General features: G+C 43.9%; 2 protein-coding genes across 3 annotated transcripts in view; both read left to right on the forward strand.

Annotated features, from left to right (window-relative positions):
- The first annotated feature begins 200 nt into the window (after positions 1-200).
- Positions 201-75,483, forward strand: MTMR12 (myotubularin related protein 12). 2 transcript variants are annotated; one of them, XM_047767540.1, is made up of 16 exons: positions 201-385; positions 28,968-29,028; positions 31,568-31,710; positions 33,438-33,510; positions 34,911-35,041; positions 36,634-36,727; positions 44,725-44,854; positions 52,260-52,335; positions 58,545-58,651; positions 59,607-59,731; positions 62,224-62,302; positions 63,701-63,771; positions 66,616-66,788; positions 68,184-68,351; positions 69,482-69,643; positions 72,587-75,483. In XM_047767540.1, the coding sequence occupies exons 1-16, from the start codon at positions 218-220 to the stop codon at positions 73,154-73,156; spliced, it is 2,331 nt and encodes a 776-aa protein (XP_047623496.1). In that variant the 5' UTR covers positions 201-217; the 3' UTR covers positions 73,157-75,483. The 2 variants fall into 2 exon arrangements, with proteins under 2 accessions (XP_047623496.1, XP_047623505.1); XM_047767549.1 differs by lacking the exons at positions 34,911-35,041; positions 36,634-36,727 and having other exon boundaries at positions 205-385.
- A 46,085-nt stretch (positions 75,484-121,568) lies between these two features.
- Positions 121,569-144,179, forward strand: part of GOLPH3 (golgi phosphoprotein 3) — a 48,217-nt gene continuing 25,606 nt past the window's right edge. Inside the window, exon 1 of the mRNA XM_047767557.1 lies at positions 121,569-122,114. Within this exon, the coding sequence (XP_047623513.1) occupies positions 121,890-122,114 (225 nt within the window). The 5' untranslated portion in view covers positions 121,569-121,889. The remainder of the gene's footprint in view (positions 122,115-144,179) is intronic.

Raw genomic sequence — 144,179 nt, forward strand, 5'->3', positions numbered from 1 at the left:
GGGCTTTGCCGAACATAAGGAAAGGAACCTATCTCGGAAGGCGAGTATCCGCCAGTCAGCCCCGCAGGTCGCGAGCGGAGGGGCGTGGCCTCCGGCAGCGAGTCCCAGACACCCTCGGCCCCCGTGGAGTGGGCGGGGCCCGCGGGCGTGGGCGGGGCGAACGGTGTCAGCGGCTGAGCCGGATGCGGGCGGTGCCGCGGCCGCCGCGGCCCTGGGGATGGGCGGAGCCCCCGCCGCCAGTGCTGGTGGCCGCTGCGAGCGGCCGCCTTTGCTCCCGCGCGTCGCTGCTTCTCAGGGCGGCGGTATGCTGGGTAAAGGGGTAGTCGGCGGTGGCGGCGGCACCAAGGCGCCGAAGCCCTCCTTCGTGTCATACGTGCGCCCAGAGGTGAGGAGGCGCCGCGCGGGCGGGGCGTCGGGCAGGAGCGGCCGGGGCGAGGGGCGCCGGGAGCCCCTTCCCTGCCGCTGGAAGGGCCGCGAGCGCTTCCTGCCGGTGTCCGGGAGGGAAGCCGGGCAGGGTGAGATCCCCAGGGGCGCGCTGGGCCTCCCCGCCGACCCGGGTGGGGATCTCCCGGCGCAGGCAGGCAGGTGCCCGAGTGAGGGCCCGGCTCTCTGGCGACCAGGTGAAGGGGCCCGAGACGGGGAGGTACTGTGGCCCTCAAGCTCCTGGCTACAGTGGAGGGGAGCTGGGGTTTGGGGCACCGCGGGAGGGGAAGGGTTGGAAGGGTCTGGACCCCCGTGGGGACCTGCCCAGAGCCTGCAGTCCGGGTGGGTCTGCCCTGCCCTTGGAATTTCTCAGCGAGCGTGTAGAGCTTGCTTATCTTAGCAGCTTGCTTCTGAGTGCTATTTGATGCCGCTGGTGGGATACCGTGCACTGCCTCCCGCCTCCCATCAGCACTGCAGGGAGAAAATGTGTGTCGGTCCCAGCCTCAGTCAGTCTCTGCCTCTCCTTGTGAATTCTCCGTCGCTTCTTCCCGCTTTCGTTTCACCCCTCACCATCACCCTTTCGACGTCCTCCAGGAGTTTACTGTCAGGTTCATTCATTCATTCAGAAAATATTTTTTCAACTCCTATTCAGTGCCAGGCACTGTTCTAAACTGGGGTATACATCAGTGAACAAAACAAAGATCCCTGTTGTTCTGGATCTTATCTGAGGGAGAGAGGAGTAAACGACAGATAAAATACATAAAAGTAAATGATATGGCGTATTAGAAGTTGAAAAGTATCACGGGAAAAGAAAAGACCCCTCTTTCCTCCTTGTACAGTGGCATTTGAGCAAAGACTTGGAGGATGCTTGGGATCTGAGGTACAGGGGGAGCGAAGAGTCTGGAGTGTTGGAGGGGCATCAAGGAAGCCGGACCTGCAGAATCCGGTGGGGGAAGGGGAGAGTTAAAGAACAGGAGGTTAGAGAGGTTACAACTTGTAGGTCATGCTGAGGGCTTCTTGAGCAATAGCTCCCAATCCGAATACCTAATTAGATGTGTTTTCATTTTGGATTTCTCCAGGTTTTTTCCTGCTCCTCTCTCAGCCCTTTAATTAGCCCTGTGCAGGCACACTAGCAGACTCTTGTGCTGTCTTTCCACTTGGGTAAAGCAAAGGCAGGTGGGCTATGGATGGGCGGTCTTGATCTGGGACTGCTTCTCTAAGACCACCTGTGGCCCAAAGCCTTTGCATATCTATCTTTAAATTCAAATGCGTCTTTCTTTCAGTGGAGTGGACTTATTTTTAGCCCTAATTTTAAAATAAAAACCACTTCCTTTGTAAATGCTTGATAAGGAGTCAGGGTCATCTTGAGTTTTCAACAGGCTCCCCTTATGTGTGGAGGGCAAGTCATGTGGTCATTTTCTCTTTGTGTCTTTTTTTTTTTTGTCTTTTGTCTTTGTTGTTGTTGTTGTTGCTATTTCTTGGGCCGCTCCCGCGGCATATGGAGGTTCCCAGGCTAGGGGTTGAATCGGAGCTGTAGCCACCGGCCTACGCCAGAGCCACAGCAACGCGGGATCCGAGCCGCCTCTGCAACCTACACCACAGCTCACGGCAACGCCGGATCGTTAACCCACTGAGCAAGGGCAGGGACCGAACCCGCAACCTCATGGTTCCTAGTCGGATTCGTCAACCACTGCGCCACGACGGGAACTCCTATGTCTTTTTTTTTTTGATTGAGCCCTGGTTGAAGTACAACTGATCTTTTAACCTTTCCTCTTCAGTGAGATTAAGCTATAAGTGGAAAGTCTTCTGAAATGTGGCCAGAGTTCAAGAATGTTCAAATTTTTTATCCACCAAGGGCACATGTTGTAATTAGACATGTTTTCCCTCTTTGCCCACAGCACCTGATATATTTCCTTTGAGGAATAATTAGGGAAGGGGAAGGGTTCAGCCCCAGCATAAGCCCAAAGTGGTCACATCTTTCAGATCCTTAAAGTTGGCAGTTTTGTTATCGTGCAATAAAACACTACTGTGTAGACACTATCATTCTTTGTTGAAATCTGTCTCTCAGAATAGTTACTAACAGAGGGTAAGGCTCTGACCTAAATTGTAGATGATTTTTAGAAGATAAGGGAATGAGGGAGTGAAAAGGCAGTTTGTTTTTAAGTACAGCACAGCTTTCGCTAGGTATTACATTATTAGAAATGCGTGTGTGTGGCTTCATCGTGTAGCCTATGTGCCTCTGAGAGCCTTGGGTGGAGTAAACTTCTCTTGGCTCAGTTAATAGGAGTCCTACGGACACTTTTCTGAAGCCTGTCATTCTGCTGTTTTCTATTCCTTTGCCTCAGAGTGCCTTCACCTTTACTGCCTCTTGTGTGTTTTCCTTTCATTTACTTCTTCATATGCCCTTTGCTTTTGTTAGCTGGGAAGTCACAATTTCTCAGACACCTTTTTCATGGTAGATCACTGAGCTACCAGAACAAGCTTCACACCTTCATGGTGTAAAGTGCCTTGTGCCTGGTGGTGAACTTGTTCTTGGCTGATCAGATCTTGGAAGGTTCAGCAGCAGCTGCATTCTGTATGCCGAAGAGGCTATCAAGGGTCAGCACTTAACTGTTAAAAACAGAAGGCTTAACTGGGTCAAGTATTTGAACGTGACGCTTTTAAACGTGATGGCTTTTTTCCCCCCCTGTAATCAGAAAGGATTGGCATTGGACAGCCTAAAATGAGGGTAGGAGTTACCTTCACCTGTTAAAATTGGATCTCTGCCACAGTAACTTGGCTCTTGTGTCATTGATTCTCCTAAATCAGTGAACGTGAAAGTTAAAAAAAATCCCCAGCTGTATTTTAGGATTTTTGGTCATGTTTTATAAACTCTGCCTGGAGGGCTGTGGCAGTAAATTCTGTAGATGGGAAGCCCATGGTTCTGGAAGCTGAGGTGAACAGGAGGGAAAGAACTGGGTGTATCTTGGTGGTACCTGATGCTAGTACCTAAAAACATCTCAGCATCTCCACCCTGGCTCAGCCCCAGGCACAAGGTGCAAAGGATGTCTGTGCAGGGAACCCAGGGTGCTGGTCCGTGTTTCAAGGAGGTTATAGTTTGAGTACCAGATCCACTTTTCTTGTTAAATAAAACACCTGTGTGAATTATTATTTCAGCGGTCATAAGGGTTCATTGTAGAAAAACCAGACAACAGAGATAAGCAATTTTTTTACAAAAAAGTTATAAGCTTGTCAATAACAGGCGTTTCAAGTTAGACCCCTTTTCTAATTAATAGAAACACAGTGTAATGGGGAAATGTTTAGTAACACGAAGAGCCCAAGAAAGTAGTGTGGCTTTTAAAAGGTTTTCTAGTTAGTCACTTTCTCTGGTGCCGAATGACAATTCTGATTCTTTAAGACTAGCAGTTCTCTGCTCGGTTACCTTTAAATCGCAAGCACTGGTTTGGTAATTCATAGCGGTTAGAAATGCTTCGTGTTTGTACCTGGTGGCTTAAAAATAAAGGGCCCTTAGGTGATCCTAAGAGAAAGTTCTGATTTTGTTTTGTTTTACCTCCCCCCCCCCTTTTAGGGCCACACCCACAGCATATGGACGTTTTCAGGCTAGGAATTGAATCAGAGCTGCAGCTGCCAGCCTGTGCCACAGCCACAGCAATGTAGGATTTGAGCTGTGTCTGCCACCTACGTCACAGCTCACGGCAATGCCAGATCCTTAACCCACTGAGCAATGCCAGGGATCGAACCTGCGTCCTCATGGATACTAGTTGGATTCATTACTACTGAACTATGACGGGAACTCTGAGAAAGTTCTGATTTAATAAGAACTGGTTCCATTGTGATAAGGGAGCTGAATAAAAGCTTCAGGCTACTCTTGTGTTTTTCTCTGAAACTAAGACCAGGGAAAATTTGGCTTTTAGAGTCTGCTGTAACTAAATACATTCTAGAGTACCTGATATCACTTATTTCTCAGTGAACATATGTCCTATATAATATAATTTGCTGGCTGTGAGAGGTCTTGGTCTCAGTTTTAAGTCTAAAAATTATTATACTGTATGACACTGTATAAACTATTTAATGCCTTTATGCATGAGCATCTTATACATAAAATTGAATTATGTGCCCATATTTGTGTGATAGTCCAACTATGGTTAAAGTGTACTTTCTAGTAGAGTCTAGGTCAGTGTTTGCCTTGAATGTGCTAGTAATAGTTACTAATTACTTAATTGTGGATTTTTAGATTTGGAAGAGAATTGAAAGATGATCCACTGCACCACTGTGTTCTTCCTCTGTTCTGCGGATGTGGAAGTGAGGCCCTGGGGGGTTTATTGTCCTGCCCAGGGGTACAGTATTATTGCAGAACAGAGTTAAGAACTGTCTTCTGAGGCCAGCAGTGCCGGTGGTGAAGCCAGACCCAAAGGAGCTCAGGAAGGTTTGTTGTTTTTTTTTTGCCTTTTTTTAGGGCCGAACCCACAGCATATGGAGGTTCCCAGGCTAGGGGTCCAGTCGGAGCTGTAGCCTCTGGCCTACACCACAGCCACAGCAACACTGGATCCCAGCTGCGTCTTCGACTTACACCACAGCTCATAGCAACGCTGGATCCTTAACCCACTGAGCAAGGCCAGGGATCGAACCCGCATCCTCATGGATGCTAGTTGGGTTGGTTAACCGCTGAGCCACGATGGAAGCTCCAGGGAAGCTTTTGTGTAGATGTGGGGAGAAAAGGCAAGGAGAAATGTGAAGATTGAGAAGTGTCCAAAAGAAAAATCCAGATTTGAGAGCTGACTTTTTTTTCCTTGATCCTTATTTACAGCCATTTCTTTTGGTGAGGAGAAGTGAACCTCTGCTCTTGTATTCTTCCCAGAGCTATGATGGAGGATATATATCAGAATGAAAAGAAAAAAAAGAAGAGAATTGACTGATATTCATTAGGCATTTCTGCCTAGGAGATGCTCACCTCATTTCTTCCTCAATGATCTGATGTGACTTGGTGGATACTACTGTTATCTCTCTTTTTTTCGTTTCTTGCTTGGAAAGTGAGACCCGGAGAGGTTAAGTACCTTGCTCAGGGTCACAGCTGGCCCGGGTTGGTCTGACTCCTGATCCATTCTCATCCCTGTCTTTGTGAGCGCAGGGAATCTTCTTAGTGAGACAGGCGTATAGGTCTGCCTGGGGTTTGTGCCTAGAGTGCTTTAACATTCCTGCTCTCCAGCAGCGGCTGCTTTCTTGGCTTTTGTTAGGTTATCCACCAGGGTACCGTGAGCAGATAGGGGGCTTGTTAGAGATAAAGCCAATTTGTTCAACAGATTCAGCACCTGCTAGAACCAGGCACTATTCTGGATGTTGGGGGATCCAAAGGTGAAATGATTGAGATTACTTTTTGGTGGAACACAATGGTATTGGGGTCCTACCTTTGGTGACTTTGTTGGATCAAGGACAAGAGGAGATTGGTTTATCCTAAAACAGACCTCCTTCCTCAGTCTTAGCAATACAAAATACCTTTTAAAGCAAAAACCTAGATCTGTTACTTTAAGACTGTAACTTTTTCTCCATCGCAAACTAATTTTTCAATGGCAGAATTTTCTCCTTAGCTTAGATGTCATTGAGAGTGATTTAACAGGCCATTAAAGGACATTAAAAGTTCTTCCAAAAGTGACCGCTTTCTTAGCTGTGGCTTTAGCCTGATCCTCCCAGAGCTTCCGCTTTTTCTCTCCTGCCTGTACTTCCTGCGGCATCTCCCTGGGTCCTGTCCAGCAGCACACAGCTTCTGCAGATGGAGCATCAGATGTCCTGAGGCTGTTGTCAGGCAGCACTTCCTGCGGCCCATCAAACAGTTGCCACATGGACAACCCCCGTCTTAGCTAGCCGCTCTTCTGCACCCTTCTTCCATCTCTGAGGTTAAAACCAGGGCTTGTTATCAAAGTCTTAGCTGTGGGGAGCCCATGGTTAGAAATGTTAAGTTCTAGATCCTTCTCTGAACATCCTCAACAGAATGTTTGATGTTCTTTGACTACTTCCACATGAATCCATCCTGTGTCACAGAGTGTTGTAGAGAGAACTTGATTTTTAGGGGTCAGAATTTTTTTATCACCATAAAAGATTTGTACCTTGTGTTTATGATAAAGACAGTATAATAAAGTTGCGGACTTTGGAAGTTAGAAAAATTTAAATTAGCCTTAATTATGCTAACATAACCAAAGCAATTATTTCCATTTTTTAGTATGTCCAGACTTTGTCCGTTTATGTCATAGGGTTGTGCTCATAATATGTGCAGAAGTTTATAGCCCGCCCAGTGCTTGTTAGGTACGAGGGTGGCACCGCTGATTCATTGTCGTAGAGGAGAAACTTTGTTTCTCCAGCAGTGAGCCTCCCTCAGTTTCTTAGCAAGTTAAGCTTGTGACTTCTGCTGTGCTTTTTTTTGAGACAAAGAACAACAGTGGGTTTGCAGTTTAATGAATCCTTCAAAATAAACCTCTTGAGGGATTTCTCTTGTGGTGTAGCAGGTTAAGGATGCGGCATTGTCACTGCAGTGGGCTCAGGTTGCTGCTGTGGTGAGAGTTTGATTCCTGGCCTGGGAACTTCTGTATGCTGCAGGTGTGGCCAAAAACAAATAAATCAATAAAATAAGCCTCTTGAAGTAGATTAGGAGGTAGGAGTGAACTGGAATAATTCTTATAACCTCTGAAGATTTTTTTGCTGCTTTGGAAGGAAGAAGAGAGTAGGTAGAAATGGAGGCCTCTAGGAGGGAGCAAAGCTGTCCAAGAGCTGGGAGGGCCTCAGGGCCTCCCCCTTCCCCTAGTGCCCTCTGTGTACCTGGAGTGTCACACCCCAAGGAAAGCCAGCACTTGTCATCTCTGTCGCTTGCTAGCTGTGCATGAGGCCAGTCTTTGAAGCCTCGGTCAAGCCTCAGATTTCTATTTGAAAAGTGGGAATAATAATTCCCATCTTACCTTGTAGGTGTATGTGGACATTTATGAATCTGAAATGTGATTATTCAGGCAAAGGGTAGCCTTCAGTAGATGTGGGCTAGTGTGGTTACTATTAATCAGAAGCACCTGGAGGGTTTCAGAAAGTACTTAATCATCAATCTTAGAACACAGAAATCTTTCCCAGCTAAGGTATTAATGAAAGTGGAATATTTAGTTGTTATGGTTGTTGCCATGGTATCATGCTAGAAAAGTGCACTGTGAGCTAAGTCTTTCTTAGAGTATTTTTTACTATCTCTGAAAGTTTCTTTTCCTCTTTTCTTTGTTCCTTTATATATTTGAGAATGACTTGATTATATTTACAATTGCAACCTAATGAGAACATTTAGTAGTAGACTTCTTTCACTGTTAACATTTGGCCTTTGACATTGTGCTAGATTCATTCTGTGGACTTACTATTTTACCTTTTCCTCCATTTCTGAGTCTCTCCATCCTAGGTCATATTTTATCACATCTGGTCAGTGATGTACTTAAGATATTAGTAAGTAAAAGAAAATTACCTCTTGGAGTAATTTTTCTCTTTACCTACTTTAAAGGCAGTTGCCTGACCGTGCTGTTTTGATGTTATATATAAATGCTTTTCCCTCCTGTGCCCCTTGGTCATTCTTTGTAGACCTGGCTGGTGGACATCCTTTCAGAGGTGGCATTTAAGCCCTCACTTGTTTGCTTTGAGAGAATAGTGGGGCTTCAGCCAGGAGAAGAGCAGGGCTTGTGTATGGAAGCCATGGCCCCAGCGGTGAAATATTTTGAAGTCTACCTTTCCTTTGCGACAGATCACCAACCCTTGATTCAGGTAGTGGTCCTGGGCTTCTGCTGCTGGATTTTTGCTTTTGTGTTTCCTGAGAGGGTTTTTTGAGATTCCTGTGAATACTTTTGAAGGAAATAATACCAGTGTTTTGGATGAAAAAAATTTCACTTTTCCTACCCTTTCTCTATACATAAAATTGAATTCTGGTTTTGCTTTAATCCCTTGAGAGCCACTTCCCAGTGTGACTTTACCTCTCTGAGCCTCCCTTTCCTGGCCTATCATGTTGGATGCCCATCTTCCTAGCAGGCTTTTTTTTTTTGGCCATACCTGCTGCATGTGGAAGTTCCCAGAGCAGGGATCGAGCCCAGGTGGCAGTTGCTCCCTGCACCATAGCTGCAGCAAGGCTAGATCCTTAACCCACTGTGCCACAAGGGGACTTCCCCTAGAGGCTTATTTATTTTGAGCATGAGAAGAAATACCACGGATAGCCAGTTCAGGACCTGACACATGGCAGATACTCAATAGCTGCCAGATACTGTTATTATAATAATAACTTGAATGGGAAGAATTACAGAGTGCATAGCTACCATTTGCTAAGCACCGTTAGAATTAGGAGTGAAAGACAGGCAGTCTGCACTCAGGAGGTGCACATTCTGCTGGAGAGATGGTGAGTCGACAGATGGCCGTGATGCGCGGAGGTAGGTGCTGCCTGTGGCTGAGGGAGGCGTGCACGGATGCTTTGAGAGTGGCGCAGAGGAGGGCCACTGCGGCAGCATCTGGCTTCCTGGGAAGGCTGCGTGGGACTTGGAAAGGGCGGCTCTGCAGTGGGCTGGTGTGCAGAGGAGGAGGGTGATGCCATGGGCAGGCAGGAGGGACAGCTAGGTTGTAGGCGTGTGGAGACCAGGTGGTTGGAGCATCTGTCCTCATCCCTTATGTAAGGTGTGTGCTGGGGTGCAAGTGAGGCAAGTCTTGCAGAGTTGAATCCAGGGCCCTGCGGGGACATGCAGGTCCTTTCTTCCTTTCTGTGGGTGCTACTTTCCAGGTCAGCCTGGCTCTTGGTGAGCCTGCAGGCAGCCCCTTGTGCTCAAATACCATGGGAAAGCTACTGCCCAAGGCTTTGAGCTTCTTGCCAGCTACTTGGCTGACCTAGTATTTACACAGCAGTTCTGGAGGGGGACCAGGAGGGGAGACACAGAAGGCAGCACCACGTGTTTCTGCAGCTGCTATTGGCCCATCAGTGAGCTTCCATGGCAAGACTGGCCACCCCGCAAAGTTCTCCTCTGGTGCAGTGGGCTAAGGATCTGGTGTTGTCAGTGCAGCGGCTCAGGTCGCTGCTGTGGTGCAGGTTTCATCCCTGGCCCGGGAACTTCCGAAAGCCATGGGTGTGGCCAAAATAAAAATAAAAAAGACTTGACCGCCCCATGACTGCCTGCGACGTCTTTCTTCCAGTGCTTGTACACTTTCTAGCACTGCCCTCTTCACGTTGCATGTAGCATGGAGGTTAGGAGTGTGCCTTTGGATTAGAGCTTTGCCACTTGCTATAGAGATTTAGGCTGCATGTGTAACTTCTCTGAGCCTCAGTTTCCCAGTCTGTGAAATGGGAATGAAAGTAATACTATCTAGCCCATAAGACTGTTGTTTGTCTTAAGTGAGGCCATCCATGGAAAGCTGCCAACACACTACAACTTGGTGTGTAGTAAACACTCGTGAAATGTTAACTGCCGTGGTTGCGGTTACTCTTCACTCCAGAAGCTACAGTGTGTGTGTGTTCATTGCTTGGGCCACCAGAGCAGGTTCCGGTCATGGCCAAGATGACCTGTATTCCCTTCCAGCATTGTTCTTCCCTTGCACTCTTAGAGGCTTGTGTCTGGAGCCAGGTGTACCAGCCCTCTTGTCAGACCTGCTGCACCCACAGTGTGTGAGTTTCCAGCTTGTGCAGTTCTCTTTTCCACTGAGTTATTTCATGGATTCCCTCTCCGTCCTCCTAGAGCAGTATCTTCCCTTGTCTCAAGGCTTCCAGAAGGACCTGGAGTTTGGGTAGCATGTTAGCTCCTGTGCCTTACCTCCCATTCAGCTCCACTTCTCTCCTTCTAGCTGCTGCCAGTGACCACCTCTCTCCCCAGTCACGTGGGGTACAAGCCAGTCACAGTCCCCAGAGTGCCCTTTGAGGGAAGCCTTTGTGGTGGTCTGTCTGTATTTGCATTGCCACTCTTCCAGCATCTCCTCTAGTGCCTGGTACCACTGACCACAACTGCTTATCTGGTCTCTCCACCTGCCACTGCTACCTTCTGCACCCCCGCTTCCCCACACACCCTCACATCATGGCTGGGCCCCTTTTGTCTTTTTGTTTTTTTGGTAGGGCCACACCCGAAGTGTATGGAAGTTCCCAGGCTAGGGGTTGAATTGGACCTGTAGCTGCCAGCCTATGCCACAGCAACGCTGGATCCCAGCTGCGTCTACAACCTACACCATAGCTCACAGCAACACTGGATCCTTAACCCACTGAGTGAGGCCAGGGATTGAACCTGAGTCCTCATGGATACTAGTTGGGTTCTTTAATCACTGAGCCACAACAGGAACTCCATGGCTGGGCCCCTTTTGGATGTAGCCTTCATGTGTCAGTTTCTTATTTGCATTCTTGATGCCCCCTGCCTCTTCCACTGGTCCAATTCTTAACACACTTCCCAGGCTCACTCCAGGTTTCGCCTGCTTCTGGTTTGTTGAAAGAGCAGCAGCTTGGATTTGGGAACCAAGGCTCTGGCCGTTTCTTTTCTGCGTGTCCTTGAGGGAGCCCCTTTACCTTTTTGGGTCTCATTTCCTGATTTATAGAGTTGGATTAGGCAAGTATTTTGGTTTTTATTTTTATTTTTTATTGTTGACATACAATATTAGTTCAAGTGTACAGCAAAGGGAATATTTTAGATATATATATGTGTGTGTGTGTGTGTGTGTGTGTATACACATATCCATTCTTTTTCCCACATAGGTAGGTGTTTTTAAACATATTTTGTGCAAGGACACACCATCCCAAGTCCTGCTTTAGAGATTCAGATATGACCCAGGGGTGGGGAAGGGTGTGTGTGTGTGTGTAGGAACCTGCATTTTTTCCCATTAACTGTGATCTCTTTTTTCAGCCTCTTTTGGGAACTGCTATTTCAAATGAAATCTTAGGGGAAATCCCCAAATAGAGAACAGAAGAGAGAGAGTGAGAGGTACAGTGTGGAAAGCACCAGACCAGGCAGTACGGAAGGCTTTTTACTGTAGGCTCTTTTTGTTCTCAAGGCTTTCCTGCTAACTGTCATCCTCCTTTCTTTTTTGTCTGTGATACAGGCTGCCTATAGCTGTAGATTCTTGGTGATGCCATGAGTGTTTATTCTCTACTTTGTGTATAATTGCGCTATGTCTGTGGCTTTTATTTCCCCAGCAGAACTGTATGCTCCTTGAGTGCAGGGCTGTAGTGCTGGCTACTCACTGTGGCCTTGGTGGGTCTCCAGGTAGCTTCAGAGAGGGCTGAATAACTGTGGCCCAGGACCATCCTGGTGAGGGCTTCAATAGGTAGCTAGTGGGAGCCTTCCTCAGAGGTTTTTATTTCTCCTGCAGAGTCATTTGGGGTGTTGATGTTGAGAACCACGTGAGGCGCTTCAATATGATCACTGACGGTACTATTGGTCCTTGTGCCCTAGGAGTCAGTTTGGCATGAGGTGCTTTGCCTAAAAAATATTCTCTTTTGTTGTCATCCTGGCACCTAGTTTGGTAAATTGGTGACTTGCATGGATGCCTGAAGCCCAGCTCTTTCCCATGATGTGTCTCCAGAGGCCCTTTGCTTCAAGCAAGCAGACCTTCTTTGCTGGAATTGAGCCAGCTCTTCAGTGAGTTCAGATCTGTGGGTTCTGAGGCTTACACTGCTACATGGGTCTTACCATTTCCTTTCTAGCTTGAGTTTCCTACTAGAGAGAATGCGATAGTGTTTGGATTATTTAGAAGCCTGGAGAATGCCTGGTAAGAGTGATCCTTGCTCAGAAGCATGAGTAATCTTTCCACTTCTGTTCAATAAGTGATGATCATTCAGAACAGGTGAGGGCTTTGCTTTGGGTCTTCGTGAGCAGTTACTTTTTTCCTCCTCACTCCCACCCGCCCCAAACTGAGGTTAGGGAAAAAAGCAGTAGATCTAAACATGAGAGAAAGGATTTGAATGGACACATGAGTGAGTACTGCTTAACTGTTGGGGTAAGAGCACTGTGGAAGGTTGTTGCCTATTTTCCCTGTCCTGGAGACTCATTACAGTTGAAGGGACACTCGATGGCATTACTTTGTAATAGGAAAAATGTTTAAGATTGTCTGCCTAGGGCTAGGGGTTGAGTTATAGGGAGAATGGGGAGTGACTGTTAATGGGTACAGGGTGCCTTTTGGGGATCATGAAAATGGTCCGAAATTGACTGTGGTAAATGGTTGTACAATTTTGCAAGTATACTAATAAACACCATTCCTTTGTGTGTGTGTGTGTGTGTGTGTGTATATATATATATATATTTTTTTTTTTTTTTCTTTTTCTAGGGCCACAGCCGTGGCATATGGAGGTTCCCAGGCCAGGAGTCTAATTGGAGCTGTAGCCTCCGACCTACCACCACAGTTCATGGCAACACCAGATCCTTAACCCATTGAGCAAGGCCAGGAATCAAACCCGCAACCTCATGGTTCCTAGTCGGATTCATTAACCACTGAGCCATGATGGGAACTCCTTTTTTTTTTTTTTCCGTCTTTTTGCCTTTTCTAGGACTGCTTCCTCAGCAAATGGAGAGTCCCAGGCTAGAGGTCTAATTGGAGCTGTAGCCACCGGGCTATGCCAGAGCCAAAGCAACGATCCGAGTCGTGTCTGTGACCTACACCACAGTTCACGGCGACACCGGATCCTTAACCTGCTGAGCGAGGCCAGGGATCGAACCCTCAACCTCATGGTTCCTAGTCAGATTCGTTAACCACTAAGCCATGACGGGAACACCTTCCTTTGAATAATTTAAATGGTTGAATTGGGAGTTCCCTAGTGGCCTGGTGGTTAAGGATTTGGCATTGTCACTGTTGTGGTTTGGGTTTGATCCCTGGCCCAGGAATTTCCACATGCCATGGGTGCAGTCAAAATAAATAAATAAATGAATGAATTGTACAGTATGTGAGTTGGGTCTTAAAGCTTTTACAGAAACACAGTTTGCGAATCAGAAGGACTAAACTTGGTGTCAGAAGTCCTGAGAATGAGTTATGGCTTTACCACCTATTTAGCCTTGTGAGCCTAGGTATGTTATTTAACCTCTTGGAGCTTTATTGGCCTACCTGTAAAGTGGGGATGAAAATTCCTTATAGGATTGTTGTCAAGACAAATGACCTAGAACATGTGAAATTGGACATAGTAAAACCTCCAGCAAATTATATATTTATGTGTTTAAGTTAGGCATATATTTTTGTGGATAATAGATGCTTAGTCTGAAAGGCTCTTAAGAGTTCCCAACTCACCCTGTGAAATGAACACTTATTGTGGCTGAGAACTGATTTGCATGATGAGTTAATAGCAGAGTCCTTAAAGACCAGGTCCCGAACCGCCCCATGTCTGTGGTCTGTTACGTGGAGTCCAGACAGTTTGCCTCTTACTGCATGTCTGCTCCCCCAGCTTCAGATGCTGCTGTCTTGCTTTATTGTCAGAGTAATTGTTGCTTGGATGGACTGCCAAGGCAGTGTATGGTTAGTAGAGTTGAGCTGTGGTCAGACTCTCAGAGGAATATGAGCCTGCTGATCAGGCTGGCTCAGAAGGGAGCGAAAGCTCTCTCTGGTCAGGAGCAGGGAACCAGGAGCTCCCCTTGTGGCTCAGCAGTAATGAACCCGACTAGTATCCACGAGGGATGTGGGTTTGATCCCTGGCCTCGCTCAGTGGGTTAGGGATCCAGTGTTGCCGTGAGTTGTGGTGGTGTTCAAAGATGTGGCTGGAATCTGATGTTGCTGTGGCTGTGGTGTAGGCCAGCAGCTGCCACTCTGATTCAACCCCTAGCCTGGGAGTTTCCATATGCTGCAGGTGTGGCCCTAAAAAGCTAAAAAAAAAAAAAGGGCAGGGAACCAGCAGCCCTGGGACCAGCTCCAGGAAACAAATTCTATTTTGATTTCTCTAGCTTCCTACCTAGACCTGGACAGGGAATGGATTCATTTCGTCTCTATCCTCAGTGAAAAGGCAATTGTTTTCTTTTGAAGTATAGTTGATGTACAATATTATGTAAGTTACAGGTATACAGTATAATGATTCACAGTATTAGGTAGTAATTTTTAAAAGTGCTGTTTCTTTTCTTTTTTTTTTTTTTTTTACTCTTTAGAGCCACACTTGCGGCATGTGGAGGTTCCTAGGCTAGGGGTCTAATCGGAGCTCCAGCTGTCAGCCTACACCAGAGCCACAGCAACGCAGGATCCGAGCCGCGGCTGGGACCTACACCACAGCTCACAGCAACACCGGATCCTTGACCCAGGGATCAAACTGGCAACCTCACGCTTCCTAGTTGGATTCATTTCCGCTGCGCCACAACGGGAACTCCAAAGCACTGTTTCTTTAATCTCTCAAGAACTATGTTTAGGATTAAAAAATACAAGAATTATTTGTCTCTTGGTATATTTTCATTTATGCGTGCTTTCAGGAGACTATTATTGACAGTTCACTATTTTTCAGGAAGTGTATGCTGGGCGTTGACACTAAAAATGTATAAAGGTACAGCCTCAGCCCTGAATTCATGTCATTGGTTTGGGATACAGACAAGATAAGAGACTATTCCATACAAGAAAGCTTTGCAGGAGTTCCCATCGTGGCTCAGTGGTTAACGAATCCCACTAGGAACCATGAGGACGCCAGTTTGATCCCTGGCCTTGCTCAGTGGGTTAAGGATCTGGCATTGCCATGAGCTGTGGTGTAGGTCACAGATTAGGCTCGGATCTGGCATTGCTGTGGCGTAGGCCGGGCAGCTACAGCTCTGATTCGACCCCTAGCTTGGGAACCTCCATATGCTGTGGGAGCAGCCCCAGAAATGGCAAAGAAGACCAAAAAAAAAAAAAAAAGCATTGCAGAGGACTTGAACTCTGTGGACAGTGGGTTAGACAGTGAGTTGGATGGGCAGAGCTGGGGGATAGTGGCTTGGGTGCGCCCTGTGGGTGCACTGGGGGCTAGATGGAGGCAGCACGATCATAACACAGGAGTGTGCGAGATGAGGGTGGCCTGAAGAAAGGGCAGCAGCAGAGATGGAGCGGCGTGGACAGAATCTGCAGCTGTTAAGAAAGCAGAGCGGACAGGATTATGAGAGGCAGGGGATAGTGGAGAATGACAGCTGGGTGGATGGCGGGGCCAGAGTCCCGAGGAGGACAGCAGGTTTGGAGAGGGTCAGTGGGGAAGTGATGGGCTGACTTAGAGGTATGAATTTGGAGGATCTGGGGACATTCCAATGCCGGAGGCCTGGAGGCCCTGTGGGTGTCCACATCTGGAGCTCTGAAGAGACAGCTGGAGCAGAGAGCCATTTGAGGGGTGGGTGGTCATCAGCATATGTTGTTGGAGAGCTCCTCCAAGGAATGGAGGTCCCATGAGGAAAAGAGAGGACCCTGCCCAGAGGGGAGATGAGGAAGGGCAGCTGGACAGGGTGTTGGTCATTTTCCCCGGAATGCGTTTCTGCTGATTTTCACGTTTCCATCTGAGTGACACTTCCTGGGGGGAGCAGTCTTTTTTTTGACCCTCTCTGAATGTGGTTGGGTGTTTCTGCTGTGTTTCCATCGAGGCCTGCTCTCCTCAGAGTAGCACTGCACACACGGCTTTATGCTGTGGTCAGAACCCCATGTGCTCTGGGGCGTTAGGGGCTGTGTGTATTCATGCCTGCATTTGCTGTGCTGGTGCAGCAGGTGCATAAGAAATGACAGTTCAGTCAATGATCGAGTGTGTGAAAGGCGTGGGGGAGGAGACAGTGTCCCCGGGGAGGATGTGGTCAGCGGGCAGAGGCAGGTTTATTGTAGTAAAGAGCACGGCTCTAGGCCGGCAAACCCAGGTTCAGGTCTCACTTCACTTAGCCTTGGTCAGCTTCATTTTCCTCCTCTATAAAATGGGAACAGTAGTGGACTTAGGAGTTGTGAGGATTAAATGAGATGATGCGTAGGGAGAGAACCTTCTGCAGGTGTCTCATATTGTGCTGATTATCCAGTATTCCAGTTATTATTTTTTATTTGTCTAACTGTTGTGAGGGCAGAAGTCTTTTTTTTGTTGTTGCTGTTTTGCCTTTTCTTGAGCCGCTCCCGTGGCATGTGGAGGTTCCCAGGCTAGGGGTCGAATCGGAGCTGTACCCACTGGCCTATGCCAGAGCCACAGCAACGCCGGATCCGAGCTGCATCTGCAACCCACACCACAGCTCACAGCAATGCCGGATCCTTAACCCACTGAGCAAGGGCAGGGATCGAACCCGCAACCTCATGGTTCCTAGTTGGATTCGTTAACCACTGCGCCACAACGGGAACTCCTTTTTTTTTTTTTTTTTTTAAGTGGAAGTGAGTTTTATTTTTAATTTTTTGGCTCTGCCAGCAGCATGTGGAAATTCCCAGGCCAGGGATTGAACCTGTGCCCCAATAGCAACCCAATCCGATACAGTGACACTGTCAGATCCTTAACCCGCCGAGCTACAAAAAACTCTGAGTTTTGATTTGTTTTGTTTTGTTTTTTTAATGGCAATAGCTGACCTTTATTTTATTTTTATTTTTTTAATTTTTTTGGCCTAGGCATGATGTGGGATCTTAGTTCCCAGATCAGGAATTGAATCCATGCCACCCAAATGTTGAAAGCACTGAGCCCTAGCCACTAGACTACCAGGAAACTTTGTTTTTGTTTTTGTTTGTTTGTTTTAGGGCTGCACTTGTGGCGTATGGAAGTTCCCAGGCTAGGTGTTGAATCAGAGCTGTAGCTACCAGCCTATGTCACAGCCACAACAAATCAGGATCTAAGCTGCGTCTGCCACCTACACCAAAGCTTATGGCAACACTGGATCCTTAACCCACTGATTGGGGCCAGGGATTGAACCCGAATCCTCATGGATACCTGTTGGGCTCATTACCACTGAGCCACAGTGGAACCTGCCTGATAAATCAATTCTTATTCATCTTTTTATCCTGGGCATTTGGTATTTAGGGTACTAGGGAGCTGTTTGTTGAAATGAATTGGTATCTGTTGGAGATGAATCATCTTGCAACTCTGAGTAACCAGACATATAACTTGAGTGTTGACCTACTGGTTTCACTGCATGGGCTCTTTGGAACCCTGAGCTTTGGGCCACTCCTTCTCAGAAACAGTTCGGAGGCATCAGATTGACCCCTTTTAATTGCTGGGCCAGCTGTTTGGTGTAGGTTCCAGTGCGTGTGTCTCCCTTGGGCCACAAGCTTGCTGGAGAATTGATGGCAGTTCCAATCTTGTCTGGCACAGACGTGGCCAGAACAGGAGTGCTTCTGGCTCCTCACTGGACAAGTTTCTTGGATGAGGTGGGGGTAGCAGCAGCTGCGTGTCCTGGGAATTGTTGATACTTGCCATGGGAGCAGGAACAGATGTAGCTTCTTTTGATCTGTGGGGGTAAAATGTACAGAGTCTGGAAGACTTGCTATTTGTGCCCTTATCCTCTTTTTAAATTAAAAAGTAGCCATACCATTGGAGTAAATGTTGAAATAAGGAATTAACCAAAAAACCCTAACCGTGATCTTGCCACTCTGGCAGAACCACACTCCATCTGTGTTCACACCACTGTTCTAACTGAATTCAGCCCCCTCGTATACCCTAGTTTTGAAAACTTGGACATTGAAAACTTGTGGCCAGTGCCAGTAGCCTTTGCTGTGCTTTTGTTGAAAATTTACATCATTTTCAAATGAGTTTCTTTTTAGGCCTCTTGCAAAGAAAAGTCTGTCGTCATAACTAGCAGAACCAGTTTTGCTTGACTGTTAAAGAACTGTACTTTTTCTACCTTCTCTTCTTACACATTGAACTTGATACTTAATTGGGGTCAGTAAGGAATTTTATCCCACGTGTCATAGCTCTGGAAGTAAGATTGTGACCCTTTGCTGATGGGGCAGCTGGGCAGGGAGTGTCAGCATTGCAGGATAGTGGGATAGAAGGAACAGAGGGTTAAGGGAGACTCTGGGACTTTCACTGAGGCCATAGTGACCCAGGTGACAGTTAAGAAGCTCCCACCGCTCTGGAGAACAAGGGATCGTGCAGGTAGCTGTCCCTGGGCTGATGCAGGCCCATCTATGGCTCTTGCTCTCCTGCAGTTCTTACAGGACAGGCTTTACAACTTCCAGTCTTTCCAGATTAATACCACATACATGACAGTCTCGAATGGAATGTCCTTTACAGTATGATGAGAGCATTTGGTGATGCTGCCATATTAATGCCTAAGCCTAGATAATGTCTCTTAATCTCCCATATGTTCTTTGGTCCCTGCTGGGTGCAGTGTTTTTAAAACCTCTCATTACTTAAAGCCGTTCTTAATTAAATTACTCAGTGAAATCTTTTGAGCACTTATTGTTTGCAAGGTCTGTACTGGATTCTGGGGCAACATGGCGAGCAAAAAACCAGAGAGAGGACCCGCCCTCAAAGGGTGTATAGATTGCTGGGGAGCTAGACTTAAATAATTACATAAATAGACATGAAATTGCACTTGTGCCAAGTGCTAGGTGGGAGAGCTACATGGGGCTGTGAGAACCTGGTAACAGAGAAGGCCTCCCCGAGGAAATGATCCTTGTCGTGAGATCTGATGGATACACAAAGTTCACAAGGCAAAGAGGGAAAGGAGAAGCATTCTAAGCAGAAGGAACGTGCACCCAGGATGGGAAGGAGCTCGGCAGTGTGGCTGGCATTCAGACTGAGAGGAGGATGGTTAGACAAGTGGGTGGGGGCCAGACTGTGCAGGGCATCATAGGCTTTATTAAGTCGTCGCCCTCATCTCACCAGTGATCCAAAGCAGACAGTGTTCTGAGAGGATCACTGCTGCTTTTGGGCGGAGTATGGGTTCAAAAGAGGCAGATGTGGGTAGAGCAGTTGGGAAGCTGTTGCAGTGGTCCAGGTGGGACATGATAGCTTGGACTAGGATGGTGCTGGTGGAGATGAGGGAGGAGCATGGGTTCTAGGTCTGTAACAGGCAGTGTTGACAGAATTTGGTGATAGATTGGGTATAAGCGTGAAGGAGAAAGAGGTGTAAGGGCGGAGACTCTTAGGATGACCTCTAGGCTGTGTGCACATGAAGGGAAGCTCCGGGCAGCCCAGAATGTGCATAGCAGTGTTATTTGTGGTTGGAGCCTTTCCCAGAGTGTGGTACATCAGTAGGTTCCCACTGAACTCTCGAGTCTTAGGCCTTGGAGGACCCAGTGGAGTAAGTCGTTAAGAGGTGATTTCTTAGCTGGTGTTGACGAAGCCTGCAGATTCTTCCCCACAGAGGCAGCCGCTGCTCCAGGGAGTAGATACGTTTTGTTTTTTTTCTTTTTTTCTTTCAGCCTCTGCCTCTCCATAGCACCTTTAGGCTTTTTTGCTGGGCTTTTTCAGTGATCCATGCGTCCCCTACCTCCTTGCTGTGAGGATTCAATGAGTTGATAAGTATAAAGCCCTTTAACAATGGCTGGCACCTAAGGCTCAGGAAATGTTGTCGTTCCCCTCTTGCCTCAGTAATGGCTGGCCCTTGAGAGTAGCCACCTTGGCACTCACAGAGTGGACACTTGTGATTTCTGCAGTCCACAGGCAACCCCTGAGTCACGATGCAGTTATTTGTGATGTCAGAAAGGAAAAGATTGTATTTATTCATCCAATTGTAAAGGTCAAGTTGGACAGCCTTTAATCACTCATCCAATAAATTTGCCCAGGAAGACAATAGCTTATACGCTTTGAGAACTCAGCGTGATCAAGAGTAGGATGTCCTCATGGGAATTTCATCATGTCCCCTAACCCATTGTAAGTCCTCTGTCCAGCCTCAGCGCATCCAGACCTGGGCTGTATCCTTATTGTTAACCTCTTCCCCTCTCCTCCATTCGGCTGTGTCCATTCTCCCCAGAGCAACCCAAATGATGGGTGTTACAACGCTTTTTCTCGAGAACTTTGTAATATTCTCTCCCTATTTGTTAGTTATTTCTGTGTTTTTCTTGTGGATGTCAAAAAGCTATTATAAAAATACAGCGGTGGAGGGACACAGCTGGTGAGTGCCCTCCGTGCTGACCTCCCTCTCCCCTCCTCCCAAGCAGAGAGCCTCCCCAATTAAAAGGCGAAATTCCCCCCCCCCCTTTTTTGGTCTTTTTAGGGCCCCACCAGCAGCATGTGGAGGTTCCCAGGCTAGGGGTCAATTCAGAGCTGCAGCTGCCGGCCTACATTACAGCCATAGCAACTCGGGATCTGAGCCAAGTCTGTGACCTACACTGCAGCTCATGGCAACTCCAGATCCTTAACCCGCTGAGCGAGGCCAAGGATTGAACCCGCAACCTCATGGTTCCTAGTTGGATTGTTTCCACTGCTCCATTACGGGAACTTCCTAAATGCACTTTTTTTGAGGAGAACTTTTCTTTATGATTCCTCTTTGAACACCCTGATGTATTGGAGCCCTTTAGGTTATTTTCTTCCTAGGACTGGTGTATAGTTTGATTTGGGAGCAGGGGCAAAGGGGAGGGTTGGTGGTAGGGGTGATGGTACTTATTTTTTCCTTGAGTTGATTATCTGTAAGAATTGATAGTGAATGTTTATAATTTTTTTGAAATGTTGCCAGAGGCAGGTTAGATACTAGTGATGAGTGCCTGCAGTGTGGCTCCTTACAGTTCAGTGATCAAGTGCTTGCTTAAACAGGTTTTTAATCTCAATTTGTCACTAACTTTCACAACTTAATCTACTTTGAATAAATCCAGTAGCCGAGGAAGCTTTCCTTTTGTATGGCTTGGCCTGAGCAGTCCCTCCTTTGAATGTTGTGTTCTCATAAGAAAGCCATTAGTTTACCCTTTGGGTCTTTCTTGTAGTAGGTTCAGAGTACTTTCTATTGGAGAAGAAAAAGACACCATATGACCAGACCTAAGTCATCGTGGGCTTGTAGAAGACAAATCCTATTAATAGAGAAATGCCATTTCTTTTTCCATGACTTCAGATATTCCTGTGTAGTCACAGTCTTATGGAATTAGGGCCAACCTGGCTATTGCTAACTGCCAGAGCTTCTGATCCACAGAAAAAAGAATTGGGAAGCCTCCCGAGTGGCATTTTATTTAGTTTATTGAGGGAAACAGGATTAAGAGAAAAGTAGAAATTACTCTACTTGTGACAAAATCTTGAATAATTGCAACCCTCAAGTAGTATATTTGAATTCTTTGTTTAGTCATCAAAGGAAAAGAAGAAAGAAAGGAGTCAAGAGGCAATATGGGGAGTTCCCGTCGTGGCACAGCAGAAACGAGTCTGACTAGGAACTATGAGGTTGCGGGTTTGATCCTTGGCCTTGCTCAGTGGGTTGAGGATCTGGCATTGCCGCAAGCTGTGGTGTAAGTCAAAGACACGGCTCGGATCTGCTGTGGCTGTGATGAAGGCTGGCAACTGTAGCCCCAATTAGACCTCTAGCCTAGAACCTCCATATGCCAAGGGTTCAGCCCTAAAGAGACAGAAAGACAAAAATAAATAAATAAATAAAGAGGCAGCACAGAAGCAGCAGCACAGTTAATGCTCTCAGACAGTTGTAACAACTCCCATCTACTGAATATGTCTGCCAGACGTTTACACCCATTTCTCTTTAGATCCTCATGTTAGGCAGTATTGTTTGCATTTACATTGGAGGAAACTGAAGCTCCATCAGGTTAAGTGACAGGTCCAAAGGCATATCTGTAGGTACCAGGGCTGACTTTGGACTATGTGTTATTTCCGTTTTTAGTACAGGCACAGAGAGATGTTTGGAGAAACAAAGGGAAAGACTAGTAGTACTATGGTAGAGACACAGCTCTCTGCTTTAAAAGAAGGTAAATTTTGTTCTAAGATACACTTGGATTTCCTCCCAGTGTGTAGATGAGAATGCATTTCCCCCTTGGATTTTCTATTTTAGCGGAGAAAACAGAGTATTAAGTGTCTGCTTTAGAGCAATAGAGTGACTTGGAGGAAATAAAATGTTTGTGTATGTCTCTTTAGCACTTGGTGCCAGATGTGATTGAAAGAAACTGTTTTGGAACCTTTAGGGATGTTATGTTGCCATTTGGAATTTGCCCTTCTGGCTGGATGAAATTAGACTGAGAATAACAACTTGGGTTTTGACTCAAAGCCCTTGTAAGCAATGAGGTTGATGTGAACATTTACAAGCATTTTGGCCTATGAGAGATTCATTGCAGGGACCCCCACGCCATTCTTTTCAAGGTTAGTGATCCTTTGGCAGGCCCTTCCCTTTCGCTGCCTTTGCCGAGATGCCCTAAATCTATCACACTTTTAAGATGTGCATCCTGAGTGTGAACTTGGTCAAAAACTAGAGAAAATACTTTTTGAGGACCAGTGGAATGAAAACAACCAGGCTGCTTTGCAGCCTCTCAGCAGATTCTCAGGAGTGTAGCTGACGTTAGCTTTCACGTGCTTTTGTCCTGTCCATGGCAAATCCTTGTACAGTGCAGTACGGTTCTCTTAAGGGAATTTTTCTAAATTTGTTCTAATCAGTTTTGTAACAGGAGACTGATTTTCTGCTCTACGAAATGGATGTGATGACTCTTTTTTCTTTTGTGGTAGGAAACTGGGGACTGTGTCTGTTGGAACGAGTACACAGCTGCAAGGAATGTGGGCTGTGGAGTTAGTCAGGGCTTGGGCTTGGTCAGTAACTTATTTTCTCCTATAAAAGGGAAGTTCCTGAGCCTCTTTAAGCCTCAGTTTCTTCATCTGTAAAATGGAGCTAATACCAGTCCTAGACCGGTCATGAGGATTAATGAGATGCTAATGAAGAGTACTTAGCTGGCACCTCATAGAGCTTAATAAATGCGGGCTGTTATCATGACAGTTAAAAGCATGCAGTTGAGATGGAAGCTGGGACTGATGGCCAGCTTGCGGAGGGCTTTGATCCCTGTGTGCAAAGTTGGCCACATCTGGTTTGACTGCTCAGAAGTCTTTCACTTTGTGATTTTCGACAGTGTCCTGAATAGCCGAGCTTGCTGCCTGGTCTGTGTTTTGGCAAAGTAAAGTCTTGTTAGAATTCCTTAAGTGGCATTGAGAGCAGAGGCTCCCATGCACTGGATGATTAGAGTCCCTTTTCCTGGCCACAGCGGCTGTATCTCACTGTGCTGTTCTGGCCTCTCCTTTCCCGTCCACAGTGCTGAAGGAAGTCTGATGAATAGCAGCAGCTATAGTAGGAAGTCAAGCACTGTTAAGAATCGTGGTGGTTTTTCTGTCACCCCCTCCAGTGATGAAATTCCCACACTCTTTGTGAGATGTGTGGCTCCTCCATGCCTTAGCTGCTTAGTGGGTTTTCCCTTTTCTTAGATCAGTTTCTGGTCAGTAACTTGTTGCCAGTATCAGACTGTATTTAATATTATTTTAGGGAAGACGAGTCCCTACTTTTAAAAGGAAAAATGTGGAGTTCCCGTTGTGGTGCAGAGGAAACGAATATGACTAGGAACCATGAGGTTGTGGGTTCGATCCCTGGCCTCGTGCAGTGGATTAAGGGTCTGGCATCGCTGTGAGCTGTGGTGTAGGCCAGTGGCAACAGCTCCGATTAGCCTGGGACTCTCCACTTGCCGTGGGTGCAGCCCTAAAAAGACAAAAGACAAAAAAAAAGAAAAAAAAAAAAAAAAGAAAAATGTGTACTAAGCTTGTGGGGCATTTGACAAGGATGAAGGTGAGTGGGGAAAGATCTCCATTCCTTCCCTTTTTTCCCCTTAGGAAATGCTTCTAACAGATTTCATTTTCATCCCTTTGAGAACATGGTGCCATGTTGTGACAGAGTGCTTGAGACAGGAGGGGGCAGGAGTCCTCCTTTGTCCATTTCTTGTGAGGGAATGCCCCCAAAGTCCCAGCCTCCTTTGCGGGCACCAATACTCAGGCTCACTGCACTATCATGATTTTGATCTCGGGCAGGCAATGCAACTCTTGATTCCATTCTTTTGCATGGGGCACTAAGTCCTGGACACTTGTCTGAGATCCTCCTGGTATGGTAGCCCTGTAGGCTAGGGCCCACCCAGGTTCCTGAATGAGTCCTGTGCTTTTACCTGAAAGACATTGGAGATAGGAAGTAACCACGTGCTTAGTTCACTCCTCTGCTTAAAATCCTTCATTTGCTCCCCATTGCTCACAGGATAAAGCCCAGTCTCCTCAAAATGGTCTACAAGCACACTACCCGCCAGCCCTGTTTCTTGCCTCTCTTGTGCAATTACTTGCATCTGTGTTTTTGCACCTTCTCTTCCTTTCCTCCTCTCTCTGCTGGACCCTCTTTTGAACTCCTGCACGTTCCTTATGAGCCACTTCTCTGGAAGCACTTGCTGGAACAGTCTCCCCACTCCCCTCCTCCCTCTGTTGGCCCCCTACAGAGTTAGGTCCCTCCTTTTGTGCTCCCATAGCCCCACATCAAAGCCTTTGTCATAGCATCCATCTTTTTGCATATGGTCGTGCAAGCGTGTTAGTATTGTCTGTCCTCCCCCCTGCACTCTGCGCACCTCTTGACCTAGCACTTGTGGGGATTCATTTAAATTATCTTCGTTTCTTTTTCTTTTTTCCCTTTTGGCTTATAAATAAAAATTCAAAGTTATTTACTCTTCTATCCATCCCATGAGCATCCATCCAGTTGCCTGTCAACTAGTAAGGTGCATGACTGCTGTTCATAAATGCTCTTGAAATGTTCGGGATAATAGAACATCTGCCTTTGCTTAAAACTTGTTCCATGCCTTCTAGCCAACTCCTCTCTTCACACCTTTATACAAAATGTCCCCCAAATCTGCACCCAAGCAAGCCATCCATGGATAAAAACAGAAGTATAGCAGGTTCCAGACATGTCAGAGACCCAAGTCCACCTCCTCAAGTTTCAGCTAGTTCTGCCTAGCACCTTTCTGCCCATAGATACAGCACTGAGCTTGTGCTTTTGGATCTGGGAAGTAACAGTTTCATGTAAACTTAGGTGCAACTCTATGTTCTCTAAACCACCACTTTGTGCGTCTTGGTTAGAATAATGGTAGTAGCAATTCTTGTCATCCTCACAGTCAAGAGTAGCAAATAAAATGTCATCATTGTGCTATCTTTGTTTCTTGTAAACCTCCTGCTCCTTTTCCGTGTACGAACCTTAATTATCTTTAGAAGCCTAGTGTCCTCTGCTTTTTTGTATATATGTATATGTGTGTATACATATGTGTGTGTACACAAATGACAGAACTAAGATGATGTGGGGGCGTTTTGTTTTTTAAGTCAGTTTTTGCTTTTTTTTTTTTTTTTTTTTAACCTGGTGTGTGGGAACTGGTAGGGCAGGGCGTAGTATGCACCTCTGTACCCAGAGAGGTTGTGTAGGGTGGTGGGGGTAGCAGCCAAGGAAAGCCTTCAGGGAGGTTTTAGCAGTTGAATAACGGTGAAATCCTATGAGACTTTACAGCTCGGAGGCCTCATCTGTCCTCACCCCATCTAAAACCCACACACTTGAGGGGCGGATGCTAGATTGTCTAGCACTTGACTCTTCCCTGCCAGTCTTACTTTTGTGAGATGGTGACTGTGATGTTGGTCCCTCATCCTATGGCCCTGGATAATTGTACGGTGATGTGTTGCATGATACCTGTCATTTGTGGTTTCTCTGTTGTTAGTGTAGTTGACCTAAGTCAGTATCCTTCGTGATAATCAGCAGAACCACGGTAGCTAATTTTTGCTAACCAGGGGATCCATTATGAAGATACAGGTGTGATTCATTGAACTGTGGGCCAGAGGCCTGTCGGGGCCTGGCCAGAGCCCAGAAAGCCATGGAGTCCAGGCCATGGTTGTCTGTGTGTCTGGGGGTGGAGGTTTTATCTCCCATATCTTCTTTATGTGTCTCATTCTCTGTAGAACAGCTTTATCTGCTGCACTGTATTTATGACTAGCTCTGCGAGTCTGTAGTTGAAGCAGATTAGATTCTCTTAGCCCTTCAGCCAAATAAATGGTGGAGATAAAGTAATTAGCCACTTGCCAGTACTGTCTGCTAATCCATGCAGTTGATGAGAAGGGGGTGGCTTACTCCGGGAGGTTGTGGGATCGGGGAACAGTCTGGGGGAAGGCAGTTTGAGGTAGGACAGATTCCTAAAAGGTGTCTCCTGATTGTCTTATTTATACGATGTAAACAAAGAATTTCACTGACCGTTTCAAGAAATGTGTGTGGGTAGTTTTGGATAGTACAACATGCTTATCATCAGAAGATGATACTTCTGCGGGCGGACATAGCAGTAGGGTGGTCTTCTCCATGCCAGCTTCAGGTTTTGAACTGGAGTTCCAAGCACTGAAGATGATTGCTGGAGTTCTAACAGCCAATTGAATTTAATGAATTCGCTTCGCTTTCCTCAGAGAAAGATGATAGGCCTGTCAAAAATAATTATGCTTTAATTTAGTTCTTTGTCAATGACAGATGATGAAAACTCTCAACAAGAATTTCTAAATTATCAAAACACTCAGAGCATTTACATTTGCAACAATAGTTCCTCTTGTGTAACCTAGAGCAGTGCATCAAGAGTCATCTGGGGAGCTTTTTCAAAACTTGAGGCCCAGCTGCAGCCCCCACACTCTGCTTCCTCAGGTGTGTGGTGGGGCCAAGTGTCTGCAGAGCTAACAAGCTCCCCAGAGGATCTGACTCTCTGCAGGTTTGAGAAGCACTGCCTCAGAGAGGCTTGATTTATGGGCATCTCCTGGGATGGAAATCGTAGTTCTCTCCAAAACTGAGTCATCTCCACACTCAAAAACAGGTTCTCCCAGGAAGCCGTGACGTTGTTCTTATCCTTCAGTCTCAAGGTGGGCTCTCTGGTCTCTCCCTACCTTGTCTGTACCCAAGTTTCTTCTGATACTGTGCTTCAGTCTGAATCAACAAATTCAGAAAACTCATACCACCCAGAGACTTCTACCCAAAATGAAATAAAAATATTCCATTTTTATTTGTTGAGAGAACTTGTTTTGTAGAATTTCTCGCAGTTGGGATTTGACTGGTTGCATCCCTGTGGTGTCATTTAATGTGTCTGTCCCAGGGTTCTTATAAATCAGTGGGTTGACATAGAATCTAACGCAACTTGAGGTTAGATCATTAGGCAAGAATTCTTCATAGGTGGTGGGGTAGGTTGATGAGGAGGCCCAACTTGCCTCTCTATTTGTTATAGTAACAGCCTTTTAGATGATTGTTTTGGTCCATTAATTCATTAAGGATTGCTCATTATCTTTTTTTTTTTCATTTTTTTTATTACTCAAATGAATTTATCACATCTGTAGTTGTATAATGATCATAACAATCTGATTTCATAGGATTTCCATCCCACAGCCCAAGCACATCCCCCCACCCCCCAAACTGTCTCCTCCAGAGACCATAAGTTTTTCAATGTCTGTGAGTCAGCATCTGTTCTGCAAAGAAGTTCCATCTGTCCTTTTTTCAGATCCCACATGTCAGTGAAAGCATTTGATGTTGGTGTCTCATTGTATGGCTGACTTCACTTAGCATGATAATTTCTAGATCCATCCATGTTGCTAAAAATGCTGGTATTTCATTCTTTTTGATGGCTGAGTAATATTCCATTGTGTATATGTACCACGTCTTCTTGATCCACTCCTCTGTCAATGGACATTTAGGTTGTTTCCATGTCTTGGCTATTGACAAGAGTGCTGCAATGAACATTGGAGTACATGTGTCTTTGCGAGTCGTGGTTGTCTCTGGATAGATGCCCAGGAGTGGGACTGCTGGATCAAATGGTAGTTCTATGTTTAGTTTTCTGAGGAATCTCCATACTGCTTTCCACAGTGGTTGCACCAATTTACAATCCCACCCACAGTGTCATAGGGTTTCTTTTTCTCCACACCCTCTCCAGCACTTCTTGTTTGTAGACTTTTGGATGATGGCCATTCTGACTGGTGTAAGGTGGTACCTCATCGTGGTTTTGATTTGCATTTCTCTAATAATGAGTGATGCTCATTATCTTTGAATGTCTGATAAACACAACCCAACATAGAAGCATTTGAAGATATTTTTATTGAGAAACAGTGGCGCAGAGCCTGGCCTCGATTCCTTGACTGGCAGCAATGGCATCCTGTGGCACTGTCCTGTGGTTTTAGGTAACTTAGAATGGCCACAGCGTGCCCAGCTGCCTTTGCCTGAGCTCTGGCCTGCTACAGAGTAGAGGGATCAGGACTGACCAAGTACATTCATTTTTTTCCTATTTTTACCTTCAAGCCCTTGACACTGGTCCATTTTCTCTCAAAAACACACAGTAGTCTTGTTTTGTTCCCTTGATCCTCGCTGGGGAAGAGGGGGGTTTTTCTGTGGACTGGCTTCCATTCTCTTCCTGATTCTGCCTGAGCTGCCTTACTTTGCTGTGTGTCATTTGTCCCTTTACTTGCAGAGTGCCCACCCCTGTCCCTCTGCTTGAGACAACTAATAGATGTTGACCCTAAATAAATAATGTAATACATGGAACTAACTTGTTGGAATTTTCTGAGTTCCTTTAGTTAAAATACTTAAGAAACCCAAACAACTAGCTTGTCAAATAAACAAAAAGCTCCTCTGTGCATATGGTGTTTTAGTGTGTATTCTGAAAGCATAGCTTTCTGTTACTCATTTTGAGCCCTTAAACAAAGAAAAATATCACCCTTTGCTCTTCTCTTTTAGGAAATTCACACAAACGAAAAGGAAGTAACAGAGAAGGAAGTAACTCTTCACTTGTTGCCAGGTAACAGTCATGTTAGCATCCTACCTTGTGTGCAATTCAAAGCCAGCGATAAATTATGTCATCCCTAGTAGCTCTATATATAAACTCCTTTGTTTTCATCCAGACAGTGTGTGACAGTAATGAGTTGGGCAAAAATATCAAGGTCTTTAGTTCAATAACTGCACACCTGGGACTGAGTATTACAACATCAAGAAAGAATTTGTTTCCCCTTCCCCATAGCTGATAAAAATAATCCTAGGACATTCTCACCTCTTTTCTAAGCAAATGAGGCCTTTTTTCAGGTTGCCTTACTTGGCTTCATCAAGTTTTCTGGTCCCCTAGTCAGGGAAATTCTGGTCCCCCACAGAGCGCTGCACTCACATGCGCTGGGCTTTAAGCAACAGTGGGGCTGCCAGGGCTTTGCTCTTAGGTCATCACCGAGGAGCCTGGCTTGGTGGGAATTTTTATTTATTTATTTATTTTGAGATGCAGGAGAGACTTTCCGTAGCTTAAGTTTTAATCATTTCTGAATTCACAAACAGAAACTACTTGGTGTAGCCCTCCTGTATGTAGCTCTCCTGTGAATTGTGCATTCAGTCCTTCCACTTACTTTTTTCTGATCTCAAATGGCTTTTTTCCATAAGTATTTTTAAGAACATCTTCCCAAAACAATAGAGGCCTTGTTCTGGTACTTGTAATATTATTCCATTTTATAGGGAGGATGAGAATGAATAAGCACACGTTTCTGATTGATCCACCTTACTTGGTAAATATATCAGCATCTATAACTTTTTAAAAAATGTTTATGTGTTAAAGGCTTTTCCCCATGATAATGGCATAGTCCTCAATCCATATATCCTATTGTCTTTGCTTGGGTTATAGATTCTGAAATTTACTTTTGTTTTTAGCTTAGTGCTCTCCTATCCCCTGGACCCCTGGATTTCCTGACCCCTGCACACCTAGTCTCTTCTAGGTGTGCAGCCTCAGTTTTTGAGACTAGATTAAGATTTCTTCCAGCTCCTGCAGCCCATGACTCGAGACTCTGTCCGCTCCCAGCGGATAAGAGTGGCGCAGCGGGCTGTGCTTGCGGAGCCCCAGCCCCACCCTGGCATGTCCTGTTCCACCCTGTGTGCTGGTGTCTGGTCTGCAGGGCATGACCACAGACCCATATGGCTTGCCTGGTCTTGGGAGAAGCTCGCTGTTAAAAGCTGTTTCACACCAGGAGCTGAAAGCACAGGAAGCCATGCTCACAGGTCTTCCACCCCGGATTCAGCTGAAGCACTTTTTCTGGAACTATTTGAAACCCTAAGGAGGCCCTGACTTGATTGTTTTCTTCAGGCTCTGTGGTGTCTGTAGAGGCTGACCTGGTGGCTGAGGATTTCCGCAGTAATTAACTCCTTAGAAGTCTTAGTGTCTGAAATTCTTCTTGATAGTCTTAGTGTCTGAAATTCTTCTTTGTTTTCATTTTGAAGGTTAGACCAAATGAATTCTGAACCAAACAGTATATTTAGGGACATTAAAGGAAATAACCAGAGGGAGATTCTGAGGAGAAGATGTTTGTCTGTTGGATGAGAAGAAAATCCCCCCCCACCCCCTTTTTGGCTGGCCTGTGGCATATGGACATTCCCAGGATAGGGATCAGACCCTTGCCACAGCAGAGATCCAAGCCGCTGCAATGACAACGGTGGATTTTTAACTCTCTGTGCTACAAGAGAACTTGGAAAATTCCTTTATTTTCCTTTCTTGTTGCAAAGTATTTTCACCTTTTTTTCATGTCCCCTGTATCCTTCTCTTTGTTCCTGCCCTCACTCAGACATCCAAGTCCTCATGAGCTTCTCCACTTCCTGCCTCTCCCTAAATCCTCATCTTTTTGACTGTAGAGAAGTATTCTCTGTCACCAGGAAATAGAGCTTCTCATGCTGCTGGGCGTCTGCAGATAGAGCAGGAAAGGTGACACACTGAGAGGAAATAACCCTCAACTAAGAAAGAGAGGAAACACTGTTTTTTCCCACAAACCCCTGACCTCCCTTTTCCTCCCATCCCTGTCCGTGAAGCCAGAATGAATGTGATTGTGCTGCGCCCTCTGTGCCTGAGGAAGCTGCCTGAGGGCCCTGGCCAGGGAGACACCCGCCCTCTTTCAGCAGTTCTGGGGGGGAGGAAGGGCCCACTTGCCCTGGAAAGGGGGCCAAGCGCTCCATTCAGAGGACGCTGGCCAGCCTTTCTGGCTTTGCTCACCTAGGGTACCGCTTGGGTCCAAGTGATAAAAACATGAACACCTGTGCTTGCACGTGTAGCGAGGCCATTTCCAGCCATTTGGATAGGTCTGCTCTTCACCGTGAGGAGACAGAGAAATGTTCCGTGTGCAAGTGTGTCTGAACCATTGTGATTTCACTTCTCTGTGGTCTCCACTCCGCTTCATCTTCTCCCCTTGGTTTAGCAGCTCCTGCGCTGCATCGTAGCATGTGTTTGTCTTTGCGGGCATACAGCTGGGGAAGCTTGTACTGTTCGCATTCTGTGTGTTCCCTGAGGACTAAAGGGGCCTTGTTTTGGTTTCGAGCAGGTGAACAGCTGCTCTGTGAAGCCAGCACAGTACTCAAGTGTGTCCAGGAAGATTCCTGTCAGCGTGGGATCTATGGAAGGCTGGTCTGCACAGACTTCAAGATCTCTTTCTTGGGCGACGATGAATCCGCATTGGACAATGATGTATGTATGAGCTGCGTTTGGCTGAGTTCAGGGGAGCAGTGCCCTTGCAGCCCCACTCTCTCTTTTCCCAGCTTCTCAGTTGCTCGCCCCCCAACACACACACATACACACAGCGGCCAAAGTCGTCCTCACCACTGGTCTGCTCTCTGTCCTTCAGATATCCTTTCAGTGGGAGGACCCTCTGCAGTTTCCCACCAGTGCCTCACGTCACACTGGCTAGCGTTTGACTTCCTAGGTTGACATGGGAAGCTTTTTGTTTTCTTCTGTGTTTTGGTGCAGTACATAGCACTTATGGGAGTCACATCTCCCCAAACAGGCTAGTTCCTCATGTTTCCTCTGTACTTAACTCTTCTTCAAATTCAGGAACTGAGTTATGAAACTGGGGCTGAGGGGAGCACTTGCGTTTGAGTTTACTCTGCACCAAGAAGTAGTGTCCTTGTCCCACTTATGAAGAACGAGCAGTGGAGGGAGGTGAACGCCCACACCCCTCAGAGTGCGCTCTGCGGCAGCAGGAACCAGCCACTTCAAAGCATGGGCTTCTGTGCTCCTGTTGCTCTAGCAGCTTGGTTCCTAGTCCTGTAGAAAGACAGCATTTACAGAAACTTGGGGTTTTCTTCCTGAAGCTCTGTCACTCACCTGTGTGCGTCTGCGTGAACAGGTCTGAACCTGCATGTGCCACTTCCCAGAACCTCTAAAGGGCTCTTATGTGGCCTGGGAACAGCCAGGAAACAGCAAGTCCTGCCTGGGTTTGAAAATGAGCGCTTTCCGTGTTTCTCATACACTTCACTCCTTCAGTGTCCCTTTCTTGGGGATGGACTACATTTCCCTCTTTGTTCAGTTTTTTAAAGAATGTATACCTTTTCAAAATGACAACAACAAAAAATGAAACAAAGGAAAAAAAGTATACCTTTTCATTTTTTCCTGGTTTATTGAGATATAATTGACGTAACATTGTATTAGTTTTTTTTTCTTTTCTTTTTTTTGCCTTTTCTAGGGCCACTCCCACGGCACATGGGGGTTCCCAGGATAGGGGTCGAAGCGGAGCTGCAGCCGCCGGCCTACATCAGAGCCACAGCAATGCGGGATCCAAGCTGTGTCTGCAACCTACACCACAGCTCACGGCAACGCCGGATCCTTAACCCACTGAGCAAGGCCAGGGATCGAACCTGCAGCCTCATGGTTCCTAGTCAGATTCGTTAACCACTGCGCCACGACAGGAACTCCAACATTGTATTAGTTTAAGGGTACATACAGTATAATGATTTTGATATATTTTGTATTGTGGTAATTTCTGCTGTACAACAAAGTGATTAAATTATATATGTACACAAAAGTTTTTCCTTGTGATGGGAACTTTTAAAATCTACCATCTTAGCAATTTTCAAATGCACAATGCAGTGTTAATTATAGTCTCCGTGCTGTACGTTATATCCCGAGGACTTATCTATTTACTTATGATCAAAGTTTGCACCTTTTGACCACCTTCACCCATTTCTCCTATCCCTCCCCATTTTTCCTTCTTTTTTTAAATTACTCAATTTATTACATTTAGAGTTGTACAATGATCATTACAGTCCAGTTTTATAGGATTTCCATCCCACACCCCAGCACATCCCCCCACCCCATTTTTCTTAATATGCAAGTGGAGAATGGTGATTTGCTCTGCCTATAAATGTCTAACAGTACACGGAAAGGAGTCAACAGTTGTTTCTTTTTGAATTTTGTAGGAAACCCAATTTAAGAATAAGGTCGTAGGAGAAAATGACATTACACTCCACTGTGTTGACCAGATTTATGGAGGTAAGTTTCTGTTTTCCCCTGGGGTGTTGTCAGCCTTCGAAAGTGTAACTGATAATGATTATTTTTTTGGTCCCTTTATAGTTGACTAAAATTTCTTCACATATTTACCTTGTTAAAATCAGTTTTGTGAATGATAAAATTGAGGTGTAAATTGGCTTATTTGGAGTCACTTAACTGGAGGAGTGGGCTTGAACTTGGAACCTGTTCTTTCATGATGCCATTACATATTAGATGTTGATCATATGTCAGTGTTAGCTGTGCAGGTCTTACTCTTTTATTTTTCTTTTTTTGTCTTTTAGGGCCACACCCACAGCATTTGGAAGTTCCCAGGCTAGGGGTCTAATCAGAACTGCAGCTGCTGGCCTACACCACAGCCATAGCCACAGCAATCCCAGATCTAAACCGTGTCTGCAACCACAGCTCACAGCAATGCAGGCGAGGCCAGGGATCAAACCTGAGTCCTCATGGATACTAGTCAGGTTCATTAGCACTGCACCACAATAGAACTTCTATGTAGGTCTTACTTTAAAGGCTAACCTTTTTTTTTTTTTTTTGTCTTTTTAGGGCTGTACCTACAGCATATGGAGGTTCCCAGGCTAGGGGTCTAATTGGAGCTATAGCCGCTGGCCTACACCACAGCCACAGCAACACCAAATCTGAGCTGAGTCTGCGTCCTGCACCACAGCTCACGACAATGCTTGATCCTTAACCCACTGAGCAAGGCCAGGGATCGAACCCGCAACCTCATGGTTCCTAGTTGGATTTGTTTCCGCTGCGCCATGACAGGAACTCCCAAAGATTTCCTTTTTTTTTTTTTTTTTTTGTCTTAAAGGCTAACCTGATAAAGGTCTGTTGTGGTGCTCTTGAGTGTCTTTGCTACTGACTAAACAAGCCTCTCTCTGCTCCACTTCTCTATTTTTGTAGTCAGGGCTTTGTCAGAAATCTTCCAATAGCGTTTATGGTGTTCCCAGCACCAACAGACCCTGCGGGTTCCAAACTCTGGGGTGGAGGTGGGGGTGTGTCAGGAGGGCCTTAACCATGAGTCCAGGATTTGACTGTCCCCAAAGCACATCCTGAGGGAGCTCCCTTCCATCTTTTATAATTTCAGTTTTCAGAGTTGGGTTTTCTGCACAAGTCAGTTCTGCTGACAGTGGCCAGTCTTTTTTTTTGGTTTTGTGCTTCCTCGGGAGGAATGAGGAACCTTGGCTGTTCTTGGAGAACCAGGGCCCCTGCTGGGTGGGACTGGGCTCTTACCGACAGTTACTTAGAAGGTAGAGCTTTTCTCTCACTTTTGAGAGGTGTCCTTAGAAGTAGATCGTCTACCTTGTTACTTTAGCGTTAACTTGAAACTTGATTTTCCTTATAACATGATTTTCCTTAATTTCATTGTTGATGTGTAGTGTTTGATGAGAAAAAAAAGACTCTCTTTGGACAGCTGAAGAAATACCCTGAGACACTCATCATCCACTGCAAAGACCTCCGGGTATTCCACTTTTGTCTGAGGTACACAAAAGAAGAGGAAGTCAAAAGGGTAACTAGTTGCATGTGTTTTTAGGTTTTATTTCCCATCAGGTTTTCCCCACTAACTGTAGTTCTTACTTCCAATTCCCGAAGGTCGTGGGGAGCCTATCACTCTGTAAAGTTGAAATCAGTTACAATCGGTGTGCTTAGATTTGAATTGAGAGCTGATTTGGTAGCGCATGACTGTATTATCTTGGCACATGCTACCTTCAATCCTTCTGTTTATAGTGTTTTTGTTCCTGGAGCCTCCAGAGGATGGGAGGTGGTAAAGCAGGGTCAGAAGGCAGTGGGGGAAAGGGGAAGAAGCTGGAACTGCTAGAAGCAGCCCTCTCCGCTCACCTCTGACAGCCTTCCCAGAAGGCAGCAGCAGTGACCCCCAGCTCCTGGAATGAATGAGTTGACATCTGGGAGGCTGTGGTTACCCATGGAAGGAGGAGGAGGTACATGGGTCAGATGAGCAAAAAGCAAGTCACCAAATAAGCCTGCTCATTTGGTCGCTTACTTAATCTGGTTGCTGCAGCACATTGAGATAATGTAACTGGTTTCCATGGTTATCATAACTTCCAGGATTTCTCTTAAGATACTGAAGATTTCAGGCTGACCACAGTCATAGTAGATATATCAGGGGAAACTTATATGCGTTGTTTTTGGCTACAGTGAGTTATGCATTCTTTTTAGGAAGCCTTTTAATTTTCTTCCAGGTAGTGTGGTGGTTCAGTTAGAATAATAAACATGATTTTAGTGTCTGTTGTGAGCAGGAAAAAGAGTGGTATAGATAAGGAAAATTGCCAGGGGAGCCAGAAACTTCATTTTGAATGATGATTTTAGTCATCTCTCTAAACACACTTTTGTTGAGAACTTCAGACAAAAGGCACAATGGATTGATTTCCTTATCTTTTTTTTTTTTTTTGGGTCCTTTTGCCATTTCTTGGGCTGCTCCCACGGCATATGGAGGTTCCCAGGCTAGGGGTCGAATTGGAGCTGTAGCTGCCAGCCTACACCACAGCCACAGCAACATGAGATCTGAGCCGCGTCTGCAACCTACACCACAGCTCTCGGCAATACCGGATCCTTAACCCACTGAGCACGGCCAGGGATCGAACCCGCCACCTCATCATTCCTAGTTGGATTCGCTAACCACTGAGCCATGATGGGAACTCCTGATTTCCTTATCTTCCAGAATATTCTCAAGGCCACAGAAAGTAGATCAGGATAGCTAGGCATCTTCGTTTTTATCTGATGTCACCTGTGTGTCTTTGACAAGTCACATTTTTGAAGTATCTGAATATAGCACTTAATTTTTTTAGCGCTTTGTTTTTGAGAAATTAGACTAAGTTTAAAAAATTGCTTTGGAAATTTAAAGCTCTTAAAAAATCTGACAAAATGGTTAGCATTCTGTTTATTTGGCATTATTCCCAGAGATAACATTACAGATACAGACCTCAACAAGAGTTGGCATGCTGCCCATCAGAACCCATTAGCGTTACTGAAAACCTAGACAACTTGGTTCTTGTCTCTCTGAAGTTTATCTGCCAAAAGCATGACTCTCTCAGGTTTATCTGCCAAAAGCATGACTCTTTCCATTGCTTGGTTCTCTTCTAGATTGTCAGTGGCATAATTCATCATACCCAGGCTCCAAAACTACTTAAACGATTGTTCCTGTTTTCCTATGCAACTGCAGCACAGAACAATACAGGTGAGGTTTCATCTGCAGGTAGCCAAGACCCTTCCGGTTCCTACCTGTGACTTATGGGAGAAAACCCATCTGTGGTTCCCCTCCTGCTTCTCTGCAATTGGTCATTTCTTGCTTGAGTGATTCATTCAGATGTCTTAAAAATTTTTTTTTCCTGTCATCTTTGTTGCTTTCTTTCTTTCTTTTATTTATTTTCACAACCACACCCATAGCATATGGAGATTCCCAGGCTAGGGGTCAAATCGGAGCTACAGCTGCCGGGCCTACACCACAGCCACAGCAAAGTGGGATCCAAGCCAAGTGCGTGACCTACACCACAGCTCAAGGCAACACTGGAACCCTGACCCACTGAGCGAGGCCAGGGATAGAACCTACATCCTCATGGATACTAGTTGGATTTGTTTCTGCTGTGCCACAATGGGAACTCCTTGTCCATGGGTTCTTTTTTCTACTTTAGTATATTTGATTTCATTTCATAAGACTCTACAAAATGTCTTGCATTCTAGTAAGTTTTTCAACAATGAAAACATGCTGTATAGCAAATATTTTAGGGAGAAATAGAATAGTTGGGTATAAGACAACACATCAGAAAACTAGTTTGATTAGAAAACTTAAAATTCCAAATGTTTTCCATTCTGTTCACTGTAAAAGAGCAATCTTTTAAGTAAGAAACTTTGGTCATCTGCATTAGCTATTAACAATGCCTAGCATTGAATTAGTGTTTCCACAGATGTCTGTCTTCTTCCTTCTCTGGATCTCACCTCTCCCTCTGTTCACTTGTTCTACCCACTCTTCTTTTTCTTAAAATTCCAAGCTAGCATTTTTATTTTTTTCTTCCAGTTGTATTGAGATATCATTGGCACACAGTACCATTTAAGATTAAGGTATGAAGTTTCCTTAATACTTAAGGTATGAAGTTCTTAAGTACTTCACAAATACTTCATACTTAAGTATGAAGTTCCCTTCATACTTAAGGTATAAAGTTGGTGGCTCGGCAGATTAAGGATCTGGTGATGTCCCTGCTCTGGCTCAGGTTGCAGCTGTGGCTCGGTTTCCATCCCTGACCCGGGAACTTCTGCACGCTGTGGGTGCAGCCAAAAAAAAAAAAGTTTTAAGGAGTACAGCATAGTGATTTAACCTACATACATCATGGAATGATTACTGCAAAAAGTTTAATGAATATCCTTCATCTCGTATACAAGATTAAAGACATAGAAAAACATTTTTTTTCCTTGTGATGAGAACTCTTAGGATTTACCCTCTTTAACAATTTTCATACGTAAATGCACAGCAGCGTGGTTTGTTTTGTTTTGTTTGTCTTTTTGTCTTTTCAGGGCCACACGCACGGCATATGGAGGTTCCCAGGCAAGGGGTCGAATCGGAGCTGTAGCCTCAGCCTGTACCACAGCCACAGCAACACGGGATCCGAACCGCGTCTGCGACCCACACCACAGCTCACGACAATGCCGGATTTGTAATCCACTGAGCAAGGCCAGGGATCAGACTGGCAACCTCATGGTTCGTAGTCGGGTTCGTTTCCATTGCGCCACAACGGGAACACCCAGCAGTGTCAATCATGTACATCGAACCCCTCTGCCCATCATCCTTAACGTGAAATTGATGTTTAGTGCTCCTATGTGCCTTGTGCTTTTCACCAGGGAACTGGCATGCTAGTTTAACCTCATTTATCATGCATACTTTCTGACATGCTGAGTTGCATTGTCATTAACTGCTCACTTGGTAAATGGTTATCAAACGCTTGCTGTGGGTTGGGCCCTTGGGGAGATGAACAAGTCTAAATCCTTGCCCTCTAAGAGCCTCAAGTCAGACAGAGGGATGTGTGCCCTGGTGGGAGGGCTATCCAAGGCGAAGGCTGTGACTGAGCTACAGGTGGAGATGGGGGAGTGTCTGGCACACACACAGGAGTCTTTGGCCTGTGCAGAGATGTGCAGAGGGCTAAAGAGAGCGGGTTGCATTTTGGGAACTATGGTGATTTAGTAGAAAGGGTATGAATTTGGAGAACTGTCCCACCTGAGTTCAAATCCTTGCCCAGCTGCCCAGTAGCTGTGTGATCCTGGGGATGACATTTAACTCTTGGAGTCTGTTTTCTCACTTAAAAATTGCAGTATTAATACTTCCCTTGAAGTGCTGCGAAGATTGTAAATTGTTTGCATGGTGCGTGGGGTGCAGTCGTTGAATGAGGGTTAATTGAGAGTGGAACTGCTTATTCAGGACAGACAACGTCCAGAGGATCTCGTGTCATTATGAGATACATTTAGCACTACTGTCAGGCTAAACATAAAACCTGTTCCTTAATTCAGTAAGTTCATCTTTGAAATGACCTTTTCACTGTAGCAGTATGTGTATGTGCTGATTAACTGGGTACTGGCTGACAACAGCTTGTTGCAATATGACATATAAAATAGGACGTCTTTGTTGATTCCTCTAACTTATATAAACATTTATTGTGTCTATGTTTGAAAATCTTACTCTTGTTTTTGGGAACTCTGCCTCTTCCTTATATCCTGGCTCTTGGTCTGGACCCAGCACAGGACTGTTTGACAGCTTCCTGGCACATGTCAAGCTGGGTGCCAAAACCTTTACTTTGACTGACCCTGGCAGTTTCATTACCTTGCGGTGGCTTTTTGTGCCAGGAAGCTCAGGATATGTAACATCTTCTCTTCTATCTGAATTTTAGCCCCTTTATCGTCTCCTTTCAACCTCCATTTTTTTTGGAAGTGAAGTCTCTAATGATGATGCAAATTGACTGATTAGCTTTTTCACTAAGTAGGGATTTGTAGGGGGGTGCTTTGCAATCTGAAATCTTTCATTATTCTCAGGCTTAGTAATTTACAGATGTGGAGTCCCCGTTGTGGTGCAGAGGAAATGAATCTGACTAAGAACCATGCGGGTTCGATCCCTGGCCTCAGTGGGTTAAGGATCTGACATTGCAGTGAGCTGTGGTGTAGACCACAGACATGGCTTGGATCCCACGTGGTTGTGGCTGTGGTGTAGGCCAGCAGCTGTAGCTCCAATTCGACCCCTAGCCTGGGAACCTCTATATGCTGCAGATGCAGCCCTAAAAAGCAAATAAATAAATAAATAAATAAATAATTCACAGATGTGCTTGAGCTGAAAGGTACTAAATGCTTTTATGACAGGGTATTTTAGGGAAGAACTTAGCTGTATTGATAAGAAAATGATCTGTTATGCATTGTATTATTATTACTTATGTCCATGGGGGACTTCTTTTGCATTCATTACTTTATGGGAATTTCCTGGACTGCTGCCTAGATTTGATTCCAGCTCTGCCATTGCTTAGCTTTGTGACACTGGACAAGTTACTTGACCTTTCTGTGCCCCTTCTGTAAAATTGAGGAAATATTACCACCCATCCCATAGGGTTGTGGGGATTGAGTTGTTAAATGAAATATGCTCAGAACAGCACCTGGCACATATCAAGTGCTGTATAAACTTAACTACTTAAAAAAAAAAGTTAATCTTATTATCATCCTTTGTACTATGATCTGGTTTCATTAAAAGGAGCAGGTGAAAAAAAAAAAAAACACGTGGCAACTAAACAACATGCTACTAAACAACCAATGGATCACTGAAGAAATCAAAGAGGAGATTAAAAAATACCTAGAAGCAAATAACAACAAAGATACGACCCTCCAAAACCTATGGGATGCTGCAAAAGGCGCTTTAGTTTATAGCAATACAAGCCCACCTCGGAAAACAAGAAAAAGCTCAAATAAACAAGCTAACTTTACATCTAAAGCAGCTCAAGAGAGAAGAACAGACAAGACCTAAAGTTAGCAGAAGGAAAGAAATCATAAAGATCAGAGCAGAAATCAATTAAGTAGAAATGAAGAAAACCATAGAGAAGATCAATGAAACAGAAAGCTGGTTCTTTGAAAAGATCGGCAAAATGGATAAACCCTTAGCCAGACTTCTCAAGAAAGAAAGAGAGAAGACTCAAATCAATAAAATTAGAAATGATAAAGGAGAAGTAACAATGGACATCACAGAAATACAAAGGATCATAAGAAACTACTATATGTAACTATATGCCAATAAAATGGAAAACCTAGAAGAAATGGACCAATTCTTAGAAAAGTACAATCTTCCAAGACTAAACCAAGATGAAATAGAAAAGATGAATGGACCAATCATAAGAACTGAAATTGAAGCTGTGATTAAAAAACTTCCAACAATCAAAAGTCCAGGACCAGATGGCTTCACAGGTGAATTCTATCAAACATTTAGAGAAGAGCTAACACCTATCCTTCTGAAACTGTTCCAAAAAAATCGCAGAGGAAGGAACACTCCCAAACTCATTCTATGAGGCCACCATTACCCTGATACCAAACAGACAAAGATATCACACAAAAAAGAAAATTACAGGCCAATTTCACTGATGAACATTGATGCAAAAATCCTCAACAAAATACTAGCAAACCACATCCAACAATACATTACAAGGATTGTACATCATGATCAAGTGGGATTTATCGCAGGGATGTAAGGGTTCTTCAGTATCTGCAAATCCATCAGTGTGATACACCACATTAACAAACTGAAGAATTAAAACCATATGATCCTCTCAATAGATGCAGAAAAAGCCTTTGACAAAAATCCAACACCCATTTCTGATTAAAAAACCCTTCTGAAAGTGGGCATAGAGGGAACCTACGTCAACATAATAAAGGCCATATATGACAAACCCACAGCTAACATCATTCTCAATGGTGAAAAGCTGAAAGAATTCCCACTGAGATCAAGAATAAGACAAGGATGTCCGCTCTCACCACTGCTCTTCAACATAGTTTTGGAAGTCCTAGCCACAGCAATCACAGAAGTCAAAGAAATAAAAAGAATCCAAATTGGAAAGGAAGAAGTAAAACCATCAATCACTATTTGCAGATGACATGATACTATACCTAGAGAATCCTAAAGACTTGACCAAAAAACTGTTAGAACTCATCTGTGAATCTGGCAAAGTCATAGGATACAAAATTGATACACAGAAATTGACTGCATTTCTATATACTAACAATGAAAGATCAGAAAGAGAAATTAGGGAAGCAATCCAGTTTACCATCGCATCCAAAAGAATAAAATACCCAGGAGTAAACCTACCCAAAGAGACAAAAGACCTATACTCTCAAAACTGTAAGACACTGATGAAAGAAATCAAAGATGACACAAACAGATGGAAAGACATACCATGCTCTTGGATTGGAAGAGTCAATATTATCAAAATGACTATACTACCCAAGGCAATCTACAGATTCAATGCAATCCCTGTCGAATTACCAAGGACCTTTTTCACAGAACTTGAACAAAATATTTTAAAGTTTGGAAGCACAAAAGACCCAGACTAGCCAAAGACATCCTGAAAAAGAAAAATGGAGCTGGAGGACTCAGGCTCCCAGACTTCAGACTATACTACAAAGCAATAATCTTCAAAACCGTACAGTACAGGCACAAAGATATATAGATCAGTGGAACAGGATAGAAAGCCCAGAATTCAACCCACACACCTTCAGTCAACTAATCTATGACAAAGGAGGCAAGAATATACAATGGAGAAAAGACAGCCTGTTCAATATGTGGTGCTGGGAAACCTGGACAGACACATGGAAAAGAATGAAATTAGAACACTCCTTAACATCATACACAAAAATAAACTCAAAATGGATTAAAGACCTAGATATAAGACCAAATACTATAAAACTCTTAGAGGAAAATGTAGGCTGAACACTCGCCAACATAAACGATAGCAACATCTTCTCAGATCCACCTCTTAGAGTAATGACAGTGAAAACCAAAATAAACAAATGGGACTTTATCAAACTTAAAAGTTTCTGCACAGCAAAGGAAACCCTAAACAAAATGAAAAGACAGCCCACAGAATGGGAGAGAATATTTACAAATGAATCAACTGACCAGGGATTAATCTCCCAAATTTATAAATACCTCCTACTACTCAATACCAAAAAAACAAACAATCCCATCAAAAAATGGGCAAAAGATCTAAACAGACAATTCTCCAAAGAAGACATATGGATGGCCAAAAAACACATGAAAAGATGTTCAACGTCACTCATTATTAGAGAAATGCAAGTCAAAACCACTGTGAGGGTACCTATCACCTTACACCAGCCAGAATGGGTGTCATCAAAAAGTCTGCAAACAATAAGTGCTGGAGAGGGTATGGAGAAAAAGGAACCCTATGACACTGTTGGTGGGATTGTAAATTGGTGCAACCACTGTGGAAAACAGTATGGAGATTCTTCAGAAAACTAGAACTACCGTTTGATCCAGCAATCCCACTTCTGGGCATCTATCCAGAGAGAACCATGACTCAAAAAGACACATGTACTCCAACGTTCATTGCAGCACTATTTTCAATAGCCAAGACATGGAAACAACCTAAATGTCCATTGACAGAGGAGTGGATCAAGAAGATGTGGTACATATACACAATGGAATATTACTCAGCCATAAAAAGAATGAAATACCAGCATTTTTAGCAACATGGATGGACCTAGAAATTATCATGCTAAGTGAAGTCCGTCAGACAGCCAACATCAAATGCTTTCACTGACATGTGGGATCTGAAAAAAGGACACAATGAACTTCTTTGCAGAACAGATGCTGACTCACAGACTTTGACAAACTTACAGTTTCTAAAGGAGACAGGTTGGGTGGGGGGATGCTCTGGGGGTGTGGGGTGGAAATCCTATAAAATTGGATTGTGATGATCATTGTACAACCATAAATGTAATAAATTCATTGAGTAATAAAAATAAAGGAGCAAGTGAAATAAAAAAAGCAGGTGGAAGTTTTATCAGACACTTGTTTTTTGAGAATGCTTTCTTTTTCTCCTCCCGCTTTTCAGGGCTGCGCCTGTGGCATTCGGAGGTTCCCAGGCTAGGGGTTGAATCAGAGCTGCAGTTGCCGACCTACGCCACAGCCACAGCAACTCAGGATCCAATCCACGTCTTGGATCTACACCATAGCTCACGGCACTGCAGATCCTTAACCCACTGAGCAGGGCCAGGGATTGAACCCACATCCTCATGGATCCTAGTTGGGTTAGTTACCACTGAGCCACAGTGGGAACAAATACGTATTTTTTAAAGATGTGCACAAGTTTGAATTAACTGATAGGCGTAAATACACGAGATTGTTTTGGTTTTCGTCACCCCCATCAAGCAGTGGCTTAGGAGGGGACCAAGGACACACTTGCTGAGCTACAAGTGCAGTTCTCCTGGGGACTTGCTCCTAGCAAGCAGAGTTGAGGCAGCAGTCCCCATCACCATGATGCGGCCCTAGGCAGGCAGGCCCTGACCTTCACTGTGGCTGATTTGTTCATGGCTTTCAAAAATCAGTTCTCTTGTGGCCCAGGGGATTGAGGATCTGGCGTGGTCACTGCAGCGGCTTGGGTCACTGCAGTGGCCGGGTTCGATCCCTGGCCTGGGAACTTCCACATGTCTCAGGTGTGGCCAAAAAAAAAAAAGAAATCCTCTTCTTGGCAGTGTATTTTCAAATCAAAGGAGGTTTCGCACTCAGGAATCTGACATGCTGTTCAGATGAGTTTGCCATCTTCTGCACACATTGGTAGGGCTAAAAATATTTTATTATTTTAGTATTTGTGCCAAGCCTGTCTTTTAGTGCTTCACAGGATCTTTTTATGTTATATAAATTATCTCATGGTCAGATGACTGAAAATAAAGCTATAAATTACTTTTGCAAGGAATGGAACAAGAACAGCTCCTTCCCTGCCCCCCGTATAAAAAGGCAGAGCCTCAGTCATAATTTTGGATAAGTGACGGAAAAAAGGAACAAGGTTAGGATTAAGCAGTGAGTTCATTCTTTGTGGATAAAAATGGGCTTAATGGAGGAAGTTGAGGCTCAGGGATCCACTTTCACTTCATTAAGATACCAGTGCTTCATGACAAGACTTTGTCTTTTTCAATTTGTCTTCTTAGCTACCGACCGCAAGAACCATGCTGTAATGTTTGACACACTCCAGGACTGGTGTTGGGAGCTGGAGCGCACCAAAGGCAACATGAAATACAAAGCAGTGAGCGTCAATGAAGGGTATAAAGTCTGTGAAAGGTAAGCCCTCAGTGCTATGCTTTCCTGTTTTGTTTTTTTGTTTGTTTGTTTGTTTTTGCCTGTACCCACAACATGCAGAAGTTCCCAGGCCAGGGATTGAACCCATGCTACAGCAGCGATGAGCTGCTGCAATGATAACACTGAATCCTTAACCCACTGAGCCACAAGAGAGCTCCATGCTTTCCTTTAATAACAGCTTTATTGAGATATATATGCATATATTTATTTATTTTTTTTGGTCTTTTTTTAAAAAGGGCTGCACCCTCGGCATATGGAGGTTCCCAGGCTAGGGGTCTAATCGGAGCTGTAGTTGCCAGCCTACATCAGCCACAGCAATGTGGGATCCAAGCCTTGTCTGCGACCTATGCCACAGCTCACAGCAACCCCAGATCCTTAACCCACTGAGCAAGACCAGGGATCGAACCCGAGTCCTCATGGATACCAGTCGGGCTCATTAACCGCTGAACCATGACAGGAACTCCCCATATTGAGGTCTAATTCACAGTTCATCCATTTCACCAATGTGAAGTGCGTGGTGTTCTTTTGGTACCTTCACAAGTTTGTGCCGCCATCACCAGAGTCAATTTTAGAACATTTTCATCAACCCCAAAAGGATCCCATCCCCGTTGGGAGGCACTCCCCATGTCCCCCCAACTCCCCGATCCCTAGACAACCACTAATCTACTTTCTGTCTCTATAGATTTGCCTCTTCTATGTATTTCATATGAATGGAATCATATAGCATGTGGTCTTTGTGCCTGGTTTCTTTTACTTCATGGAAGGTTGGCAAGGCTCATCCATGTTGCAGCATATATCAGAATTTCATTCTTTTGTTACTGCTGGATAATATTCCACAGTATGGATATACTACATTTTATTTATCCATTCCTTAGTCAGTGGACTGATTGGGTTGTTTTCCCTTTTTGGCCATTATGAATATGCTGCTCTGAACATTAGTGTACAGGGTTTTGTGTGGATGTATATTTTCATTTCTCTTGGGTCTATACCTAGAGTGGAGTTGCTGGGTCTTGTATTAACTCTGCATTTAACCTTTTGAGGAACTGCCAGACTGTTTTCCACAGCCACTATACCATTTTACATTCCCACCAGTAGTGTGTGAGGTTCCACCTTCTCCATACCAATACAGTGCTTTTTAAAAAACCCTGAGTGTATCCCTTAAAACGTTTAAAAGTGAGTGTCTTTTTTTTTTTTTCTTTTTGGGCCACCCCGAGGCATATGGAATTCCCATGGCCAGGGATCAGATCCCGTAACCCACCATGCCAGGCTGGGGATTGAACCTGCATCCTGGCGCTGCAGAGATGTCACTGATCCCATTGCGCCACAGCAGGAACTCCTGAATATGGGTCATTTTCTTCCTATTATTGTATCTAATCTAAATGTAAAACTTTCTGAGGCATTTCTGAATATATATTATGTTTTAACTTTACTTTTATCAAGCACTTCGATTATTCATTCAGTAAACATTTTTGAGGGCCTACTATGTGCCAGCCAATGTCTCAACTACTGGAGATGCAGCCGAAAAATCCCTGCCCTCCTGGAGCTTTCCTTCTAGAGGGAGGAAAATGATGATAGAGTAAATGAGTAATTAGACTGTATTAAAAGGTAGTAAATGCTACGGAGAAATAGGACCAGGCAAGGGGCTTGGGTGTGCTGGAGGTGTTGGCGGGACCTTCGTCAGGCAGAGGGGACCACAGGGGCAAAGGCCCTGAGGTGGAATCTTCTCTGCCTTGTGTGAGGTACGGGGAAGAGCCCCAGGGCAGGAGGGAGCAAGGGGCAGAGTAGTAGGAGGTGAGGTCAGAGAGGAGAGGGGCCCATGGAAGCTGACGGCCTGGATGCATAATTTGTGGCGCATTGTTGAGGAGTTTCAGCCGAGGCGTGATGTGATCTGACCTACATTTTTAAAGGATGATTCTGCACAGTCCTTTTTTGGAAATTTGAATCTTATCATTTTGGAACATACTCCCCAACACCCTGCTAAGTTGCCAAAAATTTGTATTTTTTGTAGAGTGTTTTTTATCCATGGTTCTGAGGAGCATCTTGAGCAGATTAGTTCTGATTTTGATCCGTCTCAGACACTTACAAGGTTAGCTGTCCTCTGACTGCACAAACCAGGGTGATGCTGCAGGGCAAGTTTCTTATACACACCCCCACCCCCACCCTGCCCCTCCTCCCATCTTTATAATCACAGAGCTCAGAAAGGGCAACCCTTCCTCAGCAGGTGGTCAACACCCTTGCCCCTAGGAGGAAATATTTTGTAACATGATGTTGACCTTAATGGAAAGCGTCCCAGTTCCCAGGATTGTATTTTAAATCCTGCCACATACTGACGAAATTTCTTGGTATTTGCCTAAGCGTCATCACATCAAAAACGTACCAGGTAGAAAAGGTGGTGGGAGTGGGGTGTTGGGGGTGTTTGTAATTTGAGGTGGATGGGAAAATAGAACCCCAGCAAACTTTTGGTGCTCAGAGTCCTTGGTGAAAACACCCCAGGATGCCCCATCCATGCACTGCCGCAGCCCCGCACTCACCCTACTTTTCTGCCCCGTGGGGATGATAGAGGAAAAGCTGTGCTTTGTTTCTCACCTGGACCACTTGTCGTAGCTGCCCCCATGGTCTCCCCCTGCCCCACTCTGGCCCCCAGCATCCATTCTCCGTGTGGCAGGCTGAGTGTCTCTGGTGTGCTTCTCGTCATCCTCTCCCTTGCTTCGCTGGCTCCTGGTCTTCATGATATCGAGGATAAAACTCCTAACAGGTGCTACAAGGCCCTTGGTGGCTTCACTCCTGCCTGACTTGACAGCTGTGTGTGAGCCCTATATACATCCCCACCCCCTCCCTCAGGCTGTGCCCAAGCGATCTCCTGTCTGGGATGACCTTTTGCTTCTGGCTGTGCAAGTGAGTTACCTCCACTTCCTCTGTCAGGTCTCTGCTCAGGCATGTCTTGTAGAGAGTCCTCCCAGGACTAGGGCAGGCCTCCTGGTGCGCTTTCCTGGCACTGCATGCCTGTCTCCATAGCACTGCCTCCGATCACGAGGTTCTTTTTAATCTCTATTGCCATCTGGTTAATGTTTGTTTCTGCATCCCATCAGCTCTGGGGAATCAAGGACACTGCTTTTGTTCATCTTGACATTCTCAGCACCTATGGTGCCTGGGTTAGAAGAGCCACTCAATAAATAGGAGACAGAATGAATGCATTAACAAAAGCCCCAGTAGTTAGAGGAGACCCCAGTTAGTTTGGGTAAGAATGAGAAACTGACTGTCTACTTTGCCTTCACCTAGAAAGCTTTTCCCATGCCCCACCTCCCTGGGAAAGTACGAGGAGGTCCCAAGCCTGCAGGATATGTGTCACACAGGAGAGCTATGAATTGATGCTGCCGCAGGAGGACACTGCTGCTCTGGTGCTGTTGCTGGGGCGCCTCCCTCACCCTAACTGAGGTTGTGCCTAAGTGGATCATGCAGCTTTCCTTAGACAAATTCAGCTTGTGTTTTGAGAGGCTGTTTACTTTGTATTCAGAACTTATCCTAATGACAGAAAGGATCAGTTCAGGGAGGGATAGTTGTTTGTAGATGTTGGGGGTCTCACAGCAGAGCCTCCGCAGAACCCCCTTGAGTTCCCTGGGACAGGGTAGGGTTTGACAAGCTCCTCTGCTGGTACAGAGCTGTCCTCCTCTCTGCAGCCTCCTTTCTGCAGTGACTGACATCCTAATACACTTGGTTCTGATATCCCCCCCCCCGCCCCCTGCTTTGGTGAAAGACTAAGAAAAAAATTAACTGGTTAACCAATATCATAAAATATTCAGCCTCACACGTTGGGGAAGACATGCAGATTTTTTTTTTTTTTTTTTTAAAGCAGTGAGTCCCCATCCCAGCTTTGAAGAATGAGCCTCTGGGGAAGGAGCTGAGAATCTGATTTTAAACCAACCCCACCGGTGACTGTCCTATAAGGGTTGGGGGACACTGTTCTTTTTGTAAGTTGCCATCTAGAGCCGTGCTCCTCACTGGAGGCTGTGCTGCTCCGTCATCACCTCGGGAGCTTATGAAATGCAGATTCTGACCCTGGAGGTCTTGAGAGCTGCTTTCCTTATAAGCATCCAGGTGATTGTTGCTATTCACTTAGAGTAGCAGGAGCTTCTACAAGAACTGCACTCATCCTGGTTGCAACCCGGAGAGCGTTTCATAGTTCTGGGATGGAGACTAGACATTGGGAGTTTTTAAATCTTCCATGTGATTTTTTTTTTTTTGTCTTTTGTTGTTGTTATTGTTGTTGTTGTTGTTGTTGCTATTTCTTGGGCCGCTCCCGCGGCATATGGAGGTTCCCAGGCTAGGGGTCGAATCGGAGCTGTAGCCACCGGCCTACGCCAGAGCCACAGCAACGCGGGATCCGAGCCGCATCTGCAACCTACACCACAGCTCACAGCAACGCCGGATCGTTAACCCACTGAGCAAGGGCAGGGACCGAACCCGCAACCTCATGGATCCTAGTCGCATTCGTTAACCACTGCGCCACGACGGGAACTCCTAAATCTCCCATGTGATTTTAATGGGCAGCCTGAGTTTGAGAGCCAGTGGTCTGTGAAGTGGCCTTTACTTCAGTGACAACCCTGAAGAAGGGATAGTAAGCTCACGCACCCGAGGAGACATGTAAGAAAATATTCCAAGCACTTCAGAACCTCACAGGTCAAATAAATCTTCTAAGTTTTAATGGCTTGAGGTACCTTAGCCTTGACCAGTGGCTAGTGGCTCCCAGACCTGGTTTTACATCACAGTATTATGGGAGCTTTTTTTCCTTTTGAATTCCCTGTAAGGGTTTCTTTTCTTTTCTTTTTTTCTAATGTAAAATTTTAAGCAGAATAAAAGAAGAGAATTTGATGAATTCCCTTTTATCTATCACCCAGCTCCAACAGTTATTAATTCATGGTTAATCTTATTTTCTCTATGCTTCTACCTACTCCAATACCTGCCCCCCCAAACATTTTGAAATAAATCCTAGAACTTATCACATTTCATTTATGAATATTTCAGTGTTACATCTCTAAGAATTATGCACTCTTTTTATAAACATAACCATAAAGCCAGAACCATTAGCACACTTTTCAAATTTAATATTTGAGCCCTTGGACAAAAAGACCCCAAAAAAATATTTTTTGACCCCTTAATGTCATTCAGTACCCAGTCTAGTATTCAGATTTCTCCACTTTAATAGATGTTTAAAACAATCTGTCTTTCTGGCACACCCTCCATGGGGTAGCACTAGTTATCCTATTGCCCTTAAAAATTCCTTCTCAGCAAGACATAATAAACAGTTCCAGACCACACAGCCACTTGGTGAGTAGGGGGACAGCACAAAATTGCTGTTTGCCTAGAAACCTACCTGTCACCTGAGACGAAGGCTGAATACTTTGGTCAAAATAAATCTCTATCTCCACTCAGAAAAAAAAAAATTATCTTTCATCTTTTTTTTTTGGTCTTTTTTTTTGCTCTTTCTTGGGCTGCTCCCATGGCATATGGAGGTTCCCAGGCTAGGGGTCGAATCGGAGCTGTAGCCACCGGCCTACGCCAGGGCCACAGCAACGTGTGATCTGAGCCGCATCTGCAACCTACACCACAGCTCACGGCAACACCGGATCGTTAACCCACTGAGCAAGGGCAGGGATCGAACCCGCAAGCTCATGGATCCTAGTCGGATTCGTTAACCACTGCACCACAACGGGAACTCCTCTTTCATCTTTTTAATCTGTTTTAACATTAATCAAGATTTAGTGAAATTGCTATCTTGAAAATTGATAGGTTCTTAAGCTTTTTAATCTGTGAGGTTCTCACACTGTCATCCTTTTCTTGGAATGTATTTGAAGAACCAGGCCATTTGTCTAATAGTTTCCTGCATTCTGGATTTTGATGGTCACACCCCCATGGTGATGTTTAAAATGTTGCTCCATCCCTTATGAATTGATTAGACCTGGTGGCTTGATCACATTCAGATTCTAATCTCTTCAACTTGGAAAATCCAACTTTCCCATGAACTAATACTTCAGAAATTTATCTCAAACATGCAGCATGCATACCAACACCACCTGATCCCTTCCCAATGTAGTTTTTACACCATAGGCACCTTAATTCTCATGGGGCTTTAATTCAAGCTTTTTTTTTTTTCCTTTAAATGAACGTATTTTATTTATTATCAATATAAATCAGAATTTGATACTTCATATTTTTTCTAGAAAATCATCTTTCTTTGATATTTTAAACAAATATATTTTACAAATATTTTAAACAAGTTCAAGCTTTTTTTTAGTGAAAGCTGTTTACAGCTTGACAGTGATAGAACTCAGGTGGCCTTAGTAATTGAAACCTTCATCTAGGAGTTCCCGTTGTGTCTCATTGGAAACGAACCTGACTAGCATCCTCAAGGACAAAGGTTCAATCCCTGGCCTTGCTCAGTGGCTTAACGATCTGGCATTGTCGTGAGCTGTGGTGTAGGTCGCAGACATATCTCTCATCTGGCATTGCTGTGGCTGTGGTATAGGCTGGCAGCTCCGATTTGACCCCTAGCCTGGGAACCTCTATATGCCGTGGGTGCAGCCCCAAAAAGATAAAAACAAAAAAACCCTGAACCTATTAATTAGAGGAGGAGACAGTGTCACTGTATGTCATGGATCTCTACAGCTCTAAGAATCTAGCTTTCCCATATCCTACTACTTAACACATTTGTTATTTTCAGAACCTAAATCTTCCCCTGTATAAACCGAAGTCACACTTCTTGGGTCTAGGTCCCAGCTCCACTAAGACAAGTTGTCTAACCTGGGAAGGGCCTAGATAGAGCTCTGTTTTTTTATTTGTAAAATGGGAATGAATAATAAAAAGTACATACCTCATAGAGTCTGGGGAGGATTAAATGAATAATTCATGTTCAATAATTAGAACAGATGAGGACAGAGTCTGACATACAGTGAGCACTTAAGTGTTGTCAGAGCACTTGATAAAATATCTGGGCAGCAGTCATGGTAATTACTGGTTTTTATGTTATCTTAGTGGAAGCAACACAGGTATTAATATTGTCACTATATGATGAGAAAGATCACTATAATTTTGGAATAAATATACTTTTAGATAACATGTCTTAATTCCCTTATTTTATACATGAGGAGACAGACCCAGAAAGGTGGGCTAACTTAGCTAGGCTTGCACAGACTCAGAGGCAGAGCTAGCATTTGAACCTAGCCTCCTGACTGATTTGGTCAGAGATGATTCATTTGTGCTGGTTCTTCTTAACAGGGAAATATGGTCCCTGTCATAACACTCTGCTTAACTTCCTCTGTTCATTGATGTTGAGCTTTCCTATTTAGTGATTAACTCCAACACTAAAACCAATGACATCTCTTTCTTCTAGGTTGCCGGCATACTTTGTTGTCCCCACCCCGCTTCCTGAAGAGGATGTGCCACGCTTTCAGGGTCACGGCATACCAGTAAGTGCATCTGGAAACCCTAAAAGCATAGTTTGCTCATCGGCCCATCCTGGCAGTTTATCCTGCTGCTTTACCCTTGGCTTTGGTATTAAAGAGTTTGTCCTCAGTCCAAGAGCAATCTAAAAATATCTTGGGGACTCCCTAGAGGAGCCTCTTCGGCATGAGGCTCCCGGGGACAGAGTTCTAAAGTTTTCACAGATGCAGTGGAGCTCTTAACAGAGAGGTCTTGAACGAGCTTTAGCAGGATTACAAATCTGTCTGGTGTTGAAAGCCAGCCTGATTTAACACCTAAATTGTTTGGAGGCTGACCGCCTCTAAGGGTTGTAGGGTTTAAGATTTTTTTGGCCTGCACCATTGATCTCGAATGGACACGGCTGAGTTTTCTTCCAGAGACAGCATGGAGAGCTGACTTAGTTTTCACAGAATGGAATGGACTGGGATGGGAGCCACATTTAATGTGTCACTGATCAAAGAAAGCAAGACTCTGGCAGTTATTCTAGTTTCTACTTGGTGGTTGAGAGTTACCAACCCTGCAGGGAATTTAATACAGAATGAGAGTTGCAGATAAATGCTGTGCTATGTGCATGGCTGGTTCACCAAAAAAGGTCACTCCCATAGTGGGAGTGTTAAGCAGGGGTCAGATGCCCAGAAGTGCATGCAGGCCAGGCAGGTAATGAGGGTGGCCCCTGCAGTGAACCAGGGACCCTCTGCCAGGGTAAAGGTGTGGCTGCCCCTCTGTGCCAGCCGGGTTGTGCCATGTGGGATTTTAGGCCTAATCTATCTGGCCAGATGTCCTCATTTCTCAGGAGCAATCAGAGATACACATTTTTATGTGTTTTCCTAATTTCTAAATGTATGCAGCTGTTTACAGCTGATTCAGATGTTTATAAAGCATGTCTCTGGGCCAGAGTTGGCTCATGCCCCACCAGTTTAGAGCAGTGATTCTCAAACTCTGGTCTCAGGACTCTTAATACTCTTATTGAGGACTTCAAAGAGTTTTTGTTTATGTGGTTGTATCTGTTGATATTTGCCATATGAAAAATTAAAACTGAAAAATTGCTTAATTTTTTTAGTAATAAACTCATTTCATGTTAATATAAATATTTCTATGAAAAATCACTGTATTGTCCAAAACCAAAAAATAGAGTAATATGATTTTGCATTTTTGAAAACAGAAGACAGCTGCATTCTTGTATCTGCTTCCTTCATTCAGTGTGCTGTGGTATGTTGGGTGTGGTTGAAGTACATGAAGATCCAGCCCCACACAGATGTGTATTTGGGAAAGGGAGAACTAATTGATAGCTTTTTCAGATAATTGGAAAATACCATTCTTTGATGGTGTGCCAAAAAATTGATGTGGTATTTTCATAAAGGTTAACTGCCGTAAGGAATATGAAAATATAATCAGTGAATGTCTCATTCACTGCTAACTTAAAATCCATTGGTCTGTCTTGCACTTTGAATGGATCTTAAAACATGCATGTGGGAGTTCCTGTTGTAGCACAGCAAAAAACAAATCCGACTGGTATCCAAGAGGATGAGGGTTCAATCCCTGACCTCGCTCAGTGGGTTAAGGATCTGGCCTTGCTGTGAGCTGTGGTATAGGTCACAGACTTGGCTCAGATCCTGCGTTGTTCTGGCTGTGGTATAGGCTGGCAGCTGTAGCTCTGATCTGACCCCTAGCCTGAAAACTTCCATATACCGCAGGCGTGGCCCTAAAAAGAAGAAAAAAAAAAAAAAGCATAGTTTTAGAATATAATACATTGGTTATTTAAAAAATATTGGCTCAGTAGGTTATACAGATTGTCTAGGGACATGCTTTCTTATGTAAAAATCATGTTTATTACTATCATTCCTGTCTCATCAGAAAAGTCTTTAAATATTAGGAAGCTGTCCAGCTAAAAAGACAGAGGCTAGTTTTCCAGAAGTCTTATTTTTGCTTGAAAGTTCAATTTTTTTTTTTTTTTTTTTTGCTTTTTGGGGCCACACTCGCGGCATATGGAGGTTCCCAGGCTAGGGGTCAAATCAGAGCTGTAGCTGCTGGCCTTCGCCACAGCCACAGCAACGCAGGATCCAAGCCATGCCTGCAACCTACACCACAGCTCATGGCAACCCCAGATCCTTAACCCCCTAAGCAAGGCCAGAGATTGAACTTGTGTCCTCATGGATGCTAATCGGATTCTTTAACTGCTGAGCCACGATGGGAACTCCGAAAGTTCAATTTTTATCATTGGCAACAAATTGTCAGTTATTTTCCTTGAAGTGATAGGCTTGCTTTTTTTTTTAAGAATGAATGTCTGCTGGATACCAAAGTCCGAACACCCAGAGTTTGTCTTTTACTCTTTGAGTGCCATGGAGACAGTTGAGTGCCATGGAGACAGCAGCTAGTTCACAGTCTCATTAAGTGCTTTTCCCTGAGACAATACTTTCCACTCCATCTCATAGATATAAAAAAATTAGCATTAAATATTAACATGTAATGACAAATATTAATGTAATGAATAATGTTTAGTTTTTCCTTGTGGACATTCTCGAGTGAAAGTTTTGTTTTTGCAAGTGTGTAGCAGAGAAGGATACAGTGATGACCAGGGCGATGGGTAGCAGTGCCTTAGTTGGTGCCAAGGCACCAGCAGTTGTAACACTATTGGTACAAATGTCAACACACTGAAAAAGACAAACCATATCATAGTAGTATTCTCAGGCCTTCTATGAGGGTGTTTGGATCTGTAGTGTACATTGTGAGAATCGCTGTTTTAGAAGAATAAAAATGAGGGTCTTGGAGTTCCCATCGTGGCGCAGTGGTTAACGAATCCGACTAGGAACCATGAGGTTGCGGGTTCGATCCCTGGCCTTGCTCAGTGGGTTAAGGATCCGGCATTGCCATGAGCTATGGTGTAGGTCGCAGACGAGGCTCGAATCTGGCGTTGCTGTGGCTCTGGTGTAGGCCGGCGGCTGCAGCTCCAAATAGACCCCTAGCCTGGGAACCTCCATATGCCTCGGGTGCGGCCCTAGAAAAGGCAAAAAGAAAAAGAAAAAAAAATGAGGGTTTTCATCCTTCAGCCTGTCATAGATGAATCTAGAAGAGGGTATGCATGTGGGAGGAAACTAAGATGAATTGTCTACACGTTGAGGGAATAGGGTCCCTCTCCACCCGGCATTATTTGAAATTTTCATCCTCTCTTCTAGCCAGACCTTAGGTCTGAGAAGTAGAAACTATCCTGAGACAGTCTGGTCCGAGGAGCCAGCAACAGAACTTTGTTAGAAACTACAGGAGGGAATTCTCACTTGATTAATTTTAGGTCCTGAAAGTCATAGTGGAGCTTGTGAAGATGGACAGTAGAAAAATATTACACAAAACAGCATTTACACATGCACTCAGGGAACACAGCTCTCAATACACATCACATCAAATTTACTGCTAGTGACATTTAATACATTCACGATGTTGGACAACCGTTATCACTAGTTCTAGAATATTTTTGTATCTCTCTTCTGCTTTTTCACCCTGACTGTTCACCAGGTCTGTGCTTTCCTGCCTTCATTTACTCCTCTTCAGGGAAGACCTGCCTCATTTGTGACACCAGTCATGTCCTTGCTGCCGTTCTAGAGACTGGGCTCCTGGAGGGCCCTCTGCTATACTCCAGCCCTGAGGATTGATGGATTTCTTTGCTTATCTTGCTGTGGGGCTCGCTGCCGTTCTAGAGACTGGGCTCCTGGAGGGCCCTGTGCTATACTCCAGCCCTGAGGATTGATGGATTTCTTTGCTTATTTTGCTGTGGGGCTGGTGAACACTCCTGGAGATGATTCACAACTGCAGAATGTACTTAATGAGATACATGAAAACTGGTACCTTGCCTCACCTGGGCCCTGGTTCTGCTCAGCAGCTGGTTAGGGTTCTCCTTCTGGTTCCCGTGTCATGCTTCTGTGGGTTCAGTGCAAACACCTTTTCATTCGTGTTAACTTGGTGATTCCATCCTTAGGTCTCACTCTGGGTAACCACCTTTCTCTCGCTTCCTTGGGGTCTTGGAGAGCAAGCGACAAGAGCTTTCTCGTCTCTCCCACCCCCTTGTCCATCTCTGTGCTCCTGTTTCCTTCATCTCCAGTCCTGACCTTGGCCTTGGCTCTTGATCTCCTCTGCCCTAGATTTGCCTGGAACCCGCTTCCTCTGCTCTGCCCCTTCTGCGTATGTCTCCGGAAATTCTGCTCTGTGGAAGGCACATTCAAACATTTACACGTTCATGTTCAAGTCTCCCCTCACCCAAAGAACTCTGTGGTCCTTCCCCAGACAAAAAATTGTACATAATACAATAGAGAAGACATGTGCCTTGTGCTAAATTCCTGTGAGAAGTCTCTCTCTGATGAGGAATTTTGCTTAATTTCTCCCTACTGTTTCAAACAGAGAATGTGAGGGAATTGCCCCTTAGTGCCTTGACTGAGAGGAGGCGGTTATAGATGAGCCCCCCATAGAAAATGAGCTATGGTTGAATGTCACCAAGAGCCCCAGGAGAGGAGATAAAAAGGATTAAGAGCACTGAATTTCCTAGAGTGTCTCCCTTCTCAGAGTGAGCTGCACCCATGGGGGCAGCAGTGCCTGGGGGTCAGACTAGCAGAGGGCTGAGTGCCAGTGCTTAGCATGAGGTTGGAAAAGGGAGTAAGGGCAGCCAAGGACCCTTGGATTTGTCTCAGTGTTCTAACACTGCTGTCTCGTTAGGAGTCTTAGAGTCAGCGCTCTTTTTGACAGCTCCTGAAGCAGTTGTGTGTCCCTCTGTCCTCACTCCAGGGTGGCCCAATGTCTCTTCTGCTGTAGCTGGCAGTCAGCTCCTGTGTCCAGAGCTCCAGTCCTGCCTTCCTCTCCTAAGCTGATAACCCTCATCTTCGGCGCCCCCCGAATGTCTTCACGTGGTTGTCCTGCGGGCAGTAGACACCCAGCATACCCAGCACTGATTCTTCCCCTTTCCCCTGAAGCCCAAACCAGTTCCCTTTCTGACTTCCCAAGCCTTGTGCAGAGTATCATGCCAGACTCTGTGCTGATCTCTCACTTCCAGCCCAGGCCGCTGCTGTGCATGTTGTGTATGTTGCAGGTGACTGGTGAGAGGGTGCCTCTTCTGGGCAGCTGAAGTCTCTCAGGTTTCCTTGAGCCAGGGCACCAGGGCTCCGTCAGCAGAACAGGGCTGGGCGTTGGCCACTTGCAAACCCTCAACTAGGCCTTTATACGGGGCACAGAGTCTACAGCTCTGCTTACCTGCCCCAGCCAGCCTTCCCCCGTCCTCCCTTCCAGGCTCTTCTGGCAGATTCCTTTGCCCCCACATCAGTTCTTATCACCTTGTGTTCCTGTAAAACAGCAAACAAATGAAACTTCCACTGTATTCAGAAAAATCCTTGAACACTTGGGTCCATCCCTGGTGGGCATTCATACGATTTCTTCCTCCACTGCCCTCCCTTTTTGTCCATTGAACAGCCCCTTCTCTTGTGATTTACCACCTTCTGCTTTCTGTTGTATTTGCAAATGTATTTCCCTTTTTAGAGTATAAGCTCCTTGAAGGTAGACACAGTATCTTAACCCCCTTTGCATGCTCTCACAGCCTAATTCAGTGCCTTGCACACATGAGCCTTGTATATGTATGCAGAATAACCAACTGCGTTCTTTCTAGTGTGAGCTTTCTCTAATGATGGGAGCTGCCCCCTTTTGGTCATTCGGTAGAGCACAGCCTTCTGAGTCACTGCGGTGCTGTCTGTGCAACTCGGGGAAGTTATTCCATCTCTCCAAGCCTCAGTTTCTTGCCACTAATGGGGATAATATACCTACCTGTCTCAGAGCGTGCTTGTGAGAATCAAATGACTTAATTCACGTAAAACCCTGACATAATGAGCTGCACTCCAGCGATAGCCTCTATCCTGATAATAGTAATACTGCTTTTATTATCATCATCCAGGTTCCCAACATTAAAGTCAAGTCAGAAGGTATATATTAGACCATAAGCGAGTCTGAGTGTGACTGCCCAGCCCTGGGGGTGGGGGTGGTTTTTAAGACTAAATCAGTCTTTTTCATTGTGAGTATAACACATTTATTCCTTGGCATAAGAGTGAATGGATTCAGCTATTTCATATTGAAGGTTTATATTTCCCTGTATGAATTTAAATGCTAAGCCTCCTTGTCCTCTGTTAGGCGGTTTACATTATGTCTGGAAAACCTTTATTCCGTTCTGCAGATATGGTGTTGGTCCTGCCACAATGGATGTGCCCTTTTGAAAATGTCAGCACTGCCCAAAGAACAGGATGATGGCATTTTACAGATCCAGAAGAACTTCTTGGATGGGTCAGTACTGTCCTACATTTTCTTATGGTTTATTTAGCTCAGTGTTTGTTTTTCAGGAAACAGGGACCGTTCTTGGTAGTTTGCCCTTTTCAGTTTACCTACTGCTTGCTTGGGGATACTGCTTAGGGTGGTGGTTTTTAATTTGAAAGGAATCAGTACAACATAATCATGAAGACTGTCAACTCAATTGTTTTTATTTTTTAAATTTTTATTTTTTATTTTTTAATCTTTTTATTTATTTTTTTTCTTTTTAGGGCTGCACCCGTAGCATGTGGAAGTTCCCAGACTAGGGGTCGAATCAGAGCTACAGCGGCCGGCCTACACCACATCCACAGCAACCCAGGATCCAAGCCGCATCTGCTACCTACACCACAACTCATGGCAATGCCGGATCCTTAACCCACTGATTAAGGTCAGGGGGCGAACCCTCATCCTCATGGGTACTAGTCAGGCTCGTTGCCTCTGAGCCACAACAGGAACTCCTCAACTGCACTGTCTTGAGAGATGCATGCTGAAGCCTTTAGGGGCATGGCATCTGTAATGTTAACAGTCGTCAAATCCAGGTCAAGGTATATGTCGCTGTGCCGTTCTTTTCTGCAGGTTTGAAAATTTTCAAAATGAAAAGTTAAAAAAAAAAACAAACACCACCACCACCCTAAACTGGATGAATTAAAAATCAGAAAGGGAGTAGACTTTGGAGTTCAATTGCCTTGGTTCTCGGGTCATGGCTCTGTCGGGTTATAAAGTTGACAATCTTGCTTCTTGTCTCTGTGCTCCCACCTCCTCTGACGGGAGGGGCAGTCGTGTGGTAGTTTCCTTGTTGGGAAGGAGCTGGTGGGAGGATACCTACCGAGCCCTTCCCACAGGTCCTGGCACATAGCAAGTGCTCAGGAAAAGCTAACTAGTGCCTACTCTTGCCTGCACTTCTAATCTCTTGTTATTTTTTGGTACCTAGAATTTACAAGATCATCCACAGGCCACCCTATGAAATTGTTAAAACTGAAGACCTGTCAAGCAACTTCCTATCCCTGCAGGAAATCCAGACAGCATACTCTAAGTTTAAACAGCTGTTTCTGATAGGTGAGCAGAATGCTGAACAAAAGCTTTCTGTCAGAGGGGGAAATACCTGTCACATGGATCAGGTGAACGCTGGTGCCTTTGCCCTGGGGTCCTCATGGTATTACGCAGAGGTTCACAAGCCACCAGGGCCGGTGTCACAGAGTGGAGGGGCTGGCTGCCATCTGCACACTTGTTGCCACTTTCTTTCTCCAGGCTCGTGTCCCACTGCTCCTCTCAAGGCACTTAACTCAGAACCAGCCTCCTCTTCTCTTCCCTCCCAGCACTCTGGTTGTCTTTAGGGTCATGGCATCTGTAATGTTAACAGTCGTCAAATCCAGGTCATGGTGTATGTCACTGTGCTGTTCCCTTTAGAAGTTGTGGAATTGGGTGAGTTCCCATTGTGGCTCAGGGGAAACAAATCTGACTAGCATCCTTGAGGACGCAGGTTCAATCCTTGGCCTTGCTCAGTGGGTTAAGGATCTGGCATTGCTGTGAGCTGTGGTGTAGGTCACAGAGGCTACTCAGATCTGGTGTTGCTGTGGTTGTGGCGTAGGCTGGCAGCTGTAGCTCCGATTCAACCCCTAGCCTGGGAACCTCCATATGCCGTGGATGCAGCCCTAAAAATACAAAAAAAAAAAAAAAGTTATAGAATTGTACAATATCTGTATTCACTGGCTATTTTGGAAAGTGAATGATCTATTTCTTTTCCTTAGTGGCTTATTACAGACTCCTCCCTGACTAAGTGGAAATATTTTACTTTTTATTTTTGGATTTGATGTGCATGTGTGTATTTATAGTGTTAAAAAATTCAATTAATCAGAAATGTACAAAGAACAAAATATGCCCCTCCGAGCCACTTTCACTTTCCTGCCCAGGCTGCCCAGTGTGAACAATTTAGAACTTGAGTAAGATTTAATTAAGATCAGTCACCTATTGATTCTCTTTAGTTTTTTTTTGTTTTTGCTTTTTTTTTTAGGGCCACACCCATGGCATATGGAAGTTCCCAGGCTAGGAGCCAAATTGGAGCTGTGACTGCCAGGCTATACCACAGCCACAGCCACACGGGATCCCAGCCGAGTCTGCGACCTACAGCACAGCTCATGGTAATGCTGGATCCTTAACCCACTGAGCAGGTCCAGGGATTGAACCTGAGTCCTCATGAATGCTAGTTAGGTTCTTTACCACTGAGCCACAGTGGGAACTCCCTCTTCACTCTAGAAATGAGTGTTTTATTAGAGGTTTGTCACACTTACAGGTAATTTTTCCTGACTTTGACTTTTGTAGATAAGGATGAATATGACACCAAGGGAAACAAGTGTACACCTCTAACTCGAATACATTGTGCTACATGTTATAAAATAGATTTATAGGAGTTTCCCTTGTGGCTCAGCAGTAACAAACCTGACTAGTGTTCATGAGGATGTGGGTTCCATCCCTGGCCTTGTCAGGGTGTTGTCATGAGCCTGTGGTGTCGGTCACAGATGAGGCTCAGATCCCACATTGCTGTGGCTGTGGTATAAACCCCTAGGCTGGGAACTTGTATATGCCGTGGGTGTGGCCCTAAAAAGACCCCCCAAAATAATAATAATAATTAAAAATAAATAAATAGATTTATAAAAAGCAGGCACCTGGCAGTGAGAGTAAGAAATTCTGCTATCTGATACAAGACTGATTTTCTACTCTGCTTTCACCATCCGGGACTTGTGGGGTTATCTGCTGTCTCACTGATTTGAGTTGCCAACTTTGACATGCATAGACAACTTGAAAATGGGCTGCTGCTTCCTTTTTTTTTTTTTTTTTGTCCTTTTAGGGCCGCACCCTCCGGCATATGGCGGTTCCCAGGCTAGGGGTCTAATCAGAGCTGTTGCCGCCGGCCTATGCCAGAGCTACAGCAGTCCCAGATCTGAGTCTTGTCTCTGACCTACACCACAGCTCACGGCAACGCCGGATCCTTAACCCACTGAGCAAGGCCAGGGTTCGAACCAGCAACCTCATGGTTCCTAGTCGGATTCGTTTCCACTGCGCCACAACGGAAACTCTGGACTTGTTTATTAAGGTGGGTTGGGGAGATTGTTTCCAGTGTGCAAGGTGAATGTCTGGGTGTGTGTTTAGGATTCTAGCAGAAGCTAGCAATCCCCTCAGGCCTCAGAGCAGCAGAACATGTCCTGGGTGTCTTCCTTTTCTAGGAGCACCAGCCTGGCTGTTGGCTCTGTCTGCCTAGAACATATTACTCTCAACTCAACAATGTGCATACAATATACCCTGTGTGCATATTGCAGGGCACTTTTTATTTGAGCAATAAAAGTCTGTTGTTGACTACCACACCCTGCCAGGGGTTTACAGGTCAAAACCTACTTCAGTTGAAGATTTGAAATGCCCTTTACTTAAAAATGGAAGCTCGACCTGGATTTGCAGCTTGGTCTGGGGCCGCACGTCTGCATAACACAGGTTTCACAACAGGTGTGTCAGCAGTTGGTGCCTGACTTCTTTAATCCTTTCTTTCTTTTTTCCAGATAATAGTACCGAATTTTGGGACACAGATATAAAGTGGTTTTCCCTGCTGGAAAGTAGTAGCTGGCTTGACATAATCAGGTATTTCAAGTCATTGTGTTTTGCTCATGAATTTCACAGTTCTCTAATCTGAAGTGGTAAAAAGCAAACTGACAAATAACTTGTATATTTTGCAGTTAAATACTCTTAGATCACATGTTCTGTTCAGGGCTCAGCTGGATTTTACATTCCTCATTGATTATTTCTGTGCACATCTGATCAGCATTTACAGACATGCCACCTGCCCACGAAGAGATCCACTCCCTGGACTGTAGGCTAGGGATCGAGAGGCCACGGAAAAGGGGCGTGGAGACCAGCATTCTGACTGAGCATCCGTCTCACCTTCAGGGGAGGAAGCTGGGCACTGAGAAGGGGAGGGTGCTGAGTTTTAACTGAAGGCCTTTTTAGAAAAATCCTGTGTCTTTTATGTCTCTTAGCTATTAAATTTTTTTTTTTTTACTATGATTAATGCCAGTTGTGTTTCACCTTGGAATTAGGTAGAGATTCCAAGAGAACAGAATTTTATTCCCTTCATATTTTGAATCGCTTCTCTCTGTTGCCCTTAAATGGAGGAGAGGGCAAAGGAAGGCACAAAACAAAAATGACAAGGGGGAGAGGAGGGGAGAGGATGGCTCCAACCCCAGGACACATGTGAGGAAAGGGAAGACCTCTGCCTTCTACTACGCTTGGCGGCGTTGTCTCTCAGCTCTGCCTGGGAGTTTGGGCAAGGGAACCTCAGGCCTCCAAACGCTTGTTAACAGATAGGTTTTGAGGAGCCTGCTGCATGTCCCATGATTTGAATATATAATCAAATTGTGATAAATGCATTGTGATAAATGCTGTAAACAAAGGAACCTTTCTGTGTACATGGTGGCTAGAGAAGGTAAGGGTCTCTAACCAGAGGAAGAGCCATGGGGGAGAGAGCAAGGGTATGAAGCCCGAGTAATTAGTACAGAAGGCAGAGCTGCTGGCAGTGGCAACAGTCTCTAAGGGAATAGTGTGTCTAGAGAGAAACAAAGGGATTTCTGGGCATATTGGGCTTCTCCAGCCACATCAACACATTCAGCCAATGACCTTGAATTAAATATAATGGACGTGCAGCACAGCCTGCAGGTGTGGGCTTGAGGGGTCTTACTGGGACTCACCGACACACTCAGCTGTGAATTTGCAGTAAGAATTTCTAGTTTAGGGATCTCCTAGGAACATTTTTATGTCAGTTTTGGAATTCTAAAGAATTTAAGTTTCTGATAAGCAGATGAGTGTCTTGCAGTATCTGAATAGTGTAAATGATAATTTGTTTCTTTTCTGAAGGAGTTTTAGCACGAAACAGTGCGATAAGAAAATGAAGATCAAGTCAGACACCTCTAAATAAATTTCTTAGTGTGTATGATACCAAGCTCAAGACCTAATCTCCCCTTTTCTTGTCTCTCTCCTATTTAGACGCTGCCTGAAAAAAGCAATAGAGATTATAGAATGTCTAGAAGCACAAAACATGAACATTCTTCTTCTAGGTAATATATTTACAGCACAAAGAGTGGTCTCCTTTTTTCTTTACTTGGGATTTATTTATATATGGGGCTTTATGTAATTGGAATTCTCTTAAAAAAAGGGTGAGCTGGTGTAGAAATCCTTCCCATTCTTTTTACCCTGACCTTAGAATCCTTTGCTTTGGATTTCAGTGTTGGAGTTTAAAAATGAATTCTTTCACTTGGAACTTGGCAGACCTATTCGTAGCCCAAGAAGGAATTGTTTGCTATCTTTTCCAAAGCTCACATTTCCTAATGTTTTGAGGTTTTTTGTTTTATATTAACTCAGTTAAAGTTAAAATCTTTGGATGATCTTTTTGTATGAAGAGACCCATGGATGGTTTAATTGTTACTTTTGCATCTTTGTGTCTGACAATTTTGTATAGTTGCCATAGAGACTTTGTGGTCCACGATTTCCTTTTCTTTTGTGGGCTTAACTTGCCGTGCATGCAGACAGGACATACACATTCGGCATGTGAAAAAGCAGAGCGTAAACCTTATGCGATGAGGATTGTTGCTGGAATTGGTTAGATTTGAGCTAAAGTAGTATGTTTGCTGTTTTGAATATTTAAAGTTTCTTCTACCGCATGCTTAAGTAGACTGTCTCATGCTTTCATACCCTCGAGCTTTTAGCATTTTCCTGACACTTTCCATGACTGCTGGGATTTGACTTCTGTGGGCAGACTGGAAAAGTGTGTGCCTGGGGCTTCTTGTACCCTCTGATGCTGGCTCACTGACTTAAATTTGAATACATTCACAGAGCACCTCCCATGTACAGAGCTGTGTGCTTCTGCCTTCTAGAAATTTACCAGCCTATGAAGAGAGCAAGCCTAAGGTTGTTATTGAAGAAGTCCTACCTAACAGTGTCAGAACAGAGTACTGAGTAACTGTGAAAAGGAGGAATAAAGACTGGGGGCTGAGAGATGGAAATACCCAGGGCCCAACTGCACCAGTGCCAGAGTTGCATAAAATGAAATAGGAGGAGTTCCCTTGTGGCTCAGTGGGTTGAGGATCCAGGTGTTGTCACTGTAGCAGCTTGGGTCACTGCTGTGGCCACATTTAATCCCTGGCCCGGGAACTTCCACATGCCCTGGGTGCAGCCAGGAAAGAAAAGACACTACAATAAAACCCAATTAATGGGAATCTCTGGCGGACAAGGCTGAGCTGTCACTCGATCCCTAGTGGATTGCTGGGTTGTGTCTCCTCTGAAATCTCGTTCTTCCTGAGACCCACAGGTGTACAGTTAACACCCTTCACACAGAAGAAGGAAGATCCTCTGGAAAAAATGAAACTTGTTTCAAAAGGTGATAGCACTAGGAAGACACATAAAAATCTGTTTCTCCTAAAGCCGCGTGTTCCCACAGTTTGACCTTGTTTCCTGGAAGAGAAACAGGAGAACAAGTGTTCACTCTGGGGTCACAATGAAGCTTTAAGAGTGCAAACACTTCCCTGCTTAGAATTCTCTCTGAAGCTTCTCTAACTACTGCCGGCACTATCGTCCTCATGGACATTTTAAAATAGCAACTGGAGAAGTTTCCCGTCGTGGCTCAGTGGTGAACAAATCCGACCAGGAACCATGAGGTTGCGGGTTCGATTCCTGGCCTTGCTCCGTGGGTTAAGGATCCAGTGTTGCCGTGAGCTGTGGTGTAGGTTGCATATGCGGCTCGGATCCTGTGTTCCTATGCTCTGGTGTAGGTTGGTAGCTACAGCTCCAATTAGACCCCTAACCTGGGAACCCCCATATGCCGCAGGAGTGGCCCTAGAAAAGGCAAAAAGACCAAAAAAATAAAATAGCAACTGGAGTTGCACTTCTTTTTGTAAAGTAGAAACCACAGGGGTGTAGACATTGATTTTTCAGGACCTTAAAACTCTAAGACAAATGCATGGGTATAGACCTGTTTTTATTTACTGTAAGTCATGGCTGGTGAACCAGGATGTGAGCAGAATTTTCATCATGTGGGTTTTGTACCATGCACTCCAGGGGTGGACATGTGGCTCATACTTGCTGTGGAGAGCCTCCTCTAGGCTAGGCAGGGGGAAGCAGGCCCTTCTCTGCTCTCAGATAGAAACGGAAAGAGTCTTGGAGGGAGAATCAGAGGCATCCTAGTGCAGTCAGAAATACAACACTTTCTTGGAGTTCCCATCATGGCACAGTGGAAATGAATGCAGGTTTGATCCCTGGCCTCACTCAGTGGGTTAAGGATCTGGCGGTTGCCGTGAGCCATGGTGTAGGTCACAGATGCTGCTTGGATCTGGTGTGGCTGTGGCTGTGGCGTAGGCCAGCAGCTATAGCCCTGATTTGACCCCTAGCCTGGGAATGTGTCGTGAATGCGGCCCTAAGGAAAAAAAAAAGAAATATTACACTTTCTCTGAAGCAAGAGGTAGCAGAGGGAAGGCGCCTGAGAAGCATCTGAGCCTTGGAACAGTGAATTCAGTGATGGGAACTCGGACACACTAGCTGGAAGGGTTTTGAGTTGTCTGTGGAGCCCAGCAAGCCACCACGTTGTGTGTGATTCTGCCCTCATCATGTGGCACATCTGGACCCCGCCTGCTGACAGTGGGTCTGTTGCACTGCGTTTAATTATCAGTAACAAGCCCATCTTAAGTGCCATTGTGCGCTGGGACCTATGCCAACCAGGCTAGAAGCAGTTTGTCTCTCAGTCTGAAAGCATTACCTTTTTTCCCCCACTGGTTCTGCCCTTTTGGGAATTGGAGCTTGACGGGAACAGACATTGGTTTGGGGCCGTGCTGTTACCTGTGCCTCTGCAGCTATTTAACTCTTGGTACCCTTCTTCCTCTCTGCGCTGTCACTGGGCACCGCCTCCCCAGAGGAGAACGCCTCCGACCTCTGCTGCCTCGTCTCCTCTCTGGTGCAAGTGATGATGGACCCTCACTGCAGGACCAGGTTTGGTTTCCAGAGCCTTGTCCAGAAGGAGTGGATCATGGGTGGGCACTGCTTCCTGGATCGCTGCAACCACCTGCGTCAGAGTGACAAGGAGGAGGTGAGTGTTGTCATCACAGAGCCATTCAGCCCTGGGCAAGCAGAACCCAGTCATGTTTAATACCTATCTTCAGATGCAAGGGTCACTGCCTACGCAGGGCATGCCCTAGGGGCTTGCCACAGGGGCTGAGGTCACTTCACTGTCGGATGACTTTGAATGCCTTAAAAACATTGAAACCCTTGCAGGGGAAAGGGATATATATTAACAGGCGTGTTCTGGGGGGAAAAAACAAAACAGGCGTGTTCAGAGTCTTGTAAATCATGTACCCAAGGCTGTATTGTATTTCCTGGTGGAAGTAATCCTGATTTGTAGAACTTAAATAAAAATTAACTCAGCGAGATTCCAACAGCTTCTGACAAGTTAGTCTTTGCAAAAAAATGAATATTCTGGCAACAGCGTGCAGGAGCTTGATGTGGGATCTCAGTTCCCAGACCAGGCATTGAAAGTGCTGAGTCCTAAAGTTTCAGTTATGGCACTGCAGAAATGAATCTGACTAGCATCCATAAGGAGGTGGGTTTAATCCCTGGACTCGCTTAGTTTGTCGGGGATCTGTCGTTGCCATGAGCTATAGTGTAGGTCACAGACTCAGCTCAGATCCTGAGTGGCTATGGCTGTAGACTGGCAGCTGTAGCTCTGAGTTGACCCTTAACCTGGGAACTTCCATATGCCTCGGGTGTGGTGCTTGAAGAAAAAAAAAAGTGCTGAGTCCTAACCACTAGACCACCAGGGAACTCCCTAGAAACATTTTTGCTGCTTATACCTTCTCTCCCATCCTGTCTCTTCTGGGCCCTCATTGTCAGGGAGTAGAGGAAGGTTCTGCTGACAAAAGTTGACGTAACTGAGTAGGGTGGGGTTTTTTTTCTGTTTTTTTTTTTTTTTTTTTGGCGGGGGGTAGAGGGGGTGGCTGTATCTGTGGCATGTGGAGGTTTGGGGCCAGGGATCAAGCCTGGGCCACAGTAGCAGCCCGAACTGCTGGAGTAACAACACCAGATCATTAACCCGCCTCACCACAGGGGAAGTCCAAAAGTGGAATTCTTTTTGGGAGGCAATAGCATTTTACTTCTTGGGGTTCGGAGTTAGTGTTCTCTGTTAGGATCAGTTGCAAGCGCCCATCTGTCAGTGCTGATTGACAGGGGCGTTTTACACATTTCATCTTGGGAATATCTTTCACACCGGTAGGTCTTGCCAAGTCCTGAGGTTAATCCACAGGCGTGTGGTTTCAGTTGAGCATCTTTATCACTGGGAATGGGAATCGCCTAGAATGTGTTTCCCAGAGAATACAGTGCCTGCAAGAAGTGGTTATTCCACAGCTGTGGAGATGCTGTCCCTGAACCAGGGACCACTGGCATTGGCCTTTGGTACCTACTCAGCCACATGTGTCTCATTGCCTCCTAGGTTCCCGTGTTCCTGCTCTTCTTAGATTGTGTCTGGCAGCTGGTGCACCAGCATCCCCCAGCATTTGAGTTCACGGAGACGTACCTGACCGTCTTGTCAGATAGCCTGTACATACCTATTTTTAGTACTTTCTTCTTCAATTCGCCTCATCAAAAAGATACGAACATGGTAAGCGTCCCTCTTAGGAAGCTTTTAGTGTACTGAAGAAGCCATGTCTCACAAGTAGGATGCAATAGGATTGATGATAAAATTGATATTTATATAACACCATCCTGGGTCCTGTTTTTTGTTTTTTGGGTTTTTTTTTTGTTTTTTGTCTTTTTAGGGCCATACCTGTGGCATATGGAGGTTCCCAGTCTAGGGGTCAAATTGGAGCTATAGCTGCCTGCCTACACCACAGCCACAGCAACATGGCATCCCAGCCACATCCATCACCTATACCACAGCTCATGGCAACACCAGATCCTTAACCCACTGAGCGAGGCCAGGGATCAAACCTGCATCCTCATGGATACTAGTCTGGTTCGTTGACTGCTGAGCCATGATGGGAACTCCCTGGGCCCTGTTCTGCTTAATGGGTATTGATATTTAATCCTGAAGCACTCTGTGGGTCTGAATTACTACTATCCCTGAGGAGCTGAGGCACTGAGACAGTAACTTGCCCAAGGTCACGTGGTCGGTATCGGAACTGGGAGCAATTGTCCGAGCTGAGAATTAAGTGGATTAAAAGTCATCTTTGTGAACAGATCAGATGCCTTCTCTTCGACTTGCCTGATGCTTGGAGTGACTGAAGAGAGTGGAGTTAAGTGGTCTGAAACCCCTTTAGGCTCCTTTAAGGCCATGTTTCTGAGGCTTCCCTGCTCTGACCAGCCCTCTGGGGCCTCGGGGTTTGCTGCAGCTCGCCCTCCAGTGGGGGAGGTTTCACACAACCTCTCCAGGGAAACGCGAAACACAGAACCCAGGCCTCCAGTTGCACAGCCATGCGGCTCACCAGCTCTGTGACCTCAGGTAGTTTACTCAGTTTTCCGAGCCTCAGTTTCTCCAAAGGTACCTTGGAAAAGTTGGAGTGACCTCACAAGGGTGTTGTGCCCAGCACAGAGGCTGGCCTCCTTCCCCTACCCCCACTGAAAGCCGAGAGGGAACAGCCTCTGGTGGCCTTTGAAACGAAGGGCCGGGAAGGCTGGGTCTCAAGTAGGGCAGGCAGGCAGGCAGGCGGGCGCGCCTTTTGTGGCCTCTCAGGACTGTTTGCTCTCCTCAGCCCTCCCTGGAAACATTGTGACCTGTGCTTGTTTTGGCAGGGTAGGGAAAGCCAGGATACACAAGGCAAGCCTTTGAATCTCCTCACCGTGTGGGACTGGTCTGTACAGTTTGAACCCAAGGCCCAGACGTTGCTCAAAAACCCTCTTTACGTGGAAAAGCCAAAACTGGACAAAGGCCAGCGGAAAGGAACGCATTTGAAAGTAAGACATGCATGTATCTGACCCCCTTCATGTGTGCAGAGATCCCCATGTTCGCAAGGATAAAAGTTAGATACGGATTCTGGACACAGCCGCAGAGTGGAGATTGTGACATGCAGATTGTCAGGGCCGGAGAATCCTGTGCGCTCAGCAGGTCTGCCTCCACCCTGAGGAGACTCGGCCGTCAGCTGAGTGTCACCAGGGGTGCTGTGGCCTGGGCCGCCATGAGCATGGAGTCACATGTGGTTGGTAGAGTGGAAGGAACGTTGACCACCAGTTCGTAGCCTCTCTTTAGGCTAAAAGGGATTTTTGTGACTAATATGTTCTGTCAAGGGCCACAGAGTCTCTGGCACCACTCCCCCCACTCCACTGTAGTGTGAAAACAGCTGCAGATGCCACATAAGCAGCCGGGCATGGCCGTGTTCCAGCATTTACGAAAGCAGGCAGCAGGTCAGATTGGGCAGCGGGCTGACCTTTGCAGACCTGGACTGTAATTGACAAGTGTTGCATTATTTGAGTTTCCTTTTAGGTATTTACTCCTGATTTTACTAGGTATTAAAACCCCAGCATTCCCGAGATGTTGTGTGATTTGCATGGCCTTTCCTAGTCCTGTCTCCTGACCTGGATGCCTGACCTCCCACCAGACCCCACAAAGGGGAGAGCAGTGGTGGTCGGTCGCAGGCTAGTGCATGTCGCCACTTTTGGCACCACTCTCCTCTGATCCCACCGTCTTGGGGCGGGGAAGGACAGGGGAGGTGGCTCCGTGCTAAAGAGGCCTGGGGACCCAGTGAGCCAAAGGCAGTACTTTCAGAAGATGCCAGCTGGTGGAGAACTGAGAGCTGCCACTTTGCCCTTTCCAGGGTCCTCAGGCCCGAGGTGGGAGTTTCCCCTCTTGATTCAGTGTCCTTCCTGTCTGTTGGACACAACTGCCCTGAGCTCCAGAACAGCTTAGCCAGGGGACAGACATTGTCAGTGTGCTGTGCCCCCTGGTGGCTGCACGCACACTTCCTGCCTGGTCAGGATTGCAGAACTACCCTGGGCCTCAGGGGCAAGGGCGCTCAGAGTCTGGCAGACACAAAAGCTCCAGCTTGTTAGGCTAGATTCCATTTCTCTGCCCACGTGTCCTCTTCCTAAGTGTCCTTTCTCCTCTTAGGGAGGAACAGACGGCTGGCTTCCAGGAGCTGGCTGGTGGGAGAGGCTTGAGCTGAAGGGTAGGGGCGTCTCAGGTTGTACTCAGTAAAGCAGAGCAGGGTTGGGCCAATGAGGACCTTTGAAGCCTTTGGGTGGGGAGCCCAGGAGGCAGGCTTGAGGCCTTGTGGTAAGTGCATGGGCAGCCTCAGAGAACTTCCTAGAGACTGAGTTGCCACAGCCAACCAGTACAACGTGCTGCCCTGGGAATTGCCGCAGGGTCCACCAGGCATGCAATCCCAACCTCAGTCCCAGGCCTGGACCAGCTCTGGATACGTGGTGTTGCTCCCACCTGGCCCATCTGGAGCGCTCCCTTCACTTAGGGTTTGAGGGAGGTGCTTCCAAGACAAATGGGGTTGTGCCAAGAGAACAGGCTCTGGAACGAGATTGTGTGACACCACATCTGGCACTTGGTAGCTGGGGCCTTTGCAGTTTGCTTAACCTCTGTGCCTTGGTTTCCTCACCTGTGACACGGACCATAACAGTGACTTTGAGAAATGGGCAAGTAGAGGCACGTTAAGCACTGAGCACAGAACCTGGGAGGCAGTGGACACCTGCTTCCCCAGTCCCTGCCCTGCCCAGCTCAGCTGGGTCACCGGGGAGAAGAGAGGCCAGCCCGCAACTTCTGGCCTTCAGCTCTCCCGTCCCCAGATAGTCAAAAATGCTGGTCATCTCTCACTCATGGTATTGTGAATGGTTTTGCTTTATGTTTTTATTGTTGTTCTATATTCTATAATAAGGAAGTATTTTTTACAAGGAAGAACTGCTAGTAGGAATATGTTAAGGAGTTATAAGGCTAACCCAGAAATAAAACGTTTATCTATTCTTACTCCAAATGAACACCTCAGGAGCAGAAGAATTGGGGAGAAACAGCTTCTCCTCACATCTTTTCCCTTCCCCTTGAGCACCAGGAATCCCTCGTATCCTTTTTTACCCATCTTCACAGCCCTTCCATGGTGCATCCCAAAGTACAGCACCTGCTCTGGCTGCAGGTAGAATTACCGAGGAGGACAGAAGTGTGAAGGCGCCCACATTTTCTACCTTGTGTGGCTTAGCTAGTACTCAACTTCCTTTTCCTCCCATCATCTGTCTTTTTATCCAAAAGAGTTGTTTTTTTGTTTTTTTTTTTTTGCTTTTTAGGGCCGCACCCTTGGCACATAGAGGTTCCCAGGCTAGGGGTCTAATCTGAGCTACAGCTGCCGGTCTATACCTCAGCCATAGCAACACCAGATCCAAGCCACGTCTGCAACCTACACCACAACTCACGGCAACACTGGATCCTTAACCCACTGAGCAAGGCGAGGGATCGAACCCGCCACCTCATGGTTCCTAGTCGGATTTGTTAACCACTGAGCCACAATGGGCACGCCATCATCAGCCTATCTTAAGCTTGTTCTTTGAAAGTACTTAGTGCCCTGTGGTATCACTATGATAGAGAGAAGGGATTTAAATTCTCCCTCTTGGTGTCACAACTTGCCTTTCTGCACAGCTCCATCTGTACCTGGTTACATCCATTTGTTTGTAAACCTGTTGTGCATCTGACACGTGCATTGTAGAATAGACAGTACCCCCCACTACCACCACCACTGCTCTCTCTGTGCAATAACATGGTAGTGAATTGGATTCACAGGGAAATTCTAATGTTTCGTGGCTCTTGTTAAAGCAAGATTATGCTTGCTTGCTTTTTTTTTTTTTTTTGAAACAACCGAATCTGCTCTCGGGCTAACCAGAGATTTTTATTTGTGTTTTCTCTCAAAGCATCAACGACAACTTTCTTTGCCACTCACCCAATCTAAATCATCTCCAAAAAGAGGATTTTTCAGGGAAGAAACAGATCATTTAATTAAAAACCTTCTGGGCAAGAGAATTAGCAAACTAATCAATTCTTCTGAGGAGCTGCAGGACAACTTCCGGGAGTTCTACGACAGCTGGCACAGTAAGCCCCCCAGCTACCATGGGCTGCTGCTGCCGCACATCGAGGGGCCAGAGGTCAAAGTCTGGGCCCAGCGCTACTTGCGCTGGATTCCAGAAGCCCAGATCCTGGGTGGTGGCAGAGTGGCTACCATGAGCAAACTCTTGGAGATGCTGGAGGAAGTCCAGAGCTTACAGGAGAAGATCGAGGAGAGACACCACAGCCAGGAGGGCCTCCAGGCGGAGGCCACCTCCCTGCTGAGGAACTCGGCCCGCTTGTCCTCCTTGTTCCCTTTTGCCCTGCTGCAACGCCATTCCTCCAAGCCGGTCCTGCCCACCAGCGGGTGGAAAGCTCTGGAAGATGAGGAAGACTTGGCCAAGCGAGAAGACGAGTTTGTGGATCTAGGGGATGTGTGACTGGTCTCTTCGGCCATGGCAAGAGAGGAATGTCTCGGGCTGGGGCAGGAGTCAGGTGCGTCTGCTCCCTGCGTTGGTGTGTCAGGCTGAAGATGACTGCCGGGAGGACGGGCTCAGCTCCGTGCCCTTAGGAGGAAGCCTGGGCCTTCAGGAAAAGAGCTGGTTCTCATTTTCCCTCCGTGGTTCTGAGAGACTATGCAATTAAAACCGTATCGCTAGTATTATTCATTGAAAGGAGTTACTGCTTTACCCATATTACTGTTGTGGCCAGTGTCTGCTGTGAGGTATCGTACAGACCCTGCAGTAGCTGGTTTCCTACTCAGAAAGGGCTTTGGTAAGAGACACTTGGACTCCATACTGTCTTCAGGTCTCTTCTGTGCCAAGTTGCTTGCTCCAGTCAGCAGGAGTAGTGTCTCCTCAGCCCATCTCGGTTCAGAGCAAGTTCAACCTTATGTGGTGTGTGTGTGTGGCGAATTGAGAGATTCAAAGAGAGGTATTAAGATGTCTGGCCTTAGTTTCCAAACCATAGCATTTTTCCTTTCTATGTCCTCTTGTCTCTAGAAAAGTGGGGGAAATTGCACGAGTGTCGCCCATCGTGACCTTCGAGGCTATCCTCAAGACTGTGTCACTGTATGTGGGGGCTGGGGGCTAGTCGATCCGCAGGGCCCTTGCTTGGGGCTGACAGCTCCAGGTCGCCCTGGTGGTTCCGTACACTTGCCGCCAGCCCTCCACGCTCCCTGCCTTGGTGTCTGTCCCAGGATCTTGCTGCTAAACCTGTTGGTCAAACTAGGGGAATCTCTTTGGTTTGCCCAGAGGAGCTTCCAGTCTTCTGAGGTGCTCAGTGTTTGAAAGCAGTGGCTCTGGCTTTTTCCAGTGGCGTGCCGAGGCTATGGAGCGTGTGTGACCGCCGCCCTCTGCAGCAGCCCCTCAGTTTCCCCAGATTCTCTTACCTTCCAGTCTGATGCATAGGTTCACTGCTGCATGTGGCTTTCGGAGGGAAGCCGTCAAGCGTAAGCATCAGAAGTGAGAGTTATCACATTGTACCTCAGCGATTTAAAAAGCCATAGAAGACACTTGACTCTGCCTGGTAACCTTCTTGGATCTGCTGTCTAAATGATATATATTTTTTAAATGCAGGAAAGTACACTTTATAAGGACCGGTTTTTTCATTCTCCACGGAACCCTGTTCAGTTCCCCAGAAGGAAGGGGGGGAAATTATCTCACGTTAGAATGTTTCCTATCGAATGTTTGCCTTTCATATACATTTGCTCTCCAGTATGGATCCCAAATTGAATATTCCTTGTCTAGAGAAATGTTCAGTTGCTCAAAGGCAATAAGAATTTTGAAATGGTTGACAAAGAAGGGTTTCTTGGTTTGCACTGAATCGTCTTTTGTACACACAAGAAATTGCTTTGCTGTCCTCCCCACGCCCTGTTAGTCTGTTAAGACGATGGAGGTTGAGGGGAGGGCAGGATTCATGTATCTGGGGCCAAACACATGCCCAGTCTTGGGTGCCTTAAGAATCTCACTAGTAAGGTCAGTGTTAGGCTTGGAATAGGGATTTTAAAATTATCCTAGTTTATTGGCCACCTTTAAGTATGTTCTATGGGCCTTCTTAAACTAGCAGTAACCTCTACTTCTCTGCCCCACTGCCTCCCAAATATACCATGGAGCTGACTAATTTTGTGACCATGTTATAATGGGAATATTTATACAGAGCTCTTCAGTCTTAAAATTTAGTAATTTTCATTCCAAAAATGCCCAGTGTGATGCTTTATAATCCATAAAGTATGGTTTAAAGGCACAAGGTCATGGCCCCTGTCATAGCAGTTGAATGTGCATTGAAATATTTTTCTATGATTTTTTAAAAATTACAGTAGAAAAATAAGCTGTTGTAACACTTAAGGTCATGACAGTTTATGTATTTATATTGAAATCAGATTTCTATAAACTTGTATTTGTGTACAGGATTCTCAGTGGGTTTATATATTGTGACATTTTTATTCAAGGTTGAGATGTGGATTATGCTTAATAGTAAAAACTGAAATGAGACCATTTACTTTGTGTAAAATGCTGCACTGCGCACGTTCGGAAATGTAAATTAATTTGCTGTATATAATATCTTGAGTTTGTTTATACCTCTAAGTTTTTACACTGAAGATAAATTAGCTTTAAATACATTCAAAACTCTTTTTTTTTAAAGGAAATAAGCTGTTGGGCTAAATCTGTATAATGTGCTTTTTATTTTCTGGATGTACAATGAAAGTTTATACTTGTATTTCACTGCATCATATCTGATTGCAGAAATTAAAGCACAATTTACGATACTGTATTTGGTGTGGTTGATATCACATGGAATAATTACTTTCATTTATTCAGTGTGTGTGTATGTGGTTGGTTGGTTGGTTGGTTGGCGGTGGGAAACCAGTAACCAAATAAAGATTTAAAATTTCAGATGTGACAAAATACTGTGAAGAAAAATAAATAGAGTAGGAGCCCTATAGGGTGAGTAAAAGGAAAGGGCTTTTTGATCCCTGAAATTAAGTATCATTACCTCTTTGCTTTTATAGGGATATAGAAAATGAGAATTCTCTTATTTTGTCGCTGGAAGAGAGGAGTTCAGTTAAACCATTAGAGAGAAAAGCTTCGTTTCTCCTTCCAGAGAGGATGAGCAAGCTGGCACTGGGTGAGCTGGTGGGTACAAGCAGGGTTTTTTCCTACTTGGTTTTGCGTAGTACTTACTAGATTGAGAGCCATTGCTTGTGTTTGCTGAGAAGTTCTCTTTCTTCGGCCTTTCCTACCCACGTCTCCCTTTGGTCCTGCTCCTCTGCTGTCTGGCCAGGCCCACCTCCTCTATCACAGAGTGGGCTCTGAGCCATCGCCGGGCCTTCAGAAACCCTCATTGCTGCCATGTTCCTTCACATGTTTCCGTTCTTTGATATTTGTATAAATTCCCAAGCAGTAACTCTGGCCCTATAGGGTAGCAGATTGTAGTCCTATTTTCCACATTCATTAACTGGCTTGGACTCGAGATGCACTGGCCATCTCTCAGAATTTTGCTTGTTCCTTGGTGTCTAGGTGAGGGTGTTGGGGGAACCTGAGGGGAGTGGGAAGAAGTGGGCATTTTCCTTCCCCTGTGATACAGGATGGGGGCGGGGGCGGGAGGGGTGGCTCCTGTGCCTTCGCACCTCCTCCCATCCTGGAAGGTGAGTCCAGGGGCAGAGGCAGCCGGGAGGCTAGCCTGTTTTCCAAGCCCCTTCCATGGTTGTGGCTAAAGTTGCTCAACAGGAGGCAAGTCTCCTCAGCTGCACACATGCCCTCAGGCTCTGGAGCATTTATGAAGCCCACCCTGGGGCAGGACAGGTTGAGGCTGAGCCCCCAGGATCTTCCACTGCAGGGACAGGGTCTGTAGTGAGCCAGCCTTCCAGCAGCCTACCCCAAACATGCACTCACTATGCTGCCCTGAGAGACAGTAGACGGGGTAGGGGAAGCAGCACTGTTTGTGCTCTGGGCTCCAGGATAACCAGGGATTGTGCAAGGGCTTCTGTTGATAACAAGGTGGGCCAAGGGTAGTACAATGGAACTGTTTAGATGTCCTTTATATATTGAACAGGAAAGTAATTTGTTAGAGTGATGGTTCTGTGTCTTTAAAAACACAGACATCTCGGTCCATTTGGTGGTTCAGATCCAGGCTCTCTTAAATTCTTTATCCTGACTCCACTGTCTGCCTTTAGCAATTTAAGGATATATAAATATGGAAATACACACAGTAAACTTTCAGCTTTCTTTTTAAAAAAAACTTTCCAGTCTTGCTAGCCAGTCCAGTTTTTGTTAATAGTTCCCTTTTTTAAATTGAGATTTGAATATTCCTTTCATGAAAGACTGTGTGGGTTGTTGTTTTTTTTTTTTTCCTTTCGTCCTGAACAGAGGACTTTTCAAATGGCCCTCTTCACAGAGGTTTGGGGCCTCTGTGAGTGCAGTGCTTGCTTATTCCCAGCCCTGAAAGGACACAGCGCGTGCGCCATGCCGCCATGCCCGTGCTGGCTGGGAAGGAATGCAAACTGACCTGAGCACCCTGCTTGGAATGCACTGCAGCACTTCAGGGAGAGCTGAACACAGCCCCATCCAGAAAACCTAGGGTGAGGGTGGACATTGGGGGCAGGGATAGGCTTGGAAAGGACCATAAGGGAATGTTCTGGAATGGTTGCAGCATTCTATATGTTTTTTTTTTCTTTTGTATTTTCTAGGGTCACACCTGCCACATATGGGGATTCCCAGTCTAGGGGTCTAAAGGGAGCTGTAGCCGCTGGCCTATGCCACAGCCACAGCAACGTTGGATCCGAGCTGCGTCTGTGACCTACACCACAGCTCATGGCAACGCCGGATCCTTAACCCACCAAGCAAGGCCAGGGATTGAACCAGCAACCTCATGGTTCCTAGTCGGATTCGTTAACCACTGAGCTGTGACGGGAACTCCAGCATTCTATATCTTGATAAGCATTGAGGTTATACAGGTTTAGGCCAGAACACAGTGAAAGTGCATTTAAGGTGTGTGTTTTCACCATATTTAAATTTTACATTAAAAGGAGACTAAAATATGTAATGACACTGCCGTTAAATTTCTTAGGGGGAAATGCACTGTCGGCTGCAAGTTACTTTGGTGCAACAGTAGAGGGATCAATGGTTGGGTAAAGGGATGGATGTGACTAGATAGGTTGATAAAGCAAGTATTAGGTAAGTGTCAGAGATGCGATCTAGAGCTAGGTGTGAGGGAGTATGGGTGTCCACAAAATTCTTTAGAGTTTGCTCTGTTTGAAAGTTTTCATAATAAAATGTTGGAAATATTTTTAAATAAATTCTTTAAGATTTTGGAGTTCCCGTCGTGGCACAGTGGTTAATGAATCCCACTAGGAACCATGAGGTTGCGGGTTCGGTCACTGCCCTTGCTCAGTGGGTTAACGATCCGGCGTTGCCGTGAGCTGTGGTGTAGGTTGCAGATGCGGCTCGGATCCCACGTTGCTGTGGCTCTGGCGTAGGCCAGTGGCTACAGCTCCGATTCGACCCCTAGCCTGGGAACCTCCATATGCCGCGGGAGGGGCCCAAAGAAATAGCAAAAAGGCCAAAAAAAAAAAAATAATAATTAAAAAAGATTTTTATTTTGTTATTTTCTTGTCTTGGAAGGGTTGCACCTTTGACATATGGAGGTCCCAGGCTAGTGGTCTAATCAGAGCTGTTGCTGCTGGCATGCACCACAGCAACACCAGATCCGAGCCACGTCTGCAACCTATACCACAGCTCACAGCAATGCCAGATCCTTAACCCACTGAGCAAGGCCAGGGATCAAACCCACAACCTCATGGGTCCTAGTCGGATTCATTTGCGCTGCGTCATGATGGGAACTCCAGTTCTTTTAAGATTTTTAAACATGAGCTCCCTTCGTGGCACAGCAGAAACAATTGGACTAAAATCCATGAGGATGCAGGTTTGATCTCTGGCCTCGATCAGTGGTTAAAGATCCAACACTGCCCTGAGCTGTAGTGTAGATCACACACACAGCTTGGGTCCCACCATTGTTGTGGCTGTGTTGTAGGCTGGCAGCTGTAACTCCAATTTGACCCCTAGCCTGGGAACTTCCATATGCCGTGGGTGTGGCCCTAAAAAGCAAAAAAAAAGAAAAAATAAGTTGTAGACACAGGGTGGAAAAAATATGTAGGAGTATATCAGCCCTTTGTGGGAGGAGAGATACCCCCGTATCAAACCACCTGGCCACCAGGAAGATGCAGTGGAACTTGGAGAGGGAACCAGAACATTCATGCTCCCCCTCTCTCCCCACCTCAAACCCCCATTTTCTGTTTCTGTTGTCTTTCTGTGCCATCATTTTCTGTTGCCTGAATCATTGTTCTGACTCCTTTCTGCTTTTGGTTGCCTCTCTCATGTGGCCATGAATCCTCCTAAAGCAGTCATGTGATTTTTTTTTCTGTTTTTTTTGGTTTGAATACATGTAATGGGTGCATCCATCAGAACTCTGGGTTGCAGTATTATCTTAAGCCAGAAAGAGGAATTGTGTGTGTTTGAAGGTTTAGGTCAGAGATGCTGTTGGGTCTCAGTTCCTAAAACCCAAGTAGTTTTTTCTGAGTGTTCTTTGCTGCTCTTGTTTGGTCCACCAGCTTCCTCATCTTTCAGTCAATGAAGTGGGATGCAACTCCCATAGCAACTCTGTTTGCAAGAGACCAGTCAGATTGAACTGGAATCTTGGTCCTATTCCAGATTCTGGAGAAGAGTCTGGGCCAGCTGGCTGTGGGGCAGGGCCCTGAGGTCGCTGCCATCAGCTCCGAGGATGCTGTGGGTATGCCCTCCCAGCTCAGGCTTTGACAGCTCACTAATTGTGATGCCACCATCTTTCTCTGTCATATTCTCAAATTTTGTAACATTCTGACTGTCATATTTCGTATTTCTCTAAGTTAACTGGCACTGGCCCTCGTCAGGGGCTGTGGTGTGTGATGGATGGGTAAGGAGCTGGCCTCTCTGCAGCCAGACTGCCCGAATCTGAGCCCCTGATACTTAAATTACGAACCATGGGACTTGGGCGAGGGAGTTACAATTCCTCTCTCTGTTTCCTCATCTGTAAAATGGCAACATTCACAGAACCTACCTTGCTGGAGTGCTAAAAAAGAGTTCCTTTTGGAGTTCCCTTCATGGCTTAGCGGTTAGTGAAGCTGACTAGGATCCTTGAGGATACGGGTTCTATCCCTAGCCTCACTCAGTGAGTGAAGGATCCGGTGTTGCTGTGAGCTGTGGTGTGGGTCACAGATGCAGCTCAGATCCCGTGTGGCTGCGGCTGTGGCGTAGGCAGGTGGCTACAGCTCCAATTCAACACCTAGCATGGGAACCTCCTCATGCTGTGGGTGTGACCCTAAAATAGCAAAAAAAAAAAAAAAAAGATGAATTCCTTTTATGTGTCTGTTGCATGGCAGATGCTCGAACAGCTAGTATTAAATTGTGTAGTCATTTAAATGCTTTACGTTGACAGAGGGGTGTGTGTGTGTGTGTGTGTGCATGCATGTAAATTAACTTTACTCTATCCCAGGAGCAGGTAGCATTGGAAGTGAAATTCCTAAACACTAATCCAAGTTCCTGAAGTGGCTACATAAGCACCTTCAATGCTCAAAATCCACCTCAGAAAGTTTGTTGAGCATTTTCCAGTGGTGAAATGTGTAGGTACTTCGGATACGTGATTGGCTGGACAAGCGGTAGAGGCCCCATCCTCAGATCTACAGGATAAAAATATCCCCCAGGCCCAGCAGTGTAGACTGTGGAACAGAGCACGAGGTCTAAAAACCCCATTGGTCCCATGAGCTCCATGTCACTTGACAGACCCCAGGGCAAGCTGATTTTGCTATCTCATCGCATCTGTCTTGGAAGTGAAATTTTCATGCAGAATTCTGAGTGGAGGCCTGAGGACAGAGAGGGAGGCTTCCTTCGCAACTAAATACAGGATATATGATTGCTTTGTGCTATTAATAAATGTTCACACACCTGGTGGACTTGATCCACGACTGGCTTTCATTGTAAAATGCCATCTCCTAAGGAGGTTGTGGTGATGATGGCAGGAAATTATGGCCCCCGTCTACCTCTGATTCCCAGAATCTGCTGACTTAACAGGAGAGTATAATAGTTGCTGAAGAGCCAAATTGACTTAGATCAAGTCATGACATTCATTCAGTAGTCATATCTGGGGAACACTCGTCATGCCTTAGAGTTGTATGGGAAGCTCAGGGTGTATGAATTCTGTCTGTGATCTTTGGTCCCTCGTGGCTGCTGGCTAAGATCTATATATCTTAGTTTGGGTTGACCTGGTAGCTGACATGGAGACAAAGTTTGGGTGCAAGTAGTTTCTTTGGCAAGTGATCCCAGGCAGCTGTGGTCAAAAAGTGGGGAGCTGCGACAGCAAAGAGCAAGCAGTGCGTTCATGAGCAAGTTACTGCTGTGAGCATTGGGCTCCGCCCTGCTTGGGACCCTCTGAGTCACCATATGAATTTTGGGCAGGGGGGTGTGTTGATTACACCCACATTTCTTCATCCTGCCTTTCTCAGCATTCTCTTAGGGAAATTCCTCTCTTAGGTGGCAGAGTTCCAATGCATCCTTATATGATATCTCCTCAGAGAGCATCTTAACAGGCTGTTCAGCAGCCTCTTCAAGCCCATTTCTCACTAACCCTTTCAGCTCTCTCCTACCTCAAGAGAAATGCCCTGTGAGCATTTCTAAATTCCCTTCCTATTTCTACCAAAGATTGGATTTCATCCTGCTCTGAGCTAGTTACAAGGCCTAATTTCCCAGAATTCCTTTTTTTTTCTTTTATTTTGTGGCCGTGCCCACGGAATGTGGAGGTTCCAAGGCTAGGGGTGGAATCAGAGCCATAGCTGCTGGCCTATGCCACAGCCACAGCAACGCCAGATCCGAGCCGTGTCTGTGACCTCCACCACAGCTCATGGCAACACCAGATCCTTAATCTACTCAGCGAGGCCAGGGATGGAACCTGTGTCCTCAAGGATAATAGATTCGTTTCCACTGAGCCATGATGGAAACTCCTCCCAGAATTCTTGAAGAGTTGACCCACACCGTCCTTGCCTTGTAGGAAATGGCAAAATTAACTAGATGATGATGTGAGTCAATCCTTCCTGTAAATTAGAAACTTTTATTAAATAAAAAACAAAAATAATTTCAGTGTTTTCCATTCCTATCATCTAATCTCAGGGACCCTGCCAGCCCATTGAGGTGTAATAACATTTTCAAATGTATGGCCACACCCCAAATCCTCCAAGTTTCAAAGCATTAGGAAAGGACAGCCAGAATTCAAGAAATAAATGTTTGGTGATTTTTTTTTTTAATGAGCTAAAAGCCAAGACATTCAACAGCCTCTGTTTATAACAGGTGGTAAGAAAACATAATGTAACACATACTGTTTCCTGCCTTTGCATAACTAGCTTGATGTATAGCTCTACTGTGTGAGCAGATTCAAAACTTGTTGGTTTTCTTTGCAATAACATAGCACATGCCGGGGAATAAGGGTTCAGTGTGTTGTAGGCACAAGGAGAACTTATCCTGGACTGACTCAGGCAGAAAGGAGCCAAGTCAAGACAAAGGGCAACTTAGACACATAAATTCCAGCACGACGCCCACAGCTGTTTGGTGCGTGGATACGGTTCTGTGGCTGCATCCCAGTGACCCATGTTATTGAGGACCTCTCTACCTAGACCAGGTAGTTGAGAGTGTTCATGACTCACAGAAAGAACAGGCAGGGTAGGAGGAAGCTGGAATTTAGCTGAGTTTTTCTTTTGGGGGGAAGGGGCAGGTAACAACTTTATTGAGATATAACTCACAGACCATACGATTCACCCATTTAAGGGATACAAATCAGAGTTCGCCTAGTGGCTCAGCAGAAACAAATCTGACTTGTATCCATGAGGACACAGGTTCGATCCCTGGCCTCATTCGGTGGGTTAAGGATCCGGTGTTGCTGTGAGCTGTGGTGTAGGTCACAGACGTGGCTCGGATCTGGTGTTGCCATGGCTGTGGTGTAGGCTGACAACTGTAGTTCTGATCTGACCCCTAGGTCTGGGAACCTCCATATGCCACAGGTGCAGCCCTAAAAGGACAAATATTTTTTGAAAAGGTAAAAATTGATAGTTTTTAATATAATCACAGTTGTACAACCATCCCCACAATTACAGAATATTTTCCTCACCTCCAAAAGAAACCTTTACCCTTAGCTATCATCACTCCCTAACCCCCATGTTTCCACCTTGGAAAACCACTAATCTACCGTCTCTACCTATTTACTTATTCTGGACATTTTATAAAAACAGAATCATGTCTGTGATCAGCTTCTTCCACTTAGCATAAAGTTTTCAGGGCTCCTGGACCCGTATAGCACTTATCAGATCTTCATTCCTTTGTATGGCCTAATAGTAACCTCTTGTATGAATATCCCATGTTTGGTTCATCCATTCATTGGGACATTTCGGTTGTTTTCTTATCTTAGCTATCACGAATAGTGCTATTAGGAACATTCGTGGGCAAGTTTTTGTGTGGACATGTGTTTTTATTTTTCTTGGGTTTGGATCTAGGAGTACAATGTCCAGAATGAGTAATAACCCTTTGTTGAACTTCTTGAGGATCTGCCCAGCTGTTGCCCAGAGCAGCTGCACCATTTTTTAATCCTGTCAGCAGTGTAGGAAGATTGTATTTCGCCACACCTCACCAGCACTGGTTATTACCTGACTCTCTGATTCCAGTCATTCTAGTGTATATGAAGTGGTGTTCGTTTTATTTATTTGCGTTTCTCTGATGACTAATGATGTTGAGCATCTTTTCACGGGCATGTTAGCCATTTGTTTTCCTTGGGGTTGGAGAAATGTATTCAAATTCTTTGTTCATTTTTTAGTTGTGTGGTCTTGTTAAAAGGTCTTTGTGGAGTTCCCGTCGTGGCACAGAGGAAACGAATCCGACTAGGAACCATGAGGTCGCTGGTTCGATCCCTGGCCTTGCTCAGTGGGTTAAGGATCTGGCATTGCCGTGAGCTATGGTGTAAGTCACAGACACGGCTCAAATCTGGCGTGGCTGTGGCTGTGGCGTAGGCTGACGGCTGCAGCTCCAAATAGACCCCTAGCCTGGGAACCTCCATGTGCCATGGGTCTGGCCCTAAAAGGACAAAAGACTAAAAAAAAAAAAAAAAAAAGAGTCTTTGTATATGCTAGACACAAACTCCTTATCCGACATGTGATTTGGTTTTGGTACAAAAATAGACATGTTGATCACTGAAACAGAATGGAGAGCCCAGAAACAAACACATGCTTATAATGGTCAACTGTTTATGACAAAGGAGCCAAAAGTATACAGGGAGGAAGACAGTCACCTCAATAAGTGGTGTTGGGGGAGTTCCCATTGTAGCACAGCAGAAAGGAATCCAACTAGAAACCATGAGGTTGTGGGTTCGATCCCTGGCCTCACTCAGTGGGTTAAGGATCCAGCATTGCTGTGAGCTGTGGTGTAGATCACAGACGCAGCTTGGATCCTGCATTACTGTGGCTCTGGCATAGGCTGGCAGCTGTAGTTCCAATTCGACCCCCTAGCCTGGGAACATCCATATGCCTCAGGTGCGGCCCTAGGGGGGAATAAAAAAGTGGTGTTGGGAAAACTGAACAGCTACATGCAAAAGAAGAGAACTGGACCATTTTCCTATACCATATATAAAAATAAACTCAAAATAGAATACAGACTTTAATGTAAGACCTGAAACCATAAAACTTCAGAGGTAGTATGCTCTTTGACATCAGTCTTAGAAATATTTTTTTGGAATCTGTCTCCTCAGGCAAGGACAACAAAAGTAAATAAACAAACAAATGAGACCACATCAAACTCAAGAGCTTGTACACAGTGAAGGAAACCAAAAGAATGGAGAGGCCAACTACTGAATGGGAAAAAGATATTTGCAAATGATACATCCAATAAGGGGTTAATATTTAACTATTTAAAGAACTCACAGCAAAGGAAACCATTAAAAAAAAGTGAACACACAGTCTGTGAAGTGGGAGAAAATAGTTGCAAATTAGGCAAACAACAAGGGCTTAATCTCTAAAATACACAACTCATACAACTCAACAACAAAGAAACAACCCAATCAAAAAATGGGCAGAAAACCTAAATAGACATTTTCCCGAAGAAGACATACAGATGGCCAACAGACATATGAAAAAGTGATCAACAACACAATTATTAGAGAAATGCAAATCAAAACTACAATGAGGTACCACCTCACACTGGTCAGAATGGCCATCGTTAATAAGTCTACAAATAAAAAATGCTGGAGAGGGTGTGGAGAAAAGGAAATCCTCCTTCACTGTTGATGGGAATGTAAATTAGTACAACCACTATGGAAAACAGTATGGAGGTTTCTCAGAAAACTAAATGGAGAACTACCACGTGATCCAGCAATCCCACTCCTGGGCATACATCCAAGCAGTACTACAATTCAAAAAGATACATGCACCCATATTCACAATAGCCAAGACATGGAAGCAACCTAAATGTCCATCGACAGATGAATGGATTAAGAAGTTGTGGTACATAAACACAATGGAATACTACTCGGCCACATAAAAGAACAAAACAATGCTATTTGCAGCAACATGGATGCAACTACAGATTATCATACTAAGTACATCAGAAAGAGAAGGACAAATACAACATAGTATCACTTATACAACATGGTATCTAAAGTATGGCACAAATGAACCTATCTGCAAAATAGAGACTCACAGACATGGAGAACAGACTTGTTTTGCCAAGGGCGTGGAGGGGAGGGAGTGGGATGGACTGGAAGTTTGGGGTTAATAAATGCAAACTATTACATTTATAATGGATAGACTTATTGTCCTACTGTATAGTACAGGGAACTATATCCAATCTCCTGGGATAGAATTGTGATGGAAAGTAATATATTGAAAAAAAGAATGTATATATATGACTGAATCACTTTGCTGTACAGCAGAAATTGGCACAACATTGTAAATCAACTGTAGTTTAATAAAATAAAAATAGAGGCAAAGAGAGAAAAAATATTTAAGGAACTCACACTTCTCTATCAAAAAAACCCCAAACAATTCAATTAAAATTGGCAGAAGGAGTTCCCATCGTGGCGCAGCAGAAGTGAATCTGCCTAGGAACCATGAGGTTGTGGGTTCGATCTCTGGCCTCGCTCAGTGGGTTAAGGATCTGGAGTTGCCATGAGCTGTGGTGTAGGTCGCAGACATGGCTCAGATCTGACATTGCTGTGGCTGTGGTGTAGGCTGGCACATGTAGCTCTGATTAGACCCTAGCCTGGGAACATCCACATGCTGAGGGTGCAGCCTTAAAAAGCAAAAAAAAAAAAAAAAAAAAAATTGGCAGAAGACCTGAAAAAACATTTTCACAAGGAAGACATACACATGGCCAACAGATGCATGAAAAGATGCTCAACATCACTAATTATCAGGGAAATGAAAATCAGAACCACAATGAGCTATTATTACCATGAGTTTATCAGAATGCTATTACCAAAAAGCCAAGAAATAACAAGTGTTGGTGAGGAGGTAGAGAGAAGAAAACCCTTGTGTACTGTTGATAGGAATGTAAATTGGTACAGCCACTATGGAAAACATATGGAGCTTCCTCAAAAGATTAAAAATAGAACCACCACATGATCCAGCAATTCCACTTCCGTGTAGTTATGCACAGAAAACAAAAACACTAATTTGAAATGATAGATACCCAATATTCACAGCATTATTAACAATAGCCTAGATATGGAAGCAACCAAAGTGTCCATATATAGATTAATGAATAAAGAAGATGTGTGTGTGTAGATACATATATAATGGAATATTATTCAGCCATAAAAAATAATGAAATCTTGCTAGTTGGACCTAGAGGGCATAATGATAAATAAGTCAGAGGAAGACAAATACCATGATTTCACTTATAGGTGGAATCTAAAAAACAAAACAAAATGGTTCCCTTGTGTCTTAGTGGGTTAAGGATCTAGTCTTGCCACTGCTGTGGCTCAGGTTGCTGCTGTGGTGTGGGTTTGATCCCTATCCCAGGAATTGGTGCATGCTGTGGGCATGGCCAAAAAAAATTTTTTTAGACAAAACAGAAAGTGACTCCTACATCCAGAAAGATAGTTGCTGCCATGGTGGGGGGGAGGGGGGTGGGAACATGGGCGGTGGCAAAATGGGTGAAGGAGATTAAGACATACAAACTTATAGTTATACAATAAATTGCAGTGATATAATGTACAGCATAGTGAGTAGAGCCAATCATCTTGTAATAATTTTTAGTGACAGATGGTTACTAGGCTTATTGTGATAATCAATTCATAATGTATGTAAATGTCTAATCACTATGTTGTACACCTGCAATGAATATTGCATGTCCATGGCATTTCAATAAAAATTTGTAAAGAGTTTATTCTAGATACAAGTCCATTATCAGACATACAATTTACAAGTACTTTCTCCCATTCTGTGTGTTGTGTTTTTACCTTCTTGTTGTATTTTCACAGCACAAGAGTTTAATTTTGATGAATTCCAATTTATCAATTTGTTCGCCTTTTGTTGCTTTGCTTGGGTAAGACTTCATTGCCAAATCCAAGGTCACAAAGACTTACTACTATGTTTTCTTAGAAGGGTTTTTACCATTTTAGCTCTTATCGTTTGGATCTCTGATCCATTTGAGTTAATGTTTGTATATGGTCTGAGTAGGGTCCAACCTCATTGTATTCCATGTGGATATCCATGCAAGGTTCTTTTTGAGACGTCTCATCCCATTGTTTTTAATTAGAGGGATCCTATAGGATACAGATGTAATGGGCCTGGACACTGTAACCTACTGTTTAATTCTAACCCAATAAATACATGTTGAAGAAGCTAATTCAGAAGAAGGTGGCTTTGTACTATTTGGTCTCAGGTTTGTTATTATAAAAGACTGGCTTTGATATTTGTAAATAGAGCCATCGCTAGACATTAAATAGACACTTTTATTAATAGAGAAGATAGGAAAGAAAATCCTCCCTTAGCTCTGAGGATCTAACTCTGAATTTTTTCTTCTTTTTTCTTTTTTGGGGCTGCACCTAAGGCATGTGGAAGTTCCCAGGCTAGGGAGTCTAATTGGATCTACAGCTGCGGGCCTACATCTCAGCCACAGCAATGCAGGATCCAAGCCGCGTCTGCAACCTACACCACAGCTCACGGCAACGCCAGATCCTTGACCCACTGAGTGAGGCCAGCAAACCTGCAACCTCATGGTTCCCAGTCGAATTGGTTAACCACTGAGCCACGAAGGGAACTCCTGAGCTCAGCATTTTTCAGGGAAGTTGTGGCTCCTGGTCCACACTCCCCATCACCCCTGGCCTCCCATTGCCTTTATCCCACCATTTTTCTCTCTATCCCTCCTGTTACAGTGGAAGACTTGGCTTCTTCTCTCCTTTGGGAGTCCCAGGACCTGTGTGTGGGCTGCCATCACCTGTTGGAATGTGCACAATCCAGGAACATTTACTCCCTGTTATCTTCTGTCTCCCTGGTCCTTTAGTTTCTCCAGACCTTGCCCATCCATATTTCAATGAGCCCTGCCTTAGCTTATCTCTAAGCAAACAAAACCCCTGTCTCAATCCTGTCTTCTCAGACCCCCCTCCCCACCCCCGCCCCTGCCTCCCCCATCAGGCTAGACTAGAAGAACCCTCTTCAGTGAGGTTCTCGCCATCCTCCCTCACACTAGCTTCTCAGTCCACCCCAGACTGCTGAGCCTGTTATCTCAAGAACTCAGTGAGTTCCATGCCACCCAACCCGGCAGTCCCTTGTCAGTTCCCATTTTGTTGAACCATTAGGACTGAGCAAGACAAGCCAAGAAGAAGGGGAGAATGGACACTGGGAAGGTGGCTGTCAATGTCTGCCAGACCTGGCCTGACTTCCTGAGTGGTCAGCACCACAGGCTCTTGCCTCCTCCTTAAGTAAGTCTCTTCATTTGGGCTCCGTGATACTGTGCTCTCCTCCTTTTCTTCCTACCCCTCTGGCGGCTCCTCCTTGGTCTCCCTGATAGAGATTCTTTCTTCTATCCTCCTCAGGTCCCTTCTCACTCTTTTGTGTGTGTGGGTGTGTGTGTCTTTTTTTTTTTTTTTTTCCAGGGCTGCACCTGAGGCATGTGGAAGTTCCCAGGCTAGGAGTCAAACATAGCATCAGCTGCTGTCCTACGCCACAGCTCATGGCAACACCAGATCCCCAACCCACTGCAGGGATTAAACCTGCCAGGGATTGAACCTGTGATCATCCTGGATACCAGTCAGGTTTGTTAACCGCTGAGCCACAATGAGAACTCCCATGTCCCTCCTCACTCTTAACCCTCCGCCTGGGTGATGTCATTCTTTCCTGTGGCTTTAATCACCTGTGGACACTAATGGCCTCTGAAGCCTTATCTCCTGCCTATATTCCAAATCTTTATCTCCTGCTTCAATCCATATATTAGGACTTGAATGTCCACAAAGCACTGAGAACTCAGCATGTCCAAAATGAAACTCATAGAGTTCCTATTGTGGCTCAGCGTAAATGAACCCGACTAGTATCCATGAAGGGTTCAATCCCTGGCCACACTCAGAGCGTCAGGGATCCAGCATTGACATGAACTGCAGTGTAGGTTACAGATATGGCTTAGATCTGGCGTTGCTGTGGCTGTGGTGTAGGCCAGCAGCTGCAGCTCCGATTTGACCCCTAGCCTGGGAACTTCCATGTGCCATGAGTGTGGCCCTAAAAAGCAACAAAAAACCCAAAAACCCAAAAACTCATTTTATTCCCTCCAAACTTCTTCTCCTGCAGAATTGTGTCCTCCCAAAATGGCTGTACTGTTAAGGCAGCCGCCCAGCAGCCCTTGGCCAGAGTGTATCAGCTATAGCGACAGCCCTGGGGCTACAGTGTATCAGGTCTTTAACCAGCGAGAAACCAAGTGAGCCCTTGGAGAGTTGGAGAACTCAGGTTTATTATGCCTCCCGCGGGCTCAGAGGAGATCGCTCTCCAGAGCCTGAGCCCTGAAGAAGGGTTTCACAAGGCTTTTATGGGCAACCTCTTCCAGGTGTATGCTTGGCTGGTCAGACCAGAGTGAGAACAGGCAGGGTTGTAATTGCGGAAGCAACTTTACAGAAGCAGATGCATGGGGGAGGGGTGGTTAGGAGCAATTGGCTGGACTTTGCTGAGTCATCATGGCTGGGGTCTCTCTACTTTTTTATCAGGACGTTTCCTCCTACAGTACCATCCACGTAGTTGTGCTAGATGTCTTGTTTCCCTTTACTCCCTGACCCCAATTAACACATTCTGAATCCTTCATCTTCTCTCCCCACTGTCACCACCCTAGCCTTACCCAGCGTGGGCAGTCCCCTGGACTCCAACAACCTTTCTCACCTCATTTTTCTCCATGTTAATCTCCAATCTGATACCCACTCAGTAGCCAGAATCTTTCCAAAATGTCAACCAGATCAGCTCACTTGCTTCTCATGAAATAAATCATCATAGAGTAACAAAAACGGTATTTTGGAAGCATACATTCATAGACACAAGAAAGTGCCCACAATATAATCCGTAAGTGGAAAAAAAAAGTGAATTTAAAACTCCTATCAAATTTCTAATTTCATTTATGTAAATGCATAGAAAAGTGGCTGGAAAAATATTCCAAAATGGTTGGAGACATTATCTCAAACTGGTAGAAGTATTGGTCATTGTTTGTGTCCTTCCTTATATTTTTATTAATTTGACAATTGTTTCTATCGTGTAGTTGTGAATAACTTAGGTGTTTTTTTTTTCCCTTTGGTTGCAAGAGAAGAAACCCAAAGCAAATATGCTTTAGCTAAAGGGGGAAGTTATGAAGATCCTGTTCTATCTCAGAAACTAAATGATGAGAGAACAGCCCAGCCTCAGCAATTACTGGAACCAGAACTGCAAATGCTGCCTATGTTCTTTCTCCATCTCAGTGCCTTTATTCTGTTTGTCTACGTTGTTTCCTCCCTGCTTTCCAGACCAGTTTTCTCTGATCCAAGTAAGAGAAAATGTCCTGGGATTCTTAAGAAAGACTAGACTACCTGTTCCTAAATCCAAACCAGTTAAGGATTAGGGATGTCCCAGCTCAGATAAGTGTACTACCCTTGGCCAGTCACCTACAGATGGGCAGAATCATGGGGCACTCATAGTGGCTTCCATGGTGATCATGTGGATGGGTGTGTGTATGTGTGGTCGGGGGAGGGACTGAAGAAAAGAATAGTAGGTGGTCGTTTCCAGAAGGAAAGGAGCTCTGTATTTACAAAGCAATAATCACACCAACATGATTATTTTAATTTATTAAAATTAGAAAAAGTCTACAGTGTATCTTTAAAATCTCATAAATTGTTTTCAGTAACTTCTCAGTAAATCAGCACTGACTCAAACGTTTTTCTTTCAAACAGCTAACCTCAGTCCTTACTAGCTTCTTGGAGTTCCCATCGTGGTGCAATGGAAACAAATCCGACTAGGACCCAGGAGGTTTCGGGTTTGATCCCTGGCCTCGCTCAGTGGGTTAAGGATCCAGTGTTGCCATGAGCTGTGGTGTAGGTTGAAGACTCGGCTCAGATCCTGCATTGCTGTGGCTGTGGTGTAGGCCAGCAGCTGCAGCTCCGATTTGACCCCTAGCCTGGGAACCTCCATATGCCGCAAAAAAAAAGGACAAAAGACTAGCTTTCTTTCTTTTTTTTTTTTTTTTTCATCTTTTTACCTTTTCTAGGGCCGCCCCCGTGACACATGGAGGTTCCCAGGCTAGGGGTCGAATCAGAGCTGTAGCCACCAACCTACAGCAGAGCCACAGCAACGTGGGATCCAAGCCGAGTCTTCGACCTACACCACAGCTCATGGCAATGCTGGATAGTTAACCCACTGAGCAAGGCCAGGGATCGAACCTGCAACCTCATGATTCCTAGTCAGATTTGTTAACCACTGTGCCACAATGGGAACTCCAAGACTAGCTTTCTTATAAATTATTTCTACTGGTCATTTACCCAGAAAATATACAGATTATCTGCTTCAATCCTGTTTTTTTTGTTTTGTTTTTGGCTACACCTGAGGTATGTGGAAGTTCCCTAGCCAGGGACTGAACCCGTGCCACAATTGCAACTTGTGTCACAGCTGTGGCAGCACTGGCTCCTTAAGCCATGGCACCACAAGGGAACTTCCAAGCCTGTCATTTTAGATAGGATGGACTCAAGCCCAAAGGGAGGACATGGCTGGCTAAGCTCCCCCAGGGATTTACCAGAATGCCATTTCAACACCATCCTTGTCCAGCCATTTCTGCTCGTCTATCTAAACCTCCCATCTTCCTAAGCCACCTCCAGCTTGTGTCCCCAAGACTATTCAGAACAAAGTCTCAAAAGTACAACAAGCCTGACAGGCTCTTGGCATATAATTACTGTCTTCAGCTGCACTTCCTAGACCTAGACGTTCATTGGGAACCTTGAGTCTTTTCCTGCATAAGTACTCTAAGTCACTGACATTCCAAAGAGCATAGGTAGGGCAAAGGCTTTCAAGGATATACTGGCGAGAATGCAGGCACATTCTGAAGAAGGGGAGCCTCTTGCCCTTAAATCCTACAGATTATAGATCTGGGAGTCTAAATACCTGAACACATCCAAACAATGAGATTGCTGAAAAGACTTCCCCACTCACCCACCCCGGCTTCATTCTGCCGCCTTTTTTTTTTTTTTTTTTCTGGTCTTTTTGCCTTTTTTGGGCTGCTCCCACAGCATATGGAGGTTCCCAGGCTAGGGGTCAAATTGGAGCTGTAGCCGCCGGCCTATGCCAGAGCCACAGCAACTCGGGATCCGAGCCACATCTGTGACGTTACACCACAGTTCATGGCAACGCCAGATCCTTAACCCACTGAGCAAGGGCAGGGATCGAACCTGCAACCTCGTGGTTCCTAGTCGGTTTCGTTAACCACTGCGCCACAACGGGAATGCCTGCATTCATTTTTTAAGAAGCACAGTATTGTATGAGTAGCATACTGCAGGATGTGCTTCAAGTATGGACTGTCAGGCCTGGGTTGATTTGTTGGCCGTATTGCATGGCTAGTTCATCTTATAAAGAAGGGATGGTAGGAAGGGTAATGGCTGGGAAGAAGAAAATGACTCAGTGTAGCAGGAAGCCCCTAAACCGACTTCCAGTGGTCACACCCTTGTTCATCTTCTCTCTTTAAGTGTGGGCTGGACCTCGTGGCTCTCTCCTAACAAATAGGGTATTGCAAAAGTGAGTCTGTTACAAAAGAATGTGACTTTCATCTCTCTCTCTTGTTTGGAGTGCTTGGGTTAGGGGAAGGAAGCTGCCGTTTTGTGAGCTGTCCTGTAGAGAGACAAGAAACTGTTGTCTCTGGCTAACAGCCATGGAGGACCTGAGGTCAGTCGACAACCAGAGGTAAGCTTGGAAATAGACCCTTCCTCCATCCTCCTGTAGGGATATAGTCACCTCCCTGAACGTTGAGGTGACTGCATCCCTATAGGAAACGTTGAATGCAATCTGAAAGAATTTGATCTGGAGTTCCCCGGAGTTCCCACTGTGGCTCAGTGGGTTAGGGAACCGACGTCGTCCCTGTGAAGATGCAGGTTCCCTCCCCGCCCTGGTTCAGTGGGTTGGGGATCTGGTGCTGCCATGAGCTGCTGTGTAGGTCACAGATGCAGCTTAGATCCAGTGTTGCTGTGGCTGTGGTGTAGGCTGCAGCTGCAGCTCCAATTTGACCCCTGGCCCAGGAACTTCCTTATGCTGCAGGTACAGCTGTAAATATAAAAAATGGAGAAAAAGAAGAAAAAAATGTACCTGAGCCAGAGGACCCAGCTAAGCCATGCCCAGATTCCTGACCGATAGGAACTGTGGGATAGTAAATATGTTTTGTCATTGTAAGCTACTAAATTTGGGGATCATTTGTTATGCGGCAATAGTTGGCTAATAGTCAAAAGCTACTTCATATGGAGAACATGTCATAAATTTTATAAAATGAAGGCTACTTATTGCTGAGCTGGAGACATCCTAGCTGCACATGCTGAAAGAGAAACTTAAAAGGGAACGATGTTTTTAAATCTTTTTTTAAAATTTTTCACACGTTTTTTATAGCTGGTTTATAGCGTTCTGTCAATTTTCTACTGTACATCATGGTGACCCAGTTACACATACATGTAAAGATTCTTTTTCTCACATTATCATGCTCCATCATAAGTGACTAGGTATGGTTTCCAGTGCTATAGAGCAGGATCTCATTGCTTTAAATAGAGCTGTGACTACAAATCTGATGATAAGTAATTTTGCCACATTCCTACTTTGTTTTTTGGTTTTTTTGTTTGTTTGTTTGTTTTATGTTTTTGGTCCTTTTTAGGGCCACACTTGCAGCATGTGGAGGTTCAGGCTAGGGGTCTAATCGGAGCTACAGCTGCCAGCCTACACCACAGCCACAGCAATGTGGGATCTGAGCCTCGTCTGTGACCTGCATTTCGTCTCATGGCAACACCAGATTCTTAACCCAACTATTGCGGCCAGGGATTGAACACGCATCCTCATGGATACTAGTCAGGTTCATTGCCACTGAACTACAACGGGAACTCCAACAACATTCCTATCAGCACATCACAAAGGGTTTTCTAATAAAAAGTTCCATATTTTTAACTTTGCATGATGCTTTTAGGAATGAGACTCTTTTTTAAGGAAGTTGAATTTTAAAATTTTTAAAAATTCTGATTTTTTTTTTAAAATTGGGGGGGAGTTCCCTTCGTGGCTCAGAGGTTAACAAACCTGACTAGGATCCGTGAGGATGCAGGGTTCCATCCCTGGCCTTGCTCAGTGGGTCAGGGATCTAGCGTTGGCTTGAGCTGTGTTGTAGGTCACAGATGCAGCTCAGATCCCATGTGGCTGTGGCTGTGGCTGTGTCGTAGGCCGGTAGCTGTAGCTCTGATTCGACCCCTAGCCTGGGAAACTCCATATGCTGCAACTGTGGCCCTAAAATAGCAACAAAACAAAACAGAACAAAAAAACCCCAAGGCATATGGAAGTTCCTGGGCTAGGGATCAAATCTGAACTGCAGCTGCCATCCATGCCATAGCTGTGGCAATGCAGTTCCTTAACCCACTGCACTGGGCCAGGGATCAAACTTGCACCCGTGCCACTGCAGAGACAACACCGGATACTTAATACCCTGTGCCATATAAGGAACTCCAGAATTCTGATTTTTTTTTTTGTCTCTAAAATTGTTAAGTAAATTAGTAATGAGTCGAAGTCCCTAATGTTTAGGAAAATTGATTTTCCCCATTATCAACTAACACAGTTCATTTTGGTCCTTAGCAGCATAGTGTAGTGATCAATAGCACGGAATTTTTTAGGAGTTTATTTAATTTGGTTTATCTCATTATCACTCAGACTCTTCAGTAATGTGCTTAACTTCCCAACCATTCATTTCCTTTAGTGGAAAAAAGCCTCAAAAATGTATTTTTTTGTTTTCTCCTGCTTCATCTAGTTAATGTATATTTTTGTATGGCACATCATATTATACATAGTATTAGACCATTTTTAAAACAGACATATAGTTTTCTACTACAGTTTTTGCATGTCTGACCTAAGATTACATTAATTCTTGGATGGAAAACAAATAGCACAACTTCCCGACTGCACATGTTCCAACTCTAACTCCATGAGTAACTGGTTCTGTGACTTTGGGAAGTTACTTAACCTCTCCATCGGGAAAATGGGGATAATAGTGGTATCTGCCTCATAGGGATTTTAAAATGATGGCACAAATTAATAAATATAAAGCAATTAAAACAGTATATAGCATATACTCAGTGTTATATTTATATTTCTGTGCTAGGAGGAGGTTGGAGAAGGCGTTGAGTGAACCAGAATGCAGTATCTGCCTAGAAACAGTGCATTTTGATAGGAAAGTTAGTGTAGCAAATGCCGCCCTCCCAACCTCCCTGCCCAAATGCTGGGCAGAGTGGGACCCAACAGTTTGCATGGGACATAAGCCATGTTGGAGAAAATGTGGTGGCCAGTACTTAAACAGTTAGTGGAGGGGTTCCCTGGTGGCTCAGCAGGTTAAGGATACAGTGTTGACACCACTGTGGCTGGGGTCGCTGCTGTGGCATGAGTTCGATCCCTGGCCTGGGAAATTTTGTATGCCATGGGCATGGCCAATAAATAAATAAGTACAGTGTATGAAGAGAACTTAGTCTCAGAAAAACAGACAGTTGGAAAAAGGAAAAATACCCCCCAAAAAACCATAAAGTTATGCCATGAAATTTTGATTACATAAGAGGTTAAAATTTTAGATTAGCATTTCTTCACTTGGCCACTCCTATTTGCATCATGCATGGATTTGGTTGAAGGCTGGGTCAGTGGTTATTTCCTTGAAATATCATTAGCATTTCTGAACACACTTTTCCACCCAGGAACTGACCTCATCTACTGCAATGATCTCTCCTGAACTAACACTGACATTTACGAAATAAAACAAAAAATGTTGGTTCTAAGTTTCAAATGCTATGTACAAGACCAGTTATTTCATTTTTACTCTTGGTAGCAGAATTATTTTACAAACTTGAATCAAGGAAAAATTTTACCTTGCCTTCATTTCTCCACATCCACTAAGGTCCTAAAATACTTACTAGATAAGCTCTACAGGAGACAGAGGGAATAACTCAAGAGCTCCAAGCAGTTTTTCATTCATTTAATTAAACAACACTGAATACACCTGCTGTGACTAGGCACTGTGCCCTACTAGATGTCCCAGATGACATGGGCTCCTCCCTCAAGAAACCTACAGTCATGTATCAAATTAAATTACAGGAGCTCCCATTGTTGCTCAGCAGTAATGAACCCGACTAGTATCCATGAGGATGCAAGTTCAATCCCTGGCCTTGCTCAGTGAGTTAAGGATCCAGTGTTACCATGAGTTATAGTGTAGGTCGCAGACATGGCTCAGATCTTGCATTGCTGAGACTGGTGTAGGCTGGCAGCTTTAGCTCTTATTTGACCCCTAGCCTGGGAAATTCCATATGCTGAGGGTGTGGCCCCCAAAAGAAACACACACACACACACACACACACACACGCATGCAATCCATCAGACATAAAAGAAGACAAATAAATGGAGAGACACACATGCCCCTGGATGGGAAGACTCAGTATTATGAAGGGGTTGGTTTTCCTCGACTTAAACTGTAACCCAATCTCAGAATAAATCTCAAACCAAATTTGGCCTCCACAAAATGATTCTAGGTTCACCTGGAAAAGAAAAATGAAAACATAAAGAAAATTTTGGCAAAAGAAGAGTAAGGAGGAAGACTTCCCCTGAAGATAATAAGGTACATGATATAGTAATTATATCAGAACACCAAATAGCCGAAAATGATTAGAAATCAAAACAGGACAGGGAAATGAAAAAGAATAAAGTCTAAAAATGGATGCAAGGAGATACAAAAATTCAGAATATTGTTATTTTGTTTTTCCAAGCAGTATATTGATTTTCAGTCCAAAATTATTGTTTAGGAGTTCCCATCGTGGGGCAGCAGAAACAAATCCAACTAGGAATGACGAGGTTGCAGGTTCGATCCCTGGCCTTGCTCAGTGGGTTAAGGATCCGGCATTGCTATGAGCTGTGGTTCAGGTTGCAGATGCAGCTCGGATCTGGTGTTGCTGTGGCTCTGGTGTAGGCCAGCGGTATAGCTCCGATTAGACCCCTAACCTGGGAACCTCCATGTGCCACAGAAGCGGCCCTAAAAGGACAAAAGACAAACAAAACAAAACAAAATTATTGTTCAATAAATGCAGTTAGAGCCACTGGCTAACCACTTGCAAATATATATATATATATATATATATACACACATGTATATATATGTATATATTTGGGATTCCTACATCATATTTATATTAAAATCTGATTAAGTATTAAACATAAAAAATAAAACCATGAAAGAATAAAAAGAAAATGTAAGTAAATGTTTTTACAATCAAAGGGTGGGATACACTTCCTTAAATGTTTGGCTTCAGTGGATACTGCCAGTTTTCCAGGGTGGTTATTAAACAGTTTAAAGTTCTTCTTTTTTTTCTTTTTTTAGGGCTACACCCATGGCATATGGAAATTCCCAGGCTAGGGGTTGAATCAAAGCTGCAACTGCCAGCCTACACCACAGCCACAACAAGGCCAGATCCAAACCATGTCTGCAACCTGCACCACAGCTCATGGTAATGCTAGATCCTTAACCCACTGAGCAAGGCCAGGGATCGAACCCACATCCTCATGGATACTAGTTCGGTTCATTACCGCTGAGCCACAAAGGGAACTCCTTAGTTTACTCTTCCATCAGAAGAGTATAGAGTTCAGTTGCTTCATGTTCTTGCCCAAAATTGGTACCATCAGCTTAAAATTTTTTACACATTTTGATAGTTGTAAGGTAGTGTCTCATTGTGGTTTTAACTTGCATTTCTCTGGCAACCAATATTAAGCACATTTCCTTTGCTTATAAATATATGTACATTTTAAATCCAGCAAGTTTACTTCTAGGATTTTAGGTGCATTTATACTGTGAAATATGATTATCTAGTGATAACTACCATTAATGTCTTGATTGTGGTTAACCTAGGTAATAGAATAATGAGTAATTTTTTTTATCACATTTCTGGTTTCATCCTGACAGGTGATTTTTAATATGTTCTTGATTTTTAACATTTTCTGAATTTTTCACAATGAGTGTATATTGTTTTTGTATTTGGAAGACGTGGACAAGTATTCCTCTTTTATTTGGGAACAAATAGAAATAAAAATATAGCCCAAATAACTTGACAGAATATTCACAGTTCAATCCTGAGCAATGCCATTTGAGGTCGCATCCCTCATTTAAAATGGAAAAGATATATCTAGTATCCATATCTTTCTAAATATTATTTCATCTCTAAAAAGAAGCAGGGCTCCTTGGAGGAATGGCTGAGTCCAGGTCTGGGGCAGGGACAGCACAAGATGAGCCAGAAACATAGGGACAGCCTGGTGTATCAGAAAGTAAGGAAACGAAGGAGTTCCCGTCGTGGCGCAGCAGAAACGAATCTGACTAGGAACCATGAAGTTGTGGGTTCGATCCCTGGCCTTGCTCAGTGGGTTAAGGATCTGGCATTGCCATGAGCTGTGGTAGGTTGCAGAGGCGGCGTGAATCCTGCGTTGCTATGGCTCTGGCATAGGCTGGCAGCTGTAGCTCTGATTCAGCCCCTACTCTGGGAACCTCCACATGCCGTGGGTGCAGCCCTAAAAAGCCAAAAAAAAAAAAAAAAAGGATTGCTAAGTCTAGGAGGTGAATGGGGGAGTTTGATGAGGAAGAGGGTGTTACAGAATTCTGAAGTATTTCTTCACAAATTGCTTGTTAGTTGCAAGGGTAAAAAATAACTACACAGTGGAGAAACCTGACAACACCTGCATCAGTTGATCAAAATTAACCAACAAGAGGCAGGATGACATGGTGTGCTTCCAGATATGGTTCCTGGAGAAGACCAGAAGAGCATTTCTGTGTTAGTGGGTAGGGGACCCATGTCCTGAATCGAGTCATGAAGAAACATCAGGCAACTCCGGCAGAAAAGTATTCTACAACACAACCAGCTTATAGTCTTTAAATATAGCAGTGTCATGAAAGTCCAAAAAATATTAAAGATCTTTTCCAGATTAAAGAGACATGATAATTTAATGCATATGCGATCCTTGGTTAAAGTTTCTACTAGAGGGGGAAAATGCTATAAAAGAATTTTATTGGTATAATTGACAGAATTAGAATGTGGATTGCAGAATAGAAAAAAGTATGGATCAAGTTAAATTTCTGACTTGATAACAGTTTTGTGCTTATGTGAGACACTATATATTTTTCTTTTTTAAAAAAAATCTAGGAGTTCCCGTCGTGGCGCAGTGGTTAACGAATCTGACTAGGAACCATGAGGTTGCGGGTTCGGTCCCTGCCCTTGCTCAGTGGGTTAACGATCCGGCGTTGCCGTGAGGTGTGGTGTAGGTTGCAGACGCGGCTCGGATCCCGCGTTGCTGTGGCTCTGGCGTAGACTGGTGGCTACAGCTCCGATTCGACCCCTAGCCTGGGAACCTCCATATGCCTCGGGAGCGGCCCAAGAAATAGCAAAACAAAAAAAAATCTAATTTTATTGGAGTATAGTTGATTTAAAATGTGTTGGTTTCAGGTGTACAGCAAAGTGAATCAGTCATACATATAAATATATCCATTCTTTTTTCCCATATAGATTATTACAAACTATTTATTTATTTTTGTGCCACCTGTGGCATATGGAAGTTCCCAGGCTAGGGGTGGAACTGGAGCTACAGCTGCCAGCCTACACCACAGCCACAGCAATGCCAGATCTGAGCCATGTCTGTGACCTATACCACAGTTCAAGGCAATTCCAGACCCTTGACCCACTAATTGAGGCCAGGGCTGGAACTCGCATCCCGGTAGATATTAGTCAGATTCATTTCCTCTGCATCACAGTGGGGACAATCATCTATTTTATACAGTAATGTGTATATGTTATTGCCACCCTCCCAATTCTTCCCTCCCCAAATGATTTCACTTATGGCAATCATAAGATTGGTTTTGAAATCCCTGAATTTGTCTCCATTTTTTAGAAACAATACTTTTTTTTCCCTTTTTTTGGACACCTGGTGGCATATGGGGTTCCCTGGGGCAGGGATCATATCCGAGCTACAGTTGCAACCGACACAGCAGCTGCAGCAACAACAGATCCTTTAACCCTCTGCACTGGGCTGGGGATTGAACCTGTGCCCTAGTGTTGCAGAGACACCACTGATCCGGTTGTGCCACAGTGGGAACTCCTAGAAACTATACTAAATAAATAAATAGAGTTCCCATTGTGGCTCACTGGGTTAAGAACCTATGAGCTGTGGTGTTGGTCACAGATGAGGCTTAGATCCTGCTTTGCTGTGGCTGTGGTGTAGGCTGGCAGCTGTAGCTCCGATTCAACCCCTAGCCCTGGAAACATCCGTGTGCCTAGGGTGCAGACCTAAAGAGCTAAAAAAAATAATTTTTTTCTTTGTAATGGTGATCTATTTGTTTCCTTGTTTATTGAGAGGCATCTTTCATTGCCTAATTTCAAGAATATAGGAGTTTTGTTTGTTTGTTTGTTTACAATAGAAAAATAAACCCCAACCCACTGAGGGAGGCCAGGGATCAAAGCTGCCTCCTCGTGGATGCCAGTCGGATTTGTTTCTGCTGTGCTGCAACGGAAACTCCCTAAAAAGAAATTTTTCTCGTGAGCACCGTGGAGGAGATGTTTGTGGCCACTGGAACGGGACTGTCACACCTGTCAGGAGTTACATTTGAAGAAGGGAACACACCTTAGAATGGTAGGTGTATCTTTGACATACCTATAAGAAATCCTACAATTTTAGAGTTCCTGTAGTGGCTCAGTGGTTAACGAATCCAACTAGGAACCATGAGGTTGCGGATTCGGTCCCTGGCCTTGCTCAGTGGGTTAAGGATCTGGCGTTGCCATGAGCTTTGGTGTAGGTTGCAGACGCGGCTCAGATCCCACGTTGCTGTGGCTCTGGCATAGACCGGTGGCTATAGCTCCAATTGGACCCCTAGCCTGGGAATCTCCATATGCCAAGGAAGTGGCCCTAGAAAAGGCAAAAAGATTAAAAAAAAAAAAAAAGAAAGAAATCCTACAATTTTGCTAACATGATAGGTGGAATACAGTTCAATTATGTAAGGCCCGTCCAGCAAAGATTTGTTGATATTTAACTTTGCCTTTAAAACTTCCCACTGGTCTGGCCTTTGAAAAAGGCAAACCTGAGTTACTGTTGTGGCTCAGCAGGTTGGAAACCCAACATAGGGTCTGAGGATACAGGTTCAATCCCTGGCCTCGCTCAGTGGGTTAAGGATCTGGTCCTGTGGCAAGCTGTGGTGTATGTCACAGATGTGGCTTGGATCTGGCGTAGGCCAGCATTAGTGGCTCTGATTTGACCCAAAGCCCAAAAACGTCCATATGCTGGAGCCGTAAAAAGAAAAGAAAAAGAGGAGTTCCCGTCGTGGCGCAGTGGTTAACAAATCCGACTAGGAACCATGAGGTTGCGGGTTCGGTCCCTGCCCTTGCTCAGTGTGTTAAGGATCCGGCGTTGCCGTGAGCTGTGGTGTAGGTTGCAGACGCGGCTCGGATCCCGCGTTGCTGTGGCTCTGGCGTAGGCCAATGGCTACAGCTCCGATTTGACCCCTAGCCTGGGAACCTCCATATGCCGTGGGAGTGGCCCAAGAAATAGCAAAAAGCCAAAAAAAAAAAAAAAAAAAAAAAGAAAAAGAAAAAGCTTAACCCAACCCATTCATTTTCCACCTCCCCTCCTTAAACCTTATGGAGACAAACAAAAATAAAACTAGTAAGCCAGACCCGAAGGCTGGATACAGCTATGATTTAGACTTGGACAAATGAGCTTTGGAGGAGACATTAAGATTTTAAGGTCATGGGAGTTCCCACTGTGGCTTAGCGGCTTAAGAACCTGACATAGCGTCTGTGAGGATGCTGGTTTGATCTCTAGCTTTCTCAGTGGGTTATGGATCCTGTCTTGCTGTGGCTGTGGCTGTGGCTGTGGCTGTGGCTGTGGCTGGCAGCTGCAGCGCCAATTCGACCCCTAGCCTGGAAACTTCCATCTGCTATGGTGTGGCCCTAAAAAAAGAAACAAACAAAAGATTTTAAGATCATGAGGTACCAGTTATTACAATGAGGCAAATGTGTTCATCCAAGAGGAGGCAGATGGAGTAAAGGGTTTAATGATGCTTCCAGGGATACATGCCATTCACCCCAGGACAGGCATCAATGAGGGAGAAGATGGCTAATTCTAGCCAAAACTTTCTACACGTATGTTATAAATCTTCCTTTGTTTTCTTTTATTTTTTTATTTTTATTTTTTGTGTTTTGTCTTTTCTAGGGCCACACCCACGGCATATGGAGGTTCCCAGGCTAGGGGTTGAATCAGAGATGTAGCTGCCGGCCTACACCACAGCCACAGCAAAGCAGAATCTGAGCTGTGTCTGCAACCTCCACCACAGCTCATGGCAATGCTGGATCCTTAACCCACTGAGCGAGGCCAGGGATCAAACCTGCAACTCATGGTTCCCAGTCGGATTCGTTAACCACTGAGCAGTGATGAGAACTCCCTTTCTTTTATTTTTCTTTTCTTTTATCTTAAAAGCATGTATTTATAATGAAGTATTAACTTTGCCCAAGGAACTAAAAATAGTAGAGAACCAAGAAAGGTAAACATATGTCAAGCCCATCTTTTTTTTTTTTTTTTTATCTTTTTGTCTTTTTAGGGCCGCATCCATGGCACATGGAGGTTCCCAGGCTAGGGGTCTAATCGGAGCTGTAGATGCTGGCCTACATCACAGCCACAGCAACGCCAGATCTGAGCCATGTCTTCAACCTACACCATAGCTCACAGCAACACTGGATCCTTAACCCACTGAGTGAGGCCAGGGATTGAACCCTCATCCTCATGAATGCTAGTGTGTTCGCTAATTGCTGAGCCATGATGGGAACTCTGTCAAGGCCATCTTTATTAAGAAAGTCTTTGAGAGAGCAAAACTGCCTTCCAATGGCTCATCTCAAATTCTATGTCTTACTTAACCTCAGCTTCTGCAGCTTAATTTTCCTGCCAGCGGTGTCTTCTGTTTCATTAGTGAGTAACCATTCTAGAGTTCCTGGGAGCAGTCCACTCAAGAAACAGTCCTTAAAGCCACCAGAGAAAAGGATGTCAGAGACTATGTGAATGTGACGTCTACTGGAGAAATAAGTCAGATGTGAGCAGCTTTATTCAGCAGCCCACACTCAACCTGAAACCTGGAATCTACCTTTTTTTTTTTTTTTTGGTCTTTTTGCCTTTTCTAGGACCGCTCCCGCAGCATATGGAGATTCCCAGGCTAGGGGTCTAATTGTAGCTGTAGCCACCGGCCTACACCACAGCTGCATCTGAGCCGCATCTGTGACCTACACCACAGCTCACGGCAATGCCAGATCCTTAACCCTCTGAGCAAGGCCAGGGATCAAACCCGCAACCTTGTGGTTCCTAGTCGGATTTGTTAACCACTGAGCCACAACGGGAACTCCTGGAATCTATCTTATAGAAACACTCAAGATGCAAGATGTTTGTACAAAAGAGTTTATTGCAACACTGTTGGAATAGTGATCACTTAGGAGTAATTTAGATGCCCTCATCATTACAGAACTGGTTAAACTGTATGCCCATATTGTGCAATACTTTGCAGCCATTAAAAGACATCTTATTTTGTGGAAAAAGCAAATTGAAGAACAGCATAAACAGCATAATCCTTCTAGATTAAAAATCTGGGCGTTCCCATCGTAGCTCAGTGGTTAACGAATCTGACCAGGAACCATGAGGTTGCGGGTTTGGCCCCTGGCTTTGCTCAGTGGGTTAACGATCCGGCATTGCTGTGAGCTGTGGTGTAGGTCACAGACTCGGCTTGGGTCCTGTGTTGCTGTGGCTCTGGCGTAGGCAGGTGGCTACATTTCCGATTAGACCCCTAGCCTGGGAACCTCCATATGCCGCAGGAGCGGCCCAAGAAAATGGCAAAGAGACCAAAAAAAAAAAAAAAAAAGACATCTTATTATGTGGAAAAAGCAAATTGCAGAACAGCATAAACAGCATAATCCTTCTAGATTAAAAATCTGTATAATACATGTGCATGTGCTACACATAATTGCATAGAATGGGGAATGGGGAGGGAAGGATGGCTGTCAAATCACAGTTCTAGCTCATATGGGGGAGGGACCTGAAAATGGGGGGTGGGAGGAAAGGTGACTTTCATAGTTTGCTCTCTGGAATTGATTCTTGTTTGAATCTTTTATTGTAAGAAAGTGGTCATGTCACTTGCATAATTTTAGAAAGAACGTATGATGCATTTACTCTCCTAAAAACAAGAAGTGCTAAATTCAGTGAACCTCCTTGGCATCTGACCTACCCACAGCCGCCTTCAAGAGCTCAGAAACAATTGAGATGATTTCTGTGACAGCTCCTCAAACTCACCTCCACTCACTTAATTGGTATGACGTCTCTTTGTCCTGCCTTCACAATTGCAGGGGTCTTTCCCTCTCTTTTGAGAGCAGATGGACTTTCTTCTGTCCCTGACTGCTGCATTACCCTGGTTGGTTTTCTCAGCCAGCCTGCTCCTGGCCCTTGGGTCCACTGATGGCCTAACATCCTGTTTAAAATCTCCAGCCTGTAAAATGAGTTGTAGGGTCAGCTTTCACTAAATTTCTTATTTGGATGAGGGGAGCTGACGGAGGGTTCAGAGTTCTAGCGTCAGTTAACAACAATTCCTCTTGATCACTGACTTGCTTGTTTCACCTCAAAAAGGGGGAAGTCTTTTGAATCAAAATGCATATCAGATTCTGCCCAGGAGAAGTTTGAGCCAAGGGAAACTCCACTTACTCCATGAGTCAGTTATTTGTTTCTCAAGATTCAATGGCTCATCTCTGCTCCCCATGGCATCAGCTGGGACAGCTTGGCTGCAGGGCAGGAGTCACATGCAAGATGCCTCCATCAATGGCTGGCCAACTGAGCTGTGCACTGGGAACTCAGCCAGGGGCCTCAGTTCCTCTTTAGATGGGCCTCTCAACAGAGTGTTTGGATTTCCTCACAGCATGGTGGCTGACTCCAAGAACCATTGTCCCAAGAGAACAGGGCAGATGTATGTATTCTAATCTACCTTCGGAAGTTACCTAAGGTCAGTTCCACCATCCCCTGTTGGCTGAGGCAGTCTCATGATTCAAGAGGGGGAGATACAGACTCCATCTCTCTCTTTTTTAAATTTTTATTTATTTATTTATTGTATTAAAATATAGTTGATTTACAATGTTGTGTCAATTTCTGCTGTACAGGAAAGTGACCCAGTCACACATGGATATACATTCTTTTTCTCATATTATCTTCCATCATAGTCTGTCCCAAGAGACTGGATATAGTTCCCTGTTCTGTACAGTAGGACCTCAGTGCTTATCCATTCCAAATGTAATAGTTTGCATCTACCAGCCCCAAAATCCCCATCCATCCCACTCCCTCCCATCTCCCTCTTGGCAACCACAAATCTGTGTGTCTCTTTCTGTTTTATAGGTCAGTTCATTTGTGTGATATTTTAGATTCTACCACATGTAAGTGATGTCATATGGTATTTGCCTTTCTCTTTCTGACTTACTTCACTCGGTATGAGAATCTCTATTGCATTCCAGAATCCCAGACTCCATCTCTCTCTCTCCTTTTTTTTTTTTTTTTTTTCTTTTTAGGGCTGCACCGGCAGCATATGGGAGTTCCCAGGCTAGGGGTTGAATCAGAACTTCAGCTGCCAACCTAGGCCACAGCCATAGCAACTCGGGATCCGAGCCGTGTCTGCGACCTACACCACAGCTCATGGCAATGCCGGATCCCTGACCCACTGATTGAGGCCAGGGATTGAACCTGCATCCTCATGGATACTGGTCAGAATCATTTCCACTGTGCCACAATAGGAACTTCTCCATCTCTGGATTGGGGCAAATGTAGGCCATCTATCGGCCACCCCTGAGTTTTGAGAGAGAGCATAGACAGAGCTCACCGAATCCAAAGAAGCATATAAGCAGTTAAGCAAATGCAGACTGAGAAATTGATCCTCCCAGATCTTCCTCAAACAGAGCTTCTATAGTTTGGTTGATAATAAATTTTCCAAAAACCCTGAATTATTCATCTGCAAATGTAAATGCAGAAAGAATAATAACTCAAAAACAAAAGCAGAACCTACTCAATCCAGCAACCCTTCCAAAAAAATCCAATTTCAATGTCAAAACCAAATTTCAATTTCTTTTTACATTTTGACTTATCTAAACCTCCCTTTAGAAGGAAATAAAGTTAATTACATCCCATTATATTATTTATTAAGTAGTTCAAGATCAAATTTTACTGGGATTTTGAGTTAAGGAAGATAAAGTCATTGTTAAGGTTATTAGGAACATTGCTATGTCACCTATTAAGATAACTTTCTTGCATTCTCATCTCTCTTTGGTGGGAAGAAATAATCCAGTGGAAGTAATCATTTCCATTTTTAGCGGATTAAATTTTGGTAAAATTAGTGTTTCCAAAAGCGACGCTGTTGCTGTTCCATTCGGCTGATACACTCTGTTCAGAGGAGCTTTCCCCCTTCCGTTGGTTTTGGATATTTTCTGAATTTTGTGCATGAATTGATGGGGAGGGATTGTGGTGAAGAGAAGGTAGAGTAGGAACAAATTCAAAGGAGAACCTTTGGGGCAAAGCTCAGAAGGATATGGTAAAAGGTGCCATGCACTCCTGAAGAGTATTGTGAGCTTCTAGGAAAGGGGTTCTATAAATGCAAGATAATAGCACAATTTTATATACACATATAGTCCTTTTAGGGCCACACCCATGGCACATGGAGATTCCCAGGCCAGGGGTCTAATCAGAGCTGTAGCTGCCAGCCACAGCCACAGCCACAGCCATATGTGATCCGAGCCTCGTCTGCGACCTATACCACAGCTCACGGCAACGCCAGATCCTCAACCCACTGAGCAAGGCCAGGGATCGAACCTGCGACCTCATGGTTCCTAGTCGGATTTGTTAACCACTGAGCCACGACGGAAACTCCCAATTTTATATTTTAAAATTGGGTAGGAGACGGGAGAAGACTATTCTCACAGGGCTGTAACTTGGAAAAGCTCCTCTACCCTATGGCAGTAAAGCCTTTTAGCGAGGAGGGCAGGAGCAAGATGGAGAGAGAGCTACCCTTCAGGAGGGGACAGAGCAGAAAGCCACTTGGGAAATTCCAAGTCAGCTGGGGATGGTGGCCACCGGGCAGCAGGCAGAAAGTCACTCCTTCTGACGCAGCATTCCCAGAAACGAAGGTAAATGAAGTGTGGTGGCATTTGGGCCGGGAGATGTTTGCATTGGCACAGGAGCAAAGTAAGCAGAAGCGATCGTGAGTGAACAAATGGATTAAATTTATGTGTGTAGGAGAAAAAAGAGATAGCCCCCGCCCCCAACAGAACGGGCAAACAGGCACATCTACAGAAACAAAAAATTTGTTGAGTTCTCTGGTGGCTCAGTGGGTTAAGGATCTGGTGCCATTACTGCTGTGGCTCAGGTTCGATCCCTGGCCCAGGAACTTCCGTATGCTGTAGATGAGACCAAAAAAAAAAAAAAAAAAAGAAAAGAAAAGGTAGATTCATGGTTGTCTGAGGCCAAGGAAGGGAGGTTGGGGGCAGAAGGGGATGACTGCTAGTGAGGAGGTGTTTTGTGGGGAGGGGGATGATGGAAATTGTTCTAAAATTGATCATGGTGGTGGTTGTAACTCTGTGAACACATTGAAAACCATTGAATGGTACAGTTTAAATAGGTAAATTGCACGTATATGAATTATATATCAATAGAGCTGCTATTTTAAAAAAAGTAAATTCCACAATTGAATATAAATAAAAGTATATGGATGTGTAGATTTTAAAAAATTGTTATGTTGCATAGAAAGTGTCTTTATCATCTATTCATTCACCACTGTGTCCCTATTTCATTTCTCAAATCATGTAATCTCTTTTGCTAGTTTCTTCTGTATCTTTCCAGGGCTTTACCAATGCTTATGGAAGCAAATATGAATATGTATTCTTTTGTTCTTCCCTTTCTTGCATGAAGGCAGCATATTATGTAGATTGTTCTGCTCTTAGTATTTTTCTCTATACAATACATGTCAATGATCTTTCCACATTGGCACAATTTTTTTCTTTTTTGTCTTTTAGGGCTGCACCCGTGGCATATAAAAGTTCCCAGGCTAGGGGTCTAATCAGATCTACTGCTGCCAGCCTACACCACAGCCATAGCAACGCCAGATCTGAGCTGCATCTGTGACCTACACCACAGCTCACAGCAATGCTGGATCCTTAACCCACTGAGTGAGACCAGGGGTTGAACTTGCGTTCTCATAGATACTAGTCAGGTTTGTCACCACTGAGCCACAGTGGGAGCTCCCTATTGGTGTAGTTTTAATGTTGTTCCTTAAGATCAATAAAGTTAAGCTCTTTTTCATACTTAAGAGCAACTGAATTTGTTTTTCTGGGAACAGTCCGTTAATATGTTGTGCCCATTTCCCCCCCATTTATCATGTGTCTTGACTTTGAGATTTGTTTTCCATTCTGAAGTTTTTAATTTTTATGGAATCAAATTCATCAGTGTTTTCTTTCATGACTCTGGATTTTGGGTGATGGTAAGATAGGCTTCTTCTTCCCAATGTTACAAAAGAATTCACTTATATAGTGTTCTTCTGGTACTTCTATGTATTTACTAAATGCTTTGAAGTATTTCTCAAAATGAAAAGTTGAGAGAAAAAAAAAGAAAACAACTAGCAATGGTTAAAATGAACATGTATTAGGAATAAACCTAGGGACTTCCAGCTGTGGCACAACGGGACTGGCAGCGTCTCTGCAGCCCCAGGACGCAGGTTCAATCCCCAGGCGGACACAGCCAGGTAAAGGATCCGGCGTTGCCACATCTGTGGCATAGATGGCAAGTGTGGCTCATACCCGATCCCTGGCTTGGGAACTCCATATGCCATGGGCCAAAAAAAAAAAAAAGAATAAATCTAGCAATATTTAAGACTAACATGTGAAGCTATCTGGAGATAATAGCTTATTTAAACAAAGGTCAATTAACTACTTTAACAATAATAAACATTAAAAGCCACTGTGTCTTTAACCAGATAAGAAACGCTCAGTGTATGAGAATGGATACTTTGTAGTGGCTATCAGGTGAGTCTTGAAGTGTCCTCAGGTTGGAAATTGGCAGAAGTCTGAAAGAAGACTTTTAGAAAAGAAGCAGAATGTTTTCCCACCTGTTGCATCTGGGCTCAGCTTTGATCAGTACAATGTGGCAGAAGTAATATTCAATGTCTGAGCCTTGTAGCTCCTCTTCCCCTTGGAAATCAGATGCCATGAAGAAGACTGGGTCAGCCTCCCCGAGACCTACAGCCAACACCAGTTCCCACGTATGTGAGTGAGGCTCTGCTAAGCCAACCAGCTCATGTCAAGCTTCAGTTTGATACCAGCCATGCAAGTAACCCCATCGGAGACCAGCAGAGGAGCCCAGCTCAGGCCAGCCCAAAGTACTGAGCCTCAGAATAATGAGCAAATAGTTGCTGCTTTAAACCATTATTTCGGGGACGTGGTTTGTTAAACAGCAATAAATAACTCATATAAATGCTTTTCTGAGGAGTTATGAATAAAGAAAAGAGATAGATTAGCTTTTGTTCATTAACTGGTTCATTCACATACTCCATCTACAGGCAGAAAGGATTCAAGATGGCTGAATTGTGCAGACCCTAAGGTAATCCCAGGGATCCCTGTATTCTTGTTTGTGCCTTTATATAATCCTGTCCTCTGGAGTGTGGGGGAAACTAATGACTGCTTCTAACCAATGGAATTTGGCAACAGCGATGGGCTGTTGTTCCTATGGCAATATTACATTACATAAAACTCCATTATGCTGACAGATTCTCAGGAAGAATCTAGGGATTCTCCTTATTGGCTCAATGAAGTCAGCAGTTGTGTTGAAGAAGCCCATTTAGCAAGAAACTGAGTGCAGCTTCTAGGGGCCAAGGGTGGCCTTCAGACAACAGCCAACAAGAAACAGAAGCCCTGAGTTCTAGAACTCAGAAATGAGTTCTACCAATAACCCAAGCAAACTTGGAAAGCAGTCCTTCCCCAGTTGAGCTGCCAGATGAGAATGCATCTCAGTTGACATGGTGATTCCAGCCTGGTGAGTCCTAGGGTAGAGGATGCAGCTGAGCTATGCCTGATGCTTGCCTTACAGAAACTGGGAGATAATAAATGTCTCCTGTTTGTTCTGCAGCCTAGAAAACTAACATAGTAGCTGCTCAGGAAGAGTCACCTTTCTTCAATTCCTAGACGGGAAAGCAACCTGTGTTCCTAGAAGGAAAATCTGTGGTTTGTGAAAAGAAGATGACATTCTACAGCTTTGGAAGGTCAGTTCTTTCTTATCACACCGTGATTCATTTAAAATCTTGGACAAGAGGGTATTCCCTGGTTGACTCAGGAAACTGAGGATAATTTATTCAGAGAAGGTGGGGTAGAGAACAAATTAAACTTGGGAGTTCCCTTGTGGCACAATGGGTCTGGCATTGTCACTCCTGTGGCTTGGGTCGCTGCTGTGGCATGGGTTCAGTCCCTGGCCTGGGAACTTCCACATGTCACTGGCCAGTCCAAAAAAAATATTTGTATACATATGTAAGAGGCTTTTTTCTAGGTAACACTGAGTAAGCTATTCAGTTTCCACTGAGCTGAATAAAATAAAGAGGTGTTTAGTACAAGAGCCTGGAGGATTATACCTAAACCTGAAGTAAATTCCAAGAAGATTGCTTTGGTCTAAAACTTCTATCACTGTAGAGATCTTTATTAATAAGTCAGGAAATGCCTCATCTCCACATCAGCGAGTTTTCATATCTGGCCTCATATAGATTATAACTAGGGATTTAACTTAGGAGTTTAGAAGACTTCCTAATGATCATGGTGGAAAGATGCCGAACTACCTGGTAAAATCATGAAAACTTGCCTGGCTAGCGTTCCAGGAAAAATGAGTAGGCAGTTGGAAAAATTTCAGAATTGTGAACTGTTTGATCTCTTGAGAGCCCCTTATACTATAGGATTCTAGAATTTGTGTGACAGAATGTTATTTAAACAAAGAACAAAAATTGTTTTTATAGCTTAACTAGTCAGTGTATTCCTTTGATGTTTACATTGTTTTCTCACTGTGATCTTCAAGAAAGGTGAGAGAAATTGCTTCCTTCTACATTTGTTTAAAATTTTAAATCCTAGTGCAAATTTATTAGTTAAAAAAATAAAAATTTCTTTTATTATTCCAAAAGTATATTTGTTTTTCATTATCTCCCTATAGCAATAGATAGGGAGTAAACATTTTAACCTAAAAATTAAAAATGCCTATTAGAAAAAGCACATTTTTTTCCCTGGGAGTTCCCCTTGTGGCTCAGTGAATTAAGAACCTGACATAGTGTCCATGAGGATGCAGTTTTAATCCCTGGACTTGCTCAGTAGGTTAAGGATCTGGCATTGCTGCAAGCTGTGGTATAGGTCGCAGATGCAGCTTGGATCTGGTGTTGCTGTGGCTGTGGTGTAGGCTGGCAGCTATGTCTCCCATTCAGCCTGAGCCATATGCCCCGTGTGCAACCCGAAAAAGAAGAAAAAAAAAAAAAAAAGAACAGCACATTTTTTAAAATCCAAATTTTTTTCTTAATAATATAGTATTCTGGCACATGCTTCCAGCTAGATCCAATTCAGAGATCCCTAATTTTTGTTAATAACATGTTTATTGGAATGCAATTTATGTACCATACAATTCACCCTTTTAATTATTTATTATGGGTTTTTCTGGTTTGGTTTTTTTTTTTTTTTTTTTTTTTTTGCTTTTTAGGCCCACACCCACAGCATATGGAAGTTCCCAGGTTAAGGGTTGAATTGGAGCTGCAGCTGCCGGCCTATGCTGCAGCCACATGATGGGAACTCCCAATTCACCATTTTCTTCTTCTTTTTTTTTTTTCGGTCTTTTTTTTTTTTTTTTATCTTCTTAGGGCTGCACCTGTGGCACATGGAGGTTCCCAGGCTAGGGGTCTAATCAGAGCTGCAGCCGCTAGCCACAGCCAGAGCCACAGCAATGCAGGATCCAAGCCGCATCTTCGACCTACACCACAGCTCACGGCAATGCCAGATCCTTAACCCACTGAGCAAGGCCAGGGATCAAACCCGCAACCTCATGGTTCCTAGTCGGATTCGTTTCTGCTGTGCCAAGATGGGAACTCCAATTCACACTTTCAAACTGTGTAATTCAATGGTTTTTAGTATATTCACAAAATTATGCATCTGTCGCCACAACTAGCTTTAGACCATTCCTATCACCCCCAAAAGAAACTTTGGACCATTTAACAGTCATTCCCGTTTCCCCTTCATCCTCCTTAGCCCTGGGCAATGCTAAGTACTCTCTGTTTCTGTAGAGTTGCTTATTCCAGACATTTCATATAAACAGAACTGTACAACATGTGACCTTTTGTGGCTGGCTCCTCCCATTAGCTTAATGTCTTCAAAGTCTCTCCATGTTGTAGCATGTATCAGCACTTCATTCCTTTTTGTTGCCTAATATTTCGTGATGTGGCTACACCACATTTTATTTATCCATTCACTAGTTGGGTTTTTGGTATTTTGGTATTTTGGTGTTTGGGTCACTTTTTCAATATTATGAATAATACTGCTATGAATATTCATGTACAGGTTTTTGTGTAAACATACATTTTCATTTATTTTGGGTATATAAGTAGACATGGAGTTGCTGGATCATATGGTAAAATCTATGCCAAATGGTTTTCCAAAGTGGTGTACTATTTTACATTCTAACAAGTACTATGAGGGTTCTAATTTCTCCAAATCAAAATACTCGTTATGGAGTTTCCATTGTGGCTCAGCAGTAACAAACCCGACTAGTATCCATGAGAATGTAGGTTAGATTCCCCAGCCTTGCTCGGTGGGTTAAGTACCTGGTGTCACTGTGAGCTGTGGTGTAGGTCACAGACTTGGCTCAGATCCTGTGTTGCTGTGGCTGTGGTGTAGGCCAGCAGCTGGTGTTCCAATCCAACCCCTAGTCTAGAAACCTCCATATGCCGCACAAGCATCCCTTAAAAAAAAGTATACACACACACACACCACACACACACACACACATATATATATGTTAATAGCTGTCTTTTTTATTATTGCCTTTCTAGCAGGTGTAAAGTAATATCTCATTATGGCTTTGACTTGCTTGTCTCTGATGATATTGAATGTCTTTTCATTTGCTTATTAGCTACTCTTTTATCTTCTTTGGAAAAATGTCTACTTATATACTTTGCCTATTTTTAAATTGGGTTATTTGTGTTTTTATTATTGAGTTGTAAGAGTTCTTTATATATTCTTGATATGATTTATAACAAGGGTTTTTTTTCCCATTACAAGGGTTGTCTTTCCTTGATGATGTCCTTGAAAGCATATTTTCTTAGTGGTGTTTTTTAACAATGTTCAATTTATCTCTTTTTTGTTTTATCACTTGGGTTTTTGGTACATATCTAAAGAAATGTTGCCTAATCCAAGATTATGAAGATTTATGCCAATGTTTTCATCTAAGCATTTTGTATTTTTAGCTATATATTCAGATCTTTAATCCATTTTAAGCAAATTTTTGTACATGATATAAGGTAAGAGTTCAACTTAATTTTTTAAAGCTCTTTTTATCTAACAGGATTCTTTGTATGTGGATAAACAGTTGTTCCTTCATCATTTGTTGAAAACACTGTTCTTTCCTTATTGAATTTTCCTGGCACCCTTTTTGAAAATCAACTGACCATAAATGTGAGTGTGTATTTCTGGTAACTTTTTGTGTGTATGTGTGTTCTTAAAGTTTACTTTGTCTGATATGAGTATAGTCAGTCTAGCTTGTTTATGGTTGCTATTTGCATAATACATATTTTACCACCCTTTATTTTTAACCTACTTTCGTCTATGGCATAATAAATTACTGCAAGTTCGGTAGCTTAAAACAACACATTTATCATTTCAGAGATTCCGTTGGTTAGGAGTTTGGCATAGCTTAACTGGATTCTTTTTTTTTTTTCCATTGAAACGGTCACATCAAGACCATTTTATTATTGTATTTCTTTTAAGTACATTGACCTCCACCAAAATGAAGTTTATGCCCTAAACCATATACAAAATTTTTAAAGATTGGCTTCATTGAGGTATAATTTACACAAAATGATTTTTCACAAAGTTATACATACAGGTACCACCACCATGATGGACATATAGATTATATCCATTAGCCCTTCCCATTTGACCCTTACCTGCTCTGTCACGTGCCACACATACTCTCTGATGTGCTATCACTACCATTTAGATTTGCCTTTCCTAGCCTTTCATAGAAAGGAAAGCATTAGTAAGCTCTTTTTATCTAATGGGATTCTTTGCTTAGAGTTTCACAAGGTTGTGATCAAAGTGTGGGCTGGGTTACATTCTCACCTGGAGCTTGGGGTTCTCTTCCAAGGTCATTCATGTTGTTGGCATAATTTAGTTATTGTAGTTCTACGACTGTGACCAACGACTCTTAGAGGTTACCTCTATCTATCAGCAGTTCACAACACAGTTTTCTTTTTTGAGAGAGTGTCTGGAGAGTCATCAAGAGAATGCCTCAGCTGACTCAAGTCTCTCATTAGGGAAGGGTTGGATCCACTTTCAAGGCACCACATGATTATACCCACCCAGGATTATCTCTCTTCTGATTAGCTCAAGGGAATTTATTCGGGACCTTAATTACATCTGCAGCATCGCTTCCCATTTGCCATCTTCTCATGGTTAGAAGTGAGTCACACTCAAGGAGAGGGGATTACACAAAAATGTAGATACTAGGGCAGCAAGAACTGAGGGCCATGTTAAAATTATGCCTATGACAAGATGGGGACACGGGTAGGAGCACAAGGGTCTCTATGTACGTTCCTTCTATCCATTTTGATTTTTGAAGTATGTGAATTTACTATTTACAAAACAATAACACTTTAAATCTTTGAAACTTTGCATTTGTGTCACTGGACTTTTATGTCTCTTACCTGCTTTGTGTAGCGGTTCTTACTGTAAAAATCACTAAGTCATTATGAGGTGTTGGTTAAGAACATAGACTCTGGAGGCAGGCTGAGCAGCTTTGAGCAAGCTATTTTATCTCTTTGTGCCTAGTCTGTAAACTGGGGCTAATTATAGCACACAGGATGTTGTGAGAACTGGGTTAACACATTAGTATCAGATACTGCTGCTTGACGACACAGAATCTTAGTAGCATATAATAATAAGCATTTATTGCACCAATCATCAGGTGGCTAGAATGGCTCTGCTGATCTCAGCTGGACTTGGCTAGGCTTGGCTTGGCTCTGGGCTGTGGATTAACTTTTTTCTGCTCCATTCTCATTCTCCTGGGACTAGCACACTACCCAGAGGAAGTATTTTTATGGCCATGATGGAATCTCTTCTTATGGCAGTAGTCAGAGCACAAGAGGACCAGTACATCTGCACAAGCTTATTTCATGCCTCTGTTTGTATCACATTAACTAACATCTTATTTGCCAAGACAGTCTCACATGGCTAAATTCCAGGTTCCAAGCCCAACATCAAGGAGTGATGAAGTATACTTCACGCACTATGAGGTGGTGGCAAGGATATGGATGTATAATATGACTAAAGGGGAGTGACAAATTGAGACCTATATAGTTCAGTCTAAAATTAACCTGTAAGACACTTATAGCTGTTTTACATTTAAGACATTTACAGCTGGAATATAATAAATGCTCAACAATCTTTGCTGTCATTGTATCAGATTTTTTAAAAAAAGAAATAATAATATTGCTGTCCTAACAATAAAGCTGGTGTAGGAATATAAAATGGTAAGCCCTACTGGAAAAGGGTTTGGCAGTTAAAAAAATAACAAAAAAAACAACTAAACATACACTTACCATATGACCCCAACTGCACTCGTGGGTATTTATCTCAGAGAAATTAAATCTTATGCCTGCACAAAAACATGTACACTAATGTTTATATCAGCTTTATTTGCAATAGACCAGAGTTGGAATGCAAAAGTCACTCAATAGGTGAAGGGGTAAACAAACTATAGAATATCCATACTGTGGAATACTCAGTGACAAAAGTGAACAAACTATTGATACACACAAATTGGATGGATCTCAAGGGAAATATGCTGAGTGAAAAAAGACAGTCTCAAAAGGCTACCTAGTATATGATTTCATTTATATAGCAATCTTATATGACATAATTATAGAGATGGAGAGCAGATTAGTGGTTGCTAGGGGTTAGGGATGGGAGCAGGGAGGCGAAGGAGATGGGTATGACTATAAAGAGGTAACATGAGGGATCTTTGCGGTGATGAAAGTTTTGTATCTTGATTGTGGTGGTGGTCACATAAATCTACACATGATAAAACTGCATAGAACTACACACACATGTGCACACACACGCACACACAAATAAATGCCTATAAAACCTGTGAAATACGAATGTCTGTGGATTGCATCAACATTTCTTTCCTGGTTTTTGTATCCACTATAGTTATATAAGATGTTATTCTTGGGGGATACTGGGTTAAAAGTATATGAGACCTCTGTACTAATTTTGCAGCTTCCTATGAATCTATAATTATTTCAAAAAAATTTTTATTGGATTTAGAGTCATAATGAGAAAGGCTTCTCCCCTCCAAGTTTATGAAAGAGTTTACTTGTACTTTTCTTCTCATGTTTTTATAGTTTCATTTTCTGGGTGCTTTGAAATTTTTATTAGATTAAAGCAGAAAGCTCCTGTACATCCAGCTATATACACAGCATCTCCTCTTGGGAGTTTCATATGCTTCACAAAAAGAGATAAACTCACACAAACCTGGTCAGGGCCCTGTGGTCCCTGTCGCATTGAATGGCTCTCCTGTCCACACTCATATAAGTCAGAAGTGAGGATTCATCCATGAAAAACTCTCTTCCTAATACCTCACTCACTCCACAGTCAGTATTCCATTCAGTTCTATCAATTTTACTTCCTAAGTATCTCTTGAAAATATTTGCTTCTTACTGTCTCTTCTTTCATGATCATAGTTATCATCACATCCTTTGGGACTACTGCAGAATGAACATGCTCCTGTTTTCATTGTGACAACTCCTTGGTGTATCCAGTGAGCTTTTCCAAGTACAAATCTGATAATATCACACACACACCCATTCACCCTTTCCAGCCTTCCCCAAGCAGGGCATTTAAAAGCACCTTTGATGGCTTCTCATTGTGTTTGGTTGGAAAAAGATGAAAATCCTAAAATGATCTCACAGCATTGTATGATTGACCCTTGTCTGTCACTAGTACTTTTATTTATTTATTTATTTATTTATTTTTGCTTTTTAGGGCTGCACCTGTGGCATATGGAAGTTCCTAGGCCAGAGGTCAAATCACAGCTGCAGCTGACAGCCTACACCACAGCCACAACCATAGCAATGCGGGATCTGAGCCACATTTGAGATCTACAACACAGTTTGAGGCATCACCGGATCCTTGACTCACTGAGCAAGGCCAGGGATTGAACCCACATCCTCGCAGATGCTAGTCAGGTTCATAACCCTCTGAGCCACAATGGGAACTCCTGGTTTAGTTAACCTCTGTCCATTCTTTGGCTTACTACTTCCTTAGAGTTGCTTCCTTTGAATCCTAGGTAAAATATGTTTCCTGTATATTTGAGTGCACATGCTCTCAGAGTACTGCATTCCTTCTGTATTCAAAGTATTTCTCAATTTATACATTAAAGTGATGATTTGCTTAATATCTGTGCCCTTTACTAAACAGTCTCATGAAAGACTATGTGTCTCGGCTTACTGTGATATCTCCTTGCTGAGCATAGTGCCTGGGTGTTAGGGCAAATATGCATAAGTATTTGTTCAGTGATTGAATTAGGGACCTGGGTTTCAGCCACAGGCTTGCAATTTGCCAGATGTGTTATGTTGGGCAGATTACTTAAATGGGTGTCTCAGTCTGGGGTTCCCAGAAAGCAGGGACTAAGACAAAAGCTTTCGTGCTGCTGTTTCGTGAGGCAGTGCAACTCCCAGGAACCAGGAACGGGAGCCAGGGGGAGGGAGTGAAGAGTGAAGCAGGGAGAGCCCTACACAGAGTGTGTAGTTGAGCTTGCTGTAGCTAACTGCCACTGAGAAGCTGTATAAATTACCTATAAATAAGCCATTTGGGGAGAGACAGAGGAACATTGATCCACCAGCTTCAAACCTGCTAATTCCTGCACATTTCCAGTTGACCCACTGGGTGTGAGGTGTGGTGCTGACAGGCTGCACTGGGAGAGGTGGCTGGACTCCATGAAGAATTGCAGTACAGCAGCAGCAACTAATCTGCAGGGACTGAAAACATGCCTGGCACATATTCAGCAGTCAATAAATGAAGGGTCATTGACATTAGGAGTACACATTTTGATCCCCAAATATAATTTATTTCCTCATGCTCCTCTTTTTCCCTCCTTTTCACCCTTCCTTCCTCCTCTCTTTCCTTCCTTCCTTCCCTCCCTGTTTCTTTGTATACAGACAAAGTGATTTTGAAGTCTACCTTGTGGAATATATAAAAAAAAAATGCTAGGAAAACTCTAAAAAACAGCAACAAAGGTATGTAAAGTCTCAATAATTTCAAGAGTGTGATACAGGTACATGAATAGTAAGACAATGAGCATATATTTTTGGGGACAAAATATATGTGGCTCTTCATTATATTTATTATAGCATTGCTTGTAATAACAAAGAACTGGAAACAACCTAAATATCTGTCAATAGAGGACTAAAAAAAATTACAGTATGTTTATACAATATAACTGAAACAAATCACAAAGAAGCTCTTAAGTATTGATATAGAATATAGAGTAATATAGTTGTCACTCATTTGTGTATATGCCCAAGTATTCTGGTACTTATTACTGTATAACAGATTACTCCAAATTTAGCAGCTTAAAACAACAAATATTATCTCACTGTTTTTGTAGCCATTCAGGAATAGTTTAGCTGGGTGATACAGATTCAGAATCTTTCATGGAGTGGCAATTAAGAGGCTAGGTAAAGGTCTGACCTGGGCTGGAATCCACTTCCAAGATGGCTCACTCACATGGCTGTTGGGTAGGAGGCCTCAGTTCCTTGCTACTAGACCTCTTCATAAGGCTGCTTGAATGTCTTCATGATACAGCAGCTGGCCTCCCTTGGAGTGAATGATCCCAGAGAGAGCAAAGGTGAGCAAGGAAGAAGCTGAGGACTTTTATGATCTAGTCTAAGTCACACAGTCATGCCTGCCACATTCCTTCATTTGAAGATAGTCACTAAGTTTGGCCTGCACTCAAGGGGAGAAGAATCAGGCTTCACCTAATGTGTTGACATATTTTAAAATCACTATGGGGCGGTGGGGGGGTGGGGTGGGGGATGGAGATGGTAACTGGGTGAACAGGGCCAAAGTTTTTTCACTATATCTATCTTTAAACTCTTTCAACTATGTATTTGACTATATCGATCAAATCATTAATTGTATTTCTTTTAAAAAGCAACATTTTAAGCTGTTTGGGAAAGAAGTGGAAGAGAAATTAAAAAAAAAAAGAATTGAACAGGATTGTGAATGAGAGAAATTGGTTGAAGTGAAACTGACCTTTGCTCTAAATGATAGGAGAAAGGGATAGTTGACTTTGTGGTCACCCTCCTCCTCACTCCAGAAGATTTAGTTTCTCACTTTCCAGGGCATGGGGTGGCAGTGATGGTGAATGGCCACAAGATTTGTGGGTAATGGGTCTGTGGAAGGGGAAGAACTTTGTTTTTTTTTTTTTTTTGGGTCTTTCTGCCTTTTCTAGGGCCTCTCCCGCAGCACATGGAGGTTCCCAGGCTAGGGGTCTAATCGGAGATGTAGCCTAGGCCAGAGCCATAGCAACGCCAGATCCCCAACCCATTGAGCAATGCCAGGGATTGAACCCACAACCTCATGGTTCCTAGTCGGATTCATTAACCACTGCGCCACGACGGGAACTCGCAGGAAGAACTTTGTGTTCAGAACGTTCTATGGGACGATTTTACTGTGGACGTTTATCACTTACTACAGTCCTGTTAGGACAACGCATTCCTCATCTCCAAATCTTTCTGTAGCCACAGCCTGTGGTCACTGTTGATTTTAAATAATATCGGATGGCATACAATGCCATTTCTGGATAATGTTTTGCTTAGAAGGTCTACTTTTCTGGATCTCCAACCTCCCCCCGCCACCCCCCCAGGTTTGACGCTATTCTTTAACATAACTTGCACAAACTAACATGCATGCCAAGAGGATTTAACCCACTGATTAAATTGAAGGAGATTTAATGTGTACAAAGACGTGGCATGAAACCCAACGGGTTTATTGTTTCTATAAAAGGTTCGTTAAGGTCGACTGACTGACGTGTGCAGTACTAACTGTACTTACTGCTCCCTGGTCCGGGAGGGAGGAAGAGTTTTACAAAGAAAACTATTCAGTTCTTTCTAACCTCTCTTTCCATACCGTCACACACCCAGAAAACACTAAAAGTCCACTTTCAAGCCATTTAAAAGCAATTGTTCCTCCTGAAGTCTGGGAACGCGGGCAGAGGACGCACCCTGCCCTCACCCCATCAGCGCTGAGCAAAGTCCTCCGAGTGTCTCCTGGGGACCCCGGATTCCAAGACAGGTCCCTTCAGCCCTATCCGAGGGCAACTCCGAGGTCGGTGGTGTCTGAGGTGCTAAGAGCACAGCTCGAGGCTAAACAGGGTTCACGCTCGCTAGGCCACGGGGGTGGCCCCTATTCGCGGGGGCCTGGCCAATCTCTGGCTCCAGCCCGGGCTCCTCGACCCGCACAGGGGAAGGCGGGCGGAGGGCGGACACGTCACGGGAGGGGGGCCGCGGGCCGAGCGCGGAACGAACCGCCAAGGAAAGGGCGAGCGCCGGGGAAGACCCGGGGACCGGGGAAGGGGTCGACGTCCACAAGCTCCCACTCCCACCCCTGCCCGGGGCCGCCAGGTCCTCGCCGGCCGCTTCCGGCGCCCTCCGAGCCCCTCCCGCGCCGGCCGTGCCACATCCTCTAGTGACGTCAGCCAGCGCCGCCATATTGGAAAGGTGCCGCCGCCGCCGCCGCCGCCGCCGCCGCTGCCTCCTTCACTGCTGCTTCTTTCTTCACCGCCTCCGCCACCGAGCTCCGGCTGCTAGGGGGTCTGCGGCAGCAGTAAGAAAGCAACCCCTCGCTCGCCCCGCCGACGCCCAGCCCGCCCGCTTCGCCGCGGCCCGTATCCCCATGACTGCCTCCTGTCCCGCTGTCCGCGGACGTCGCCCCAGCGCCCGGGTTTAACACGGAAGCGCGGGTCGGGGGCTGCGGAGGGAGGAGGAGGGAGACCCGGCCGGTCCCGCGTCCCTCTCGGCCCGGCGTGGCGCCTCAGCCGGAGCCATGACCTCGCTGACCCAGCGCAGTTCCGGGCTGGTGCAGCGGCGCACCGAGGCCTCCCGCAACGCCGCCGACAAGGAGAGGGCGGCGGGCGGCGGCGGCGGCAACGGCGAGGACGACGCGCAGAGCCGCCGCGACGAGCAGGACGACGACGACAAGGGCGACTCCAAGGAAACGCGGCTGACCCTGATGGAGGAGGTGCTCCTGCTGGGCCTCAAGGACCGAGAGGTGCGGCCCCGGCGGGCAGGGCGGGGGCGGCCGGCGCGGGGCTCGGGCGCCAGGCGGGAGCCCCGCCACTGGTTCCGCGCGTCTGCCCTCCGAGCTCCTGAGCTCCGCGCCCAGGAGCGCCCAGCCGGCCCGGTGCTTCCAGATCCTCCCCGCACAGATTGTTTGGATTTCCCTTTCTCCTTTCACAGTCACTCCTTAAATTTTGACTCCCCGACAGTCTGTTTCTTCCTCGCTTTTTTTCCAGCGTGTCTAACCCGTATAGACCCCAGGGTACAATTCCCACCTGGAGACTGCGGGTTAGAGTGAACACATGGAACCACCAGCGCCCCGAACTCATGGTTCTGCAGGTTTTAGGACCTGGGAGGGATCCACGAATCTGCCTTCTGGGGGATTTAAAAAACAAACAAAAAACAAACCCAACAGCTTAAGGTGTACCTTTTGGAATTTTGGGAAATTAAGGTGAGATGGTAATGGAGGCAAAAGTTGTTTTGCTGATAAAGTTAGAAGTCCAACAAAATTCTCGTGAAGCCTCCTGGAAATTGACCTTCTAGGTAAACTTGCTTTGGGTGAGAGATTATTTTAAGTATTGCTTTTACGTTTTATTGCTTGACTGTGTTCAAAAAAGTTTTTACATTCTCAAGGAAGGACTTTTTCGTGGGGGTGCTTGAATTGCTAGGTTTGTTATTTGATGAAAGGCCTGAAAGTTTCAGTAGATAACTTGTGTTCAGATTTTGAAATGATTATTTTCACTCCAGTATCTTGTGAGAATGTTCACACATACAGAAGTTAAGAAAACACTGCAGTGGACACCTATATACTCACCTCCTAGGTTCTGTAATCATTATTTTATTATATTTGTTTTATCATATGTATATGTCTCCAAAAATTATAGACTTGCAGAGGGTCGGACAGGTCAATGTATATTGTATAAATTAGCTATGGTGGGGAGGGTTCTAGAAACTTGTTTTATCTCCATATGGAAACTACAGACAGCACATTTTAGAATCAGATACAAAAATATCTAAGTTTTTAAAAAATTTTAATAATATTTTCCCAATTCATAGAGGTGGGCAAGAAAAAATTAGTTCTTATTAAAGCAACTTAGTCTTATTTCACCAAGATTTATCAGATATAGGTGAGTTTTATATGGATTATTCGTGGACTCCTGATATTTGGTAATCTCATGAATTAAAACTTACCTTGATGGAAATGGCAGTATTTCCAGAGTATTTGCAGTATCCAGTTTTACATTTTGCTCAGGTTTTACTGATAATCACTTGGAAAAATGTTGACGTCCCTTGGCTATTAAAGGGCCTGGTATCTGTTTTTGAATTATCGAGTTATGATGAAAGCAGCCTATATGTGAAATATCTTTTCGTTCTTTGGAAAAACGAACTAGATGTACAGTGACCAATGTGACTTTTAGAAAGTACTCAACTTGGTTTTTTTTAGGCTTCACACCTTAAAACTGTGGTTCTAAACATTTTTCTTTAAGGCTTTATATCTTTTTCCTTTGAGACAAAAGTAACATTGTAGAAAATACCCCCAGGAGTTCCCTCTGTGGCTCAGCAGAAAGGAAACCGACTAGTATCCGTGAGGATCCGGGTTTGATCCCTAGCCCCTCTCAGTGGGTTGGGACTCCAGTAGTGGGTTAGGGATCCAGCGTTGCTGCAAGCTGTGTTGTATCTCGCAGACTCGGCTCAGATTCCGAGTTGCTGTGGTTGTGGTTGTGGCTTAGGGCTGGCAGCTGCAGCTCCAATTGGACCCCTAGCCTGCGAACTTCCATGTGCCACATGTTCAGTCCTAAAAACCAAAAAAAAAAACAAAAAACAAACAAAAAAAAGAAAGACCCCCCCCCCTGGCAAAACACCCAAAGTGAAGCAAACAAGTTATCCGTGTTACCGAGTGAACAGTTTGGTTTTAGTTTTTGAGACTTTTCTATGTGAACACTTTGTAAAACTAAAACTTAGAAGCTAAAACCAAAACTAGTTTTTGGACTTCTGAGTCACTTTAAATGAGAAATTATGGTGAGAAAGTACCTTTTTTTTTTTTAAGGTATATGTTACTCTAAATGTTTAACCTGAAGTGTATTAGCATGCTGCTTTCTTTGTGATGAGTTTTCTTGATAATCTAAAGAATTATTTGTTGAAGCTTAATGATACTTACACAATAAGTTCTTGGGTGGCAGGTAGTTCACTGTACTTTGCCATGTCATGGCCAAGGTCCAGACACTGGCTAATTCTCAGCATTTCTTGCTGATTTCAAAAACCACAGAGGGAAACTTTTTCACCTCTTTTTTTGTGGCAAGTCCTGTAGTGGAGGTGGGTGGGATTGGGACTTTGTATTGCTTTAGTTTTAGCTTTTAGATGTTAACGTGTATATTTTTCCCCTGTCCTCACATCTTTACATAATAACTAGCCCTGGCAACTCATCCTACCAATGCTCCTCCCATGTCTTCAACTCGTATCACTCTTTAGGGGACAGGAATTATTCTCTTACATAGGTTCGAGGCATTTATGCTTGTTAATGTTATATTTTAACTTACTAAATTAAATGTTAACAAGTTCTCAACTTCAGCCACGATATACAGCTTAGTTAATTCACAGCTTTAACTCTTTGTTATTTTTTTTTTTGTCTTTTTGCTGTTTCTTTGGGCCACTCCCATGGCATATGGAGATTCCCAGGCTAGGGGTCCAATCGGAGCTGTAGCCGCCAGCCTACGCCAGAGCCACGCCAGAGCCACAGCAACGCGGGATCCGAGCCGCATCTGCAACCTACACCACAGCTCACGGCAACGCCGGATCGTTAACCCACTGAGCAAGGGCAGGGACGGAACCCGCAACCTCATGGTTCCTAGTCGGATTCGTTAACCACTGCACCACGACGGGAACTCCAACTCTTTGTTATTTTAACTTAGTGCCCATCTTTGTGATATCTGGGTACTCCTAAGATTTAAAAGCTAGATTTAAAGTTTTGGTAGGTCGTTAATGATAGACACATTTTATATATATGTGAGCTAATCTTGTTTGAAATAAAAACAAGGAAAATTTTAAAGAAATTGTGGAGTGGTGAAGTTAGTTTGACTCTAAAAATGCTGGAGACTTATGGCTTGTAAAAAATAATTTTTGTTGAATAATAAACCTTCACATGAGTGTGAAGAATTTTTGCAAACTGAGCATACCTGCTAAACCAGTGCCTCGATCAAGAAACAGGACATGTCCAGGTCTCCAGAAGCCCTGTCTGATTCCCGTTCCTGTCACTGCCTGGTCCTCAGGGGTCACCGCTCTCTTGACTTTAGAATTCAGCGTAGAATAATTTCACCTAATTTTGTACTTTTTCATTTGTGCCTTTGTTCAGTATTGTTTGTGAGCTTCAACCATGTTGTGTGACGTTGTCATTTGTTCATACTCATTGTACTGTAACTTAACTTTTTAACACATTAACAATCTACAGTATTTTAAAAAATCATATCCTGAATCTAATACTATCCCCTTCACCCCTTTACTGAACAGAAGGCTCAGCCTGCCTGCCAGTAAGCATATGGTCTGGCTTCAGATTACCTATTAGGGGTGACTATAAAGTTATTGTGAGTTTCATTTGAGATTTTTTTTTTTTTAACCAATGATTTTCCTTTCTGGCTTTTATTAAAACACAGATGCCTGGGCCCCTCTGGGGATTCTGGCACTCAGTCTAGGCAGAGGACTTAAGTGTTGAAGTAAATCTTCAGAGGCCACAGCAAGGATGGCAGATAAGTTTAAATTTGAATTCAGCTTCCAAATAATTAGCAAGATTTCTGCAATCTCCCCTCTGAGGGGGAGGGGCAACAGACAGGCCGGGTTTTTTTTTTTTTTTTGGTAGGCAAGAAATAGATTTATTAAGATGGGGTGCTTGTGAGAGATGTGAGTGGGCAGGAAAGGAGGCTCTGCCAAGCCAGGTATTTTCTTTTCCCCAACTATTTGATTTTTCTGTAGAGGCCTTAATAGAGTGTTTTTGGAATGTCTTACTAAGGATTATCTGAAATAACTTGGTGTCATATACTTTTAAATATCTTCATTTGTGGTAAATCTTAGTAGAGTTGGATTTGATTATTTTAAATAGCCAGGTGTAATTTAGAGTGTGCATATGGAATAGCTAAGGGGAAAGAAGGGATGTAGTCCTGGTCTGAAGTATATTCTTTGTTTTACACAATAACTGAACTCTGAGCCTCACAGCAGCATATGGAGATTCCCAAGCTAGGGGTCAAATCAGAGCTACAGCTGCTGCCTACGTCACAGCTCACGGGCAATGCCAGATCCTTCCCCCAATGAGTGAGGCCAGGGATCGAACCTGCAACCTCATTATTCCCAGTTGGATTTGTTTCTTACTCTGTCACAATGGGAACTCCTAGTAAAATCTTTTTAAAGTTAGCCACAGTCAGTTACTAATGGTTTGTTTGTTTTTAAAATTTTATTGAAGTATATTTGATTTATTATTTTCTGTTAATTTCTGCTGTACAGCATAGCGACGCATTATATAATGTATTCTTTTTCATATTCTTTTCCATTATAGTTTATCACAGGGTATTGAATATAGTTCCCTGTGTTATACAGTAGGACCTTGTTTATCCATTCTATATATTAATAGTTTGTATCTGCTAATTCCAAACTCCTAAACTGGAGGAGGGATGGATTGGGAGTTCAGGACTAGTTACTGATGTTCTTAGTTCTTACAGATAAGAATCTGTTGTTTTTTGTTTTTTTTTTGTCTTTTGTCTTTTGTCTTTTTAGGGCAATGCTCACAGCATATGGAGGTTCCCAGGCTAGGAGTCGAATCAAAGCTACAGCTGCTGCCTACGCCACAGCAATGTGAAATCTGAGCCTTGTCTGCCACCTACACCACAGCTCATGGCAATGCTGGATCCTTACCCTGCTGAGTGAGGCCAGGGGTCAAACCTGCAACTTCATGGTTCCTAGTAGGATTCATTTCCGCTGCGTCATGACAGGAACTCCATGAATCTTAATGCCATAATTTCACTCTGTATCTTGAAAAATAAGTAGGTGCCTGAGCTGGATAATATACAGTTAGGATAAAATAGGTAACTTTATCTAAAATGGAACTGATTTTTGTGTGACTTTTAAACTGGCTCCAAAGATTGATCCAAAGATGTGTTCCATTTTTGGAGTAAGTTTTTCCAAGGTTGCTACTTTGAAATACAGTATTTATCAAAGACTTCTGAGTTTTGGAATTTTGTTATTACTTTAATACAGATAATATGCTTTTCATATTTTTGAAAGATTTGAATTTTTATTTTTTTCAGCTGTCTTTAAGACTAAGTATAGGAGTTCTCTTGTGATGTAGTTGGTTAAGGATCCCCTGTCACTGCTGTGGCTTAGGTTGCTGCTGTGGCGAAGGTTCGATCCCTGGTCTAGAAACTTCCACATGTTCTGGGTGTGGCAAAAAAATAAAAGAGTAAGTACACAACTATGAGATAATCAGGATCTCAAAAATCAGTTTTTGGGTTCATTGAACCACTTGATTGTATCTTTTAAATAAGATTTTGTATTCATAAAATCACTTTTCATTGCCTTGGGGTTCTTTCACAGTATGGCAAAAAACACTCATTGTTCATTTTATAAGTCATACTAATGTTTGATATTTATTAATTTTAAACCATCTGAGCATTCCTGTATGGGTCATTTTGAGATTATCTTTTAGAATTATAGTTTGAAATTATTTTGATCAAATAGTTTGGGAGTTTTTCTGATGTTTGAAAAAATAGCCTGTAATAGTAAGTGTAAGCTTACATGTAAATCTCAAAAAACCTTGAGTGCATTATACTTGTCCTTATGTCATGTTCAACTTTTGGGCCCAAATCCTTTATGTCTAAGCAAACTTTCCCTGTTTTGTATCAGCATAATTTTTTTTTTTTTTTGCCATTAATCAGAGTAAATTGTATCATTCAAAGTTGCTATAGTCTTTGTTTAGGGAATTTTATTTTCATGAATCTCCTTTGGCAGGAGATGCATGACTATAGCATGTGGAAGTTCCTGGGCCAGGGATTGAACCCGTGCCAAGCAGCAACCCAAGCCACCTCAGTAGCAACGCTGGATCTTTAACCCATTGAGCTAGGGGCCAGGGATCTAACATGTACCCTCATGGATACCAGTTGGGTTCATTACTGCTGAGTCACAATAGGAATCCTAAAACAGGGTGCTATTCACATTATCTCATCTTAGTAGTTGTTTGGTAAAACCCTGATCTGCCGGAATACAATTAATCCTAAAGTACATTACATTACAGAAAGAATGCCTCTGGTAAATACACTTTTAAGCTTGAAAAAGTTAAATTTTAAATGAAAAAAGTAACTTATTTTTGGATTTAGTCAATTGTATGTAGTTTACATATTCCTTTAGTGGGGAAGTTCTTAAATTGAAGTCTACCGGTGGAGTTTCGCAAGTTCGTGAACACTCTGAAGTTGTGTGTGTTGCACATGTATGTTTTTCTGGAGACAGAGAACACAGATTTCACCAGATACTCAAAGCACTTAGTGAACGGTTTACAAATGATCCAGTAGAAACTGTTTCTTTATTTTAGTTTAACTTTTTTTGTTTTTGCTGACTACAGAAAATTTTAGGTTTCAGGGTTGCAGTGAGTTGGATTTTCAGTTCTGTGAGATTTGAGATAAGAAGCTAACATTTCTTTAGTCTGGTCATCTTGCTAAATGACATAAGGTTTGTAACTACCACATGGAGAGTTGTGACAGCTTTATGCATTCATCATATGTTTATTGAGCTAAACCCTTGATGAGTTGCTAACACTAGCGTGAAGGTCTGTATCTTCAAGCCCATTTCATTTTAGTTCTTTTGGGTTAAAACTCTTATAGTAAATTAAAGAACTAAATTGTGTTGCTGTCATGGAATTTTTCCATGGTGAATATCTTAGCCTGGCATATAGCTACCACTCAGTAAATGTTTATTAAGTAAATCATGTATTTTCAATGAGGGCAGTGTCATCTCTAAGGGAGGGAAAGTTAGTTCTGGAGGTGGTGGTAAAAAATTCTTAACCCCTTTTATGTATAAACGGATATACATGCGGTATATAAACTGATACACGTTGTGCCCACTTGCTAAAATTTTATGGGAGAGGATGTGGTTAGGGAAAAAGTCTGAAAAAGCTATTTTAGGGGGCAGTGATGAAAAAAAAAGTTGAGAAATACTGAAATAAATCAGTATTGAAAAATACTAAGTTTGTGCTTAGCTGAAGGTTTAGAAATCTTTTTCTCTGATAGGAATTTTTATTATAATGTGATTTTTTTCAGTAGTAGGAGGAACAGTTTTAGCATACTGAATTGTAAGGAGTTGTGGGTTAAATTTCAAAAACAAAGTTATTCTTGTTAATAACATGTAGGTAAACTTTTTATTCCCTACTCGCTACCATCTAGCCTCTGGAGTGATTGAAAATTAAAGGACTGCGTAGCCATTTCTAATGGTTGTTTTGACTATGGTTTTGTTTTTTAGTTTCAGTTTCTTATATGCAGCTGTTAAACAGTTCTTTACCATGTTAATAAAATAAGCTTAGAAATAGCATTTTTACGAATTTAGCTTAAATTTTAGTGCAGTCATTGAAATTGAGCTCGTTATTTTTTTGTCTATACCCTATTACATAAAATGGAAACAGATTTAGTTCAGTCCACCTATTGAACACCTATGTGTCAATGTCTTTGCTAGGTGGTAGGGTTAGAAAGAAATACTTCTTACCATCAAGGAGCGTCCAGTCTATATACGGAAGCCAGATTTACAAATGATGTCACTAAAATAGGTACTGACTTTAATGGAAGTACATGTTAAGTGTGGTAGGGACATAGAGGGATGCTTTGGATTAGGAATAAGAAGATTGCCATGTGCTTGAATCCCAGCCTTGTTCTTGACTAGTTAGAAGAGTGAGGATAAATGCTTTGACTTCTTAGACTCTCAGTCCCCGTTGGACACAAAGGGCCTACATTTATGGGCTGTCCCATAACCTCTAAATTGTCATGATCTAATGAATTGGCACATGTTCAAGTGCTGTGAAAACAGCAAGGTGTTAAACAAATGTAAATAGGTAGTACCTAGCCTAGGGAAGTGAATTAAGATTTCTAGTGATCTAAACAAGTATTTAATATTTCCATTATTTTTATTATTTCTTTTTCTTTTGGCCACACTCACATCATGCTAGTTCCTAGGCTGTGGAGTGAACCTGCTTCACAGCAGCAACCTGAGCCACTGCAGTGACAGTGCTGGACCCTTAACCTGCTGAGCCACAGGAGAACTCTTTTATTATTTCTTGACCCTCTTGTGCTCTGCTGGGTTTCGTGAACATTCCATTCAAATGCAATTGCTTACGGGAGTTCCTGTTGTGGCTCAGTGGTCAACGAATCTGACTAGGAACCATCAGGTTGCGGGTTTGATCCCTGACCTTGCTCAGTGGGTTAAGGATCTGGTGTTGCCATGAGCTGTGGTGTAGGTTGCAGATGCCGCTCGGATCTGGCGTTGCTGTGGCTGTGGCATAGGCTGGCAGCTACAGCTCAGATTAGACCCCTGGCCCGGGAACTTCCATAAGCCATTGAGTGTGGCCCCAGAAAAGACCAAAAAAAAAAAAAGCAATTGCTTACATATGCTTGCCTATTTGTGCACTTGTCCTGAACCTACTACCTGTTTTATTTTTTTGGTAATCCCTGGCCTGCTGTACAAGAAATCTGGCAATCTGAAGTACTACTTCTTGTTCTTAGGCTAAGTCCAGAGTCTTCCTTGAACAATTATAGGTACTGCTGACTCTCTAGAGACAACAGAATCCTCCAGTCCTCCAAAATGATTAATGACTGTAATGATAATTAACTAACACATTTAACATGCCTAGCATAGTTGTATTAGCATAGTAAGTATTAGGTTTCATTATGTCTTGGCTCTAAATTGGAGAGCTTTATGGAGTTCCCTGGTGGCCTAGCAGTGAAGAATCCAGCGTTGTCACTGCTGTGGCTCAGGTTCTATCCATGGCCTGAGAACCTCTTTATGCTGTGGATGCAGCCAGAAAGAAAAAAATTGGAAAGCTTCAAAAAAGGTCCTTGATCTCTTCCAGCCCCTCTGGATCACCAATTCTTCCCACCTTTTATTGTTTGCACCTCCTGTTTTTGATAACCCTTCCCCCATTTTTTAAGGTAGAGGAGTCCTTCCTGTCTGAGTTCAAGGCCAAGACCTTCTTAAAGTGGTAGGGCTGGGTCCCTAGAAGGCATTGGCCCACAACCCTTTTTAAATTTATCTTTATTGAAAAATTTCCCCCATTTCCTTTCTATCTTTTAATTTACTTTTCATCTCTCCTTTACTGTAGGTTCTTTGGCTACCTGAGCCCTTTTCCCGCCGAGGTTGAGAGTGGGGAAAGATGTGGGAACAACAATTTCCCCAAATTGCACCAAATTATACAGTTGTACTCTATGCAAAGCTTTTTGTTAAATGAGAATAGGAATAAAAGTAACAGGAAAAGTCCTAGTCTTCACAAGTTTATAGTCTGGTAGTGGGGAGACAAGGCTCTTGAGAGTTAAAGCAACAGTGTGAAGTAGTATCCTTAGTGCCGCTTGGGTAGTAGAAGACAATACCTTTTTGGTTCAGAGGAAGTAGTGAGTTAGGCTGAGCAGAGGAGAGTTGCCTTGAGCATTGAGCGTTGAGCTATTTGAGACAGAGGGGCATTTCTTTGTAGGAGAGTAGGGCAAGCCAGAGCTTGGGACAGAACCTCCCAGGGAATTCTATTCACAAAATAGTGTGGAGCTGACTGGAAGTTGGTTTTGGAATTAACATTTGATTGTCGCAAATAGTATTTTAAGATGGTGTTTATGAAATTTTAAATTAAAATTTAAAACGTTTTAACGTACAATTCAGTGATTAAAAAAATATTTAATACATTTAGAAATTGTTTTTAAGTTTTGAACTTAGTTTTTCTTTTGGCCGTGCCTGTAGCATGTGGAAGTTCCTGAGCCAGAGATCAAACCCGCGCCACAGCAATGATCTGAGCCACAGCGGTGACAATGCCAGATCCTTAACCTACTAAGCCACTTAAAGTATTTAAGTCTACCCTTCCATCCATTCATCTCTCACTTGTCCTTGAGTAGTTGAGGATCTTTTATCCTCTGGACAGTGTTCCTAGTGTTGGGCGAGAAACATCGCAATAGTTCCCTTCCACCGTCTCCATAGTCTTAATGTGATTGATAGGTGTCGAAGAAAAACTAGGTTTTTTTTTTTTTTTGTCTTTTTGCTATTTCTTTGGGCTGCTCCCGCGGCATATGGAGGTTCCCAGGCTAGGGGTCGAATCGGAGCCGTAGCCACCGGCCTACGCCAGAGCCACAGCAACACGGGATCCGAGCTGCATCTGCAACCTACACCACAGCTCACGACAACGCCGGATCCTTAACCCACTGAGCAAGGGCAGTGACCGAACCCGCAACCTCATGGTTCCTAGTGGGATTCGTTAACCACTGCGCCACGACGGGAACTCCAAAAACTAAGTTTTTAATTTTAATTTTTTTATTATGGTAAAGTGTACATAACATGTACTGTCTTAGCCCATTTAGAAGCGTACAGCTCAGTGCTGTTAAGGGCCTTCACATTGTTGTTACATGCACATTGGTGAATGTTGCATCCACCATCAATCACTCTTCTGTTCCAAACTGAAACTCTTGCCATTAAATGTTAACTCATTTCCCCTTCTCCCTGGCCTCTGGTAATCACCATTTCATCCTACTTTCTATCACTGTGAATTTGACTATTTTAGTCACCTCATACACGTGGAATGATACGTGTCCTTTTGTGTCTGTTTTACTTAGCATAAATGTTTGCAGTGGTCACTCATGTCATAGCATGTATCAGAATTTCATTCTTTTAGGCCCGAATAAGCTAGTATATGTATATACCATATTTTATTTATCCATTCATCTATTGATGGCCAGTTTGGTTGTTTCTGCCTTTTAGCTATTTTGAATAAGGCTGCTTTGAACATTGTAGTACTTCAGCTGAGTCCCTGCTTCAGTTGTTTGTCTGTTTAGGGCCGCAGGTTTGTTATATAGAAGCTCCCAGGCTGGGGGTCAAATTGGAGCTATAGCTGCTGGCTTACACCACAGCCACAGCAATGTGGGATCTGAGCCCAGTCTGCGACCTACACCACAGCTCAGGGCAATGCTGGATCCTTAACCCACTGAGCGAGGCCAAGGATGGAATCTGCATCTTCATGGATACTAGTCAGGTTCATTTCTACTGAGCCACAGTGGGAACTCCCCTGCTTCAGTTCTTTTGGATATATACCTAAAATCAGGTTCTTGCTCTTTCAACTCCTTTTCCTGTATCTGTCCATCTCCTCCAGTGACCAACCACACACTACCATTTTGAGCTTTGTCATGGCTTTACTTTCCCCATACCTTTGTGTGGGGGGTTTCTGATCATAACCTTTGTTATTAGAAACTCTGCTTTCAGTAAAATTGGTATTGAAGGCCTAGGATTTGTGTTTCTTATATGGTTTCTTTTACCGTTTGCTGGAGGAAGTGGCTTTTCTCTCACTTCCAAATTTCTTTGATCACATTTTGTCTGATGCTTTTGCCTCATCTGTAAAACTGTGGCAGCCTCTTTCAGTTCGGGGGAAATTTTTTTTTTTTTAAATCATCTTAATAGCTGGTAAGAGAAGTGAATTCCTTTAAAGAGTGGAGTTCCTCATGTGGGCACTTGTCCAGATTTCATGAAGAGTGACTGTCATCAGTGGTAGAGTGGGTAGGAGTGCTGACTGCTGTGGGGACTGAGGCAGGTGAAGGTGACTTGCAGTTGCGGAGTGTGGCTAAGGAGGACTGTTGGAAATGGTAGGGAACACTTGGGGAGATAAGTTTTGAGCGGAATTTCGGATGAGATGTAGCATGTGACTTGATAGGAAACTAACATTTGAGACAGGATGTATTTTGATAGATTGCTATGTATGTGAAAGTAACTAGATGGGAAAATTATCCTAAAAATGATGTGGTTTTACACAGCTAAACAAAAAAATCAGACTTGTTTAATAATGAGAACTTGTTTAATATGATGGGGATTGTGTGTGAAATAGGGAAAATGAAAAGTCATTAGTACCTTAGGAGCTTTAAACATGGTTAGAAGTGATATTGGAGGCAGTTATAGGTTTTCTTTATTTTGTTATTTTTTGTCTTTTCTAGGGCTGTACCCACAGCATATGGAGGTTCCCAGGCTAGGGGTCTAATCGGAACTGTAGCCGGCCTGCACCACAGCCACAGCAACTCAGGGTCCAAGCTGCATCTGCAACCTACACCACAGCTCACGGCAATGCTGGATCAGATCCCTAACTCACTGAGCGAGGCCTGGGATTGAACCTGCAACCTCATGGATCCTAGTTGGGTTCATTAACCACTGACCCACAAAGGAAACTCCGGAAATCACATTATTAATTTTTTAGGCCTTTATGCTTACAGTAGTAGATTCATCTATGTAGGGTCTCCCTTTCTCTACCTGGCAGCCAATTCTTTACCCATTTCTTGATGCCAGAGTTTTACTTCACATTATCCTAACCCCAGAGGGACCATTCGGTTGCTCTCATATCCCTTTTCCTTATTGTTGTGTACACCTAATACGTTGTCTAGAATCCTGTAGGTGTTGATGCATGTGTATTAGTCTGCTGGGGCTGCCGTAACAAAATACCTACAGAAGTGTAACTAACAGAAATTCCTTTTCTCATTGGTCCTGGAGGCTGGATGTGTATGCAGTTAGTTTCTGGGGAGGTTCCTCTTGCTGTGTCTTTGGCAGAGAGAGAACAGAATCTGATATCTGTTCCTATAAGGGCACTAGTCTCATCCTTATGACATCATCTAATCTTGATTATCTCTCAGAGGCTTCATTTCCATATACCATTGTATAAGAGTTAGGTCTTCAACATGTGAATTTTGAGACGTGTGGAGGTGGGGGAGATCCTGTTGAGTTCATAGCATGTTTTTGGAATGAATGAGTGAATGTCATTGTATTCATATCAGTATTAGGATATTTATTACATTGAATTATAATGATTATTTTTTCTTTTCATTCTGTACCTTGGATTTTGGTCATCTCTGTCACCTCTGCTTAGCAATGTCTTAGTACTCAGTGGGCATTTATTGAATTAAAATTATATTTTTCTTCAAGAATTAAAAACATTTTTTTACTTTATGTAGTTTTAAATCTTATGTTACTTTGTGCCCTTGCCTGCCCAATGGGGTTGGTTTTTTACTAGGGAATCATGTAGAGGCCAACATCTAATAAATTTGTTACGGTGACTTGATAGAAAACTTAAAATGCTTTCCTGATTCTATATGCTTTCCAAAATGTCCTCAATTTAAAATATTGACAGTGTAATGTAGTGTTGAAAGCACTATATCTAGAGTCACAGCACTGTGGCTTTCAGCATAACTGCTGATGTGTAAATGTGGTTGTACTTCCTAATTTACCTAAATTTCAGATTCTTCAAATGTGAAATGATAACATTTTACTTGGTCATTGTGAGATGAGGTGATAATTTACATATGTGAAAACAGCTTTGTAAACTGAAATGTTATTGTGTTGTGTTTACTAAATTAAAACTTTGTTTCCTAGGGAAAAATTAAGGTTATAGGATTATAGTTCAATCTTGTTAATAAGATACTGTTAAATATACTTTATTTATTTATTTATTTATTTTGTTTTTTTGCTATTTCTTTGGGCCGTTCTGCGGCATATGGAGGTTCCCAGGCTAGGGGTAGAATCGGAGCCGTAGCCACCGGCCTACGCCAGAGCCACAGCAACGCGGGATCCGAGCCGCGTCTGCAACCTACACCACAGCTCACGACAACGCCGGATCCTTAACCCACTGAGCAAGGGCAGGGACCGAACCCGCAACCTCATGGTTCCTAGTGGGATTCGTTAACCACTGCACCACGACGGGAACTCCTAAATATACTTTTTAAGGAGTTCTTTTGTGGCTCAGCCGGTTAAGAACCTGACATGGTGTCCGTGAGGATGAAGGTTCGATCCCTGGCCTCACTCAGTGGGTTAAGGATCTAGCATTACTTCAAGCTGTGGTGTAGGTCGCATATGCCACTTGGATCCTGCATTGCTGTAGCTGTGGTGTAGGCTGGCAGCTGCAGCTCTGATTCAACTAGCGGGGGAACTTTGATATGCCATAGGTGTGGCTGTAAAAAGAAAAAATATGTATATATTTTTAAAAACATTGCTAGTCAAAAACATGTACATTTTTGCCACATATCCTTCTAAAAATTCATTTGCTTGAGAGGAAGTCAGTTTCTGCTCACAGTTTTTGTGCTCTGCAGTGAAGTGAACAATGGCAGGTATGGAAAGAAAAATGAGTAATACCTTCCGTTTTCATGGGGGCTGAAAGGAAGCACATGTGCAGGAGAGGAATAATAGAGCTGTGGCTTTGGCGCTAGGGAGACCAGTTTCAGTTCCAACTTTGCCTCTCAGTAATTGGCAGGTCTCTTAATTCCCTTGTGCCTCAGTTTCATTATCTTGTAAAAATGAAAGAATAAATCCTGTTTTACTAGGTCTTCTAAGGATTAGATATGATGCACATCAAATGCTTAGCCCAGGTTTAATAACTTAGAGTAGTACCCAGGGTATGTGTGCACATCGGATATGTCCCAAATGTTAATAGACTGTTATACTTGAGGGAAGTGAGTGATGGGTGGAAGGGGAGGGAGGAGGTAGAGACTTTAATTTCTGTCATACAGTTCTATTTGAAAAACATTTTTAAACAAGTGAGAGTGATTGAGATGTCTCAAGAAGAGTGTATAAATGAGATAAGAAAAGATTACTTACACAATAGGTAGAAGTGTAACCTTTAAAAGCTTGAGCATTTGTATCTTTTTTTTTCAGATTCTACATATAAGCAATATCATGTGCCATTTGTCTTTGCTTTGTCTGGCCTATTTCATTTAGTGTGATAATCTCTAGGTTTATCCATGTTGTTACAAATGGAATTGTTCTTTTTTATGCTGAATAATATTCCATGTATAAATATACCTCCTCTATCTGCTCCTTGGTCGATGGACATTTAGGTTGCCTCCATGTCTTGGTTGTTGTAAATGTTGGAGTGCGGGTATCTTTTTGAATTACAGTTTATTTGGGATATGTGCCCCGAAAGGGGATTGCAGGATTATATGGTAGTTTTTTAAAGAACCTCCGTACTGTTTCCCATAGTGGCTGTACCAGTTTACATTCCCACCAACAGTAAAAAAAATAATCTGGATGAACTTATATACAAAACAGACATTGACAGCAAACTTAGAGTTACTTAAGGGAAAAGGGGTGGAGGGATAAATTAGGAGTTTGGGGTTAACATACACACTATTACATATAAAAGAGATAACCAAGAACGTACTGTATATAGCACAGGGAGCTATACTTAATGTTTTGTAATAACCTATAAGGGAAAAGAATCTGAAAAAATATATGTGTAACTGAATCACTATGCCATATACCTGAAACTAATACAATGTTGTAAATCAACTATAATTAAAAAAAAAAAAAAAGAAAAAGCCTTAAGTAGGCGCTGCAGAGGAAAACAGGAGAGCAGTGTTACGGAAGCCAGAGGAGGAGGGAATGTCAATAGTTTTTGTGGGTTACTCAGGAGAACTGTATCTGTTGTTGAGAACTGGATCAGATTGCAAAGGTTGGGAAGTGAAATGGAAGTGGGGGAAATTATTTTTTGACTATACTTTTAAGAAGTTTGCCATGAATGGGAGTAAGAGAGCCACATTGGTCCTTGTTTGTCCGTCTCTTTCTCTTGATGGGGCAAACTTGAGGATGTTTGAATGTCACTAGGAAGGTGCTAATAATACATATGCTAGAGGTTTAAAGTATTTTAGGAGGGCAGGAGTTCAGAGCAAAGGTACATCTTGAGGTGGGAGAGAGTGGATAGAAGAATTAGCCTTAGGCGGATTTCCTATTTTAACCAGATAGAAGAATGAGTATGGACTATGAAGTTGAGTTTGTTGGTGTGGTTCATTGCTGAAAGTTGAGGTTGTTCCTATCTGATGGTATTTACTTCCTATGATGACATCTGCTGAAAATGAGCCAGGTTGGGATTGGAGGGGAATGTCGTTTTGAAACAGTTGCTATGGAGAGTGTGTAAAAGTTTGATTAGGGAAATGTGGAAGGATTTGCCAGGATGGGTTTAGTTTAATTTGTACTGAGATGTCACGTTTTCTTTTTTTCCACCAGGAGTTCAGAAGCACAGGTACTGAAAAGGAGAAAGTGGACAGTTGGCTGGATCCTTTGGAATTTTGCTAGGTGAATGCAATAGAAGAAAAAAGAAAATTCCTTTAGGAAATTATTAGCAAGACTGTAGTTGAAGTGGTATAGTCTCGGCTTATTTTCCCTACTGTGGAATTGGGGGTGATGATAATAGTACTTACCTCAGAAGGTGGTGAAGGTTTAAGCAAACTACTTAGGATAGTACTTTGGCACAGAATGAGTGCTCAGTAAGTGATTGTGCTGCAGAGAGCTGAGGGTACTGATGCATAGAAGGGAAGGAGGCGTGGGATTGGAGTCTGCACAGAATTGAGAAAGAATTGCACATAGATTGAATTTATTACTTGGATTGGGTTCTAACAGAGGAGTTCTTGGTTCGAGACTGGTTTCCATGTTCCCAGGGAATAGATTGGTTCTTAGCCTGAAGTCACAGGTGGAATCCTCGGTAAAAAGCTTGGGTGGGAAAAGTTATTTCTTTATTTTTAAAAACTTATAACCGAAAGTTATCATCTACTTAGTTATGACTATAGGAAAGCTGAAGTACTGGTAGCAGTATCTGTGAGTTTGTCATCAGTAGAAACCAGAGATTATTTTTGTATCACATTATATATTACATTTATTTAGACACATTGTCTGTTCATCACTGTTGGAATTATGGTAGTTATAAGACTTATGCCACTAGAATTTGTTGTTTAATAAGGAAGAACATGTAATACCACATTTGTTTATTTTTAATATTTTATTAACTTTTAAGTTTGGTTTCCTTTGTAATCCTATGCTTTTTATTTTATACACTTAAAAAGCGGGATAAATACAGTAGTCCTTAGATATCTGTGGGGCATTGTTCTAGGACCCCCACATCCAAGGAGATACCAAAATCCTCAGATGATCAAGTCTCTTATATAAAATGGTGTTTGTGGGGTTCCCTGCTGGCTCAGTGGGTTAAGGATCGGCATTGTCATGGTGTGGGTTTGAACTCTGGTGTGCTTGTGCTGTGGCTTTGGCCAAAAAACAAAGTGGTGCTGGCATATAATCAACACATATCCTCCTGTATACTCTAAATCATCTTTAGATAACTTACAATATTTAATGCAGTGTAAATAGTTGCGGCCACATTTTTTAAAAAGTTTTATGAAGTATAGTTGATTTACAATGGTGTGATAATTTCTGCCATACAACAAAGTGACTCAGCTATACATGTACACAAATCCATTCTTTTTCAGATTCTTTTCTCACATAGATCATCACAGAATATTGGGTAGAGTTCTCTGTATTATGCAGCAGGTCCCTGTTAGCCAATCATTGCATATACCTCATTGTGCATATGCCAATTCCAAACCCCCAGTCTATCCCTTCCTCCCTGACCTGTCCCCTTCAGGAACCATAAATTTTTCAAAATCTGTGAGTCCATTTCTGTTCTGTAAGTAAGTTCATTTGTATTCCCCCCCCCCCCCCCATTTTTTTTTGCTTTTTAGGGCCATGCCCATGGCATATGGAGGTTCCCAGGCTAGGGGTAAAATCAGAGCTGTAGCTGGCGGCCTACACCACAGCCACAGTAATGCAGGATCTGAGCTGAGTCTGTGGCCTACATCATAGCTCACAGCAACACCTGATCCTTAACCCACTCAGCAGGGCCAGGGATCCAACCTGCATCCTCATGGATGCTAGTGAGATTCATTAGCCCCTGAGCCATGATGGGTCTTTGTATCCTTTTATGAGATTCCTCATAAATGGTATATGATGTTTGTCTTTCACTGTCTAACTTCACTCAGTGTGATCATTTCTTGGTCTATCCCTGTTGCTGCAAATGGTGGTATTTCATTCATTTTTATGGCTGGGTAGTATTCCATTGTATATATGTACCATATCTTTTTTTTTTGGTCTTTTCAGGGACACACTGCAGTATATGGAGGTTCCCAGGGTAGGGATTGAATTGGAGCTGTAGCCACCGGCCTACGCTCTAGTCATAGCAACACAGGATCTGAGCCACGTCTGCAACCTACACCATAGCTCACCGCAATGCTGGATCCTTAACCCGCTGAGGGAGGCCAGGGATCGAACCCCGCCTCCTCATGGATGCTAGTCGGGTTTGTTAACCACTGAGCCACGATGGGAACTCCCTATGTACCACATCTTTATCTATTCCTCTGTCAGTTGACATTTAGTTTCTGTCCATGTCTTGGTTATTGTAAATGGTGCTGTAGTGAACATTGGGGCACATGTATCTTTTTGAATTATGGTTTTCTTCAGATAGATACCCAAGAGTGGGATTGCTGGATCATATGGTAGTTCTGTTTTTAGTATTTTGAGGAACGACCATACTGTTTTCCATAGTGGCTACACCAGTTTACATTTCTACCAACAACCTTTCCACACCCTTTCCAGCATTTCTTGCTTGTAGACTTTTTAATGATGGCCATTCTGGCTGGTGTAAGGTGGTACCTAATAGTAGTTTTGATTTGCATTTCTCTAATACTTTGCAGTATTGATTTTACAGTGTAAATGGAGGCAAATTCAAACCCCCCCCTTTTTTGGCATTGCCCTCAGCATTTGGAATTTCCTGTGCCAGGGATCAAACCTGTGCCACAGCAGTGACCAAGCTACTGCAGTGATAATGCTAGATCCTTAACCCGCTGTGCCACAGGGTAACTCCAGATTCAAAATTTGCTTTTCGGAACTTTGGATTTTTTTTCCCCTAACGTTTTGGATCCAGTTAGTTGAATCCTTGGATGTCAAGGGCTCACTAAAATTAAAATTCTTTTAAGTGCTGAGTTTTAGAATAAGGAGTTAGTGTCTTAGTTACTTTCAATGAGTTGTGGGTTTTTTATCTTTCTTAAAACTATGACTTGTAGGTTTTTTTAATTGTTGTGTTTCAATCACTGGTATAATTATTCTTTTTGATGTTCGAGTTGTCCTACCTTTGGCTTATGGGAATTCATTTCTTTTGGCTTCAGTATTTTTTTGATATGGCTTATTAACCTTTGATACTTCTTGCCTTCTGGTCAGCACTAGCAAATGTCCCAGGCTTATCTTGTGCATGCCCTGTTTCAGACCTGGGACCAGTCTTCAGGGAATCCTAGTTTTTATTAGTGGGGAATGAACTACAACCTGGGTACTGGGTGTACTCAGTTTTATTGAAATGTCGCTGCTTCTAGGACTTTTCAGCATGTAGAGATAGAATATATATTTTTGAAGGGGCAGAGCTTGTATTTTGCGAGGAGGGGAAAAATCAGTTTACCCCGCTTTTTTTTTTTTCCTTCTTTTTATGGCTGCACCTGTGGCATATGGAATTCCCTTGTTCAGGGTTAAATCAGAGCTGCAGCCTGCAGCCTACAGCCTACACCACAGCCACAACAGCACGGGATCCAAGCGGCATCTGTGACCCATGCCACAGCTTGCAGCAGTACTGGATTCTTTATCCGCTGAGCAAGCATCCTTATGGACACTATGTTGGGTTCTTAACCCACTGAGCCACAATAGGAACTCCTTTACATGGTTTTTGATTCAGATTTAACATTATGGATTTTAATTTCACATGCTGAATTTTTATGCTTTTTTTCTCTTAATTGAAAGTCTTGGTTCCTAAAATATTAATTTATTTGCATGGACTTACTACATGTATTTAAATAGTTTCAAAATAATAATACTGTCACTATTGCTACTGATTGACAATTAAGTTCAGCCTAAAATTTCTTTGCAGTGCTTTACTAAGGATGTACAGTTAAAATATTGCATTCTAAAGTCAGAATAGTTACTACTTCTTTGTGATTGTATCAGTAAGTAGTATACAGTTAGGTTAGTTCATTTGTTTTCATTATTTAAAAAATCTTGTTTCTGTTTTGAATACCTGTAACTACAAGTTAGAAGTCTCATTTCCATCATTCCTCTACCTCATTCCTTTCTTCTCCTGTTGGCCGCTTTTAAAACTTAGTTTGGGGTTTGTCTTTCCAGTATTTCTTAGCAAAATTATACATATATTCATTCTGACCCCTCTCGTCCATATATAAAAGGTAGCCCATCATATGTGCTGTTTGACATTGCTTGAAGATTGTTCCACATCATTATATAGAGATTTCTTATGGCCGTATAGTATTCCATTATGTTTATATGTCTTCATAAAGTCATTCAGGTTTTTTTTTTTTTTGCCATCATGTGCAGAAGCTTTATGTGGCATCTCAGTTTCCAGACCGGTGATTGAACCTAGGTTACAGCAGTGAAAATGCTGAATCAAAACCACTAGACCACCAGGGAACTCCCCCTCATTCAGGTTTTTTTTTTTTTTTTTTTTTTTGGCTTTTTTAAAGGGCTGCACTCACAGCTTAAGGAGTTTCCCAGGCTAGGGGTCGAATTGGAGCTGTAGCTCCTGGCCTATGCCACAGGCACAGCAACACAGGATCTGAGTCGTGTCTGTGACCTACACCACAGCTCACGCCAAGGTTGGATCCTTAACCCACTGAGCAAGGCCAGGGATCGAACCTGCATCCTTGTGGATGCTAGTCAGATTTGTTAACCACTGAGCCATGATGGGAACTCCCCTCATTCAGTTTTTATTGATGGATTTATGGGTTATTGCCAAGCTTTTGCTACTTCAGATAATGTCACACTTAATAACCATATGCTATATTATTTCATATTGATGGGGATGTATTTCCAGAGTAGATTCCTAGAAGTAGATTTCTGTGTCAAATGTCCTTTTTGTCCCTCTTTTACCATCTTCTTTTGTGTTAAATAGAAAGTTAAAATTACACTGTTTAAATTTCCTTTTCCCCTCCTTCTCTCTCTCCCTACATACCTATATCCATTTGAGTGTTTTCCTCAGTAGTTGCTCTAGGGGTTACAACATGCATCTTTATCACACTCTTGATTTTTGTAATACTCATTTGATTCCAGCAAAATATAGAAACTTTGCTGTAGTAGTGCTTTATTTAATCCCCCTTCCTTTGTACATTGTCATTGGAAATATTACAAGTTTATGTGTTATAACCTCATTTGTACTATTTTTATTTTTATTTTATTTTATTTTTTATTTTTGTCTTTTTGCTATTTCTTTGGGGCCACTCCCGCGGCATATGGAGGTTCCCAGGCTAGGGGTCGAATCGGAGCTGTAGCCACTGGCCTACGCCAGAGCCACAGCAACGCGGGATCCGAGCTGCATCTGCAACCTACACCACAGCTCATGGCAACGCCAGATCATTAACCCACTGAGCAAGGGCAGGGACCGAACCCGCAATCTCATGGTTCCTAGTCAGATTCATTAACCACTGCGCCACGATGGGAACTCCTATTTTTGTTATTTTTGACTGTTCCTGTGGCATGTGGAAGTTCGTGGGCCAGGGATTGAACCCGTGCCACAGCTGTGCCCTAGCTGTTGCAGTGACTCCAGGTCCTTAACTCCTAGGCCATCAGGGAACTCCCCAACAGTACTGGGCAGTTTTATACTTATTGTTTTATGGAGTCCTTTCCTTTCAAAGAGAGAAAATATGTAGTCTTTTCTAGTTATTTACCTTTGTTTCTTTTCTTCACAGGGATGTGAAATATTGCCTAATGTTATTTACTTTCAGTCAGCAGGGCTTCCTTTATTATTTCTTTTAAGACAGGCCTCCTAGCAACAAATTCAGCCTTTGTTATCTGGGAATGTCTTTATTTCACCTTCGTCTTTTTTTTTTTTTTTTTTGCTTTTTAGGGCCGAACCTGTGGCATATGGAAGTTCCTAGGCTAAGGGTCGAAATGGAGCTGCAGCTGCTACTCTACACCACAGCCACAGCAGCGCCAGATCTGAGCCACATCTGCAACCTAC

The sequence above is a fragment of the Phacochoerus africanus genome, chromosome 1, assembly GCF_016906955.1.
Source record: "Phacochoerus africanus isolate WHEZ1 chromosome 1, ROS_Pafr_v1, whole genome shotgun sequence".
Classification (NCBI taxonomy): domain Eukaryota; kingdom Metazoa; phylum Chordata; class Mammalia; order Artiodactyla; family Suidae; genus Phacochoerus; species Phacochoerus africanus.

Bases quoted from the DNA above. Each gene is read 5' to 3' on its own strand.
- MTMR12 (XM_047767540.1), top strand. From the start codon at position 218: ATGGGCGGAGCCCCCGCCGCCAGTGCTGGTGGCCGCTGCGAGCGGCCG. The intron at 44,855-52,259 runs GTAAGCCCTCAG...TCTTTCTTCTAG, and splicing joins GGGTATAAAGTCTGTGAAAG to GTTGCCGGCATACTTTGTTG. The intron at 58,652-59,606 runs GTCAGTACTGTC...TTTGGTACCTAG, and splicing joins CAGAAGAACTTCTTGGATGG to AATTTACAAGATCATCCACA.